At 46.7% G+C, this 143,743-nt stretch overlaps 4 protein-coding genes across 6 annotated transcripts; 1 reads left to right on the top strand and 3 right to left on the bottom strand.

Moving 5' to 3' along the window:
• Positions 1–15,226: 15,226 nt before the first annotated feature.
• LOC140455439 (zinc-binding protein A33-like) lies at positions 15,227–32,304 on the bottom strand. 2 transcript variants are annotated; one of them, XM_072550310.1, is made up of 6 exons: positions 30,981–32,304; positions 24,446–24,541; positions 23,977–24,210; positions 21,078–21,100; positions 20,682–20,989; positions 15,227–17,677 (listed from the first exon to the last, which is right to left on the bottom strand). In XM_072550310.1, exons 1-6 carry the CDS (start codon positions 31,395–31,397, stop codon positions 17,163–17,165), a joined length of 1,593 nt encoding a protein of 530 aa, XP_072406411.1. In that variant the 5' UTR covers positions 31,398–32,304; the 3' UTR covers positions 15,227–17,162. The 2 variants fall into 2 exon arrangements, with proteins under 2 accessions (XP_072406411.1, XP_072406412.1); XM_072550311.1 differs by lacking the exon at positions 30,981–32,304 and adding an exon at positions 25,527–25,696.
• Positions 31,387–82,506, bottom strand: LOC140455441 (major histocompatibility complex class I-related gene protein-like). The gene is made up of 8 exons (XM_072550315.1): positions 81,844–82,506; positions 81,566–81,753; positions 81,286–81,351; positions 51,942–52,202; positions 44,891–45,166; positions 41,580–41,852; positions 34,431–36,142; positions 31,387–31,500 (listed from the first exon to the last, which is right to left on the bottom strand). The coding sequence occupies exons 4-7, from the start codon at positions 52,057–52,059 to the stop codon at positions 35,949–35,951; spliced, it is 861 nt and encodes a 286-aa protein (XP_072406416.1). The 5' UTR covers positions 52,060–52,202; positions 81,286–81,351; positions 81,566–81,753; positions 81,844–82,506; the 3' UTR covers positions 31,387–31,500; positions 34,431–35,948.
• Positions 82,507–82,532: 26 nt separating this feature from the next.
• Positions 82,533–119,974, top strand: LOC140455438 (uncharacterized). 2 transcript variants are annotated; one of them, XM_072550308.1, is made up of 9 exons: positions 82,533–82,769; positions 85,795–85,906; positions 91,371–91,481; positions 92,604–92,914; positions 97,414–97,522; positions 103,430–103,628; positions 107,092–107,527; positions 113,660–114,588; positions 117,679–119,974. In XM_072550308.1, exons 4-9 carry the CDS (start codon positions 92,652–92,654, stop codon positions 117,753–117,755), a joined length of 2,013 nt encoding a protein of 670 aa, XP_072406409.1. In that variant the 5' UTR covers positions 82,533–82,769; positions 85,795–85,906; positions 91,371–91,481; positions 92,604–92,651; the 3' UTR covers positions 117,756–119,974. The 2 variants fall into 2 exon arrangements, with proteins under 2 accessions (XP_072406409.1, XP_072406410.1); XM_072550309.1 differs by lacking the exon at positions 82,533–82,769 and adding an exon at positions 84,019–84,252.
• Positions 119,975–124,253: 4,279 nt separating this feature from the next.
• LOC140455444 (zinc-binding protein A33-like) lies at positions 124,254–136,046 on the bottom strand. Its single transcript, XM_072550318.1, has 6 exons — positions 135,300–136,046; positions 129,030–129,125; positions 128,713–128,946; positions 127,744–127,766; positions 127,442–127,650; positions 124,254–125,470 (listed from the first exon to the last, which is right to left on the bottom strand). The coding sequence occupies exons 1-6, from the start codon at positions 135,738–135,740 to the stop codon at positions 124,929–124,931; spliced, it is 1,545 nt and encodes a 514-aa protein (XP_072406419.1). The 5' UTR covers positions 135,741–136,046; the 3' UTR covers positions 124,254–124,928.
• Between the last annotated feature and the right edge of the window lie 7,697 nt (positions 136,047–143,743).

Consider the following 143,743-nt stretch of genomic DNA (forward strand, 5'->3'; position numbering starts at 1 on the left):
ATTGCCGGGTAGATGCCAGTGTTCAGCTGCGTGGGAACAGCTTGGCCAGGAGTGTGGCAAATTCTGTTGGAGCACATTTGCCAGAATATTATCAGAGACTATCCGACAATTTGCAGTATCCAGTGGCATCCATGTGTATCTTAATATCACACAGAGTGTGTCAAATTGGCTGAATATTGTGAAGCTGGTGTGTCTGAGATGGATCATCTACTCTGCATTTCTAGCTGATGATTCTTACCAATGCTTCAGGCTTATCTTTTGCAGTGATGTTCTGGGCTCCCCCTTCATTGAGAATGGAAGTAGATTAGATTAGATTACTTACAGTGTGGAAACAGGTCCTTCGGCCCAACAAGTCCATACCGACCCTCTGAAGAGGAGCAACCCACCCACACCCAATCCCCTACATTTACCCCTTCACCTAACACTATGGGCAATTTAGCATGGCCAATTCATCTAACCTGCACATTTTTGGACTGTGGGAGGAATCCAGAGCACCCAGAGGAAACCCACACAGACATGGGGAGAATGTGCAAACTCCACACCGACAGTTGCCTGAGGCAGGAATTGAACCCGGGTCTCTGGCACTGTGAGGCAGCAGTGCTAACCACTGTGCCACCATGCCGCCCAGTGCTTGTGGAGCCTCTTGCTCCAGTGAGTTTTTTAATTGTCCATCACCATTCACGACTGGACATGGCAGGACCACAGAGCTTTGATCTGACACATTGCTTGTGGAATCGCTTGCAGCGGAGGTAAGAATCAGTATGGCCTGTAGACCATTCAACCCACAGTGTTTCATTCCGTGTCAGTGATAATGTGACTTTTCCACAACCCCAAATCAAACAAGTATTAACATAACGTAATTTCTTTCAATTGAACCATTTGTATTGTTAAGAGTAAAACTGTAAATGACTGAATTCAATGTATTGATTAAAAACTATGGTACTGGGGAATCAACCTGGCCAGGCATTTGATTTGGAGGTAGGTGAGCATTTTGATGATAGTGACCACAATTCAGTTGTGTTTACTTTTGCAAAGGAAAGGGATACATATATACTGTGGGGCAAGAGTTATGGTGGGGGAAAGGCAATTTGATGTGATTAGGCAAGATTTAGGATGCATAGGATGGGGAAGGAAACTGCAGAGGATGGGCATAATTGAAATGTGGAGCTTATTCAAGGAACTGTTACTGTGTGTCCTTGATAAGTATGTACCTGTCAAGCAGGGAGGAAGTGGTCAAGCGAGGGAGCCGTGGTTTACCAAATAAGTTGAAGCTCTTGTCCTCTACTTTTTGTCATTTACATAAATGATTTGGATGTGAGCATAAGGTACAGTTAGTAAGTTTGCAGATGACACCGAAATTGAACGTGTAGTGGACAGTGAAGAGGGTTACCTCAGATTACAGGATCTGGACCAGATGGGCCAATGGGCTGAGAAGTGGCAGATGGAGTTTAATTCAGATAAATGCAAGGTGCTGCATTTTGGGAAAGCAAATCTTAGCAGGACTTATACACTTAATGGAAAGGTCCTAGGGAGTGTTGCTGAACAAAGAGACCTTGGAGTGCAGGTTCATAGCTCCTTGAAAGTGGAGTCGCAGGTAGATAGGATAGTGAAGAAGGCATTTGGTATGCTTTCCTTTATTGGTCAGAGTATTGAGTACAGGATTTGGGAGGTCATGTTGCAGCTGTACAGGACATTGGTTAGGCCACTGTTGGAATATTGTGTGCAATTCTGGTCTCCTTCCTATTGGAAAGATGATATGAAACTTGAAAGGGTTCAGAAAAGATTTACAAGGATGTTGCCATGGTTGGAGGATCTGAGCTACAGGGAGAGGCTGAATGGGCTGGGGCTGTTTTCCCTGGAGCGTCGAAGACTGAGGGGTGACCTTATAGAGATTTACAAAATTATGAGGAGCATGGATAGGATAAATAGACAAAAGTCTTTTCCCTGGGGTCGGGGAGTCCAGAACTAGAGGGCATAGGTTTAGGGTGAGAGGGGAAAGACATAAAAGAGACCTAAGGGGCAACTTTTTCACACAGAGGGTGGTACGTGTATGGAATGAGCTGCCAGATGATGTGGTGGAGGCTGGTACAATTGCAACATTTAAGAGGCATTTGGATGGGTATATGAATAGGAAGGGTTTGGAGGGATATGGGCTGGGCGCTGGCAGGTGGGACTAGATTGGGTTGGGATATCTGGTTGGTATGGATGGGTTGGACCAAAGGGTCTGTTTCCATGCTGTACATCTCTATGACTCTATGACTGTAAATGGAAGAAGAAGGCTTATATTAGGAGAAGATATGATAGCTCAGTAAGGGCACCTGAGAGTTACAAATTAGTCTGAAGATTGGAAGATAGCAAATGTTGTCCCCTTGTTCAAGAAGGTGAGTAGAGACAACCCTCGTAGTTATACACCAGTGAGTCCTACTTTGCTTGTGGGTAAAGTGTTGGAAAAGGTTAGAAGAGATAGGATTTATTGTCATCTCCAAACGAAGAAATTGATTAGGGATAGTTAACATGGTTTTGTGAAAGGTAGGTCATGCCTCACAAACCTTATTGAGTTCTTTGAGATGGTGATCAAACAGGTGGATGAGGGTAAAGCGGTTGATGTGGTGTATCTGGATTTCAGTAAGGCATTTGATAAAGTTCCCCATGTTAGGCTATTGCCCAAAATATTGAGGCATGGGATTGAGGGTGATTTTGAAGTTTGTATCAGAAATTGGCTAGCTGAAAGAAGACAGAGGGTGGTGCCTGATGGGAAATAGACAATAGACAATAGGTGCAGGAGTAGGCCATTCTGCCCTTCGAGCCTGCACCACCATTCAATATGATCATCCTTAATCAGTATCCTCTTCCTGCCTTATCTCCATAACCCTTGATTCCACTATCCTTGAGAGCTCTATCCAACTCTTTCTTAAATGAATCCAGAAACTGGGCCTCCACTGCCCTTTGTGGCAGAGCATTCCACACAGCCACCATTCTCTGGGTGAAGAGGTTTCTCCTCATCACTGTCCTAAATGGTCTAGCCAGTATTTGTAAGCTGTGTCCTCTGGTTTGACACTCACCCATCAGCGGAAACATGTTTCCTGCCTCCAGAGTGTCCAATCCTTTAATAATCTTATATATCTCAATCAGATCCCCTCTCAGTCTTCTACACTCAAGAGTATACAAGCCCAGTCGCTCCAGTCTTTCAGCGTAAGGTAGTCCCACCAATCCAGGAATTGACCTCGTGAACCTATGCTGCACTCCCTCAATAGCCAGAATGTCTTTCCACAAATTTGGAGACCAGAACTGCACACAATACTCCAGTTGTGGTCTCACAAGGGCCCTGTACTGCTGCAGAAGCACCTCTTTGCTTCTGTACTCAATTCCTCTTGTTATGAAGGCCAGCATGCTATTAACCTTTTTCACTACCTGCTGTACCTGCATGCTTACCTTCATTAACTGGTGTACAAGAACACCCAGATCTCTTTGGACTGCCCCTTTACCTCAATTGATTCCACTTAGGTAGTAATCTGCCTTCCTGTTCTTGCCACCAAAGTGGATAACCATACATTTATCCACATTAAACTGCATCTGCCATGCATCTGACCACTCACCTAACCTGCCCAGGTCACCCTGTAATCTCCTAACATCCTCCTCACATTTCACCCTGCCACCCAGCTTAGTATCATCAGCAAATTTGCTAATGTTATTACTAATACCATCTTCTATATCATTGATATATATTGTAAAAAGCTGCGGTCCCAGTACTGATCCCTGCGGTACCCCACTGGTCACTGCCTGCCATTCCGAAATGGAGCTGTGTATCACTACTCTTTGTTTCCTGTCAGCCAACTAACTTTCAATCCAAGTTAGTACTTTGCCCCCAATACCATGCGCCCTAATTTTGCTCACTAACCTCTTATGTGGGACTTTATCAAAAGCTTTCTGAAAGTCCAGGTACACTACATCTACTGGATCTCCCTCGTCTATCTTCAGAGTTACATCCTCAAAAAATTCCAGAAGATTAGTCAAGCATGATTTCCCCTTAATAAATCCATGCCGACTCCGACCAATCCTGTTACTACTGTCCAGATGTGTCGTAATTTCATCCTTTATAATAGACTCCAGCATCTTTCCCACCACTGAGGTCAGACTAACTGGTCTATAATTTTGTGCTTTCTCTCTCCCACCTTTCTTAAAACGTGCTACAACATTAGCCACCCTCCAATCCGCAGGAACTGATCCCGAATCTATCCCACTCTGGAAAATAATCACCAACGCATCCACGATTTCTAGAGCCACCTCCTTCAGTACCCTGGGATGTAGACCATCAGGCCCCAGGGACTTATCAGCCTTCAGACCTAACAGTCTCTCCAACACCAATTCCTGGCAAATATAAATTCCCTTCAGTTCAGGTCCTTCAGCCATTGTTACCTCAGGGAGATTGCTTGTGTCTTCCCCAGTGAACACAGATCTGAAGTACCAATTTAATTCTTCAGCCATTTCTTTGTTACCCATAATATATTCCCAAGTTTCTGTCTTCAAGGGCCCAATTTTAGTCTTAACCATTTTTTTTGCCTTTCACATACCTAAAAAAGCTTTTACTATTCTCCTTTATATTTTTGGCCAGTTTACCTTCGTACCTCATTTTTTCTCTGCGTATTTCCTTCTTAGTAATCCTCTGTTGTTCTTTAAAAGCTTCCCAGTCCTCCGTTTTCCCACTTATCTGCTGTGTTATACTTTTTCTCTTTTAACTTTATATGTTTCTTAACTTTCCTCGTCAGCCAGGGCCACCCATGCCTCGTCCTAGGAACTTTCTTCCTTTTTGGAATGAACTGATCCTGCGACTTCTGCATTATACACAGAAATATCTGCCATTGTTCATCCACTGTCATCCCTGCTAAGGTATTGCACCATTGAACTTTGGCCAGCTCGTCCCACATAGCTCCATAGTTCCCTTTATTCAACAGAAATATTGTCACTTCCGATTATACCCTCTCCCTCTCAAATTGCAGATTGAAGCTTATTGTATTATGGTCACGACTTCCCAATGGCTCCTTCACTTCGAGGTCCCTGATCAATTCTGGTTTGTTGCACAATACCAGATCCAGAATTGCCTTCTCCCTGGTAGTCTCCAGCTCCAGCTGTTCTAAGAATCCATCTCGGAGGCACTCCACAAAGTCTCTTTCTTGAGGTCCAATACCATCCTGATTCTCCCAGTCTACGTGCATATTGAAATCCCCCATAACAACTGTAGTAACATCTTTGCGACAGACCAATTTCAGCTCCTGATTCAACTTACATGCGACATCCAGACTACTGTTTGGGGTCCTGTAGATAACTCCCAAGAGGGTCTTTTTTTATCCTAAGTATTTCTCAGCTCTATCCATACTGACTCTACATCCGCTGATTCTAGGTCCCCCTGCACAAGGGACTGAATATCATCCCTTACCAACATGGCCACCCCACACCCTCTGCCTGTCAGTCTGTCCTTACGATCCTGTGTTCAGTTACTAGTGGTGTACTACAAGGATCTGTTTTGAAGCCACTGCTGTTTGTCACTTTTATAAATGACCTAGATGAGGGCATAGAAGGATGGGTTAGTTCATTTGCAGGTGACACTAAGATTGGTGGAGTTGTGGATAGTGGTGGAGGATGTTGCAGCTCACAGAGGGATGTAGATAAGCTGTACAGCTGGGCAGAAAGGTGGCAAGTGGAGTTTAATGCGCATAAGTGCGAGGTGAATCAATTTGGAAGGAGCAACAGGAATAAAGATTACTGGGCTAATGGTAATATTCTTGATTGTGTCGATGAGCAGAGAAATCTCGGTGTCCATGTACATAGTTCCCTGAAATTTGCCACCCAAGTTGATAGGGTTGTTAAGAAGGCACATGGTGTGTTAGCTTTTATTGGTAGAGGGATTGAATTTCAGAGTCAAGAGGTCATGCTGCAGCTGTACAAAACTCTGGTGCAGCCTCACTTGGAGTGTTGCATACAGTTCTAGGAAGGATGTGGAAGCTTTGGAAAGGGTTCAAAGGAGATTTACGAGGATGTTGCTTGATTTGGAGGGAGTGAGGAAATGCTGAGGGAATTGAGGCCATTTTCATTAGACAGAGGAAGGTTGAAAGGTGATTTAATTGAGACATAGAAGATAATCAGAGGGTTAGATAGGGTGGACAGTGAGAGCCTTTTTCATTGGATTGTGAAGGTGAACACAAGGGGTCATAGCTTTAAGTTGGGGGGTAATAGCATTAGGACAGATGTCAGAGGTAGTTTCTTTACTCAGAGAGTAGGAGGGGCATTGCCACAAACAGTGGTAGACTTGCCAACTTTAAAAGCACTTAAATGGTCATTCGATAAACATATAGATGAAAATGGAATAGTGTACATTAGATGGGCTTCAGATTCATTCCACAGGTCCATGCAACATTGAGGGCCGAAGGCCCCATTCTGCGCTATAACATTCTCTGTTCTATGAACTTCTCTTTCAGCTCCCATCCTGCCACGCTCCAAAACTGGTGAAAAGAATAATTCTGCTTATATAAACATGAGCACTGAGTGCAGAAAGGCAGTATGTGGGGCACTACAGCAGGATAGAAAGCCAGAAAAATAATCGTCCATTGTCCCTGCTTTAGTTATTCATTAACCTCTGGAAGCTAATCCACAGGAGGTAAAAACAGGCTGCACTGCATAAAATTTCAAAAAGCTCATCCATCTAGGATCAAGCTTATTTAATTTTTATTTGCTGCAGAGAAAGGACTGTTCTGTCCTTTGCCCCATATTTCACAGGCTCAAACTATTCTCTTTTTTTTTATTTCAAAAATATACTTTATTCATAAATGATTTGATGGTCTGTACATTGGATCATGCCATACATATGTCCATATTTACAAACACAGATTCGACTTTATTCTTGTCCTTTACAATCCTGTGCATTTTTTCAATCTTGTATATATACATATATTTGGCTGAGGCATCAGCAGAGCCCAAAAAAACGTCTGTATGGGCCCCCTGTTCTTCTTTCGGCAGGCCGATCTTACACGGTGGTCTTTCCCCACCGCGCCTTGGCGGCAGCTGCCCCAAGCTTCAGCGCGTCCCTCAACACGTAGTCTTGGACCTTGGAATGTGCCAGTCTGCAACACTCGGTCGGGGTCAACTCCTTCAGCTGGAAGATCAACAGGTTTCGGACCGCCCAGAGAGCGTCCTTCACCGAGTTGATGATCCTCCAGGCGCAGTTAATGTTCGTCTCGGTGTGAGTCCCAGGGAACAGGCCGTAGAGCACGGAGTCCCGCGTCACGGCGCTGCTCGGGACGAACCTCGACAAGCACCACTGCATTCCTCTCCAGACTTCCTCTGCATAGGCACATTCCAGAAGGAGGTGTGTGACAGTCTCGTCCCCCCCGCAGCCACTTCGAGGGCAGCGTGCGGTGCAGCAGAGAGTCCGGGCGTGCATAAAGGATCTCACAGGCAGAGCCCTTCTCACCACCAGCCAAGCCACGTCTTGGTGCTTGTTGGAAAGTTCTGGCGATGAGGCATTCTGCCAAATGGCTTTGACAGTCTGCTCAGGGAACCGCTCGACAGGATCCGCCCTCTCCTTTTCCCGAAGGGTCTCAAGGACGCTACGTGCTGACCACTTCCTGATGGACTTGTGGTCAAAGGTGTTTTTCCTCATAAATTTCTCCACGAAGGACAGGTGATACGGAACGGTCCAACTACTCGGAGCGTTCCGCGGCAGCGAGGCCAGGCCCATCCTTCGCAACACCGGGGACAGGTAGAACCTCAGTACGTAGTGACACTTGGTGTTTGCGTACCGGGGATCCACGCACAGCTTGATGCAGCCACACACAAAGGTGGCCATCAGGGTGAGGGTGGCATTGGGCGTGTTTTTTCCCCCATTGCACCGGTCTTTGTACATAGAGTCTCTTCGGACCCGGTCCATCTTTGATCTCCAAATGAATTGGAAGATGGCCCGGGAGAACGGGGCGATGAGGACCCTGGGTCCGACACGATGATACCAGAGCGGGGAAATGACTCCAGCGTGGAGCCGGACAACTACCTCAGCCCTGGGAAGGTCCAGCAGTTTGCTGTCACCACGGGGATGCACGCAGCTACCCCACTGGAGCAAGACCAGAAGAAAATGGACACTGGTAACCCCGCAAACTGTTAAAATGGGGTTTAAAATTGCCAGCATAAATGTACGTAGCATTAAAGCGGCTACGCGATGTGTTTCAACGCTAGCCTTCCTGGCCAACGTCAAAGCCGATGTCCTGTTTCTGCAGGAGTGTGGGATACCGCACCTCAGCAGTTACAGGAGATGGTCGAGCTTGTGGGCCCACGGGCCGTCAGTGTGGTCGGGGGGCAACGATAGCCGCGCCTCCGGCCTGGGTATCCTGTTGCGGGGAGGCAACTTCACCATCTCCGAGGTTAAGGAGGTGGTGGGCGGGCGCCTCCTCGTCGCGGATGTTAAATACAGAAACGCTCCCGTGAGACTAATCAACGTGTACGCCCCAGTGGGTAAGAGTGAACGGTTGGCCGTCCTGCAACAGCTTCCACTGCTGCTGGCTACGTCCAGGCCGGTCATTCTGGCCGGAGACTTCAACTGCATCATTGATGCTGATGGACGATCCGGCGGGGGGGACAGTAAACCGGACACTACGTCCAGGGCCCTGATGGAAACGGTCAAAGACGCCAAGCTGCACGACGTCTTCAGCGCCCCTGCAGACGGAGCGCAGCGTAGATACACCTGGTCACGGGCAGACGGGTCTATCCGCTCAAGGATAGATTACCTGTTTGTGTCCCGAACGCTCTCGGTCAGATCCACCGACGTCAAGCCGGTGTTCTTTTCTGACCACTGCCTCCTGCTGGCCGACTGTCACCTACAGGACGAACAGCGGGCGGGCAAGGGAACGTGGAAACTGAACACTAAGCTGTTGACCCCGGGAAACATCGAAGAGCTCAAGAGGGATTACGCAGGTTGGAGAACCGTGAAGCCCCTCTTTGAGTCTCCAGCGGACTGGTGGGAAACGGTAAAAGGGAACATCAAGAGGTTCTTTATCCTCAAAGGTGTCCAGGAGGCGAGAGAGAGGCGGGGAAAACTGTCCCAGCTCCAGGAAAGTATGCAGAACCTGCTCCTGCTGCAGACGATGGGGGTGGATGTCACGGAGGACCTCAAGGAGGTGAAGGGCCAGCAAGCCTCGCTCTTTGCCTCGGAGGCCTCCAGGATAATCTTCCGGTCCAGGGTCCGCTCGGTGGAGCAGGACGAGACGTGCTCACGTTTCTTCTTCCAGAAGGTGCACAAAGAGAGCTCCGTGCTCAGCAGCCTGAAGAAAGAAGATGGCTCGGTAACGTCATCTCAGGCTGACGTCATGAGGATCAGCAAATCCTTCTACGCCAGCCTGTATGACTCGAAGCCGACCAACAGCGCGGCCTCCCAGTCGTTCCTGTCCTCTATCACGGAGGTCCTAGGTGACGGAACACGAGAGAGGCTGGACCAGCCGCTATCTCTGGATGAACTGACCAAGGCCCTCGAGTCCTTCGAAAAGAATAAAACTCCCGGAAGCGACGGCTTACCGGTCGAGGTTTATTCCGCTCTTTGGGACTTGATCGGCCAGGACCTGCTGGAGGTGTATGTCAGTATGCTCCGGGCAGGTACCATGAGTGAATCCATGAGGAAAGGCATCATCACCCTCGTCTACAAGCGGAAGGGGGAGAGGGAGGAAATTAGAAATTGGAGACCGATCTCACTGTTAAATGCAGACTACAAAATCCTGTCAAAGGTCATCGCCAACCGGGTCAGGTCTGCTCTGGGATCGGTGATCCACCCGGACCAAACCTGTGCTGTACCGGGCAGGAAGATCTCTGAGAGTCTCGCACTCCTCAGGGATACGATCGCCTACGTGCAGGACAGGGGGGTGGACACCTGCCTCATCAGCCTGGACCAGGAGAAAGCCTTTGACAGGATATCGCATACATATATGAGGGATGTCCTCTCCAAAATGGGCTTTGGGGAGGGAATCGGAAATTGGATCAGACTGCTCTACACCAACATTGTCAGTGCAGTCTCAATCAATGGGTGGGAATCAGATAGCTTCCCTGTAAGATCTGGAGTCAGGCAGGGATGCCCCCTCTCACCCGCCTTGTTTGTGTGTTGCATAGAGCCATTTGCCGAATCCATCAGGAAGGATGCGAGCCTGAGAGGGGTGACTATTCCTGGCAGCGGGGGCCTGCAGGTTAAGGCCTCCCTGTACATGGATGACGTCGCTGTTTTCTGCTCGGATCCGCTGTCCGTGCACAGACTCGTGTGCATCTGCGACCAGTTCGAACGGGCCTCGGGGGCCAAGGTAAACCGAGGCAAGAGTGAGGCCATGCTCTTCGGGAACTGGGCCGACCAATCCTCTATCCCCTTCACCGTCAGGACTGACCACCTGAAGGTGCTGGGTATTTGGTTCGGGGGGGCTGGGGCGTGCGCCAAGACCTGGGAGGAGCGGATCAGGAAGATGAGACAGAAACTAGGCAGATGGGGGCAACGGTCGCTCTCCATCGCGGGAAAAAACCTGGTCATCAGGTGTGAGGTCCTCGCAGTATTGCTATATGTGGCACAGGTCTGGCCTATCCCCAGGACCTGTGCCGCTGCAGTCACCCAGGCTCAAACTATTTTTTTTTTTTTAATTTCAAAAATATACTTTATTCATAAATGATTTGATGGTCTGTACATTGGATCATGCCATACATATGTCCATATTTACAAACACAGATTCGACTTTATTCTTGTCCTTTACAATCCTGTGCATTTTTTCAATCTTGTATATATACATATATTTGGCTGAGGCATCAGCAGAGCCCAAAAACGTCTGTATGGGCCCCCTGTTCTTCTTTCGGCAGGCCGATCTTACACGGTGGTCTTTCCCCACCGCGCCTTGGCGGCAGCTGCCCCAAGCTTCAGCGCGTCCCTCAACACGTAGTCTTGGACCTTGGAATGTGCCAGTCTGCAACACTCGGTCGGGGTCAACTCCTTCAGCTGGAAGATCAACAGGTTTCGGACCGCCCAGAGAGCGTCCTTCACCGAGTTGATGATCCTCCAGGCGCAGTTAATGTTCGTCTCAGTGTGAGTCCCGGGGAACAGGCCGTAGAGCACGGAGTCCCGCGTCACGGCGCTGCTCGGGACGAACCTCGACAAGCACCACTGCATTCCTCTCCAGACTTCCTCTGCATAGGCCCAGGCTCAAACTATTCTCTCTCCTTTTGCCATTGTCTCTTTTTCTCCATCCCTGTTTATTCCTGACACTCCTTATTGCTGTATCTATAACTGTCTCCCTTCACATCACAGTTATTGTATTTTCTTTGTATCAAAGCCCCTTCTGTCTCCCTCTCTCTGCCTATCCCTTTTCCGTTCTCCTGCCAACTAGCTTTCTCAAACTCTCCTTCTCTCGAGTGTCTCATTGTTGCTGTGTTTCTTTTAACTTTGTCTTCCACACATTCCAATCTGCACTAATTCTCACCCTATCACTACTTTTGCTGCCACTGTCGGTGAGACCAACCGAATGGTAGTTAAAGCTGCAGTCTCCAACAAGTAGATCACGATCGACTGGTCGATTGCAGAATCTCTAGCAGTGATCTCACTGCCCGCCAGTGTATCCAAAGCACACGCCCATCAATTTTCATGTCATTGTATGCTTTTGACTTCCAGAAGCCACACAACTAGAGTATAGTGCATCCACAATCTGGCTTTGCCAGCTGGTTGCGTTGGTCCCCTCACTCAGTCCTTCCCACCTCCCCACAAACCATCATGCCCACCCACCACACTGATCCTATGTACCACCACTCCCCCTCCCACTCACACCCACATCCCCATGCCTGCCACTGTCCCGTAACAGCTCGCCAGACTCCCATACAGCAGTCACAGAGTAGAAGTTAATTCTCCTTTTTTAATTTTCACTCACAGGATGAGGGAATTGTTGGCTAGGCCAGCATTTATTACCCATCCCCAATTGCCCATTGTTGTGGGCCTGGAATCACATGTAGGCCAGACCACGTATGGCTGACTCACTACAGGACATCAGTGAACCAGATCAACAATAGCTTCATGGTCATCATCAGATTCTTAACTCCAGATTCTTTATTGTATTCCAATTCCACCACCTGTCATGGTCGCATTTGAACCCGGGTCCAAAGAATATTGCATTTTGGGAAAGCAAATCTTAGCAGGACTTATACACTTAATGGTAAGGTCCTAGGGAGTGTTGCTGAACAAAGAGACCTTGGAGTGCAGGTTCATAGCTCCTTGAAAGTGGAGTCGCAGGTAGATAGGATAGTGAAGAAGGCGTTTGGTATGCTTTCCTTTATTGGTCAGAGTATTGAGTACAGGAGTTGGGAGGACATGTTGCGGCTGTACAGGACATTGGTTAGGACACTGTTGGAATATTGTGTGCAATTCTGGTCTCCTTCCTATTGGAAAGATGTTAAGAAACTTGAAAGGGTTCAGAAAAGATTTACAAGGATGTTGCTATGGTTGGCAGATCTGAGCTACAGGGAGAGGCTGAACAGGCTGGGACTGTTTTCCCTGGAATGTCGGAGGCTGAGGGGTGACCTTACAGAGGTTTACAAAATTATGAGAGGCATGGATAGGATAAATAGGCAGTCTTTTCTCTGGGGTCAGGGAGTCCAGAACTAGAGGGCATAGGTTTAGGGTGGGAGGGGAAAGATATAAAAGAGACCTAAGGGCAACCTTTTCATGCAGAAGATGGTACATGTATGGAATGAGCTGCCAGAGGATGTGATGGAGGCTGGTAAAATTGTAATATTTAAGAGGCATTTGGATGGGTATATGAATAGGAAGGGTATAGCGGGATATGGGCCAGGTGCTGGCAGGTGGGACTAGATTGGGTTGGGATATCTGGCATGGATGGGTTGGACCGAAGGGTCTGTTTCCATGCTGTACATATCTGTGACACTATAACTCTATAACATTGGCTAAGTTACTAGATTGGCTAATTTCCAGGGATAATAACATTAGGCCATTGATTCCTCCTCCTCTTTAATTGCCATTGAACACCCTCCAGATTCTTCATGTTGTAAAAGAAAGCCTTGGTGTCACATTTCCTGCAAAGGTTTCACCCATTTGTGAGGGAAGACGGGATACTGGATACTGAGGATTTCCCCAACCAGCGATCATGATGGCCTACTGTCAAACAAATTGTACTAAAATTTGAATTACAATAACTCATTTCTCTGGAGTGAGCTTATTGTTCTTTGGAAATAATTGGTGCAATCAAATAGATCTCTGAACACTGAGAGAATTCTGTGAGAAGGCCACCAATGCCATTCCCTGTGGTGGGAACAATGTGCTGCAGTTTCCAAGGAAGTTAGGGGCATTGGAATTTGATTCTCGCTAGTCAGCGGTAAGGTGCATAATGAGGATATTTCTTTTTTATTGTCGGCCTGGTTTAGTACACACCAACCCATGAACAAGCAGCTTCCTCTCTGCCTTGCCTTGCTACACCCTGTCCTCATGCAATTTACCCACTCAGACAGAGTTTCCAGGATCAAAATGCTTCTATCCTGACTTGCAATTTAGAGCTCACAGACAATGTTCTGGGTGTCAGCAGTGCCCAGTCAACTCCAGGGAAATAGCCTGCCATCAGGGCTTTCCAGTACAGTATCATAGAATCATGCGAAGCAGGCCATTCAGCCCACCGAGTCCACAGATATTCTCTGAAACTCAAACTCATTCCCCACTCAAACTCATTCCCCTAACCTATCCCTGAAACTCTGCATTTCCTACAGATAATGCATCTCCCTGGACACAATAAGCAGTTTAGTATGGTCAATCCACCTGGCCTACGTATCTTTCGACTGTGACAGGAAATCAGAACAGCCAACAAAAACCCAGACAGACACAGGGACAATAAGCAAACTCCACATAAACAGTTGGCCAAAGGTGGAATCGAACCCACGTCCCTGGTGCTGTGAGGCAGCAATGCTAATGACTGAGCCACCATGCAACCCAAGCAGTATATCAGGGGCAACCTCCAATCCCCATCCAGGGGCATAACCTCAGTCAGCTGATTGCTCAGGACACTTACAGTCAGTATAAGGAGTGAGGAGCTAAATGTCATCAGTCCACTACCTGGTCTTGCCTCTTCCTGCTCCAGTGCGGGCTGTTTGCTCCCGGAATGAGAGGGAAATGAAAGTAGGAGGCACAGCTGATAGTTCTGGTTGAGGTGATGGTCAAAAGCAATGAGTTGTCCCGAGTCAGTGAGCTGGCAATTCGGAGGTCATGCAGGGTTAGTGTTGTAGGGGTGCTGAGGTTACCGAGAGCAAATGAGGGAAGAAGTTCCACACAATAATGAGGGTGATCAAGTATGAGCTTTGGTGGGTGATTGTAAATATACAGTGAGTATGAGTAGCAGAGAGAAGATGGTAGCATTTATCCTGGAGGGGCAGAAAATGTCATGGACTTGTTCCATACTTTGCTGGGCATTCCTCCAGACAGCAGAGACTGCTATAACACAGGTGGCATCCTCAGCCAGACCCAGGGGAAAAAGAAGATGGCCTTTTTCTATGCTGCCTTGTCCACCAGAATCTTCAGGTTCCTGTCAGGAAAGCAGGGCACCAAATTGCCCTTACCTGGGCAAGTGGCATGAACAATGCCAGGTAGCTCCAAAATGACAAGACACGCAATGACTTTTTAAAGTTGGCACCGGGTATGCCAGTACATTTGGGATATCCTGGCAATGTCGAGTTCTTCTATCTATGTCCATTGGCAGAATTGGGCTAGTATCTGACCTGATGCTCTGATTTCCACCCACAGTCCAAAGATGTGCAGGTTAGGGTGGATTGGCCATGCTAAATTGCCCATAGCATACAGGGATGTGCAGGTAAAGTGGGTAATGCAGGGTTAAGGGAATAAGGTTGGTTTGGAGGGTCAGTGTGCTGAATGGGCTCAATGGGCTGAAAGGCCTGCTTCTGCACTATAGGGATTTTTATAATAATAGTGATAATTTGAATTGGTAAGATAGAGTGAGAAAACTCAGTAGGCTTCATGGAAAATTTGACCTGCATGAAATTTGACCGAATTGACACTTAGACAAATAAATATATGGATGAAAATGGAAGAGTGTAGGTTAGATGGGCTTCAAATTCATTCCACACATACTCCATTTAGAAAAATATCCAAAAAAATCATCCCCAATCTTAAAACCCAAATTATTCCAATGATGTAAATTGGAGAACGGTGTATGCTCCTGTTAAATTTATTTTCCATCAGCCAGGTTCATAACATATTAATGTCACAATGTATTAATGACGCATATTGAAATTAAACATACAATTAGGCCATGTGTACCGAAGGAGTGGTACAATTGTACAGTACATGGTATACAATTGCTAACAACGAAACCTTACAAGTTCCAGTGCCCATGTTGAAGATACTTTGAGAGGTACTCAAGGTTTTTACATTTTCTTCATATTACTTCCACATATCATTTTTCACTGCAATTCTATTTTAAATGGTTGTTAAATGAATTTCGTGTCCAATATCCCTCAACAATAATGTTTTAAAGAGTTGATTTTCTGGAGACTGGTTTGATTCCTTTCTCCACTCTCCCATTAGCATTTTATTGCCTGTACCTACTTCACTGAGAGAAAATTCTAATCACTAACTTGTACAATTCCAAATCACATTGTCCTCTTCTGAAGCAGGAAGTTGTTCAGAGGTGTTTCTCTTTGCTGAACAAACTTGCAAACAAGCAATTAAAACTCTTCAAAATACACAGAAATCTATTCACTAAATCTTTCTTCATTAAAAATATCAATATTAATCCAGTAACTCTATTGTCACTGAATCAAAATTGATTTCATGTCCTCACTTAACAGTCAAAGCTTGAAAATTACAATCACAAGAATATTACGAGAAATGAATAAGAGTAAAATGCTGGCAGACATCAGGACTGTTTGACAAACCCTCTCCTGAAAATGATTTACACAGATAGTATTTCTACCTGTTATCAGTTTGTTATTCTCGTTGAACAGAACATACTTGCTGCATGCTGGGCATTCTAGATCCCTGCTGTATTTGTAGGATTATAGGAGTTGCAGCAAAAGGATTAAGATTTAGATTTTCCAAGAAATTGGCAATCTCACACAGAACACACTCCACCTCTTCTATTTTCTTCATGAAAGAAGGAAGCTCTGGATTTCCAACAGGAGATTCTGTTGAGGCCTTTGTCAGAAACGCAGAGCCTTGCTTCGTTTCCAATGTTAGTTCATAGGGGAACAACTGTCAGAGGAAGGCATAGCAGTCAGCTACTGCAAGCATTATGTTAAGGTGTTGGAAGGATGCAGAGCCAGATGAGTAGGTGGGATAGGCTGTCAGGTAAGCCAGGTGCCAGGTGGGTAGGATGCTATTTAACTGGGATGCCAGCTAGGGATGGTGTAAAGGGCTGGGGCAGAATGCCAGATGAATAGGGACTACAGAGCTTGGTTAGTAGGGTGTCAGGTTAGCAGGGGACTAGTTTTACACAGAGCAAGCTGGCAGGAGTAGGATATCAGATCAGTAGTGGGTAGGGTTGACAGGTGGTTAGGATGCAAGGGTGCAAGGTAAGGGATGCAGTCTTAAGGGTAGCTCAGGATGAGCAGGGAAATCAGGTTTGGAAGGGGCTGGGCAGGGTTGGTGCCAGATTTGTGGAGTTCAGGTCCAGGGCACTGAGGGAAAGTTAGAAAAGTCTGCGGGTGCTGGAGGGGAGGATCTGGCAGGAGGAGGGGTGACAATGTCAGGTCTGGTGAAGGGCAAATTCTAGCAGGGAGGGGATTGAGGATGTTGATCTGGGGTTGTAAAGGGTCTGTGAGAATGTGCAGTTGCAGTACCTTAGTGAAGATTGAGCTCTCTTTCATAGTTACTCAGGAGTTATACTGCATATCTAATAGCCAAACATTTCTTGTGTCCTTGCTTTATTTAATTTCATCAGATCAACTGAAAGCCAAATGCAGACTTCTAGAGGATTCCAGTCATAGAGGAATTGCCAAACAAAAAATTTACAAGGCAATTCCTTCAGAGAATGCTATGATGGAAATTGTGTGGTCTGATATACGCCATCTTCACTGTAATAACGGTTGTCTGATGCAGTGGAAAATCTGGGCATCCATTTCTGTTCTATTCTCATGAACCTCTATAGCTTAGTGTCTCATATTAGTAAGTGGTTCAACCTAAGAGGCTCATTGTTTTCAACATCATCATTGCAAACAAGAGCAAAACATGGAAAAAGTTTTCCAGTGAATGTGTCAGTGTAAGTGAAGAGATGAGACATATCATCAGCATTATAAAATGACAGCTGTCCTCCCTCATAGTCCAGGTAAATACCAATGATCCTGGGTTTCACATCCAATTTCAGAGTCTCATCAGTGTAATATTCATCTCCATCTCTCAATAACAGAGTCCAATAGCCATGTTCAGGGAAAACATCCACCATTTCCTCTTCAGTGGCTGACTCAGTGGCTACACCAATAAGCCAGTCAGAGATGTCTGCCACTGCCACCTCCCAGTAGTGTATCCCAAATGTAAATCCTTCTGATCCCAGGACATAAAGATATTCCGACTCATTAACAACCTTCATGTTATCGAGTTCTACGCTAGTCTGGTCATCAGACACGGTCAGCTGAGAATGTGCTGCGTCTGGGTCAAAAAGCAGTGGTGCTGGAACTTGGAGGAAATAAAGTAACACAAGTTAAAAGCTATACATGTATAAGTCAATACACACATAGACACACACAAAATAGACACAGCAACGCTCTGCATTATTTTCTCTCACATTGTATTAATCATTTTGAATCATGCTTTTATTTATTTCCTATTGACGAACATAAGGATTGCAGTGGTGTTGGGCTTATCTCATGGACGGACATCAAAGAAGAAATTGGTATTCTCACTGAGGAACTGAGATGCAGATTTTTGCCAAAAACCTACAAAGTTTAAAAAAAAACGCTATGTTCAAGACCTGGGCCCTGTTGTTTCTGTGAATATAAATATAAGAAAGTTGAAAATAAAGACCGCAGACAGCCATGAGGAGAGTCCAGAGAGAATACATCTGGACATGACTTCAACTAGGACAGTGATGTCATTGAAAAGTATTTACGCCGGCCAAAAAATAGATCTGACCTTATATGGCAAAGTGATAGAAAACAAAGTGGTATAAAAAAGGAAACTGTCAATGCTGCATGTTTGTAGCTAGCGTGTGCAGTTAAGTCAGTTGGTCAGAAACCGTGTCAGGATATCTTTTTATGGACTGACCACTCGAGACGGACTCTGGATCATGGGAATTCTAAGTAACTGGTGTCATTGTGAATATATATTATTGGTTAGTGTCGTGTCGGAGTACTATATTCAGTGGAACTGCATCCAAGTTGTTACATACTATCAATATCGGGGCCAGAACTTTTAGACTCAAAAGGTTTTACATATGCTAACTTGGTTATTGGTTATTCATTTGTAGTCTGAGAATTGATCACTCTCATGTAATATAACCTTGGAGCTGAATCACAAATGTTTTCACTAAGTTTAAGTTACGTTGAATGTTTTGCAGGAATTTCCATGGCGAGGCCTAATGTGTTATCTTGTTATATCTCACCAAACTCTTGTCAACAGCGACCTACCCTGCCCCTACAGTGTCCCTCAGATCTAACTCCAGCCTCTTCCTAGTCCATGCTGTTCCCAAGACAACTCACCACATGCCCCAGAATTCAACAGCATCCATGGTGATGATGCGACCATTAAAAGCCGACTGTGCATCAAGACAAGCACTGCCAGTCCAGAATTGCCCTGTACATTTACCCCAGATATGACAAACAGGGGGAAATTGGTGCCCCTCTGTACAGACAGGGACACGAAGGTCCTGCTGGAAGGTGGGGTGTACACATAGGACACTCTCCTCCCCAGGACCAGCCATGGAGCCCAGAACACCAGGCCAGCGCCAGACTGGTCTGATAATGCCACTCAATTTAAAGCAATCTCAGCCAGGCTGGAGGAAGGCACAGTGGTACAGAAAGAAAGTCAATGACCTTGTCCATTCTGCCAGTGTAAATGCTACCATCTTCTCTCTGACATCTCATACTCACTCAAACTCTGTTACTAAACATACCTCCCACCAAAATTGATGCCCGATTAGTCTCACTACTGCCTGCACCAACTCTCATGGGCTGTCATCCACTCCAACCCTCTGAACCCTTCAGGCGCTCTGTGCTGTCTTCTCACTCACTCGGGACAGTCCCACCTAAAACCAAAAGTAACAGACAAGTCACCTCCCTTAATACACGCCTCTCTCTCAGGAGGAAAACATCCGCCAATATGGCTGGTGGAGCGAATACTGACTCTGCATCGACACTGACCATTTCCAAGCCCCTGGACTGGTATTCGAGATAACCCTTGACTTAGTGCTGACAGGAGATCCCTGAAACAAAGGCTATTCCCTTGCTTTGACTGAGGCCTCCTGACAATCATCATAAGCTTCACTTCTTTGTGTCTAAATATGAAGGGCAGGACCGAAGGGAGTTTCTTATTTGGGAGAGGACCAAAGCAGAAAAAGGCAAAGTGAGACAATGCAAAGCTGGGATGCTGGGAGTAAACAGGGAGGCTCAGAGTGAGTGTCTTGCTATGATGCTATGACACTGAGTGAAGAGCCTGGAGATACAGTCTGGTCCATGAGCTGGATGTGTCGCTGAACACACAGTGTCCTTGCTGCAGCATATCAGATGCCAATGTCTGCGAGTGTGAGGTGTACATGGCCCATGTCCGACAGAAGGGTCTTTCAGATCAACCTGCATTCACCAAGTACCTGCTTTAGTTCCCATGTCAAAATCTCCGAATGTCTAGCTGGTTTGGGGAGATTGATAAGATCAGTGAATTGGACTGTTAACAAAATAACCAATAAGCAATTAGTTGTTGTTAGTTGCCACTTGCCACTGCCCAGAGAGAACCTAACTTTACTGCTTGGGAAAAGCACAAAAGATACAGTGAGGTAGTTCCAACAGCAGGGTGTTGGAACTTACCAGACCTTTCACTCGATTCTGCCACAAATCTCACCGTAGCCCACTGTGCTCAGTAACCTCCCCACTCCCCCCACCCCGCTCTGAGATTCCACCCTCCACCTTTATGGCCATAAATAAATAAATAACCTTGATATTTACAATCCCCTTTGTAGGAATTCAATTTTGGTGTAAACTAGGTGGAGTCGGATCTGTTACAGACACCAACTGACCTCAATAGGTCTGAATACTGAATTGTGCGCTAATACCAAATAGCCAATTCATGCCAGCACCACAGACAGGTTTCGTTTGCAATCAAGAGGACAAATTGTTTCCTTTTTTTATTGAATTTATAATATTGCAATAAATGACCTTACATCAATTTCCTCCATGAAGATGGTTTGAACCTTGAGCTCCTGAGGATAAGTGGAAATTACAATTTGGAAAAGCCTAGAGTGGGGATGGCAGGCTATGATGCCAAGCAGGTAAATTTACTCCATGTACCAACTGTGATATACCCTGCCTAATAGTCAATTGTGTTCAAGTCAATGGAATCACGATCTAAATCTTGAAATCACAGACACCACAAGCAACAAATCATTCATTCATTCTAATTCAAGCATATGACAGCCATTTTATATTAGGGCAAATGAGTGCCATGTAGTTAACAGCAGGTCATGTCTTACCTGGAGAGAGGATTCCTTTCATTTCCTTCCATATTGCATATTGCAAAGGTCCCCTGAACTTTCCCAGTATCAGGTCACTAAACTCCACCACGTCTTCATCATTTTCATCTGATTCATGATCACTTGCTTCATCACTTCTCTCATTTTCATCGTCATCAGTGTCGTCATTAGTTTCATCATCATCATGGTCATCATCACTTGCATCATCATTTTTATCATCATCACTGTCACCTTCATTTTTATTGTCATCTTCATCAACATCATCATTTGTCTCTTCTTCACTTTCACTCTTTTCACTCCCAAGGTATCTGAATTGGATCGACAACTTGGTTTAATTTCTCAAAATAATGCTGTATGCTCATTTTTATAAAATATGTAGGTAGAAATCATACGCACCTTTCTGGCAATCTTTTCATTTCCTGTATAAAAAGTAAATAAAAATAACATGAATTGAGCTGTTTCCATCTAGGACACACGTTCTACTTTACAATGGACTTCAATCATTCTGCTGGAGCTCCATGGTGAAATCTAGTTCAAAGGTTTTGGCAATTGTAAACTTGTCTCCTTTATAACAATAAAACATACTGCTATTCATTCAGGTAATGGCCCCTTTGCCAAACAACGAATGTTTATTTTTACTTTATTTATGAACTGTTCAGAGACAGCCAGCATGGATTTGATGTGGTTATGTGATGTTGTGTTTACCTAACTAAACCTTTATAGGCACATACCTACAAAATATTTGGCAACAACTCTCTGAATGTTGTTTATCTGAACTCCCTGATGGCATTCTGCAAGGTTTCTACATACTACACTATGAGCAAAACTGCTTGCACTGAAACTGAAAGCACCTACTGACATGGAATGTGGATTAACTGGGAATTAATTAGTACAGATAATGTAGCTAACTTTAAACTGTCAGGAATTAACCTGTGGTTGTCTGTCTGGGTATAAACTGGGTCCTTAGTTTTTTATTGTTTATGTGAGCAAATTGGGTGAAGGAGTTAATATCCAAGCTTGCTGCAGGCATTAACATATGTGTTGGAAATGGTATGAATGGAAGAAGAAGTTATACAGGAACATTGATAGAATCACGTGAGTGGCCAAATGAGTGGTATCGGAAAAATGAATCCATTTTAGTCTTAAAAAAGAAAATGTATTTTTAAATTTGAGAGAAGTTAAGAAGTGGATAACTGTGAAGATTGATAGATCAGTGCACAGAAATAACAAAGTTGGTTGAGGGGAAGAACATGATTTAAAAGACAAATAGAATGTTGGTCTTTCTGTCAAAGAAGTTCAATCCAAAGGAAATTCCAATTATAAAAGGCTCTAATTAGATCCCATTTCAAGTATTATGTTAATTTATGGGTGTCACATTTCAGAATGAAGATAAATGCTGTGGAGATATAAACAAATAAGTGTTCATCCAATTCACGGCATCAACTGTTCATAACTCTTATCAATGGTTTAGATGAGGGAAGTGAAGGCATGGTAACTAAACTCACAAACAAAACCATGCTAGGTAGGAAAAGACATTGAGCAGAAGACATATGGAGACTGCTGACAGATTTAAGTATGCTGAGAGTGTGAAAACCCGGCAGATGGAATGTGATGCAGTAAAGTGTGAAGTCAGCCACTTTGGCAGGAAGAATGAAAATAAGGAATATTTCTTAAGCAGAAAATAATTGTGGAAATTCAAGATGCAGGGGATTAAGGTGCTGTACTGCATGAATCATAAAAAGCTAGAATGTAGGTATGGTTCGTAATCAAGATGGTTAACAGGATGTTATCCTTTATTACTATATGGATTGAACATAAAGGTAAGGATGTTATGTTTCAGCTGTACAGAGATTTGCTAAATTAACATTGGAAATACAGTGTGCAGTTTTGGTCCTCTTGGGCAATGAAGGATTTAAACATGTTGGAAGTGACTCACAGGAAGTTGACTAGGTTAATACTTGGAATGACTGGCTTGACTTAAGAGTACGGGCTGGGGAGGCTGGACTAGTTTCCACTGGAGTTTGGAGGAGTGATGTGAAGAAAGTGCATTAGATCTCGAATGATCTCAACAAGGTGTAAGTGGACAGTATGTTTCTGCATGAGGTTAAGTGCAGAACTCTCAAGCACTGTTTTAAATGTAGTGGTTGAACTTTCAGGGTAGAGGTGAAGAGAATATTTCACCTCTCAGACAGTTATGCAACTTTAGAACTGTATGCTTCAAAATGCAGCAGAGACAGGAAATTATACTTTGTTTTTAAACATAGGAAACACAAACCTTATTAAGTGGCAGAGCAGGTTTGAGGTGCTAAATAGTCTACTTCCATTCTTATTTTGCATGTCCACATGATTGCATATTTTAATGGAACAGATTTTGCTATTGCATGCTAAATAAACAGAGGAAGTGGTGGAGGCAGGTACAATTACAACATTTAAAAGGCAACTATATAGGTATAATAATAAGGGTTAAGAGAGATATGGGCTAAATGCTGGAATATGGAACTGCTTCAGACTGGGATATCTGGTTGGTGCAGGCAAGTTGGACAGAAGGGTCTGTTTCCGTGCTATATGACTCTTTGACTCTATAATTAGTAAATTCCAGTGCGAAACAATTCATACAATTTTTTTTCTTGATATTGAGTCAGGTAAACAACCCAAAGTCATAGCCAAGGTAGTGTGAACTCTAAATTGGGAGGGTCAACTTTTCATGCAGAACTTCGTTCACATGTGGAACCAGCTGCCAGAGGAAGTGTTCGATGCAGGTGCAGTTACCACATTTAAAATACATTTGGACAGCTAACATGAATGAGTAGGTAAGGTTTAGAAGATTGTGGACTAATGCAGCAAGTAAGACTAGTTTAGTTGGAGGAACTTGGTCAGCGTGGACAAGTTGGACCAAAGGGTTTGTTTCCGTGTGGTATAACTTTATGACACTATTATCACAGTGTCACAGGACTCGATCAGTATTATAATCTTGGTCATAACAAGTTGACTAAAAGTATGGATTATTACCATATCAATTCCTGGCCCATACGTGCTGGAGCTCACTTAGACTGAAACATGATTGTTTCATGTTACTGTCCCCAGTATTCGTGCTTAAATAATCGTGATTCAGTTGGCTGTAATAGAGTTCACTTGAACATTGTCTGCAGATTCGTACTAGAACCTTGTGAAAGTAAAGTGTCCTTCAAACCTGAAGCAGAAACCCTCTCCCTTAACACTGACATAATCACCTGACCCCACTGATAATTGACAGTGCCTGAAGAAACAGGAATGGTTCTGGTTTGTAAACTGATACCTTGAGAAAAGTGATATTGTCTTCCTGGTGAATGACAGCTTGAAGTTTTGATACATCCTCTTCAAGGGATTTTAATTCTTTGTTAATTTCTGCCAAATTTAAGTCCATTAATTTAAAAGCATCTTCCCGTTGCATTTGGAGTTCTCTAATTAAGCATGCCTTTTTGTCTTCGAGATATTGTTGAATTTTGGCAAACTGTTCAGAGATGTGTTGCTCCAGGGATTGTGTGAGTTCCTAGGTCAGTGAGAGAAAACATACATGTGGGTTCTTTTAGAGGCACAGATACATGAATGCCAGTTGGAAATGCAAAACTCATAGCATCTTCCTGGCCATCTGTTGAAATACAATTCCACTGAATACAATGAAAATTGATCTCAAGTGCAACAATCAGCCAACACAATTTCTTAACACTGAAAAAGAATTTTCATTTCCATCCAGCAGTGTTTAAACATTAGACTGAGTGACTTACATCCAGTTCTGAAATCTTCTCCTCCTGCTGATGCTTCAATTTAATTTTCCTGTTCTTTCTCTCCTCAAAGGAATGCAAGGGGGATTGCAACTGGACCTGGAAATGGAAGCAGGCCTGTCAAAATGCATCCTTTTCCAATTTGTCTTTTGTTGCTATAAGTAGTTGGAGTTTAGAATGCATTCACACAACTCCAAACTCAAAGATAAAAGAGACAGAGTATGACCAACAAGCAATGATATCACCCATGGTTCACACACTTTCGCACCCCAAATGGAAATTGAAGTAAGGCTCAGATTTTTTGTTTTATCTATTCATTTGCAGGACACAGACATGGCTGGCTGGGCCAGCATTTGTTGCAATCCCTACCTGCCTTGGAGAAGGTTTTAGTCAACCCCTTCTGAGACCCCTGCAATCCATGTGGTGTGAGTACTACCACAGTGCTCTTAGGGAAGAACTAAAATACCATATGGCTATTGAGTCTTCTCTGCCATTCAATGAGATCATAATTGATCTGATCATCTTCAACTCCACGTTCCTGCCTTTTCACTATAAAATTTTCCGCGTTCTCTCACTATTTAAAAATTCATCTATCCTCAGCTCTGAATATACTTCATGACTCAGCCTCAACAGTTCGGAGGCAAACAAATCAACAGATTCACAACCCTCTGTGAAAGATTCCTCCTCATTTCTGTATTTAATGTGTGACTCCTGAGTCTAAGATTATGCCCACTGCTCTTGGACTCTCCCACAAGGGGAAATAACATCTCCCCTTTCAAGTCCTCGAAAAATCTTGATTGTTTCAAGAAGGTAGCATTTCATTCTTTTATATTTCAAGGCCCAATCTACTCAACTTCTCTTCATAAGACAGACCCTCCTTGCCAGGTATCAGATGAATGAACCTTATGTGGATTGCCTCCAATGCCAGGACAGTTAGATTTCCTTAGTTAAGGGACACAAAACATTTCGCAATACTCCATCTATCATCTGACTAGTATTTTGTACAGTTTCAGCAAACCTCCTTATTTTTATATTCCATTTTCTTTGAAATAAAGGCTAACATCCAATTTTCCCTCATGATTACCCATCGAACATGGATGCCAGCTTTCTGGAAGTTCCAGGGTTTTGACTCAGCGATATTGGAGGAATGGTGATAGTGTTCCAAGCCATGATGTGATGTGGTCTGGGAGGGAATACGCACATTGTAGTGTTCCATGTACATTCCATACCCACAGGGCATTCCAAAGCACTTCATCACCAAAGAATTTAATCAGACACACAGTCCCTGTAATAATGGAGGAAATACTGAAACTAATCTCCATACAGAAAACTCAAACAAACAGCAATTTAATAATCAGCAAAAGAAATTGTTTTTGTGATGTTAATTGAGGGATAAATATTAGTTGTGACTTGAGGAATCCCTTGCTTTTCCTCAAAATAATGCCATATCTATCTAATCGAGCAGATTTGACATTTCATCAAAAAAATGACACCTCCAATTGAGGAACATTCCTTCAATACGTGGAGTTGGATTCTGACTCAAAACTGAGTGGCTCAGTTGTTAGCACTGCAGCCTCATTGCACAAGGGACCCAGGTTTGACTCCCACCTTGGGCCACTGTCTGTGTGGAGTTTGCACATTCTCCCCATGTCTGTGTGGAAAATGGGGAGGAATGTGGGAAAATATGTCAAAAGTGAAAATGAAATCAGATTATCGATATCATAAAAAGAAGAATTCTGAAATCCCCCTTTAAGATTTAAAGTGGCAAGTTCAAAACGTCACTCATGAGTGGTGATTACTGCATTTCTGTGCTTTTGCATCTCATCAATAGCCCACGTTATTTCAGTTCCATGCAACTTTCAATTCTCCTCTCTTTCTGTGATGAACTACAGAAACGAGAGTCAGAGCAATTACCCGACGACAACAGCTCACCACTTGCTTCTCTGCGCCCTTATCCTCCTCCACGCCTAATCCAAGCAATCCAGGAAATGACCAGGCTTGCCACATCATCATGCCTGCTTTCAGAGCAACCGAGACATCACTTCAGCACTTCAGGGCATCCCTTTGGGAGCTCAGGGACATCTGTGACTTACCACCCTTCTGTCAGGTTGTTGTAAACGCAGGGACAAGCACATATTTCTAGTTTATACAGTCTTACATTTCATGCATCCATGTATGATTTGGCTCTGAGCTTCATTTCTTAGTACGCACTCACTTTATGGAGGCTGACAGATTCTGTATTTTTTTTTGCAAACAGGGAGAGGTGGAAGTTTATCCCAGTTCGGAGCGCTGAACAACACGGCACTTTGCAACTTCAACTTCATTCCTCCAGAATGCCTACGTGGTAAACAAATGCTTCATCCAAATGACCATTTGCAGACATCAAAGGGGACTAGCACTTAATGGTCTGAAAGGACACTACGACCATTCATGGTGTATTGTCACGGTCAGTCAAGGTGCACTTTGCAGGGCAGAGTGACTCCAGTAGTGACTCCAACACCAGCTGAGATTACCATGAGGAAATATGTTTCATAGGTTTGCTGATAACAACCAAAATTGGTGGCAGAGTAGGCAGTGAGGAAGGTTATCTAAGATTAAAAAGGATTTTGGTCCTTTGGACCAAGGAGTGGCGGATGGAGTCTAATTTAGATAAATATGAGGTTTGCATTTTAATAATATGAATAAAGGCAGGACTTACAGAATTAATAGGAAGGTCCTAGTGAGTGTTGTAGAACAGCTACCCAGAGCTTCAGATACGAAGTTCATTGAAAGTTGCATCACAGGTAGACAGAGTGGTAAAGAAGGCATTTGGCATGCTTGGTAAAAACAATGACTGCAGATGCTGGAAACCAGACTCTGGATTAGTGGTGCTGGAAGAACACAGCAGTTCAGGCAGCATCCTGCCTGAACTGCTGTGCTCTTCCAGCACCACTAATCCAGAATTTGGCATGCTTGCCTTCATTGCTCAGACCACAGAGTATAGGAGTTAGGATGTCATGTTGCGGTTTTACCTGACATTGCTGATGTCAGTTTTGGAGCATTGCTTACGTTCTGGTTGCTCTGTTATATGAAGAATATTATTAAATTGCAGAAGGTGCAGACAAGATTTACAGAATGGAGAGTGAGAGTTATGAAGAGAGGCTTGATAAGCTGGGACGTTTTTCACTGCAGTGTAGGAAGTTGATGGGTGACCTCACTGAAGTTTATAAACTCATGAGGGACAGCCTTAAGGTGGATAGTAAAGGTCTTTTCTCCAGGGTTGGGGAGTTCAAAATTAGAGGGCATAATTTAAAGGTGAAAGGAGAAAGATTTAAAAGGCACCTGAAGAGTAACTTTTTCACACACAGAGTGGTTCATATGTGGAACAAACTGCCACATACAGCTACAGTTACAACATTTAAAGCCATTCCAACAGCTACATGATGGGCCAAATGTAGACAACAGCCCATCAAGTCGACACCAATCCAATGAAGAGCACTCCATCCAGATTCACCCACCCCATAACCCTGCATTTCCCATGGCTAATCCATCCTACACTTCCCTGACACTGCGGCCAATTTAGCATAGTCAACCCACTCTAAATCAGCCCATCTTTCGATTGAAGAGGAAACATATGCAAACACAGGGAGAACGTGCAAACTGCACACAGATTGTTGCCTGAGGAAGGAATCGAACCCAGGTCCCTTGTACTGAGTGGCTGCAGTGCTAACCACTGAGCCAACATGCTGTCCCAAAAAAATTGGAAAATTCAGCCTCCATGTTTAGTTTTGTATTGATAGAGGTCGAGTACAAAACAAATCAGATGGCATTGAATTTGTGCAGCAATTGTTATATATTGTCCCAGTTTGAGGACCTGATTAAAGGAAGGACAGAAACACATTGGAAAGAGGTGGGGGCAATGTGCAATGTACGAGGTAGGATTTTTGAGACATGGTAAAGAGCAGAAACCCAAGAGTTTCAAGCAATATTCACAGCAACTGAGGACCTTCAGCAGAACACACATGTAGGTCATCAACATTACAAAAGTGGTGAACTAAATTTGCTCCACTGCCAATAAACAAGGACAAAATGGCACGGTGGTACAGTGGTTAGCACTGCTGCCTCACAGCACCAGAGCCCTGAGTTCAATTCCCCCATCAGGCAATTGTCTGTGTGGAGTTTGAACATTTGCCCTGTGTCTGTGGGTTTCCTCCCACAGTCCAAAAATGTGCAGGTTAGGTGAACTGGCCATGCTAAATTGCCCGTAGTATTAGGTGAAGGGGTAAATGTAGGTGAATGGGTCTGGGTGGGTTGCTCTTCAGAGGGTTGGTTTGGGCTGAACAACCTGTTTCCACACTGTAAGTAATCTAATAATCTCTCAATGAAGGGGTGTTTGAAAATGCTTTGCAATAATTGTAGTGTGGAGGTTTTAAATTAATTGTTAAAAAAAAACAACTTGCAACTATTTAACTGAAATGCATACTTCAAAACTGCTGTTCAGACAGGGACTTTTCACCACTTAATTTGAACTGATCAAGACTTCAAAACCACTCTAACCATTCAGACACAGAAACAAAATGAGTTGCTGGTAGTCTGCATTTTGGAAAGAAAAATCAGACCACGACTTACACACTTAATGGCAATATCCTGGGGAAGAAAGAAACCTTGGAATGCAGGTTCATAGCTCCTTGAAAGTGGAGTCACACATAGACAAGATCGTGAAGAAAGTGTTTGGTATGCTTGCCTTTATCAGTCAGTGCATTGAGTATAGGAGTTACGAGGTCATGTTGCAGCTGTACAGCACATTGGCTAGACCACGTTTAGAATATTGCATTCAATTCTGCTCTCCCTGCTTCATGAAGGATGTTGTGAAACTTGAAAGGGTTGACAAGCATATTGCCAGGGGTGGAAGGTTTGAAACTGTAGGGAGAGGCTAAATAGGCTGGGGCTATTTTCCCTAGGGTGTTGTACACTCAGAGGTGACCTTATCGAAGTTTGTAAAATCATGAGGGGTATGGATAGGACGAATAGCCAAGGTCTCTTCCCTGGGGTGCAGGAGTCCAACATGAGAGGGCATAGGTTTATGGTGAGAGGGGAAAGATTTAAGGGACAATTTTTCACTGAGTGGGTGGTGGAATGAGCTGCCAGAGGAACTGGTGGTGTCTGGTACAATTACAACATTTAAAAGGCATCTGCATGTGTAAATGAATAGAAAGGGTTTAGAGGGATATGGGCCAAATGCTGGCAAATTGGACTAGATTAATTTAGGATGTCTGGTATGGATGAGTTTTTTTTTTAAGGGCCTGCTTCCATGCTGTGTACCAGAGTGTGTTCTGCACCCTTGTCAACCTGAGTGCTTCCTCTAGGTAGTATTCCTCAGCTGAGACAGAGTCTGCCATGATACTTCACAGGTTCTGGTGCTATACTCTGAGGATTCTCAGGGCAACTCCCCTCTGATTGTACACCACTGTGCTGCCATGTCTGCTGCACTCAATCTGTCAGTGGGACGGGGCATATCCAGTGATGGTATTAGTTAGCACATGGTCTGTAAGCTACAATTCGTTGGTCAGAGTATTGAGTACAGGGCATCATGTAACATTAACAAGACATTCGTAAGAACACATTTGGAGTAATGCATACACTTCTGGTCACCCTGAATGTAGGAAGGATGTTATTAAACTGCAAAAAAGATTTATAATGATGTTACTGAGACTGGACGATTTGGGCTATAAGGAGAGGCTGGATAGGCTGGGATTTTTTTTTCCCCTGGACTATAGGAGGCTGAGGAATGACCTTATTGAGGTTTGTAATGTCATAAGGTGAATGGCCAAGGTCGTTTTCGTAGTGTAAGGGCATCCAAAACTTGAGGGCATAGAACATTGAACAAACAAAAGTACAGCATAGAACAGGCCCTTGGGGACACGAGGTTCTGCCAAGACTTAATCCTAATGTAAAATATAGTAACTAAATCTGTGCACACCTCACCTCACTGCCAACCATGTGCACGTCCAGCAGTCGCTTAAATGTCCCCAATGACTCTGCTTCCACCACCTCAGCTGGCAACGCATTCCATGCATTCACAACTCTCTGCATCAAGAACCTACCTCTGATGTCTCCTTTAAACCTTCCTCCTAATATCTTGAACGTGGGAAGGGAAAGATTAAGAAAGAGACCTGAGGGGCAACTTTTTTTTCACACGGAGGAACAAGCTGCCAGAGGAAGTGGTGGAGGCGAATCCAATTGCAAATTTTAAAAGCCGTTTGGACAGGTCCCTGGATAGGAAGGGTTTAGAGGGGGTATGGGGCTAGTTCAGTTTAGGAAACCAGGACAGCATGGACAGGTTGGGCTGAATTGTCTGTTTCCCAGATTTATGATTCTATCAAGTGCCCTGAATTTCCAAAGCATGGAAACTGCAGCAACTTCCCAAACCATGTGCAGGCCCCATTAAAAAAAATGTTGCTGCTGGGAAGACAGTCTTCCGAGTAAAGAGAAAATATAATTAGTAACAACTTCACTGTTTAAAAGCCCACAGCAGCATATAAAGCTAGTTTTCTTTTACCTTGTACTTTTTCACTGCATCAGCGACAGGCAGGAAGCTGTGGCCTGAGTGTGCGGGGGAATCTCGACAAATGACACAGATCAGAGCCTGGTCGTCCTGACAGAACAGCTTCAGCTTCTCATCGTGCTCCAGACAGCGGGAACCCCCTTCCTGCTGCAGACCCGGGTTCAGCTCCAGCTGCCGGGCTTTCTCACAGAGATTGGCCAACACCCTGGCCTTCTTATAACTCTTCTGCTGGGAAACTGCGCGACATTCCGGGCAGGACACCACCTGCCCCTGGTTTTCCCAATACGTCTGGATGCAGGATTTGCAGAAATTGTGCTCACACTCCAACTGCACCGGCTCCACAAACAGGGACAGGCAGATAGAGCAGGTTAAGTCCTCAGTAGAGATTAAAACCTGCTTGTCAGCGGCCATCTTCCTGCACACTTGTTTTATGATGTACCTTGTATTTTCATTTTCGTTTCTTCATCAATTTCAGTTCAAAGTGCAATGAGTCAAAAGCCGATATTTTTCATCACTGAAACACACGCAATTGAAAATTGTGATCTGAATAAATCGTTCCTGACCTACTGACAGCTAAACGCCAGAAATTTTGTATTTATTTAGAGACTTCCATGATTACTGAATATATACAAGTCCCTTTCAGCCGCGATTTTCTTTTTGAAGTGCAATCAGAATAATATTACAGGAGAAGCATGTTAAATTTGCACATTTAACAAGTGCTAATCACCAGATAAGCTGTGATTTTTATGTGTGTGAGAGATTCTGCTTGAGAGATGACCAGCTAATCATCGATTTCTTTTTGTGATGCTGCTTGAGAGATAATATCAGCCAGAACACCAAAGATAACTTCCCTGCCTTCCTTCAAAATTACAGCACAAGATCCTTTCTATCCGCCTGATAATATGGATAGGACTTCAATTTGACATCTGATCTGAAAGGAAGCACCTCTGACAGTGCTTTGCTCACTCAGTAATCCTCTCGACAGATCAGCCTGGACTTTTGACAGTGGAGTGTTTCCTTAAGAAGCGATTGAGTGACCAGGTGAGCTGTGGTTACCACCTCTTGTCATTCACGAAGTGTGTTATTTCCATCACTTGTTAGTGTTACACTCATGATGGGAAAATGTGTACCTGCTTCTAAAATGGTACCAAAAAAATGGAATTTAAGATTATTTATTCTAAGAGAAAGTTTGAATTATAAAGAAAGGCTGGATTGGCTGGAACACTTTTCCACTGGAGCATAGAAGATTGAGAGGTTAGTTTATCGAGGTTTATAAAATAATGAGGTGCATGGATAGGGTTAATGGGAGGAGTGCCTGAGGATGGAGGAACTTCAAGACGAAGGTGGCACGTTTTTTTAAGGTGAGAGATTTGAAAAAAAAGACACTAAAATATTTTTATACAGAGGATGGATTGCATGTGGAATGATCTCCCTTAGGAAGTGATGGATGTGGGTACAATTACAATGTGTAAAAAACATTTGGATAAATAAATGAATAGGATAGGTTTGGAGGGAAATGGGGCAGGAGCAAGGAAGTGGAACTAGATACGCTTGGGATTATGTTCGGCATGGATTAGTTGGACTGAAGGGTCTGTTTCTGTGCTGTACGATTCTGTGATTCTTACTGCATGCTGCTGTTTAAAGCACTCGAAACACTTGCTCACTTTCAGTAATTTGACCTAAAACTGTTAAGAAGGGTGGGAGATCACATCAGCAAAATGGAAAATGGGAGCAGGTGTGGGCTACTCAACCACCTGAGCCTGTTCTGTTGTTATATATGATCATGGTTGATCAGAGTCAAGAGTGTGTTGCTGGAAAAGCACAGCACGTCAGGCAGCATCCAAGGAGCAGGAGAATCAGTGTTTCGGGCATAAGCCCTTCATCCATCTTTCCTGATGTAGGGCTTATGCCTGAAACGTTGGTGCTGCTGCTCCTCGGATGCTGCCTGACCTGCTGTGCTTTTCCAGCGCCACACTCTCGACTCTGAGCTCCAGCATCTGCAGACCTCACTTTCTCCATCATGGCTGATCATCCAACTCAGTACCTGTTCCTGCTTTCTCCCCATGCCCTTTGATCACTTCATACCTGACTCCTTCTTGAAAGGATGCAAAGTTTTGGCCTCATCTCATTTTTGCAAATTCCACAGGCTGGCCACTCTTTGGCTGAAGAAGTTTCTCTTCGTCACAGTCCTAAGCGGCCTATGGTGTAACCTTGGATGGAAACCCCTTGTTCTGGAGGGTCTTCACTTTCAATTGTGTATTTTGAATCACATTCAAATGAGCACAATAATTTGATAATTGAAAGAATCCACTTCCCAATGGAAACAGTTTATCTTTACTTACCATTTCAATGCTTATCATTCTGAACTTCCTTAAAAATCTCCCTTTTACCAGTACTAAAGAAAAAAGTTTTAGTTCCTCCAATCTCTCCAGATAATTAAAGTCACTCAGTTCTATTGTCAGTTAAAATTCTTTGTGTGCTCTCCATGGTCTTACCATTTCACAAAGGCCAGAACGTACTTTGTTGAAAACAAATGAATTTATAAATGGATTAAAGTGGATGAGCTGGCATAGGGGTGAGGCAGTCATTACAGGGCGGTCACATCACATTCATTAAGTAGAAGCCCTCACTGGAAAAAGCTGCAAGCCTGAGGATTGGGAGCATTTTTTAAATCAGAAAAAGAAGACAAAAATGTTTGGTCAAGCGAGAAGGAAATACAGGATGGGAGTAAAATTGCAGGGAAGATAATAAGTGATGATAAAAGCTTTTATAAACATGGGGAAAAAATATCAGTGAACACAAATGTTGGCCTCTCACAGGCAAAAGCTGGGGGAATTATAACGGGATGAAGAGAACTAGCAGAAGAGTTGAATACATACTTTGATTCTGTCTTCACAAAAGAGAGCACAAAAGAACCTTCCAAAATGCCAGGACACCAAGAGTCGAGTGAGATAGTGGAACTGAAAAAAATTAGTATTAATAAGGAAATAGTGTGAGGGAAATCAATGGGGTTAACGGTTGGCAAATCACCAGACACCAACAGTTTATATCCCAGAATATGAAAGAAAGCAGCCCTGCAAATATTGGATGCATTGGTGGGCATCTTTCAAAATCCAATAGACTCTCAAGCAGTTCCTTGCAGGGTGGCAAATCTAACCCTGCAAATAAAAAGGGGGGAAGAGAGAAAAAAAAAAATCGGAGAATTACAGAATAGTTAGCCAAACAGTAGCGGGATAAATACAAAGTCTATCATGAAAGACGTGATCACTTGAAAGCATTAATGAGAATGGCCAAATGAGGTGGAGTCTGGGGGCAGTGGGACACAACCAGAGAGTCTGGACAGGGGATGGAGCCTAGAAAGAATATAATGCTGATCACAAAATGTTGTTAATTGCTGGGAAAATACATCTAATGTCCTTTAGGGAAGGAAACTACCATCTTTACCTGGTCTGGCTTGAATGTGACTCCAAACTCAAAGCAGTGTGGTTGACTCTTAACTTCCCTGTGGGTAAGTAGTTACAGGTAATAAATGCCACAAATGACAACCACATCCAGTGAATTAAGGCTTTTTTTTAAAATAGTTGCACAATAGAAAGCATCCTATCCAGATCCATCACGGCTTGGTCAGCCCAGGACATCGTGCAAGCCGACTTTCTATCAGTTGGCTCCATCTATATGTCTCACTGCCTCGAGAAAACAGCCCAACACAATAAAAGACTCCTCCCACCCTGCTTACCTCTTTCAACCAGTTCTGTCACACAGAAGATACAAAAGCTTAAATGCATCAGATACCAACAGATTCACAAACAGCTTCTTCTCTGCTGTTATTAGACTTCTGAATAGATCTCTCAAATTTTAAATTTAATGTTGATCTCACTCTTTATGCACATTCTCTGCAGCCTTAACATCGTATTCTTCACCTTGTTCTATTACCCTTATGCACGTTGTATGATATGATCTGCCTGCACTGCACGCAAAACTTCTCACTCTGCTGAGGTTCATGTGACAATAACAAACCAAATCATTTTAAGTCAACAAAATCACAGAAAATAAACACACAGAGCCTAAAAACCATTTAGGAAGGTGAGAGGGTTTAAAAGTGAGTTGAGTATAAGAATGAAGATATCCAACTGTGATTGTGTAGAGCTACGATGAGATCAAACCTTGACTGTTGTGTACAGTGTTGGCCTCTTTACCTAAGGAAGGACATGTATACATTAGAACCTAATAATGGTTCAAATATTCATTGGATGACATGGTTCTTCTGCAAGGCAAATGTAAGTAGAACAGGCTGATACGCTCAAGTTTGGAAAAAGAGAGGTGACCTCAGTGAAACATAGAATGTTGGACGGGGTAGAGTCCAAGGAGCTCTGAGGAGATGACTGTTTGGTTGTCCAGAGCTGTCTGTCACAAACTTAGACTAAGGCAGCAATTCTTTCAGAATGGGATGAGGAAAGATTCCTCCACAGTGAGTTGGTAATCTTTCAAATTCTTTCTCACAAAATTACTCAATTGATCTGTGGAGTCAAGATGGATGTCAATGGGGCACTAGAGGAAACAAGGTGGGTAAGATACATTGATCTCAAAGTTCAGCCATGATCATATTCAATGAAAGAGCAGACTCCATGGACCTTATTTATTCTGTTCCTTTTTATGCAAAATTCCACTGCTACCATTAATCTTTAAATTTAGCAACTGGAACTGAACCCAGCTCTAGACCAGGGGGAGGACTAGCCTCCCTATAGATCACTATGAGAAGTTGGAATTATTCTATCAGGAGGATCAGAGCTCCTTCCATTCTGTGACACCAAACATGCCCATGTTGGCATCAATGCCAGTCATGGGCCCAAAGGTTCAGGGAAATATGAGAAGTGAATTCTGGCCAGCTGCTGGTCTCTGTTGTTCTCTGATCATAGCTGATATCCTCTGCTGGTCTCTGCCAGTCTCTGCTGGTGTTTGCTGTTATCCATTTGGCTCTTCTGCTCTCTGACAGTCTCTGGTGCTCTCCGAGTGCACCTGCTTGTCACTGTCAGGCTGATCACCCCATCTCCTCCTCCAGAAACCAATTCCAATGATGATCACAAGAAGAGTGAGCGAGATAGCTGTTGCTCGAATCATTGTTTCCAATTTAATGCCTCCATGTGACATACGCTCTGCTGACACATACAGTTTACATTAAAATGGCATGAATAAATAATAATTTTAAAATGAAATCACAGTGTACTTCAATGAACTGCAAACTAATGCTATACTTGCAGCATCACATATTAGAGAAAGAACATTTGAATTTATGTATTACCTTTCAAGAATGTGGGGTTAACATTGGGCTTCGTACAGGCTGGGGTGGGGGAGTCCAGAACTAGAGGGCAAAAGGTTTGGAGTAAAAGGGGAAAGATATAAAATAGACTTTAGGGGTAACTTTTTCACACAGAGGGTGGTACGTGTATGGAATGAGCTGCCAGAGGAAGCGGTGGAGGCTGGTACAATTGCAACATTTAAAAGGATCTGGATGTGTATATGAAAACGAGGGGTTTGGAGGGATATGGGCCGGGTGCTGGCAGGTGGGACTAGATTGGGTTGGGATATCTAGTCGGCATGGATGAGGTGGACTGAAGGGTCTGTTTTCTTGCTGTATATCTCAATGATTCTACGACTTTATAACTATGGGCAAAAAATGGGGCAATAACTTAATGGGATTAACATAGGGTTATTGAAAGGGTTTAAAACATAATAATTTAAGAAACGAACTTGCAGAACAATATTTGAGGAGCACAGTCGTAAACATCTAGCTGCAGAAAACTCACAAGGAGACAAAACTGTTAGTTAAAAAATACAAGGGACCATATGTTCTTGGAGCCAACTTTTTTTTTGCATGATAGCAAAAGGACAATACTGATAATGTCACAGTCAAACCAAAAGTTGCTTATTCGTTGAAACTCTGAGCCTTGAAATAAGTCATTAAAACATCCGAGGGATCAAACAGGGGAAGGTAATTGATTGATATACACAGGTCAGAGATGAATCATTATGGAAAGACAAATCGGAGCCTACAGTGTCCTATGATCTGATAATATAGTGCCTTTCCACTAGCCATACATTACAATTTGAGAGACAGCCCTACATAGTGACTGACTAATTGTACTACTACTCTATGTATGGTGTACACCTAATCAACAGTAATTATTCAACTTCAGTAACTACACCTCTTAATTAGTATGTGCTAATTTCTTGTGACAAAATCCGAGAGTATGCCTTCTTCTGTGATCTTTTATTTGGGGTCTCCAACATTTCATTTTTTATATACTCTGGAATCCCTTGCAAAAGCACAGTCACAAAGGCCATTCTCACATTCTATAGATCCCTGTCTGGTCACTCACTGCAGGCAAGAGTCAGAGGCTACTAGGGCTGCTACCAGATCCTGGAAATTCCTGCAACAGTTATTGGCAGAGCCAGGAGACTGGAATTTGATTGGTCCACAGTTATGGGAAGACAGTGTGACAGTGACATGGTAATTAATGCAGTGGTATAGATAGAGAGCAGGCAAGTTGAATATATTTGGGGATTGATACAGAGTCACAGGGAGAGAACAGAAGACTGGGATTTGTTTTGGATTGATACAGGGTTTCAGGAAGGGAGTGGAATTAATTTAGTATTAATTTAGAAACAACACAATCACAATGGGCCAAATATCTGTTCTATGGTCTGATCAGTCATAGCGAGATACAGACGTAGGACATAAGAGTAGGAGTATGCTACTTGGTCCTTCAAGTCTGCTCTGGAATTCAGGAAAATCATGGCTGTGATCTCTTCTCTGCTTTCCTGTCTGCACTCCATCAGGCTTTACTTCCATGTCCACCCACAAACATCTATCTACGTCAGCCTGGAAAAGAAATTAAAAGCCCAGTTTCTACTACCTTCTGGAGAAGGGAATTCCATACTCTGACCTTGCTCTGGGAGAAGAAGTGGTGAGACTGCAAATTAAGTTTTGGGCACCACACCAAGGGAAGGATAAATTGGTCTTGCGCTGTGTATAACATGGCTTTACCTTCAGTAAGGTGGGCTTGAAAGAAGTTTGGAAGTCTCTTCTGTGAACGGCCGTTGATGCCACGATAACTTGTAATTTGAAAATATTTAATTGACAGATTTTTGTCAGCCAAAGATGTAACGATTGGAATGAGGTCAGGCAGGTGGACATCATAGAATATGACTTCCCTGATTGGGGCTGTTGATTTGGTCCAATCAGGAAGCCCTGGCTGACAGATATAAACAGGAGTGTCTCCAACTCTATTTTGATTTAGTCCCTACCCTCCCCTTCACTGTTTTGCTCACACGGCATTGCCCTTTGATGTGAAAGGGCAGTGCTTGTCACTGGCCACTGGGGTGTTTTTTCCTATCTTCCTGGTGGTGGAAATTGAATAAAGATTTGTGCACTTTGTGTCTTTCACTGTGTCTCACATCTGCACACACACACACACCATGGGTGCTGGGGAAAAAAATAAGCACTACCGCACTTAGGCGGTAGTGTGGGGGTTAATAAAAAAAAAAAAAAAAAAAAAGAAAAAAAAAATAAACAGGAGATTCAGAGTCTCTTCAGTTTAGGGGACTGACTCTGTGCTGGTTGGTGCTACAGTCAGTATGTTACTGTTGGTACGGGGGAAAAACCTGATTCCTGAACTGGCTGAATCATGAAAAAAAAAAAAAAATATAACAGGAGACTTTTGATCACACAGCATTGCCCTGTGGTTTGAAGGGCAGTGCTCGTCACTGGCCACCCGGGTGTTTTTCCTATCTTCCTGGTGGTGGAAATTGAATAAAGATTTGTGCACTTTGTGTACAAAAAAAAAAGAAAAAAAAAAAAAAGAAAAAAGTATAACAGGAGACTTTTGATCACACAGCATTGCCCTGTAGAAAAGAAAAAAAAAAAAAAAAAAAAATAAACAGGAGTGTCTCCAACTCTATTTTGATTTAGTCCCTACCCTCCCCTTCACTGTTTTGCTCACACGGCATTGCCCTTTGATGTGAAAGGGCAGTGCTTGTCACTGGCCACTGGGGTGTTTTTTCCTATCTTCCTGGTGGTGGAAATTGAATAAAGATTTGTGCACTTTGTGTCTTTCACTGTGTCTCACATCTGCACACACACACACACCATGGGTGCTGGGGAAAAAAATAAGCACTACCGCACTTAGGCGGTAGTGTGGGGGTTAAATTAAAAAAAAACATTACAAAAAAGAAAAAAAAAGAAAAAAAAAAACAGGAGTGTCTCCAACTCTATTTTGATTTAGTCCCGACCCTCCCCTTCACTGTTTTGCTCACACGGCATTGCCCTTTGATGTGAAAGAGCAGTGCTTGTCACTGGCCACTGGGGTGTTTTTTCCTATCTTCCTGGTGGTGGAAATTGAATAAAGATTCGTGCACTTTGTGTCCTTCACTGTGTTATACACCTGCACACACACACCATGGGTGCTGGGGGATAAAAATAAGCACTATCGCACTTAGGCGGTAGTGTGGGGGTTAAAAGAAAAAAAAAGAACAGGTGTAGCTCACACAGCATTGCCCTTTGATGTGAAGGGCAGTGCTTGTCACTGGCCACTTGGGTGTTTTCCCCCATTGTGTGGAGAATTGGCTCAGTATAGGACTGTGACTCTGTGTGTACACACACGCGCAAGGACTCTCCCTGTTGCTGCTTGGGGCCTGCCTCACTGCTGCTGCCTGGGACTTGCCTTGGGGCCCCTCCCCAGGACCTCCACCACTGCTGCTGCTGCGGCCTGAGGAGAGGCCTGCCTCCACTGTTAAAAAAAAATAAACAGGAGTGTCTCCAACTCTATTTTGATTTAGTCCCTACCCTCCCCTCCACTGTTTTGCTCACACAGCATTGCCCTGTGGTGTGAAGGGCAGTGCTTGTCACTGGCCACTTGGGTGTTTTCCTATCTTCCTGGTGGTGGAAATTGGATAAAGATTTGTGCACTTTGTGTCCTTCACTGTGTCTCACATCTATACACGCACACACACACCATGGGTGCTTGGGAAAAATAAGCACTATTGCAGTTAGGCGGTAGTGTGGGGGTTAATTTAAAAAAATAAACAGGAGTGTCGCCACTCAGGAGTTTTCCTATCTTCCTGGTGGTGGAAATTGAATAAAGATTCGTGCACCTTGTGTCTCTCACTGTGTCTCACACCTGCACACACACAACATGGGTGCTGGGGGAAAAAAATAAGCACTACCGCAGTTAGGCGGTAGTGTGCGGGTTAGCAGTAAAAAAAGAAAAAAAAAAGAGAGAGGAGTGTCAGGGATTCTGTTCACTCAGAGAGCTGGCTTTGCGAAGCTGGATCAGTGTCAAGGCCCCTCCATGTGTAAATAAATGACTTGGTACCATCATACTAGCCCCTGTGGCGTTATTTTAAAAGAAATAAATGCCCAATAATAATATTCAGTGATCAGTCACTGAATAGTAATGCAGGCTCGAGTACTATACCCCTATTGCTATTTCTCCCTGTCAACAGATATTCAAATCCTCCTGAATATTAACATTTAATGGTCTGATGGGGGTCAGTTGGCTGGATGGCTGATTCACAAAGCAGTATGATGCCAACAGCCTGGGTTCCATTCCCACACAAGATGAGGTGATCATGATGGATGGTTCTTCTCCACTTCTCCCACCATCGGAGGCATGGTGGCCCTCAGGTTAACTCACCCCCAGGGAGTCATACAGCATGGAAACAGACACCTTCAGTCCAACCAGTCCATGCTGATGATAATCTCAAACTGAATTGTCCCATCTACATGTGTGTGGCCCATAACCCTCCAAATATTTCTTATTCATGTACTTATTCAAACATGTTTTAAATGTTGTAACTGTACCAGCATTCACCACTTCCTCTGGAAGTTCATTTCACACATGAACTACTCTCTATGTAAAAAAAATTGCCATTCACTTCATCTGTACCCCTCATGATTTTATCAACCTCCATAAGGTCACCCCACAACCTCCTACGCTCCAGTGAAAAAGGTTCCAGCCTCTCCTTATAACTCAAACTCTCCATTCCTAACAACATCTCGGTAAATCTTTTCTGAAGCCCCTCCAGCTTAATAATATCCTTCCTGTTGCAGCAAGACCAGAAGTGGACACAGTACTTCAGAAGAGGCCTCACCAACACTCTGTACAACCTCAACATGACATCCCAACTCCTGTACTCAAAGGTCTGAGCAATGAAGGCACGCATGCTAAATGCCTTCTTAACCACCCTACCTCTGCTGCAAATTTCAAAGTATTATGTACCTGAACCATTAGCTTTCTCAATGCTACCGCACTACCAAGGCCCTATTTTTAACTATAACATTCTGTCCCTATTTGTTTTCTCAAAATTCAATACCTTGCATCTCATCAGTTATCTCTCTCTCTCTCTCTCTCTCTCACTAATGAGAGCAACCCTGTGGTCTGGTAAGACCATGCAACTTGACTGATCTCCTATCTTTTAGAAAATAATCTCAGTATCACTGAGCATGACAGATGAGATAAGTTAATACCCCTCTGAATTGGACTGATAACCCAGGTCTAGAGGAAGATATCTGCATCCCTTCAACTTGTTACTTACCCCAGGGTACATCGAGCTCCCGCATGAGGCTGGCATGCTCAATATGGCAGGAATACCTCTCCCCATCATCTCGACTGACCTCCATTGTCTTTGTCACCCGATAGGTTTCATCCTGGTGGGGGAGCACGTCACTGGATTCAACTTCAAGGACCACCACTCCCTTCCTTAGCCACGTCACCTCGATAGCCCCAGGATAAAAGCCTGTCACAAGGCAGGAGAGTTTCAGCACTCGCTCACCATCAGTCCTGCTGCTAATGAACACCTCAGGGATGACTGAGAGAGGTAAACAAAGACTAAAATCACTGATCAAAAAGATTGCTAACCGACAACCTAAACTCTACTTTCCTCTCTCCGGGTTTACAAAGCAGAATCGTTGGGCTCTTCCCCTTTTCTTTCAGACTTCTTTTCTCTTTGTACATTCGCATGGTGAGAGCATCACTGGCTACACAGCATTTATAGCCCATCCCTCATTGCCCCAAGGGCAGTTAAGAGTCTATCACATTGTGGTGAGTCTGGAGTCATATGTAGGTTAGACTAAGTAAGGATGGCAGTTTCCTTCCCTAAAGGACTTTAGTGAACCAAATAGGTTTTTTCAACAATCAACCATCATCATCATTCCCAATTTTTAAAAATGGAATACCAGTTCCACCATCTGCAATGATGAGATTTGAAGCTAGGTCGCTAGGATGTTAGCCGGGTCGTTATATTAGCAATCCAGTGACAATACCACTAGGCCATTACCTCACCTTAGTCTGCCACTAGAGTCCTGGCATCTGGAGGATTTCATTTGCATACTTGTGACAAACTCTCTTTAAAATTATCAACAACCTCCGATCGGACAGGGCACAGTTTGAGGATGTCAGGTAGGCCATCCAGAACCGAAGTGAGCAGAAACGTCACTCAGAAATTGGTGGGCCTGTGAAATTCATTGCCACAGCAAGTATTTGATATCAAAACATTGAAAGTTTTCAAGAAAGCATTAGTTATATTTCTTAGGGAAAAAGGCAAAAGCAGGAACATTGTACTATACTGGTGATCAGCCACGACTATATTGAATTGTGGAGCCAACTCCTGATTTCCTATTTTCTGTTTCCAGGCCTCTATGAAGGCATGGGACTAATGCTGACAAATGACGGTCATAAAAGAGGAAGGCGAGAGGATAATCTAAAGGGCTTCAGAATTATGAAGGGACTTGTCATAGTAGTCATCCAGAAGCTGGGCTACATTATACGTGCCCCTGCTGGGCGTATTTCCATCAAATAATGCAGTAGACCACGTACAGTGTGGAAACAGAACATTCAGCTCACCGAGTTCACACTGACCCTCCAAAGAGCACCCTAACAGACCTATCAATCTGAACCTGCATTTTCCATGGCTCATTCATCTAGCCTGCACATCCCTGGACACTACCATAAGCAATCCACCTGACCTGCACATCTTTGGTTTAGGTGAGGAAATTGGAGCACCTGGTGGAAACCCACAGGGAGAACATGCACAGTCTGCACAGACTGTCGGCCAAGTCTAGAATTAAACCCGGGTCCCAGACACAGAGGCAGCAGTGCTAACCACTGAGCCACCGTGCCACCATTGGGTTGGAAGGGCACATAAAATGGGGCAAATGTCCATCTTATCACATTCCTTCATCACCATAGTATGAAGTGTGTACTGGGTACCGAAATTGGAAGCTTGCCCAACACCTAATAATGAATAATTAAGAATCAATTGACTGTAATAATACATCGCTCATTCCACAATAAAGTTGATGTTTGCCACCTACCTTTTTTTAAGCTTTCAAAAGGACAGAAAGGCAGTATTATCTTCATTGCTAATATATAAGGCAGCCATCAGAGATATCTTCTAGAGAACGTTTTAAGAGATTTTAAACACACATCTTCAGAGAAGGTGGGATGTGATCCCAAACCTTAGGGCCCTGATGTAGAGACACAAACATTACACTGCAACAGCCCTATTATCATCATTACTAACATAGCAAGATGACTGGCGAGCTAAAAAGGAGCGGCATACGCCCATGGTCTTTGGGCACCTGGTTGGGATGGCATGGGCAGATCAGGGGACATCCTTGTGGGTCCTCTGCTGGGACTGGCTGGGCTGGCTATAAACAGGTCCAGGCAGTGGGCAGAGGGATCATCTGTGCTGACTGCTGCTCCCAGGTGTCATCAGAGACCGAGTACATAGTGTCCATCAACCCTCCCGATGCCCTTAGAGAGAAGTGGGCACTGCAGAGGCTACAATGCTTTATTTTCACTTCCAAGTCAATTTTAACTTAGCCCCACCACCAGCCTCCACTATCTATCCCTCTCCTTTGACAGATCACATTGCCCTCAATGGGCTTACCAGGTAAATTAATCAATTGGAAATGGACGATTTTCTGCTGGTGGCTCACAGATGGTATAGAGATGGGAAAGAAAACTAAGTTCAGCTGCGTGCAACAACACTCCTGGATGAAAGCAGAACTGAATAAAATAAATAAATCAAAGAGGGACAAAGGGACTCTTGTGGTGCAGTGATAGTGTGCCAAAGGTCCTGGATTCAAATCCCACCTATGCAATCAGTGTGTAATAACATCTCTGAGTATTTGATGAAAAGAAAGACTAACAGGTGGGTCCTTATTTTGCTGTGGTAGTGTCCCTCCTGCTGAGCCAGGAGGTCAAATTTCCAGCCCCTCCTCCCAACCCACCCCCCCTCCCCCAGAGGTGTGTAAATAACATCCCTGAGTAGGCTGGTTAGGGAACTATCTCCCCTGAGGAACTCCTGCAGACATGTCCTGGAGTTGAGATGCCTGACCCCTAACAAACACTACCATCTTCCTTACGAGGAGATGGTGGGCACAGCAGTAATGCTACTGGCCTAGTTACCCAGAGCTACAGGCTAATGCCGAAGAGAACCCAGGGTTATATCCCACTGTGGATGATGATGACATTTGGATTCAATTACACAACAAAATAATTCGAGCAGTGGGACTAGTATGTGGAATAAGTCCTTCTTTTCAGATTGGAGATGAAACCAATTATAAATGAGAGCATGATTTCTGCTAGCTTTTATTGTGAATTAAAGGAAAAATGCAGAATTGGGTTGTGTCTTTACCAAGAGCGAGCAAGGCGTGGCCCAAATGTTGTTGCTTCCTGTCAAAGATCAGATACAAAGAATTGTAGGAGTTGGGGGCTCAATAATTGGATATTGAGAAACGTTGAAACATCTATCATGAACAAAATGCATGAGAAAGGCGGTCTACGAATTGCATGTGAGGCATTGTCACTGTTTTCACCTGAGACACTAATCGTGAACCATACCTCTCCTCTGCAGTGCTGCCCCTCCAAATTCAAGGTATATCTGCAGCCACTTCACACAGTCCTTTTCCAACAGAGTCTTGAAGTATTTATTCATGAAGGTGTGGAGATTCAACCGGTCTGCTAACGCCTGGAACTCTGGATTGAATGCGATCCAGCTCATTGCATCCTTATCGAAAACAAATGCGTCTTGCCGGTTGTACCCCAGCTTTATAAACCCATCGGTGGAATTATCACTGTGCAATTCACAGCCACACATTCCCTGGACAAAGAACAGGCCTGGAGAGAATATCAACATTCAAATCAATTCACAATGTGAAAAAGGTTCTGTAAGCTAGATACAATCACAGCTTATATTGCTGCAACCATTTCAACACTTCAGGAGCACCGTTTATTGAGATTTTCCAACCTAAACTCCACAGGGGATGTTGGGGACACATTTTGTAAAGGATTCAGTTTCCAGAGATGTCTCAAAGGAAGGTAGAGAGGTGAAGATTGGCCAAGGTGGACAGCTTCATGCAAGCAATTCCAGAGAAGCTACTTCCTCTGGTGGGACACTCAAGGGTAAGCGGTGTCAGATCAAAATTCGAGCCAGGTCACCAAGGACTGAAACCAGAATGCAGTTTCTCATGAAAAGGATGCATCCGAGGGTGAAGCTCTCTCTTTCTCTTCATTGAGATTCTCTCTGCTAAATCCAATTAGGGTTTAGAAGCTGAAGTTCATGACAATTGGGAAATGATGTGTAGGCGTACATTATAATAAATCAACACAAGAAGCAGGAAGGAATCAGTGGGTCTGTTGATAAGGGGTGAGGTGAAGTTGGTTTGGAGCAAACTCACCTGAAACATAAATGTTTACTTAAACGCAAATAGCTTCTCCTAATTGGAGGTCATTTGGATATTTGAATGCTGAGACTGAAATAATTATGTTCAGTCAGGGTCGAGAGTGTGGTGGTGGAAAAGCACAGCAGGTCAGGCGACATCTGAAGAGCAGGAGAATTGACATTGCGGGCATAAGCCCTTCATCAGGAATGAGTAAGGGTATCAAACAATAGGAAGTGAAGTCAAGAGTGTCAAGAGCAAGTGGTGGATCTACTCGAGTTGTGGATTAGGTTTGAAAGGCTGGAAGGTCTTATTCAGCTCTTACATTCCAAAACAGATGTCAATTGAGATTGCATTCACATGGTTTACCACCTTCTCACAGGCAATAATGGATAGACAAGGATGGGCAATAAATACTGATAGCGCCAAAATCCATCCCAAAAACAAGTTTTAAAAGATGTTCTGTGGTACTGGACTCTTATCATAGCTGGAAGTGATTTAGTATTTACAACAATGAAACAGGTTGTTTGGTCAACAGATCTACGAATTAGGTACATCTGACCACAAAGTATTATTGATCTCTAAGTCAACCTGATGCACTGTTCGTCAATTGTGAATTGCTGTATTAGAAAAGGAAATGGCATATCTCAAAGGTTAGCAGTGCCCAGTGATATGAACCATTGTGGTCTCCTGCAACACCCGCAAATCTAGGCAAGGTTTTTTTGTGACCATTGCATAAATCTCGAATGACATTAAGCTGGTGCTACCACCACACCAAAGTGGTATGTCAGCCTGGCAGCATTGTGAGCACTGCATCATCAGCGGGTTAGTTTTTCATGTTACCGCTCGATGGAAGATCAGCAATGAGGGAGCGCCGCACGGTCAGAGGGTCAGTCCTGAGGGAGCGCCGCACGGTCAGAGGGTCAGTCCTGAGGGAGCGCCGCACGGTCAGAGGGTCAGTCCTGAGGGAGCGCCGCACGGTCAGAGGGTCAGTCCTGAGGGAGCGCCGCACGGTCAGAGGGTCAGTCCTGAGGGAGCGCCGCACGGTCAGAGGGTCAGTCCTGAGGGAGCGCCGCACGGTCAGAGGGTCAGTCCTGAGGGAGCGCCGCACGGTCAGAGGGTCAGTCCTGAGGGAGCGCCGCACGGTCAGAGGGTCAGTCCTGAGGGAGCGCCGCACGGTCAGAGGGTCAGTCCTGAGGGAGCGCCGCACGGTCAGAGGGTCAGTCCTGAGGGAGCGCCGCACGGTCAGAGGGTCAGTCCTGAGGGAGCGCCGCACGGTCAGAGGGTCAGTCCTGAGGGAGCGCCGCACGGTCAGAGGGTCAGTCCTGAGGGAGCGCCGCACGGTCAGAGGGTCAGTCCTGAGGGAGCGCCGCACGGTCAGAGGGTCAGTCCTGAGGGAGCGCCGCACGGTCAGAGGGTCAGTCCTGAGGGAGCGCCGCACGGTCAGAGGGTCAGTCCTGAGGGAGCGCCGCACGGTCAGAGGGTCAGTCCTGAGGGAGCGCCGCACGGTCAGAGGGTCAGTCCTGAGGGAGCGCCGCACGGTCAGAGGGTCAGTCCTGAGGGAGCGCCGCACGGTCAGAGGGTCAGTCCTGAGGGAGCGCCGCACGGTCAGAGGGTCAGTCCTGAGGGAGCGCCGCACGGTCAGAGGGTCAGTCCTGAGGGAGCGCCGCACGGTCAGAGGGTCAGTCCTGAGGGAGCGCCGCACGGTCAGAGGGTCAGTCCTGAGGGAGCGCCGCACGGTCAGAGGGTCAGTCCTGAGGGAGCGCCGCACGGTCAGAGGGTCAGTCCTGAGGGAGCGCCGCACGGTCAGAGGGTCAGTCCTGAGGGAGCGCCGCACGGTCAGAGGGTCAGTCCTGAGGGAGCGCCGCACGGTCAGAGGGTCAGTCCTGAGGGAGCGCCGCACGGTCAGAGGGTCAGTCCTGAGGGAGCGCCGCACGGTCAGAGGGTCAGTCCTGAGGGAGCGCCGCACGGTCAGAGGGTCAGTCCTGAGGGAGCGCCGCACGGTCAGAGGGTCAGTCCTGAGGGAGCGCCGCACGGTCAGAGGGTCAGTCCTGAGGGAGCGCCGCACGGTCAGAGGGTCAGTCCTGAGGGAGCGCCGCACGGTCAGAGGGTCAGTCCTGAGGGAGCGCCGCACGGTCAGAGGGTCAGTCCTGAGGGAGCGCCGCACGGTCAGAGGGTCAGTCCTGAGGGAGCGCCGCACGGTCAGAGGGTCAGTCCTGAGGGAGCGCCGCACGGTCAGAGGGTCAGTCCTGAGGGAGCGCCGCACGGTCAGAGGGTCAGTCCTGAGGGAGCGCCGCACGGTCAGAGGGTCAGTCCTGAGGGAGCGCCGCACGGTCAGAGGGTCAGTCCTGAGGGAGCGCCGCACGGTCAGAGGGTCAGTCCTGAGGGAGCGCCGCACGGTCAGAGGGTCAGTCCTGAGGGAGCGCCGCACGGTCAGAGGGTCAGTCCTGAGGGAGCGCCGCACGGTCAGAGGGTCAGTCCTGAGGGAGCGCCGCACGGTCAGAGGGTCAGTCCTGAGGGAGCGCCGCACGGTCAGAGGGTCAGTCCTGAGGGAGCGCCGCACGGTCAGAGGGTCAGTCCTGAGGGAGCGCCGCACGGTCAGAGGGTCAGTCCTGAGGGAGCGCCGCACGGTCAGAGGGTCAGTCCTGAGGGAGCGCCGCACGGTCAGAGGGTCAGTCCTGAGGGAGCGCCGCACGGTCAGAGGGTCAGTCCTGAGGGAGCGCCGCACGGTCAGAGGGTCAGTCCTGAGGGAGCGCCGCACGGTCAGAGGGTCAGTCCTGAGGGAGCGCCGCACGGTCAGAGGGTCAGTCCTGAGGGAGCGCCGCACGGTCAGAGGGTCAGTCCTGAGGGAGCGCCGCACGGTCAGAGGGTCAGTCCTGAGGGAGCGCCGCACGGTCAGAGGGTCAGTCCTGAGGGAGCGCCGCACGGTCAGAGGGTCAGTCCTGAGGGAGCGCCGCACGGTCAGAGGGTCAGTCCTGAGGGAGCGCCGCACGGTCAGAGGGTCAGTCCTGAGGGAGCGCCGCACGGTCAGAGGGTCAGTCCTGAGGGAGCGCCGCACGGTCAGAGGGTCAGTCCTGAGGGAGCGCCGCACGGTCAGAGGGTCAGTCCTGAGGGAGCGCCGCACGGTCAGAGGGTCAGTCCTGAGGGAGCGCCGCACGGTCAGAGGGTCAGTCCTGAGGGAGCGCCGCACGGTCAGAGGGTCAGTCCTGAGGGAGCGCCGCACGGTCAGAGGGTCAGTCCTGAGGGAGCGCCGCACGGTCAGAGGGTCAGTCCTGAGGGAGCGCCGCACGGTCAGAGGGTCAGTCCTGAGGGAGCGCCGCACGGTCAGAGGGTCAGTCCTGAGGGAGCGCCGCACGGTCAGAGGGTCAGTCCTGAGGGAGCGCCGCACGGTCAGAGGGTCAGTCCTGAGGGAGCGCCGCACGGTCAGAGGGTCAGTCCTGAGGGAGCGCCGCACGGTCAGAGGGTCAGTCCTGAGGGAGCGCCGCACGGTCAGAGGGTCAGTCCTGAGGGAGCGCCGCACGGTCAGAGGGTCAGTCCTGAGGGAGCGCCGCACGGTCAGAGGGTCAGTCCTGAGGGAGCGCCGCACGGTCAGAGGGTCAGTCCTGAGGGAGCGCCGCACGGTCAGAGGGTCAGTCCTGAGGGAGCGCCGCACGGTCAGAGGGTCAGTCCTGAGGGAGCGCCGCACGGTCAGAGGGTCAGTCCTGAGGGAGCGCCGCACGGTCAGAGGGTCAGTCCTGAGGGAGCGCCGCACGGTCAGAGGGTCAGTCCTGAGGGAGCGCCGCACGGTCAGAGGGTCAGTCCTGAGGGAGCGCCGCACGGTCAGAGGGTCAGTCCTGAGGGAGCGCCGCACGGTCAGAGGGTCAGTCCTGAGGGAGCGCCGCACGGTCAGAGGGTCAGTCCTGAGGGAGCGCCGCACGGTCAGAGGGTCAGTCCTGAGGGAGCGCCGCACGGTCAGAGGGTCAGTCCTGAGGGAGCGCCGCACGGTCAGAGGGTCAGTCCTGAGGGAGCGCCGCACGGTCAGAGGGTCAGTCCTGAGGGAGCGCCGCACGGTCAGAGGGTCAGTCCTGAGGGAGCGCCGCACGGTCAGAGGGTCAGTCCTGAGGGAGCGCCGCACGGTCAGAGGGTCAGTCCTGAGGGAGCGCCGCACGGTCAGAGGGTCAGTCCTGAGGGAGCGCCGCACGGTCAGAGGGTCAGTCCTGAGGGAGCGCCGCACGGTCAGAGGGTCAGTCCTGAGGGAGCGCCGCACGGTCAGAGGGTCAGTCCTGAGGGAGCGCCGCACGGTCAGAGGGTCAGTCCTGAGGGAGCGCCGCACGGTCAGAGGGTCAGTCCTGAGGGAGCGCCGCACGGTCAGAGGGTCAGTCCTGAGGGAGCGCCGCACGGTCAGAGGGTCAGTCCTGAGGGAGCGCCGCACGGTCAGAGGGTCAGTCCTGAGGGAGCGCCGCACGGTCAGAGGGTCAGTCCTGAGGGAGCGCCGCACGGTCAGAGGGTCAGTCCTGAGGGAGCGCCGCACGGTCAGAGGGTCAGTCCTGAGGGAGCGCCGCACGGTCAGAGGGTCAGTCCTGAGGGAGCGCCGCACGGTCAGAGGGTCAGTCCTGAGGGAGCGCCGCACGGTCAGAGGGTCAGTCCTGAGGGAGCGCCGCACGGTCAGAGGGTCAGTCCTGAGGGAGCGCCGCACGGTCAGAGGGTCAGTCCTGAGGGAGCGCCGCACGGTCAGAGGGTCAGTCCTGAGGGAGCGCCGCACGGTCAGAGGGTCAGTCCTGAGGGAGCGCCGCACGGTCAGAGGGTCAGTCCTGAGGGAGCGCCGCACGGTCAGAGGGTCAGTCCTGAGGGAGCGCCGCACGGTCAGAGGGTCAGTCCTGAGGGAGCGCCGCACGGTCAGAGGGTCAGTCCTGAGGGAGCGCCGCACGGTCAGAGGGTCAGTCCTGAGGGAGCGCCGCACGGTCAGAGGGTCAGTCCTGAGGGAGCGCCGCACGGTCAGAGGGTCAGTCCTGAGGGAGCGCCGCACGGTCAGAGGGTCAGTCCTGAGGGAGCGCCGCACGGTCAGAGGGTCAGTCCTGAGGGAGTGCCGCACGGTCAGAGGGTCAGTCCTGAGGGAGTGCCGCACGGTCAGAGGGTCAGTCCTGAGGGAGTGCCGCACGGTCAGAGGGTCAGTCCTGAGGGAGTGCCGCACGGTCAGAGGGTCAGTCCTGAGGGAGTGCCGCACGGTCAGAGGGTCAGTCCTGAGGGAGTGCCGCACGGTCAGAGGGTCAGTCCTGAGGGAGTGCCGCACGGTCAGAGGGTCAGTCCTGAGGGAGTGCCGCACGGTCAGAGGGTCAGTCCTGAGGGAGTGCCGCACGGTCAGAGGGTCAGTCCTGAGGGAGTGCCGCACGGTCAGAGGGTCAGTCCTGAGGGAGTGCCGCACGGTCAGAGGGTCAGTCCTGAGGGAGTGCCGCACGGTCAGAGGGTCAGTCCTGAGGGAGTGCCGCACGGTCAGAGGGTCAGTCCTGAGGGAGTGCCGCACGGTCAGAGGGTCAGTCCTGAGGGAGTGCCGCACGGTCAGAGGGTCAGTCCTGAGGGAGTGCCGCACGGTCAGAGGGTCAGTCCTGAGGGAGTGCCGCACGGTCAGAGGGTCAGTCCTGAGGGAGTGCCGCACGGTCAGAGGGTCAGTCCTGAGGGAGTGCCGCACTGTCACAAGCTCAGTACTAGGGTAGTACCGCACTTTCCAAGTGTCAGTACTGAGGGAGTGCTGCACTGTCAGAGGGTCAGTACTGAGGGAGTGCCGCACTGTCATGGGTTCAGTGCTGAGGGAGTGCTGCACTGTCAGAGGGTTAGTGCTGAGGGAGTGCTGTTCTGTGAACTGAACAGTACTAGGGAAAGGTGCAACTTCAAAACAACAGTAAAGTACTGCATGAGTGTTGCATGTTTTGACATGGAGTCCTGAAGAATGTTTCACTGTCTGAGGGTCAGTACTGTGTGTGTTGCTTTGTCAGAAACACCATCATTTTGATTACTTAAATCAAGGTTCTCTCTGCTCACACAGGCGACCAGAAATTCTGCCGGTTTCATTTCTCCCTCAACACACGCAAGCAGAAGCAAGTGAACCACCTGATTGATTTTGCTGTGCACTAATGCCTTCTGTATTACAGAAAGTGACAACACCCAGCTAATTCCACTGTGTGTAACAGTTCAGGATGTTACTATGACATTGTCTCAATACAAATTTGTTATTTCGCCATTGTTGTGAAAACACCTACCAGAACCTCCGCGGTGTTGTTGGTAAAATATCTCAATGTTCCCTTTGACGAGACCATGTAATCCTGCCATGGTGATAGTCATCATAGTCCAGTGATCCTTTGGGAAGGACTGTGCCATCCATTGCTGTCTGGGTACACACCACTCCAGGGTGCTGTCGAAATAGACTATGTGCTGGTCATCTAGCGTCACCACCAAACTGTACTCAGGCAGCTCAGCCTGGCCAAGGCTCAGCACATAGTAAAATGCGAGGATGTGAAAATCTGAAGGATCACAGAGAGGAAACGCCATTGTTGGTAAAAGAACTGGCTGTGACTATGCCACAGATTAATGTTCAACTTGAACATAAAGAATAAAAGCAGGAATAAGCCAGATTCCCCCTCAGACTCCTTGATAATCAGTAACATCATGGATCAGATTCTCCCTTGATCCCATTTTCCACTGGAACCCCACCTCGTGTGATTTCCTTCCTAGTTTAGACTCAGTTTAACTTTGTGTTAAATCTACTCCACAGTATTTGATTAGATTAGATTAGATTCCCTGCAGTGTGGAAACAGGCCCTTCAGCCCAACAAGTCCACACCGACCCTCCAAAGAGCAACCCACCCAGACCCATTCCCCTACCTTTACCCCCGACTAATGCACCTACCACTAAGGGGTATTTAGCACGGCCAATTCACCTAAGCTGTGCATCTTTGGACCGTGGGAGGAAACCCATGCAGACACGGGGAGAATGTGCAAATTCCACACATTCAGTCGCCCTTTTACAAAGATTTCCAAAGAGCCCGGTTTGAAAACTTGATCATTCTGAACCTTGCACGTCAAGGAGGATATCATGGTTGTGGTAGATTTTTGCCCAGGTCATCCCTGAGCATGAGAGGCTGGAGCAATGAAGGCAGACGGATTATTTTCAGTGAGACAGAGAAGGTTGAGAGGATCTGCTCGAAATGTGTGAACTATCAGTGTGTTGGTATAGGAAATAAACTCCTCTCAATGCTTGCTGAATCAGTAACCAGAGTGTCGAAACTAATCAGCATCATCAAAGAGAACAAAAGGGTTGGATTTGGAGCATTTACATTAAAACAGAGCAATATGGAAGCCAGGATCTCCTGCCTTCTCTTGCAATGGAAACCAGACATCCATGTCAGAAAATTCTAAATGTATGATTCTCCTCCCACAGATGATGCCAGTTGATGTTATTATTTGACCAGTCGGATCCCAGTCCATGTTATGGCTTGATAGATCATATTTTTGCTTAATTTTTGGGTAACTGCAGTGGTCTCTCAAAGACAGAAACATGAAATGTTGTAAAATTTGTTGTAGCAATAGAATGGAGGTTTATTAAGCCAAAGAAATGGAATAGGCCAACTCAGCTATTTACTTATAAAACAAATTGAGCTTTTTAAACCCACAGTAAAAGAATTACCCCATTAATCCTAAAACACTCCTAAATTTTAAAAAAGCAGTTACCTTGCAGAACAGCAACCCTGGTACAGTTCCCACACAAGATGCCCTTCTCCTAACACTTCAATAGATTTAAGGTAACTAACATAACTCCGATTAAAAACATTGATAGCTTCTTCCTGGACCTAACATACACTTAAATGTAGTCAAGTCGCCTCTTATTGTTTGGGATTATCACTAACTCACTGCTTGTATCATAATCTGGTTTCATCATACTCTCCCCTTTTGAAGGAACACTGCTTTTTGTAACCATCTCCATCCAACGACTTTATCAAACTTCCCCATTCAAACTAAAATTGGGACCGAAAATCTCCCTCAAAGTTAGGTTTCTGATCACCTGAAAACAAAAACAAAATCCATATATTTCAAACATAAGCTTTGAGGTTCAATTGCCCATCCAAAGATGTGCGGGTCAGGTGAATTGGCCATGCTAAATTGCCCATAGTGTTAGGTGCATTAGTCAGAGGTAAATATAGGATAGTGGAATGGGTCTGGGTGGGTTACTCTTTGGAGGGTCAGTATGGACTTGTTGGGCCGAAGAGCCTGTTTCCCTACTGTAGGGAATTTAATCTAATCTAATCTGCCCAATTTAATAGATTATAAGCTTCTAAAGTAAACAGAAAGCACTTAGGCTACCAATGGAGTTCACAACATGGCTCCAGAAATGTAAGTTAATTAATAACTTCAGACACACAGAAAAAAAAGAGAGGTTATTAACTAAAAATTTAGAGCCCAAATTTAAAATAAATTATGTTAAAATATGTACATATAAGTCAGACAGTTAAGATCTCGCTCTGACATTGTCTAATATATGCCAATTTATTAAAAATATGCTTTAAGATAAGTTAACTTTGATAGTGCTCGAGGTATCATCAGTTCAGCACCTAATTCTCCACATAAGCAGAAACACAAGTTCGTTTTGGCCTTGACTCATTCAGAGATTGCAATAAACTACGGTAGTTGCTCAGACATGAAAAAAAGATCTTGGGCTGAAGCAACAGATTAGGCAGTTCCAAAGTTCATTGTGTTTCTGTGAGCAGGAGAATGAAGCAAAGAACAATATTAGAATCTGCACCAACGTCAGTGTCGTCCTGCTAACGTAGAAGGAGGAGGTTCAGAAGTAATTCACATTTGCATTGGACCTGACCCAACCTCAAGACATCCTGAAAGGCCCCACAGCCATTGAAATAGTCTGCTGTCTAATCACTGGTGTCTCGTGGAAAACTTCATTTCTTTTGTGAAGTGATTTGACTCCAGAGTTCAGAACTTGGAAATATGAGACTGACTTGTACAGATTAGAATAAGTTTCCCTTCAATAGTGAAGGGAATGGGGTTCCGAAATCTTAATGATTAAGAATTTGATTGGTTGGATCGATGAAATTATGGTGGTGGACAATAAATGTCGCAGTTTTTTCCAGTGAGGCCCACGTTTAATGATCAAATATAAAGAAATTTTCTCTGGAGAGTGAGCCCTGAGAGAGGCACCAATGATGTTAGAAAGCACTTCATGCTGAGGAGACTAGAAATCTGCAACTCATTCCCTGGAAAAACAATTGAAGCTGGAGGGCCACTGACATGTTTGGGAACAGATTGCAAGAATTCTGCTATGCGAGGAGTTTACATGAAAATGGAATCAGGAGTAGGCCATTTGAATTTTGAAGCCTGTGCTGCATTCAATATGATTATGGCTGATCATCCAACTCAGTTCCTTCTTTCCACTTCTTCCCCATACCTTTGATCCCTTACACCTGAAGAAATATATCTAGCTCCTTCTTAAAAACATTCAACACTTTGGTCTCCAGCACCTCTGCAGCAGAAAATTCCAAAAGCTCACCACTCTCTGGATGAAAACATTTCTCCTCATCTCAGTTCTAATCCCTTATCTCTAGACTGTGATGCCTAGGTCTGTACTGCCCAGTCATTAGGGACATTCCTGCATTTGCCTTGTCTGGTTCTTTAGAAATTTATAGCTTTCTAAGAGATCTCCCTCAGTCTTCTAAACGTCAGTGAATGTAGTCCTATCCAATCCAATCTCTGTTAATATGTCAATCCTGCCATCCTGGGAATCAGACTGGGAAACCTCCTATTACATACCCACCAGAGCCAGAATATCCTTCCTCAGATAAGGAAACAGAAAGCTATTCATAATACTCTTCAGGTGTGGTCTCACCAACCATGTACAGTTGCAGAAAGGCATCACTGCTCCTGTATCTTCTAGCTCTGAAGGCCGAGATACTAGTTGCCTTCTTTACTGCCTGATATGCCTCTTTGAGAGCTATGGGACCAAGGTGACTACACACAGTTAAGATCTGCCAAACTATAATTGAGTGGTGGAACAGGCTCAAGGGAGACACGTTTTGACTGCATGCAATACACCATTAATACACCATTCTTTGTGTATGCAGAGATACAGAAAGGAAACCACAAAAGGACAATCAGACACAAGAAGGTCCAAGAATTTTTTTTCCCAGAAGGAAGGAAGACTTAGGGCAGATGCGTTGATAAAGGGCTGGGACACGAGAGACTGAAGGAGTAACCACTAAGACATAGTTAATAGGGATGGGTGGGTAAGCATAACCCAGGATAGGAGCAGAGAAAAGAGTTAGTTGGGACATGAGACTGGAGAGACGGCAAGGACAGAGGCCTGTGCGGGCTTGAAAAGGAGAGCAAAATCAGTCCTTAAATCAGTTCTGAGGAATTGATGAATTTTGGAAAGGAATGGGGTGTTGCGGAGGAGGAAGAACACCATTTTCCACAATATATGCAAATATCCAGTCAAAATAAGCCTACCCTCTCCAATCTATCCTCATTGGACAAGCCACTCATTCAAGGTATCAATGTAGTAAAACATCTCTCCAATGTATTTACATCCTTCCTTAAGTAAACAGTGCACAGTATTTGAGATACGGTCTCACCAAAAAGCTCTGTATACCTGAAGCAGAACATTTATATTTAATTTATTTTGTAATCATGAATAGTCTGCATTAACCTGCCTGATTAGGTGCTGTACTTGTATATTAACTTTCTGTGAGTCATATGTAAGAAGATTGAGATCACTCCATGCCTCAGAATTCTGTAGTTGCTCTCTGCTCGAGTGATACCCTGCTTTCTTATTCTTCCTGCCAAAGTGAACAATTTCGTATTTTCCGATGATATACTCCTTCTTCCAGATTTGTACCTGCTCACTCAAACTATTTGTAACTGTCTGCAAACTCCTTGGGCTGAATCTTATTTGAAATTGGCTAAGTGTCATTTTAGGTAGACACTCCAAGAGCGGAGTAGATTTTGATTTTGATTTGGTTTATTATTTTCAAACATATGCAGTGAAAATATTGCTTTATGAGTGATACAGCTATTGTCCCAAACTCACGTCATTAACTCTGCACCATATCCTTATGGCACCCAACTCATTCTATGTTCCCACTCACCATAAGCCGAAGTATTTGCCACTGCCAGGATATCTCGGGGTCCATTTAACATCTTTGTAGCCCAGCTTTGCAACTGGACAATCGCTGACTGTCTAGGGTATCTCCTTTACCTTGCATGTATCAAGGAACAGCGAACACTTCATTGCACATTTGGGCAGCATGGTGGCACAGTGGTTAGCACTGTTGCCTCACAGCACCAGAGACCTGGGTTCAATACCCGCCTCAGGTAACTGTGTGAAGTTTGCACATTCTCCCCATATCTGCGTGGGTTTGCTCTGGTTTCCTCCTACAGTCCAAAAATGTGCAGGTTAGGTGAATTGGCCATGCTCAATTGGGTTGCTCTTGGGAGGGTCGGTGTGGACTTGTTGGGCTGAAGGGCCTGTTTCCACACTGTAAGTAATCAGTGTTTAAATGTCCAAATGCCTTTGTTTCCAAATTCCTCCCTTCGCCAATCTTGCCCCCTTGCGTCCAATCCCCAGTATTGAGTTGTCCCACTTTCCAAGTGTTCCCTTCATTTTCATTCCATTGACTTCAAGGACTGACAGTGACCTACTGCCCTTATCAATGTGGAGGAACAGCCCCGAATGATGACTGACCAGACTCTGACTAATCTCTGAGAAGCTCCCCGGCTGCCTTCCAATGAATCCCCTGACATCCACCTGCGGACTGCCCATTATTTCCTCTCTGAACTATGGTGAGACAGACCCCCTGATCCTGACTGCCCCAAATAGATGGCTGACCATGCCCAAGCCCCTGAGCTGTGAGCAGACAGCTCCCACCACCAACTTTGACATGTCTGAGGACTACTCCCTTTAAACTTTGAGGCACAGCCATTTGATTCAAGCACTCGGAGTGAGTTTGCTGTGAAATCTGCTGCTGTATGCTGTAGCTGTGAAACTGACATAGCACAGTGCTGTGCAGTAACATGTATACCCCATATCTCAGATGAGACATAGGAGCAGAACTGGGCCATTCAAAGTTGCTGTTGAAATGTGAAATGCAGAAATGCAAGGCAAGGCATGAAAGTAGACACAAAGTCAATGAGTACTCAGAGAACAACTGAGCAAACCCCAAGATGCAGCCCGGTCCAGTCCATGTGATGGGTGCTATCCCTGCACCCAATGTGTCCTTGCAGTTGCCTTCCAATTAAAAGTACAAGATTAAAGTGTAGAGAAGTTCTATTAGTGGATCAGAAATGGACCATGAGGGTGCAGTGAGGCTCATACAAGTTTGATATCAAATTCTGCAGATGGGGGTCTGTGCACTTGATGCCGATCAAGTGTGTCCAAGACAGACATCCAGAGGAGTTAGCAGCTAGCTCGAGCTGCTAAATAACTGTTCTGACTTTTGTGTTGGGAATTGTGCACCTCCTATGCAGCCATAACCTTGTATGCCCCGCTCCATCTTAGCATCCTATGATCTGCATGCCCTTGTTTGCTATGGTCTACCTGTATTGCTAGCAAAGCAAAACTTGTCACTGTACTTAGGGTGCATCTGACTGCATTAAATCAGGTTAGTTAGAAATTAGTTAACATCATTCAGTTTCTTTACGTCAAATGGGAGAGTGGGAAACTGGGTAATATTGAAGTGAATTTAACTAATAATGAGGTGGTAGTGAGTAGACCTCTCACCATTCAATCTTAAACACTTTGTTGGAAAGTGGAACTTGTTGCTCTTGACATTGATATGCTGCTTGCTGGCCATCTCCTGCAATGTCCCCTACTTCCCTGCATCGTTCAGGGGCTGGGAAGAGTCTGCTCCTTGTGCTTTCTTCACAGCATTCTTTCTTACTTAGCTTTGTGTCACTTGAAAATTTAGCTACTGCGCCTGTATTCCCCTCATCTAAGTCAAAAGGGAACTGTCAAAGCTCCAGCACAGAGCCTCATGGGACACCATCGGTCACTTCCTGCAAAACAAACAATGACCCATTTATGCATTCCGTTTCTGCACTGTCACATCATCACTCAGGTTTGTGGCAGATCTCCTCCACCCTCACCACCAGAAGCAGCAAATTGGTAGGAAGCAAAATGTGGAATGGAAAATGGGAGGAGCAGCCCCTCAATGCTACTCCACCATTCCAGATTCAGGCTCATCTTCGACTTTGACATCATTAGCCCAAAATTATCTCATATCCTTTGATGTCAAGAATATCTAGAAACCTGTTGACTTCTACCTTCAACATATTCAATGACTATCTTCCCCGAGAACTGGCGAAGGTCAGAGCCAAAGGAATAACGTTCACTCATAAAAAGAACTCACTGCACTTTAGCTGCTGCTGAAATGCAAGCCGACCTTGCCCCTCCCTTCAGCCGAAATGGCCCATCCCTCTACTTGCACCATCTCCCACACCCCCCTCCCTTTCCTGCCACCCTCACTTCAATGCCACAATTGTGGGTAGGTTTCACTTCTGTTCCTCAGTTCAGGTTCAGATGCTGACCTTGACCTTGACATGAGAAAAACGTTCCTTAAAACATCACCCAAGTGTGGTGCAGAGTTCCTTTCCCTGACTTGCCATTTTACATTTTCTCTCCGTTTCCTTCATAATGTCATTCCTCCCTTTAAATTCCATTAGCATTCCCTATTATTCTCCCCTCCCCTCCCCTTCACTTCTTTTCATTCGAATTCCAAGTTACAGGTCTAAGACTTCATTGACAATAGATATATCTCCATAAACAGCTGCCCAGATCCTGAGCTTAGCAAACAAATCTTTATCACAACTTCTGGCAGCAATTCTCTTGCTCCTGGTACAGGGAGGACCCTTGCCCTGGATCTCACACACACCCAGAACAATGAAACATTCAAAGCCTGAACAGACTCTCAATGCTATATTTTGACACTGAAATCTTGGGATAACTTTCAATTCTATCCACATATGTCAGCTGTTTGAACTGCTTACCTGAGGAGACTATGAACACACAGTAAACGTGCAGCAAAGTAACAAGCAGCATGTTGTAAAGACCCACTGTTTAACCAGCAGAGAAGCTCCTGCAACAGTAACATAATCTGGCGTGCAATTGAATACCACACTGTGCTGATGCTAGCTATTGACGCTCATTTGCAGCAGGTCTGATAACTGGATCCAGTCAGACTGAAAAGATTGTTCTGGTCACTAGTTACCAGGGAGTGGAGTCTGCTTTTTGCAGTAGGGGTACACTTTACTATTAACCGTTCTTTCAATGAGGGAAATTGGGAAACCGTTTTGTGCACAGCAAGCTTCCACAAACAGCCATGCGAAAAGACCAGAGGTCATCTGCTTTGGTGACACAAGCTGCGAAGTAGGAGCAGAGTGGCAGAAGTGGGCTAGTGTTAGATGAGTCGTGCACCGCAGCAGCAGGCTCGGTAGCTAATGAGGTGGGATTTGATGACTGAATCAGGAGACTCGCTAGGCCTTTCGGAGAGAATGGGTGGCACAATGGCTCAGTGGTTAGCACTACTGCCTCACAGCACCAAGGACCCAGTATCGATTCCAGCCTTTGGTGGCTGTCTGTGCAGAGTTTGCACATAGTATCTGCGTGGGTCCCCTCTGGGTGCTCCGATTTCCTCTCAGTCCAAAGATGTGCAGGTCAGGTGAAATGGTCAAATTGCCCATAGTGTCAGCTGCATTAGTCAGAGGGAAACGGGTCTGGGTGAGTTACTCTTCGGAGAGTCGATGTGGACTTGTTGGGCTGAAGGGCCTGTTTCCACACTGTAGGGAATCTAATCTAATCTAATCAGAACTCCTCCTTGAAATTCGATGAAGCTGATCATGAGCAACAAGCCTAAGATTCAGCCGAATGTTTTTGGTAAATGGCCTTTCATGAGATCTGGAAGATGCTTATGAGGTATTTCATGCAGTGAGTGCAGAAATAGGGAAAGCAAGCAGGACTGAAAAGAAGGGAGGGTTATGTTGAATGGTGACAGAATCTTCCCTGCCCCTGAATGAGGTGGGCATAGGCGAGTCAGTTTAGAAAGTATGGTGATAATTGAAAAAAATAAGATTCTCAATGTTGGAAAAATCAAAGTCCCATCTTCCGCACAAGGTTTTAATGTCTCAGTGAGAGTCAGGCTGGTTAGCAGCAAGAGGCCTGTTCTCATGTATTAACGTCTGATTATTACTTAATCTTGCCTTGTTTAAAATTGCTAGTTTCCCAGGTCATATGGAGAAACTAGGTGGTGACAGTCTGAAAAATGGAAAGCTGAATAGGTATTTGGTGGCTGCAGCTCTCCAACATCTTCTCCAGGCCTCCATCATGGTCAACAATAACCCAGCGTACACTCCATGCCCAGCGACCACCTGCATCTACCATCTTCAGCCATTGGCAAAACAGCAGCTTCATCCCCTCATCGTAGCACGTATGGGACATATTTACAAAACAGTCCAGCACTTTGCAGCTCACTGACATCTTGACATTGCAGTCATTGACTTTGTCAGGAACAGGGGATCGGCTCTGAGCTCTGAGCTTGTTTTCCGAACACTCCCTCACCTTGTGCTTACTTGGACACTCACAGCATGTGTTCTCTCCCTTGCTTTGGCTCACCTTTTATAATGGTCAAATAGCCAGGTGGCTTGTCATGTTTGGCAGCAATGAACAGTCAAGTGGGCCGATTGTCAGTCAGGGTCATCAGACAAGAAAGGTTGTGAGGTGGCCTGACTGAGTGACTAGAAAGTGCAGGGTGAAGCAACGGTTAGTAGTTTGGGGGAATGGGATGAAAGCAGTTGAAGGAAGATAATGCATGCAATAGTGAGAGTAATAGACCATCAGCTTTGGTGGAAGGTGGGTATAATGGCAGGGTTGGAATTTACATGATGTACCAAAGAGGAGATGGGGACATTTACTGTTGAGGAATAAAGAAGATCCCTAAGCTTCTTGCAACACTTCTGCACATTCCTGCAAATCGAGGACACCGCAATGACTCAAGTGGTTGCTGAAGACCAGACAGGCAGAGTTTGACAAAGGGTACAGCCAGAATTAAACATACCGCCAGTGCTGTGAATGCCAGAATGTCCCAGCATCAGCAAATGTTTCACTGGATCGTATAAGAGCGCCCCTGTGAATTCATGGTGCACACTTAATGAGGTGAGCAAAGTAAAAATGGGAGAGAAAACATGCTGGGAATCACAGAATGCAAGTCTTCATGAACCTCCCTGAAATTGATACTTAGCTGATTTCTGGGGCAAATGTAGTCTAGTGAAAGAAGAATTGGGACAAAAGCGGACTCCAGAAAACAGGGATATCGTAGAATCCATAGAGTGTAGAAACAGGCCATTTGGTCCAACAAGTCCACACTGACCCTCCAAAGATTAACCCACCCAGACCCTCCCACTTTACATTTACCCCTGATTAATGCACCGAACCTGCACATCCCTGAACACTATGGACAATTTAGCATGGCCAATTCACCTAACCTGCACATCTTTGGATTGTGGGAGGAAACCGGAGCACCCAGAGAACAGACATGGGGAAAAATTGCAAACTCCACACAGACAGTTGCCTGAGGCTGGAATTGAACCCAGGTGCTGTGAGGCAGCAGTGGGATAGGAGGAGAGAGTGTAACAGTAAGCTTTTTTGGGATCTATACTGGGCTATGGGAAGAAAGTGGAGCAATGGGATTTATTTGGGGTTCTTATAGGTCAATGAGGAGAGAGTAGAGCAGTGGGATTAGCTTGGAATTGACTCAAGGCAATGGGGAGAACGCAGGACTATCACAGAAACATGGGAATTGGGTCGAACATTGGGTTGGTTTTGATATATGTACCCCTCAAATTTTATGTTCAGATATCTAAGGGTACAGATTAAATTGTGTCTGTCTCAAACTTGCCATTTTTCTAAACTCACAGGGAGATTTGAAAATCAGGTATATCTGAATAAAACCCTCTTTCTAATTTATTTGTTGCTTCTACAGATGAGCACACCATGGTACTCTTGTGTGATTCATCACCATTCTGAAATTTTTGTCACGTCTGGAGATCCAGTTGAGAAAGCTGTATGACCAGATTAACTGACCACTTTAGAGGCAACAATATCTACGCACAAACCTGTCATAGAACCACTTTCATCTCTTCTGTGTGACTATTTATGACTTCAATGGGACACAGAGAGAAAGGAGGTAGAGGCTAATTTTTTCTTCAATTCTGCACTAAACTACACATTTCATCCATTTTCCTTCTCACTCTCCAGTGAGGGAACCCATAGCTTTGTCTCTTCTCAACCATGACAACTCTCACCTCAATTGTTTTGCTTGTTCCTCATTTTAACCCTCAGTACTCTTGATACATTTTTTCTATCCCTCCAAGTTGCCTTTTTATAGCTTTTAACCATGCTAAGATCTCTTTTATGTTGACCAGAACTATCATCAATAACTGCGACTTACTGCACTTTAGTGGTTACTTATCTTCACCCTTGAGTGAGTCATCAGAACTGAAACCCACATCTGCCCTCTGCAGATATGTTCATGTTTCAACTATCATGGCTCTTTAACACTTTCCTCTTCAGAAAACCTGCCAGAAATCCAAATTTATTCAATACAGCTCATAAGCATTATAGTATTTCAAACCAAATAATAATGTGTAGATCGTAACAAAAATACATTTAACTCAATGAATTTATGAGACTAGTACTGCTTACATTTGGGTATAATGAAAATGTTATCGAGGGGATGGAAAAGGAGTAGAGGCTACAATAATATTGCACGAGCATACGTAACAGGAAAGGATCAACAAGCTGGGTCTCTTTTGTGTCGAAAAGGCCACAGGGTGACCTAATAACACACAATCATAGAGACATAGAGCCTTTTACCGCCCAGGAAATGGCTATTCAGACCATTATTTCCACAATGGTCATCAAACATCTTTCTAATCCCATTTCCTAGCAGTTGCTTCATGACCTTCTACGCTATAGCTTTTCAAGTGCTCATCTAAATATTTCTTCAATATCTTGTTGATTCCCACCTCCATCACTCTTTTAGGCAGTGAGTTCAAGATACCCACAATGTTCCAGCTGAAAAACATATTGCTTCAAATCTCCTCTAACTTTCAGCTCCTTAGCTTACAACTGTGCACCGTGGTTATCGGCCCCTCTACGAACAGGAATAATTTTCTCCTCATCTATGCTCCTGATAATTTGTACACCTCAACCCTGTCCCCAGTCAGCCTTCTGTGCTCTTAGCAATCTCAGCCTACCCAGTCTCTTATCATTGCTGCATCATTCCAGCTCAGGCAACACCCTGGTGAATCTCCTCTGCTCCCTCTCTTGTGCAACTATATCCATCCTATACTGCGGCAACCAGAACTGCACACAGTCCTCCAACTTTGGACTAATGTCTTTTACAGCTGCATCATAATCTCCCTGCTCTTGTATTTAATGCAAGGCAAGTATCCTATATGTCTTCTTAACAGCCTTGGACATGCACTTGAAGGTCTCTTGGATCTTCTGAACTACCATAGTCCATTCTAACTATACTTCCTTGCCTTGGCAGTTCTCCCAAAATGCACCATCTCACACTTTTCAGGATTAAATCCCATTTGCCACTCTTCAGCCCATCTGACCAGGTAGTCTGTACCCTCAAGCATTCCTCCTCCTCACTATTTACCACTGCGCAAACTTACTGATCATATCTCCTACCTTCATATCTAAACTATTAACGTAGATTACAAACAGCAAGGAACAGGCACTGAACCCTGTGGTATGCACTAGTCACAGGCTTCCAGTCACAAGAACCTTTTCAAGCTTTTACACTCCACATCCTGCCAATACGCTAACTCCAATTTACCAAATTGCCCTAGATCCCATGGACACTTACCTTCCTAACTAGTCTGCCATATAAAACTTTGCCAAAAATCTTACTAAAGTCCATACAGACTTATAAACTGCACTACCCTCATCTACACACCACGGAACCACCTCAAAAAATTCAAATTTTTTAGGCATTTAGTCCCCCTTAAAGCTATGCTGACAATCTTTAATTGATCCTTGCCTCTGAAGTTAATTTTGTCCATCAGAAATTTTTCCAATTATATCCCCACCACACAAGTCATGTTGTGGCTGTACAGGACATTGGTTAGGCCATTTTTGGAAGACTGCATGCAATTCTGCTCTCACTCCTGTAGAAATAAAGTTGTGAAACTTGGAAGGGTTCAGAAAAGATTTACAAGGATGTTGTCAGGGTTGGAGGGTTTGAGCTATAAGGAAAGGCTGAATAGGCTGGGGCTATTTTCCCTGAAGTGTCGGAAGCTGAGAGCTGACCTTGTAGAGGTTTATAAAATCAGTGGGGCGGGGGAGGTATGGATAGGGTGAATAGTCAAGGTCTTTTCCCAGGGCCGGGGGAGTCCAAAACTAGAGAGCATAGGTTTAAGGCGAGAGAAGAATGATTTAAAAGAGACCTAAGGGGCAACTTTTTCATGCAGAGACTACAACATGTATGGAATGATTTTGCCAGAGGAAGTGGTGGAGTCTAGTAAAATTACAACATTTATAGGGGGGTATATGAATAGGAAGGGTTTAGAGGAATATGGGCCAGATGCTGGCATATGGGACTAGATTAATTTAGGAAATTTGGTTGGCATGGACAAGTTGGGTTGAAGTATCTGTTTCCATGCAGGTCTATGACTGTTACTCTCTAGACTCACTAGTCTGCATCTTCCTGGATTATGTAGACAGACCAACGAGGGGAGAGGCCATTTTGGATTTGGTTCTCAGCAATGAGCCAGGGCAGGTGTCAGATCTCACTGTGGGAGAGCACTTTGGTGAAAGTGATCACAACTGCCTCACATTTAGCATAGACTTGAAGAGTGAAAGGAGCAGTTACCAAGGGAAGATATTTAACTGGGGAAAAGGAAATTATGACACTATCAGACAGGAGTTGGGAAGTACAGCCTGGGAGCATTTGTTCCACAGAAAGGACACAGCAGACATGTGGAGACTATTTAAGGGGCAGTTGTTGCAAGTGATGCACAAATTTGTTCCTCTGAGACAGGTAAGAAGGGGTAAGATTAAAGAACCTTGGATGACTAGAACAGAGGAGCATCTCGTCAAAAGGAAGAAGTCTGCATATGTAAAGTGGAGGAAGCAAGGATGTAGCTCAGCTTTAGAGGATTACAGGCTTTCTAGAAAGGAGCTCAGAAATGGACTGAGCCAGGAGAGGGCACGAGAAAGACTTGGCAAGAAGGATTAGAGAGAACCCAAAGGCCTTTGAACTCATATGTGAGGAGTAAGAGAATGATCAGGGAGAAGGTAGGGCCGTTCAGGGATAGTGTAGGGAACTTGTGCGTGGAGTCTGAGCAGATAGGGGAAGCCCTAAATGAGTTTTTTGTTTCAGTTTTCACCAAGGAAAGGGAACTTGTTGTAAATGAAAATTTAGAGGAGCTGGGATACAGTCTTGACCAGATCAAGATTGATGAAGTTGATGTGCTAGAAATTTCGGAAAACATTAAGATAGATAAGTCCCCGGGACCAGATTAGATTTATCCTAGGCTGCTCCGGTAAGCGAGAATGGAAGTTGCTAAGCCGCTGGCGAGGATATGTGCCTCCTCACTCTCCATGGGAGTTGTACCTGAGGATTGGAAGGAGGCGAATGTTGTTCCTCTTTTCAAGAAGGGTAACAGGGAAATCCCTGGCAATTACAGACCAGTCAGTCTTACGTTTGTGGTCAGCAAAGTTTTGGAAAGAATTCTGAGGGATAGGATTTATGACTATTTGGCAAAGCATAGTGTGATTAAAGGCAGTCAGCATGGCTTTGTGAGGGGCAGGTCGTGCCTCACAAATCTTATTGAGTTCTTTGAGGAGGTGTCAAGACAGGTTGATGACGGTCGAGCAGTGGATGTGGTGTATATGGACTTCAGCAAGGCATTTGATAAGGTTCCTCATGGTAGGCTCATTCATAAAGTCAGGAAGTATGGGATACAGGGAGATTTGGCTATCTGGATTCAGAATTGGTTGGCTGACAGAAGGCAGATAGTGGTTGTAGATGGAAAGTATTCTCCCTGAAAGACAGTGTTGAGTAGGGTCCTGCAGGGCTCTGTTCTTGGGCCTCTGTTCTTTGTGGTTTTTATAAATGACTTGGATGAGGAGATTGAGGGGTGGGTTAGTAAATTTGCAGATGACGAAAAGGCTGGAGGTGTCATCGATAGTATCGAGTGCTATTGCAGGCTGCAGCGTGACATAGACAGGATGCAGGGCTGGGCTGAGAAATGGCAGATGGAGTTCAATGTGGATAAATGCAAAGTGATGCATTTTGGAAGGTCAAACTAGAATACTGAATATAGAATAAGACAGGATTCTTGGCAGTGTGGAGGAACAGAGGGATCTGGGTGTGCAAGTCCATAGATCCCTCAAAGTTGCCACCCAAGTGGATAGGGTTGTTTAAAAAAAAGCATATAGTGTTTTGGCTTTCATTAACGGGGGATTGAGTTTAAGAGCTGCGAGGTTTTGTTGCAGCTCTACAAGTCCCTGGTGAGACCACACTTGGAATATTGTGTCTAGTTCTGGTCACCCTACTAGAGGAAAGATACAGAAGCTTTGGAGAGGGTGCAAAGAAGGTTTACCAAGATACTGCCTGGACTGGAGGGCTTGCCTTATGAAGAAAGGTTGAATAAGCTTGGACTTTTCTCTCTGGAGAGAAGGAGGAAGAGAGGATACCTGACCGAGGGGTACATAACAGTGAGAGGAATGGATAGAGTCAATAGCCAGAGACTTTTCCCCAGGGCAGGATTGACTGGTTAGAGGAGTCATAGTTTGAAGATATTAGGAGGAAGGTATAAAGGAGACGTCAGACGTAGGTTCTTTACACAGAAAGTTGTGAATGCATGGAATGCATTGTCAGCTGTGTGGTGGAAGCAGAGTCATTAGGGACATTTAAGCGACTGCTGGACATGCACATGGATAGCAGTGAGTTGAGGGGTGCTTAGGTTAAGCTACTATATCTTACATTAGGATTAAACCTCGGCACAACATCGTGGGCCAAAAGGCCTGTTCTGTGCTGTACTTTTCTATGTTTTATGTCTATTATCCCTACCACCCCTCTTGAATAATGGGACCACATTAGTTAATGATTTTTGAGAGTTTGTGATTACAGTTACTTCATATCGACAGTTGATGATTTGTAAGTAATTTTCTGACATTTATTGAATTTGTTAGGAAGCAGCATGGTAGATCTGATAAATTAGTTAAGTACTTTTAAAAAAGACACAACGTGACAACTTGGGATTGTTCGCTGTTACCAGAGGACAAACAGGCTGAAATTGTGGAACGAGTTGATCATGTTAAAGATACTTAGGTAGCATCCTGCTCTCAAGTGAAGATGGTAGGGAACTCTTCCCTGTGTCTTGCTTCTCTTTTTCAGGTCCATCTTCCATTCGGAGAAGACAGCTCTCTGTGGATTGCCTGATGAAGACCACTATGTTCCATGGAGACCACCAGATGAGAGCCTTCTGAAGGTGATACCAGAGAGGCCAGTATCCTGTCATCAAGTCACCTTTTAGTTGCACATGAAAAGTCCTTGACAGTGGTCCAGCTCCCTCAGAAGCAGCTCTCAGTGTCAAAACGTCTGACACTCCTGCTTATATCTGTCAGCCAGGGCTCCCTGCTGAACCAGATTAACAGCCCCAGTCAGAGAATTCATATTCTATGAAGTCTACGCGGCGGACCTCATTACAATCACTACATTCTCTGCTCCCCTGAGATCTTGGTTTACCCTGGTGCAAGTAATGTACGCTATGTCAGTCAATTTTCTACATCCTTTTGGCAGCTACTCATGATGGTAGGTGACCATTGCCCCTTGTCCGTCTTCATCTGAGGGTTAGTTTACTTTCCGAGAGCAAAATCTTCTTATTTCTGATAAATGTTGCACTCATAATCGAGTAAACAGGATTCAATAAATCATTTGTTTATGTCTGTGGAAGGCAAGATACTAATGTCACAGTTAGTGAGGTTTCACGCTGTACAGGAAATACCAATAATGGAATACTGAGTGACATAGGTTTAATAGGGATCCCAAATGCCAACATCTGTACTTCAGACTCCCTTCCAGGAGCCAGAGAGGATTTGAAATGCCAAAGCTCCTGAAAAGTCCTCCCAACTCTCCCAGCCAGGGATATATCACATCTAGGCCTGGGGTTTGTTCACTTTCAAATCTGCTAATACCTCTTCTCCTTCACAATGCTAATCTGTTCAGGTATATCACAGACTCTTCCTTGATTTCTATATCTGCATCATCTTTCCCTGCAGTGAATATAGAGCAAATGGTTGGTGGGGGGTGGGGGGGGGTATGTGATGTTGTGAATTTGGGGGTTATGGATCTGTAGGTGTATGGGGTGGGATGGGATACAGACTGCAGCAGGACATGTCGTGAGGAGAGCTTGCAAGACCAAGGATGGGTTTGTCAGGTCCCTGGGGCTTTTTGTATGGTCACATAATTGATTAGCATCAGTAAAGTAGGTTTATCACTAACCCACCTCCCTCCACGTTAGTAACATTGTAAGTGATTGACATGCTGGTTTGGTTAAAAGTCTGCTGTCTGACAATGAACCATTCAGATTTAATTTGTTGCTACACTGGAAACTCGGTGAACCTTTGGTTGTGCAAATGGCCCTCGCAGATGTCATTCTCTGGCACCAATGTCACTGCTGAACATTTGTTTCCCTTGGACGATTCTTCAAATCATGTCAGAGAAGATAGTTGCATTTCTAACACAAGTGACCTTTTGACATTGGAACGAGATAGAATTGTGTGTGATCCTTCCATTCTCGAATGTATTTATTTGAACACAACAGGAAAATTTGAGTTCAGTCATGGTTAGTACTTCCAGCTGTTTCTTTTAGACAGCTTCTAATTCTAGCCCTTGGTGTTTGTGATATCAAGGATATCCAATGATCACATTTTGAAGATTTGTCTGTAGTAAGGAGGCAATTGAATAATTCCTCCAAACCTGTATAATCAGGGGTATCGTCTGAATTTTAGACCCTGAAGTGTTGGCACACACTAGACAATCAGGAGGATACGAAACCTCAACTAGTTAATGTGAACTGGGAACTAACAGTTGCCCACCACCACTAACCTTTAACCAATAGGGACCATGGCGTAAATTAAAAATCACTTTCACCAAAGGAAAACATTAAATTTTAACTTGAGTGTAACAACTTTCAATAATGGTAGAAGCGATTCAAATTGTTAACAATCTGCTCCCATCATAAACCACTCAGTCGCATTTACCAAAGGAAACTGGCTCTGGCTGAGGTTCTTGTTTTACTGCAGAAGTGCGTGCCTGAATTCTTGGGCCATACAATGAGTTGCATATTAAAAACTATCACCGAGGAGAGTGGAGCAGCTAAGTTGCTATTTTAAAGTGATATTCATAAATACATGGAGCAAAGCTGGTAAAAATTAGGATTTAAAGTTACTAATAGTCGTGACGACCACTCCTTCTTCCATTGTTAGAATTAAGGAATTCAAATAACAAATAGTGTTTAAGGGGGCCAATGTGAACCAAATAAAATACAATGCAAAATTGGCAAATAAATCATCATATCAGAGAATGGTTACAGCAATGGAGACCTTTGTAGTCTTGCTCCTGTTCATAAAGCTTAGCATCCCATCTGCATTTTAACTGCATTTCCAAATCTTCTCTGCTAATGCCATGATTTTTGCACATGTATATACAGGCCCCTGTGCTCCTGCACCATCCTGTGGAACTGTACCCTTTATTTCACATTACCTGTCCCTATTCTTCCTCTCAAAATGAATTATCTCACAGTTCTCTAATATACAATTCATCCATCACTTTTATGACAATTCCTCCTGTCCTTTTGAAATTTAACACAAATCAAAATTAATTCAAATTCTTTCAAGTATCATGTCATCTGCAAACATTGAAACTGTGCCCTGCAAACCAATATCCAAGTCATCCATAAAGGGTAAGGATCCTAACATTCAATACATTTTGAAAAATGTACGCTGTATTGTCTATGTACGCTGTATTGTCTACTCTGGAGTGTCAGAAATATTGAGGAGTGTACAATCAGGAAATTGCTGCTGCTTTTATCCTATTCACTCCTGAGATGTGGCCATCATTGGCTTTCGGGTAGTCAGCACAATATATATAATCTGTTCTCATCCTGAAGGAAGCTGCTGTGATAATAGACACTGCCACTTTCCTCTGGACTGCTCTGGGAAACCTGTGGTTGGTCATCAGCCATGATCATTGCTGACCTTTTTCAGGCCATTTCTGGTTCCAGCTAATTTGGTCAATGCTGGGATTTCTTTTCACAATTATTTCACTATTACATCCTTCAGCTATTTTTCAACTAAAGATCCATCCCACCCTGGCAATGTTTTTCTACAACCTCTACCATCGGGGAGAAGGTACAGAAGCCTGGACACATGCATAAGCTGGTTTCGTAACAGTTTGTGCCCTACTGTTGTTCGAATACTGAATGGACTCACAAACTCTAAACATTCGCCTATACCCGTGCTTTTGTTTCTGCCGCTGTTCACCTATCATTTACTTAGCTATGCCATTTAACTATGTGATCTGCCTGTGTTGCTCGCAAGAGAAAGCTTTTCACTGTGCCTCTGTACACGGGACAATAAATTCAATTTAGTTCAATTCAACTAAATATAGCCATTGAACTCCCAAATTCTGCTTTAAGCAGCTTCTGACAGTGGAGAAATAGATCAAATCCATTTACAACTTTGTCAATTGTTTTATATGTCCAAAACCTGTTGGCTGCTGACCAACTTCTCATTTCAGGAGGGATGGAATATGTCGAAGTTTTTCTCTACAGGAAGAAAGAGCATGTCTGCCTGTGTTCTTTGCCACACTCTTCAGATCCCATCTGAAGGAGCATTCCCCAGCAGGGTAGAAATCAGCCTTCCCTGTCAACTTCATTTTATTTTTAACTCTGTTAAATGTCTCCTGAGCCTTTTCTGCTCCGGTGGAAATAATCCCTGATGAGGGAAAGATCAGCTCAGGGTGTAACTGCATATTATGTTTAGAACTGAACTGCTCAGTCACCAGCTGGCAATGGGTTCTTCAGTCGAAACTGAGTGTCTATTCAACTGGAGGCAGAAAAACCTAACAAGCATGCTTTTCTTTGGAGAGAAGGACAAATCAGACTTCAATGAAGATTGTGAGTCCACGTGGAACAGTGTCAGGACAGCTAAAAGTATGGGGGCTTTTTTTAAAATGGTAATCTCAGTGGTTTACAATATTCTATCAGGGTACATATCATATAAGGATGCTGAGGCATTAATAGAAGTGCACAGACTTGGAGGGGTCAGTGGAATGAGGAGTGGAAAGTTGGAGAAATCTTTTTACGAAAATTCACATGTAATCAGACATTTGTATAAAGTGTGAGGATTTATTGAAATTGGATTGAAAAAGGCCACTCTGCCCATCACACCAGTGTGGATTTTTAAAAACGGTAATTAGTTCTACATCATTGCAATGCTTTACTCTTCAACTAAATATCAAGTTTCCTTTTGTAAATTAGCATTGAATCTGTTAGCATTATATTTTCTGACAATACAGTCCACATTGTGTTAAAGAGTTTGCCTCTTTTCCCCTGTTTCTTTTGTTAACTACATGTCCTTGATTGTGTACCCTCTCACCAGTGAAAAGACATTCTCCTCAGTTATGCAAGGAAGACACCACTTAATTTTAAACACTCTTAATGTGTCCTTGCTTAAATTTCATTCATGATAACAAATCCTTCTTCTCCAGCCTCCTAAAGGTACAGCTATTTTGCAAGTGGAGGTTTTTGGGTCAGAGGTTATTAGTGCAACCAGAATTTTATTTTGGATTTACTAATTAGTTGTATCTCAGACTGCCACGCTGAGATTTGCATTTGTACTTCTGGAAAATTAGTAAAGGGTCTGGATTATTAATTCAGTAAATTAGCATAATGCTGTCAACTAATGGAGTTAAAATCAGAAGAAATGTTTTGAAATCTATAATACAAACGAAGCTGTGATTATTTATCAATGTAGCTCCTTCTTTACTCCATTCTGTATCCCATCCAAAATACCCTGTCAATCGGAAAGTTAAGTGACTGTTTCTGACTGTTTTTAACCATGTATAGTAAGAACTGTAGTGTTCTACTTCCAACTGTTTAAACTGATTGTATATGATTGAGTGTTGCATCCAAGAACACGAACAAAATTGGAACATTGAGAATCAGCAGGTGATGTCTACAGTGTTTGGAATCATATCCAGCACAAATTATGATAATTTTTGATGTTGGATGTCAGTCATCTCAGCTCAAGGACACCTCTGCAGGAGTTCCTCCGGGTAGTGTCTTTGCACCAAGCATCTTCAACTGCTTCACTCATGGCCTTCCCACCAGCAGTAGGTCAGAAATGAGGATATTTACTGATGATCACACAAAGTCCAGCATTGCTGGCAACTCCTCAAATATTGGAGCAGTCCATGTCCAAATGCAAGACCTAGAAAAGTGGAAAATAATATTTGGACCACACAAGTGCCAGGCAATGACCATCTCCAAAAAGAGACAATCACCCCTTGACATTCAACCACATTTCCATCATTGAATTGCCCCACTAGCAACTCCCTGGGAATTACAACTGATCAGAAGTTAATTGGACCAGCCATATAAATGCTGTGGCTACAGAAGCAGGTTAGAGTCTAGGAGTTCTTCAGCGAAAAGCTCACCTCTGACTCCTGCATGTCTGTGGATCATCCACCAGGCACAAGTCAGGCATGTGATGGAATGGTCCCCACTTGCTGGATTATTGCATTTCCAACAAGTGAGTGGAGAGAGATTTGAAAAAGACATGAGGGGCAACTGTTTCATGCAAATGGTAGTTCACGTGTGGTATGAATTTCCTGATGAAGTTGTGAATGTGGGTACAATTACAGTGTTTAAATGACATTTGGATAAGTATATGAATAGGAAAGATTTGAAGGAATATGAGCTAGGAGGAGGCATGTGAGACTAGTTTAGTTTGGGATTATGTTCAGCATTGACTGGATGGATTGAAAAGTCTGTTTCCATGCTGTGTGAATCTATGACCATTGTGTACAAAACAACTCTGCATCACAATAGCAAACATTCAGCCCTTCTACCACCAACATTTAGTGGTAGTAATGCATTCCATCTACAAGGTAGATTGCAGAAATTCACCAAGGCTCTTTAGATAGCACCTTCCAAACCCGTGACCATCTTGAAAGACCAGGGCAGCAGATATATGGAAACATCACTACCCACAAATCCCATCCAAGGTGACTCTCACAATCCTGAATTGGAAATATTTCGTTGCATATTCAGTCTAACTGAGAAATAATCCTGGAATTCCCTCCCAAATGGCATTTTGGGTCTACCTACAGCAAATGGAATGCAACAGTTCAAGAACCACCTCACCACCACATAATAGAGATGGGCAATAAATGCTAGCCCAGCCAGTGGCACCCACATCTTGTGAATGAATACAAAGCAAAACACTACTAACCTCTGAATATTGCCTTTGTTTTGTTTCTCAGCTTTCTATTGCCCTTCCTAACATTCTGCGCTCCATTTTGAGGTTTGCTTTCATCCTGCTGAAACTATATTTGATTTTCTAGGCCACTGACATCCTAGTTTTGCAAGTCCCCCAAATCCACTAGCAAACCATCAACCTCACAGCCAAGACACTGCTTCTGACCCCCACCACTGAAGGACAAGTACAGGTCCCACCTCCTCTGTAACAGGTCACAAAGTCCCACAATTCCAGAGCTCTCACTCCTGCATAAGATCGCAATCCAAACACTGAGGTCATATCCTCCTCCTACTACATTCATTAACATGTATCCCTGGAATATAAATCAGCTCATACAAAGTGCAAGAGGCACAAGGATCTGAGTCATATTTTTCTTGCTTTTATGTCATATTTTCACATTTCTAACCATTTTTCCATTGATAGAAAAGTGTATTTTTAGGAGTGAATTATAAATTTATTTCACCTATGCCAATTGTAAAATAAAATAAATTTTTGCAAAATAGGCCTCTGAAAATCAGACAGTCCCACAACCATTAACAGCAAGAGAACTATGATCTCAACTGAGAGTTCCAGAGAAATGCATTGTCCATAACGTGTTGGAATGTCCTCTCCAATTCAGCTTCAGGAGTCAAGCTGAACCAAGAGCCTGAGTACAAAAACCCACAGAATGGCAAACCCACAGAATGGCAGTCACGTTTTTGAATTGGAAAGACTTGTGGGTGACATGAAGTAAAGTCAAGGAATAGGGAGAGAGAACAGTTAAATACGTGGCTACAGGGATGGTGCAGGAGGGAGCGGTTCTGGTATCTGGATAACTGGGGTTCTTTCTGGGGAAGATGGGACCTCTATAAACAGGATGGTCTACACCTGAACCTGAGGGGCACAGTATCCTTGGGGGGAGGTTTGCTAGTGCTTTTGAGGGGGGTTGAAACTAACTCTGCAGGGGCATGGGAACCTAGACTGTAGCTTTAGGGTGCAGAACCTGGAGTGTAGGGAGGTTAGGAACATGGCATCAATCTCAAAGGAGGGTGCCTGTAAACAGGAAAGTGGCTTGAAGTGTGTAAAATTCAATGCAAGTATACGAAATAAGGTAGATGAACTTGCAGCATGGGTTGGTAACTGGGATTTCGATGTTGTGGCTATTACGGAGACATGGGTAGAACAGGGACAGGATTGGCTGTTACAGGTTCCAGGGTTTAAATGTTTTAGTAGGGTCAGAGGTGGGGGTAAAAGAGGGGGAGGTGTGGCATTGCTTGTCAAAGATAGTATTACAGCGGTGGAAAGGACGATGGATGAAGACTCGCCATCTGAGGTAGTTTGGGCTGAGGTTAGGAATAGGAAAGGTGAAGTCACCCTGTTAGGAGTTTTCTACAGGCCTCCTAATAGTCCGAGAGACGTAGAAGAAAGGATTGTGAGGATGATTCAGGACGAGAGTGAAAGTAATAGGGTGGTTGTTATGGGGGACTTTAACTTTCCTGATATTGACTGGGAAAGCTATAGCTCGAGTTCGTTACATGGGTCGGTGTTTGTCCAATGTGTGCAGGAGGGTTTCCTGTGTGGGCGGCACAGTGGTTAGCACTGCTGCCTCACAGCGCCCGAGACCTGGGTTCGATTCCCACCTCAGGCAACTAACTGTGTGGAGTTTGCAGATTCTCCCCGTGTCTGCGTGGGTTTCCTCCGGGTGCTCCGGTTTCCTCCCACTGTCCAAAGATGTGCAGGTCAGGTGAATTGGCCAGGCTAAATTGCCCATCGTGTTAGGTAAGGGGTAAATGTAGGGGTATGGGTGGGTTGCGCTTCGGCGGGTCGGTGTGGACTTGTTGGGCCAAAGGGCCTGTTTCCACACTGTAATGTAATGTAATCTGACACAATATGTAGACAGGCCAACAAGAGGTGAGGCCATACTGGATTTGGTTCTGGGTAACGAACCAGGCCAGGTGTTAGAATTAGAAGTAGGTGAGCACTTGGGGAACAGTGACCACAATTCGGTGACTTTTACTCTAGTGATGGAGAGGGATAAGTGCACTGCAGGGCAAGAGTTATAGCTGGGGGCAGGGAAATTATGCTGCGGTGAGGCATGACTTAGGATGCGTGGCTTGGAAAAGTAGGCTTCAAGGCAAGGGCGCAATTGATATGTGGAGCTTGTTCAAGGAACAACTATTGAGTGTCCTTGATAAGTATGTACCTGTCAGGCAGGGAGGAAAGGGTCATGTGAGGGAGCTGTGGTTTAATAAGGAATTGGAATCCCTTGTTAAAGGGAAGAGGGCGGCCTATGTAACATCTGGATAGGAATAATGTGATCAAGGATAGTCAGCATGGTTCTGTGAAGGGCAGATCGTGCCTCACAAACCTTATTGAATTCTTTGAGAAGGTGACTAAGGAGGTGGACGAGGGTAAAGCGGTAGATGTGGTGTATATGGATTTTAGTAAGGCATTTGATAAGGTTCCCCATGGTAGGCTACTGCAAAAAATATGGAGGTATGGCATTGAGGGGGAGTTGGAGGTTTGGATTAGGAATTGGCTGGCTGGAAGAAGACAGAGGGTAGTAGTTGATGGTAAAGGTTCATCTTGGAGTGCAGTTACTAGCAGTGTTCCACAAGGATCTGTTTTGGGACCATTGCTGTCTGTCATTTTTATAAATGACCTGGAGGAGGGGCTAGAAGGTTGGGTGAGCAAGTTTGCGGATGATACGAAAGTCGGTGGAGTTGTTGACAGTGAGGAAGGATGTGTCAGGTTACAGCGGGATATAGATAAGCTGCAGAGCTGAGCACAAAGGTGGCAAATGGAGTTCAATGTGGGTAAGTGTGAGGTGATTCACTTTGGTATGAGTAACAAAAAGATGGGATACTGGGCTAATGGTCAGATACTTAGTAGCGTGGATGAGCAGAGAGATCTTGGTGTCTATGTACACAGATCTCTGAAAGTTGCCACCCAGGTAAATAGTGCGGTGAAGGCGGCATATGGCGTACTGGCTTTTATTGGTAGAGGAATTGAGTTCCAGAGTCCTGAGGTCATGTTGCAGTTGTATAAGACTCTGGTGCAGCCGCATCTGGAGTATTGTGTGCAATTTTGGTCACCATACTATAGGAAGGATGTGGAGGCACTGGAACGGGTGCAGAGGAGGTTTACCAGGATGTTGCCTGTTATGGTAGGAAGATCGTATGAGGAAAGGCTGAGGCACTTGGGACTGTTTTCATTGGAGAAAAGGAGGTTTGGGGTGACTTGATAGATGTGTACAAGATGATTAGGGGTTTAGATAGGGTTGACCACGAGAACCTTTTTCCACATATGGAGTCAGCTATTACGACGAGGCATAGCTTTAAATTAAGGGGTGGTAGGTATAGGACAGATGTTAGGGGTAGATTCTTTACTCAGCGAGTCGTGAGTTCATGGAATACCCTGCCAGTAGCAGTGGTGGACTCTCCCTCTTTATGGGCATTTAAACGGGCATTGGATAGGTATATGGAGGATAGTGGGCTAGTGTAGGTTAGGTGGGCTTGGATCGGCGCAACATCGAGGGCCAAAGGGCCTGTACTGCGCTGTATTGTTCTATTGTTCCATTGTAAAGGAAATTTGCAGAAACATGTTGCTGTGATCTAGGCTACACATTTTGAATGGGGTCAGTAAGTAGATTCAGTCATAGCAACCTTAAATGGAACAAAAAAGATTGCAGGCGAGAGCTGGGAGCGGGACAAATTGAATCATCTTTCATCGGTCCAGTCACATAATAGACAAAATAGCCTGCATTTTACTGTATCATTCAAATACCCGATGAGGTCTCATAAGATTCAGAAGATTGCAAATGAAGTCATTTGATTTAACTCAAGCATGACAACTGCTGCTGTAGGGCAGCCCAGTGTGTTTGTTAATTCATAGCACATTGTACTGATTGAAGGGAATCCCTTTGGAACTATTGCATTTTGCTGTAGGTAATGCAGTTTAAAAGATTCACAAGTATTCTGTTGTGACAACTCTTTGGACAGATTGGACAGTCATTTGCAAAGACGAAACCTAGATATCTGGTTCCCACCTCAAATCCTACAGTCCACGCTACTGAATAATGAGGAATCAGACAGGGAAGGCAAACACTGAAACAAAAAGAGCTGATGATTTAAAGGACTCATTTAAAGAAACCCCTGTGCTGCAGAGAATATCTAACATCAGATTCACTCAAAATCAGAGAAAATTTACTAGGAGGCATTGTGCCCAACATGTCTGTGCCTATCTCTGAAAAGTTATCTAACCGAACCTCAGCTACCTGCACTGTGTCTGTAACCTGTTGGACATTCTCTTCAAATAGACTGCTTTTTGGATGGGGCGAGGAAAACTGCCTTTACCATATTTTCAGTCAGTGAGTTCCAGGTGTTGACAACATTCCCTCGATGTATTTGCTCGGCTGTGTGGACCTTGGAAGTTGGTGCTTGGAATAGCAATGGCACACCAATCAGTGTGTGCAGAATCTCCGAGTGACTGCACAAACAAGAGGAAGCCTCGGTGTTCTACGTGAAGAAAATGTTTCCATATTCTGCATCTACTCCTTTTTCCAATTACATTAACTTTATGCCCCCTGGTTTTTTTTTCCCACACCATTGCTACAGTAAATAGGTAATCTGCACTTATTCTGTCTAGGCCCTCATTATCTTGTCTATCTCAAGTGTCAGCCCTCGGCCGCCTATATTCGAAGACAAATGGTTGCAGCCTCTTTCCTCATAGTTAACATTTACTAGTGTTGACAACATCCTTATAAATCTCCATTCCAATGCAATCACCTTTTCTCTCTGATATAGTCACCAGAACATTAAGTCCTATGGATACTGGTTTCCAATCAGTATTACATACAGTTTGAGCATAACTTCCCTACTCTACTAATTTATGTCTCATCTAATAAACAAAAACATGATGTGGAGGTGCCAGTGTTGGACTGGGGTGGACAAAGTAAAAAAAAATCACACAGCACCAAATTATATTCCAACATTTGGAAGTACAAACTTTTGGAGTGCTGCTCCTTCATCAGGTAGCTACTTAACCACTTCATTGACCAGTCCTGTTATACTTAAGGATGTTTGAGCAACCATTCTAGGATCCTTTTGTCCCTCCACACAACTTAGCAACCCATCTCCTGCCTTATTTCCACTTATCGTATATGGCCCATCCCTGTTGCACCTCCCAAGGTGTATAATCCCTGAGTGCTTGAGAGTGAAACCCATTTTCTTTTGATCACATAATATTCCTGATGAAGGGCTTTTGCCTGAAATGTCGATTTTCCTGCTCCTCGGATGCTGCCTGACCTGCTGTGCTTTTCCAGCACCACTCTAATCTAGACTCTGATTTCCAGCATCTGCAGTACTCATTTTTGCCTATATCTTCCTACAGTCTACAGATGTCCTCCATACTGTCAACTGCAAAGTCAAACCACTTTTCACAAACGTGCAAGGCAGACATTGGAAAAGAGCACTACGGATTGGGAGCAAATAGTTAAAGAGCAAGTAGAGTGCAAGGGAATTGGTTAGCTGGGCTGGCTAGACAGCTGGTTTGCAACGCAGAGTAATGGCAACAGTGTGGATAGTGACCCACACATTGAACCAGTTCTGGTAAGACTTTACTTTCAGGGTTCCATCATTGTGATATCAGAGTGCACACAGTGCCAGTATCACTGGTGATTGTGCCAAATACAGAGGCTACCCAAATGAGTTTCCCACTTTGCTCCAAACAGAGGAATTAAATGTCAAAGTGTGTATAGATGGAGGGTGGTGTTGTGAGGTTGTGACATAATTTGCTATCACAGATAGAGTCCCCCTAAAGTCATAGAGTCATACAGCATGGAAACAGACTCTTCAGTTGAACCAATTCATGCCAAACATATCCCTCCAGACCTTGCCTATTCATGCACTTATCCAAATGTCTTTTAAAGGTTGTAATTGTACCCACATCCACCACTTCTTTTTCCACAAGTGAACCAAACCCTTTATGCAAAAAATTTGCCTTTCATGTGTTTTGTAAAGTCTTTTCTTGGAGCAAATTAGATCATTTTAAACACTGACTGACTTCAAACCTGGGATGTTTCTTGTCGATTTCAGTGCATGAATGCAAGTGAAACGGGGATAGGTTTGAACACAGTATATTTAAGTTTCCCTCAAAAAAAAGGCTTCTTCTTAGTGAATTATTAACTGACAAGACTGATTAAACTGCTACCTGCACACCAAGCATCGAAATGCTTTCTCTATTGTATACATTTTCACTGATTGGCTGTCAAGAACATCGCATTCCTTGACTGCTTTGGGTTCTCATGTCAATCCAATGAAATGAGGATGATGTCTGCTGGGCTGCATAATTTTCTGAGTCCTCAGGTGACCCAACAGGTCAAACCTGCACAGTCACAGCACTGTGAGCAGTGAGGATCCTGTAGAAAGGGTCTCTCAAGCCAGGGTTCAGTTCTTGCCTTGCTGCTTTTGTTTCTTTGCTACAGCAGAGCATTATAGGAGAGGGGGGGGGGGTGTCAGTTAGCTCAGTTGACTGGACAGCTGGTTTGTGATGTAGAGTAACACCAACAGCACAACTTCAATTACTGCAACAGCTGAGATCACCATGTAGGTTCCTCCATTTCAATCTCTCTGTGTCTGGCATTGGCATTCCTGATGCCATTTCGCCCTTGCCCCACCCCCCTCCCCACTTTCCAGGTCTGGGATGCTCAGATATAACCTAGGGCGGAGTCTTCTCCCCATTTAACAACTTTGCTGGTGCTATCCCTGTAGTTGCACGAGGGGGAGTCATACAATCAAATAGGAAGTGGGCCAATTTGGTATCTCATGAAACTTAGGCTGTTTCTTCACTTATATGAAAGCTAAGGCAAGAGATACATTCCCTTTATTATGACATGGAAGTATATTATTATTCCTTCACTACGTACAAACAAAATGCTGGAACACCCTTCCCAATTGTCGTATCTATATGTCTGCATGATATGGACTGTATCAGTTCAAAAAGATGACTCACCGTCTTCATCTCAAGGGGAATTGGCAATAAGCAACAAATGCTGGCTCAGGCAGTAATGCTCACAACCTGAAAATAACCATTTTGAAAATAGAACGCTGTAAGAAAGCTTGACAGGCAGAGAAGGTCATTTTGAGACAGAGATATAGATAGAAACTCAAACAGAGATAACTGAAATAAAGAGAGAGAGACCGATAAGGATACAGGCATCCATTGAAGGTTAGGACCAGCAAATGCATGGCGAAAACAGTGTCTTCAAATTCCGAGTCACACGCCATCTGACCTCGAACTATACCGCTGTAATTTCATGGTCACTAGACCGATATCGTGGTACTATGTTCTTTATAACAGCGTGGGTGCACCTACACCACATGCACGACAATGGTTTAAAAAGGCGTCTCATCACGATCTCCTCGGTGACAATTATGGATGAGCAATAACTGCTGGTTTAGTCAGAATGCCGACATCCCACTAAAGAATAAACAAAAAAAATGAACTCTTTGTGCAGAAATATTGAATTCAAATCGTTGTCATTGTGTATTTCAATGCTCCGCAACTTACTTGCGACATTTTGAACGTTGTGCATTCACCTTCCCTTCATGCACCTTCCAGCATTCTCCTGAGGAACGGAGACTCATTATCACTGTCTCTCCGATGCAGCACACAACTTGCCTTATGGGCAATTAGTTCAGATGAATTTAAAAATAGTGTTAGGAGTCGGAGGTGGTGGATATGCTGGGTCCGCGCCTGGAATTCATCAAAGTGCCGGATTTCTGATTCTGCTTCGAACATTCGATCTTACATCGTCCCCGTGACAAAGGACGCGCCATTCGGTCAATATTGACTCTTCAATTTCCACGTTTTCGTACCTGAAACCCTGCAAGAGTTCACTCGCTTTCCTTTGTTGCTTGAAATCTTGGAAATGAACCTCAGACAGTTATCTCTAGCAATTTCCGTTCACTTCCAACGCCGCAGTTTCTGCTCATTCTGTGGCGCGAAAGGCGATATCCTAGCACCAGTCATGGCTACTCGATATCCCAGAGATCCCTGCGCCTTTGAAACCGCTCGCCCCCAACCCCACCTCCGCAGGAGGTGCGGCACAACGCGCAAATGCGGCAGGTGCCGGCTGCCGGCAGTAGACAAGGACGCATGCGCAGAATGTGACCGGGGCCGGTAGGATACGAGAGCGCATGTGCACTAGCTGTCTGCGGCCGTCATTGAAGGAGAGTGCCTGCGCGGGAGCGGCAGCCGGCCGGCAGTGGACGAGAGCGCATGAGCGAGACGTGCCGGCGACCAACCTTGGGGAAGTACGCATGCACGAGACGTGCCGGCGCCTGGCGGTGAAAACAAGCGCATGCGTAGGATGTGCCGGCGGCCGGCCGTGGTGGAGGGCTCCTGAATTGTTACTGGAGAGCGGGAGGCCTCCCCCCCACTACCCCCCCCCCTCTCCACCGGACCCCAGATGGAAGAAAGAGAGCCGAAGGGCGGTAGGTAACTGGATAGGCGGGCTGGCCGGCCCGGTGGGAGGCCGATCCACTAACTGGGCCCGGGTAAAGAGACGGTGGCTCATCTCCCGCCTCCCAGCACAGAGCTGCACACACCCGGAAAACAGACAGTCCCAAACCCAGGGATCCATTCATATCCCAATCCTGGATCCCTCCTGATCACAATCCCTTAGATTCCTCCTAGTCCCAATGCTAGATACCTTTTGATCACAATCCCGAGGATTTTTTCCTGATTCCAATCCGCTGGATTCCTCCTGATCCCTGATCCCAGATCCCTCCTCGTCTGAAAGCGAGAGATCACTCCCCAACCCTGCCAACATTCCTGATCCCGATCCCAATCCCATCTCCTCCTGATGCCAACTTCATATATCCCTCCTGATCCCCAATTCATTCCTGATTCCAATTCCAGAGGACCCTCCTGATTTCAGCACCATCCGGATCCCAATTCCATATTGATTCCAACAGAGAGTTTCTGGATTAGTGGTGCTGGAAGAGCACAGCAGTTCAGGCAGCATTCGAGGAGCAGCATAATCGATGTTTCGGGCAAAAACCCTTCATCTTCATTACCCTTGCTCCAAGAACTGAAATGCTCCATTCTCCCTCCCCCATTTCCTGATATTGTCCCTTCCTCCTCTCCATCCCAAATATTTCCAATAAGTCCCAGATGTTTGCTGCTCACTCAATCACAATACCGGGGGATTTGAAAATAGATTAGATTCCCTACATGTGGAAACAGGCCCTTCGGCCCAGCAAGTCTACACCGACCCTCCAGAGAGTAATCCACACAGACCCATTTCCGTATATTTACCCCTGACTTATGCGCCTAACAATATGGGCAAATTAATATGACCAATTCACCTAACCTGCACATGTGGGAGGAAACCGGAGCACCCAGAGGAAACCAAAGCAGAGACGGGAAGAATCTGCAAACTCCAAAAAGACAGTCGCCTGAGGCAGGAATTGAACCTGGGACTGTGAGGCAGCAGTGCTGACCATGAGGCACCAAATCACCCACATTCAATAATAACTTGATAAAAATTTGGAGGGAAAGAAATGGAAGGTTACAGGTAATGAGAAGGGGAGTGAAGTTTCTGAATATCTTTAGCAAAAAGCTGACTTAGGTATGAGGGCTTTTTTCTGATTTATCCTAGGGAGTGAATACTGACAGCAATAGCAACACTTATTATCTCTCTCTGATTGCCCGTGTGAAGATGATGGTGAACCCCCATCTTGATCCTTGCGGTACAGATATACCTACAGTGCTGAAGGGAAGGAGTCAACGGCTGCAGCCTCAGAAATGCTCTGAGGGTCCGCATTTGCTGATCCCCACTCATTTACTTCCAGTTTCTCCAACAGCAGCTAGCACAGACCTTGAAGTTCAACTCAGCTGCTGGAGAAATGTGAGCGAATGTATAAGGGAATTCTAGGACTTTAAAGGAACAATAACGTTGTTTAAATTAGGATGGTGAGTGGATTGGAGGGGAACTTGCAAGTAGTATTGTTTTGAGCATCTATTGCCCTTATCCTTTCAGGGAGGTGATGCTATAGTTTACTGTTGGACAAGTCTTGCTGAAGTGTACTCTGGAGGTGGTACGCTTTGCTGTCATTGTGCATTAGTCTTGAAGGGACTGAATGTTGAAAGTAATGGGTTGGGCGCCAATCAAGCAGGCAGCTTTGTGCTGTGTTTTGTTGAGCTTGATGAGTGTTATTGGAGCTGCACTTATTCAGACAAGTGGTGAGCATTCCATCACACTCCTGACTTGTTCCTCCAGATGGTGAGCAAGCCTTGGGGACATCACCACAGGAAATTACATCACCACAGGAAATGTCATCACCACAGGAAACCTAAATACATAAATGAAAACTGGACCATAGCACCAGTGCTTCATCTGGAGGCTCACTGAGTATGGTGACGAAAAATCTGAAACTGAACCTGCCAGCTCAGCTAGCAAACCTCCATCCAGAAGCTTTGGGGAACCATTAATGAAGCAGCTGAAAATGGTTTGACCTCAGACAGCACCCTGATATCAGTCCTGTTGGCACTTATGGCACAGTGGTAGTGTTTCTACCTTTGAGTCAGGAGGCCCGATCCAACTTTCACCTGCTCATGAAGTTTGTAATAACATGTCTCTGAAATGGTTGATTAGAAAATTAATATCGCTCCTTTAGGTAAGGAGATCAGAATTGCACACAGTTCTCCAAGTGTAGTTTGACTTCTGCCCTGTAGCAAGACTTAACCTGATATCAATGTTTGGAGCTGTTGTAGCACACTGGTACTGACCCTGCCTCTGAACTAGGTTCAGTCCCACTTGCTCCAAAGATGTGTTATACCATGACATTTCTGAACAGCTTGGTTAAGAAGAAGTCGGCTGAATTCAGTAGAAATCAGAAGGAAAAGGTGGAGAGTCATACCAAACACAGAGTAAGATGTAGATAGATGTTGAAGTCCTATTCATTTCAGCCGTAGGATATCACTGCTGGAGTTCCTCATAATAATGTTGAACAGAAATATGGGCGGCACGGTGGCACAGTGGTTAGCACTGCTGCCTCACAGCGCCAGAGACCTGAGTTCAATTCCTGTCTCAGGCAACTGACTGTGTGGAGTTTACACGTTCTCCCCGTGTCTCCTTTGGGTGCACCGGTTTCCTCCCACAGTCCAAAGATGTACAGGGTAGGTGAATTGGCCATGCTAAATTGCATGTAGTGTTAGGTAAAGGGGTAAATGTAGGGGAATGTTTCTGGGTGGGTTGCTCTTCGGAGGGTCGGTGTGGACTTGTTGGGCTGAAGGGCCTGTTTCCTCACTGTAAGTAATCTAAATTGTATTGCTGCTGACGGTCCACTGCACCTCGCAGATTCCCTGTTTTGAGTATCATTAGTGCTGTGGATCACTTGGCAGTGTGTTAGTGCCAGACAACATAATGGAAAGGTATGCTTAGTGTGAAAGCAGGACATATTACTAACCCAGTAATATAACCAAATTTCTTTTCTGTTCTTTGATCTTTCGTAGGATGTGAGCATTCTGGCAAGCCCCACATTTAACCAGCCCCCTTGAACTGGCTAACCTGCCAGGTCAGTTTGGAAGACAGTTAAGAGTCAACCACTTTGTTTCAAGTGCGAAGGTACTGTATACTTCTGTGCTCTCTTTCTCTGCTTCTTTTGCACTGTTCCCCTGGCTGATCCCTCATTCCACCTTTTGTAAACTTCAGATCATCTCAGAGAAGGGGAGTCCAAAATTATCGGGCATAAATTTAAGGTGAGAGAGGAAAGGTTTAAAAGGGACCTCAGGAGCAACTTTTTCACACAGAGGGTGGTGTGTGTATGGAACAAGCTGTCAGAGGAAGTGGTGGAGGCTGGTACAAATACAACATTTCAAAGGCATCAAATTTGACAGTGGGGCTGAATGGCTCATTCCTGATTTGTACGCTCTCCTTAAAGAGATGGATTTAAGCAGAGGATTGATAATGGCCGTCAGAATTCTGAGGTGTTTGCACAGAACAAATCTGGAGAAACTATTTTTTCTGTCAAGTGCACCAGTAACCAGAGGCCTTAGTTTGAAAGTAGTTAGTAGATGAACCAGACAGATAATGGGAAATGTATTCCCAGAAAGGTTTGCTGTGATCTGACGTATCCTAACTGCGTGTGATTGGAAGTAGATTCTGGAGGGAGTTTTAAAGGCAGTTGGACATGTACTTAAAGAAAAATATTTAGCTGAACCACAGACAGAAGGTCTCGTGGGGCAGTGGCACACGAATAGGAAGGGTTGAGAGGGATGTGGGCCAAATGCTGGCAAATGGACCTGATTAATTTAGGATATCTGGTCGTCATGGACATGTAGGATCTGAAGGGGCTGTTTCTGGGCTGTACATCTGTATATCTCTGTAACTCAACTTCATGCACCTTAACTTGCACCATGTTCCATTCCCCAATCATCCCTGTGATTGTGGTTCTTTATTCTTGGTTAACCTCATCTTTGTTTTAAAATCCACCCACGGCCTTACCTGTCTTCACCCTTTTAATGCTTCCATCCCAGCAATATCTGAGCTGTTATTGTGGCCTACTTAGAAGGTAGTTGTGGTAATCTTAGAACTCCTATAATGTGGAAATAGGCCCTTCAGCCCAACAAGTCTACACTGACCATCCGAAGAGTATCTCACCCAAACCCATTCCCCACATCCCTTACTTTTAATTATTTTTCCCATTGCCGGACATGATTTGGCTGCCGAGCCTCTAATTACCTTGAATTCCCTCCAGAATCTTTTTGCTTTGCTCTTCCTTTAAAATGCTACTTAAAGTCTTCCCCTTTGTTTAAGCTTTTGGTCACCTATCCTAACGTCTACTTATTTGGCTTGGTTCAGGTTCTGTTTGCCCTTCCAGTGAAGTACTTCTACTTATAGAGCCATATAGCACGGAAACAGGCCCTTCAGTTCAACAAGTCCATGTCAATTGTACTGCCAAACTAAACTAGTCCCACCTGGCCTGGTCTTGGCCCATATCCCTCCAAACCTTTTCTATTCATGTACTTATCCAAATGTCTTTTAAACGTTCTAACTGTACCCACATTCACCACTTCCTCTGGAAGTTCATTCCACATGTGAACATGTGTAAAACCAAATTGCTGCCGATTTTTTTTTTTAATCTTTCTCCTCTCACCTTAAAAATACTCCCCCAGTCTTGAAATCCCCTAAACCTGGGGAAAAGACACCTGCCATTCACCTTATCTGTTGATCTCCCTCATGATTTTATAAACTTCTATAAGATCACTCCTCAACCTCCTACGCTCCAATGAGAAAAAGTCTTGAGGATAACTAACTGCACTAAAGGTGCAAGAATCTCAGAATCCCTTCAGCATGGAAACAGGCAATTCGACCCAGCAAGCCCACACTAACCTTCCAAAGAGTATCCCAGGCAGACCCATTCCCCATTTACCGCTGACTAATGCACCCAACTTGCACATCCCAGAACACTGTGGGCAATTTAGCATGGCCAATTCATTTAACCTGCAGGGCTTTGGATTGTGAGAGGAAACCCACACAGGCACGGGGAGAACGTGCAAACTCCACACAGACAGTCGCCTGAGGCTGGAATTGAACCTGGGTCCCTGGCACTGTGAGGCAGCTGTGTTAACCACTGAGCCCCGTGAATGAATTTTCAAGTAAACCCTGTCTAGTTTTTCCAGGTCAGGTATTCTTTTCCTTCCAAGTGACAGCTCCTGGGGCCCCAATCTTTGACTTTTTTTTATTTTGCAAATTCATGTCAGTGTATGTTGTCTCGACTGGAGCATTATGTGCAGTTCTGGACACCGTACTTTAGCAGGGATATCAATATGATCAGACAGGTGCCGAGGAGATTTCCAAGGATGGTGTGAGGTATGTGGGGCTTGAGTTCTATGGAGAGAATGGAGAAGCTAGGTCTCTTCTGGTCTCTTAGAGTTCCGCAGTATGAGAAGTGATTTTATTGAAACATGTAACATCCTGAGGGGAATTGGCAATGGATTTGCTCAGAGGATGTTCATAGAATTCCTACAGTGTGGAAACAGGCCCTTCAGCCCAACAAGTCCACATCGTCCCGAAGAGTATCCCACCCAAACCCATTCCCCTACCCTGTTCCTCTACGTTTACCCCTGACTAATGTACCTAACTTGCACATCCCTGAACACTGTGGGCAATTTAGCATGGCCAATTCACCTAACCTGCACATCATCCTTATGAGAAGTACAGGAAACATTTTAAAAATTAGGGATAGAGGCATAGAGACGGAAACAGAACCGTGGGACAAACCAGTCCTTGCTGACTATAATCCCAAATTCGTACCACCTGCCTGCACTTGGCCTGTGTCCCTCCGAACATGTCTTATTTATGTAGTTTATCTTTAAAGCATTGTCACTGTACCCGCATCCACCGCTGGAAGTTCATGCCACACGCGAAGCACTCTGTGTGGAAAATAGAAATTGCCCCTCATGTCTTTTTGAAATCCCTGTCTTCTCACCTTATAAATACGCCCCCTAGTCTTGAAATCCCCCATCCAAGGGAAAAGACACTTGCTATTAACCTTATCTATACCCCTCATGATTTTTACAAATTTTATTTAAGACAGTGATGAGGTAAAATATTTATCTACTATTTGTCTCAGTGGGTAATTGTTCTGTGTAATTGTCTTCCCCAGAGAGCAGTGGGGACTGAGTCACTGAATGTTTGTGAGGCCCAAGTTAGACAAAGTCTTGATTAACAATGACAGCAAAGAGTATGGGGTAGACCCATCAAACTCAAATTTACTATTGCAGCTGAACGGCTTGTTCCTGATTTGTACACTCTCCTTCAAGAGACGGATTTAAGCAGAGGATTGAGAGAGGCCGTCAGAATTCTGAGGTGTTTGCACAGAGCAAATCCGGAGAGACGATGTCTTCTGTCAAGTGGAGCAGTAGCCAGAGACCTTAGTTTGAAAGTAATTCGTAAATGAACCAGACAGAAAATGGGAAATGTATTCCCAGAGAGGTTTGCTGAGCTCTGACATGTCCTAACTGCATGTGATTGGAAGCAGATTCTGGAGGGATTTTTAAAAGCAGTTGGGCATGTTTTTAAAGAGAAATATTTAGCTGAATCCCAGGGAGAAGGTCTCGTGGGGCAGTGGGTAGCATCCTTTCCTTGGAGCTAGAAACCCGAGTTTCAAGTCCCAGGCCAGGACCTGATGGCCAAGAACAATTCATAATGTGACCAAACAGGGCCGGCAAATCCTTACTACAAAGGCTGATGGTAGGGATTTAAGAGTTGGAGAGATTCCTGGTCAGCTGTATGACAGGAAGAAAATTGAAGCCTCTATCATCACAGTTCAGAGCTGCAGGTTAAAACATGCCTGTAAAAGATCCGCGTTGCCACAGCAGTCGTCCAGACCAATGTTAAGGAAGAGAACTCAAGAATGAGGAGGCGGGAATGGGATGACCCTTTCGAAGGGCCGCTACAGGCCTGAAGGACCAAGTAGTCTGTTTCTGCGGTACTGGATTTTATACTAGAGGGCATCTTAGCCGACATGTTGGTCAGTTCGATGGACCAACTGCAGGTAAATGGGATTAATATAGTTTGGCATTTGTTGGTTGGCTGGCATAGATGAGGTGGGCCAAAGGGCCTGTTTCTATGCTGTATGGCTTTGTGTTTTCTTTGTGATAAATTAACTTTATCATGTATTAACGTTGACAATTAAAAGTGCTGTACCATGCAGGGTATGGGATGCGGGTGGGAAAGGAATCAGCTGTCTGGTAAATCCTGTGAGCATTGGCATGGACCGATTGGGAATGGCCTGTTTCCATGCTTTGAATTCGGCCATTTTACCAGTGTTGCATTCCACTGTTGTTTAACTTAGAATGCCCTCTGGTCTCCCAAAAGGCACAGTCCATACATAGACGAGACACGTGGGCTGTGATTGTCAGGCTTCACAGCCTACACTGAGACTTTTCTGGCCTCCTATTGGGGTAAGATACGGTAACTCCATTCATGTAATGTCGGATATACCTGCCTCTTCAGTCAACAAACATGTCTGCTGGAATGGGGTGTGTTGGCAGATGGGGTGGGATAGAGTCTAAAACTAAGAGCCAACAATATAATCATGAGGGTGTTCAGGAGAACCTGTTCACCCAGGGAGACGTTAACAATGTGGCATCAGAAGGCGATGAGTCGGAATGTGTGGCGCTGGAAAAGCACAGCCGGTCCAGCAGGATCCGAGGACCAGGAACGTGGAGGGAGGGAACGGGGCTGAGAGATTGTTCAGGGTTTGGGGTGGGGTTGGGAGGAGGGTAGCTGAGAAGGTGATAGGTGAACTCAGGTGGAGGGGTGATTGTGATAGGTCAGTGGGGAGGGTGGAGTGGATAGGTGGGAAGGACGATGGACAGGTAGGACAGGTGGTGCCAGGCTGGAGGGTTGGATCTGGGATGGGGTGGAGGGGAAATTTGGAAACCAGTGAGGTCAGTGTTGATGTCATGTGGTTGAAGGGTTCTTTCTCCAGTTGTTGGGTGGCTTTGAGTTGGCGGTGGAGGAGGCCCAGGACTTGCATGTCCTTAGCGGAGTGGGAGGGAGAGTTGAAGTAGTCGGCCACGGGGCGGTGGGGTTGTTGGGTGCGTGTGTCCCAGAGATGTTCCCTGAAATGCTCCCTGAGTTGGCGTCCTGTCGCCCCGATGTAGAGGAGCCCATATCTAGAGCAACGGGCACGGTAGATGAGGTGAGTGGACGTGCAGGAAAAACAGGAGGAGGTGGCTGAGTGGTACTTTTGCTCGACTCAGTCTGGAAGCCCAGTGACTCTGGTTCAAATCCTGCCAAACATACAACGAGGGAGAGTGGGGTTGATCCGTTTGTGATTTAACACGAGAGTACAGTTTGAAGACATTTAAGGAGAAGCTGGAAGAGCACAAAAGGGAGAAAGGAATAAAAGATTATGTTGGTTGCATGTGATGAAGAGGAATGGGAGATGGTTTGTGTGGACGATCAGTGTGGCATGATTTAATGGCTTGTTCCTGAGCTGCAGGCCCAATGTAATTCAGTGTGAACTTTACTCTGTTGTACAGATAGAGCTTTGATATTTTTCATTGTTTTCCAACAGAAATCTCACTTCGTGCGTCCTCAGTGCTGATGGCTTTTGAGCTACGTGACAGAGGTCACTGACTGCCTGACAAGGCCAGCCGAACCGACGAGTAGCTGCTGCGTTAATAAGGTTTGTCTCACTCTCTGATCGGCATAACTTGACATCCACTGTTTGGAACAATCAGCCGACATCTGGATCCTAGATCTGGGGGTGGCTCAGTGGTTAGCACTGCCATCTCACAGCACCAGGGACCCGCGTTCGCTTCCAGCCTCAGGCAACTGTCCATGTGGAGTTCTCACATTCTCCCTGTGATCTGCGTGGGTTTCCTCCGGGTGCTGTGGTTTCTTCCCACAGTCCAAAAATATGCAGGCAAGGGTGGATGGGCCATAGTGTCCGGGGGTATGCAGGCTAGATGGACTAACCGTGGGAAGTGCAAGGTTACAGGGGGTGGTGGGTCTGGGCAGGATGGTCTTCAGAGGGGCTGACTGGCCTGCTTCCACACTGTGGGCGTTCTAAACTCTGAAATTGTAGGTGGACACTTTGGAGATGGTCCCAAGTGATTCTGCACTCCCCCTTCAGCATTAGCAGCCCCTCAGGGAGCATTTCAGGGAACATCTCTGGGACACACGCACCCAACAACCCCACCGCCCCGTGGCCGACTACTTCAACTCTCCCTCCCACTCCGCTAAGGACATGCAAGTCCTGGGCCTCCTCCACCGCCAACTCAAAGCCACCCAACAACTGGAGAAAGAACCCTTCAACCACATGACATCTGTGTTCCTGATCCATGCGGAAACACCCTGGAGGTTTCTCCTGTCCCTCATCACCCCAGGCTCCTGCTGTGGGTCATGCTTCAAAATCAGGAATGGGCCACTGGGGGCTATTCAGTTAGATCACAGTGACTCCACAATGCTGGCTACCCCCAACTAACGTTTCACACACTACCAGGAGCAAAAGGGCAAGTTGTTTTGAAAACCCGATCGTTTTGCTGTACACCCCTCTGCTTGCGTCTTTGGGTAGCTCGCTGCTGCTGGTTTCTGGAGGTGAATCTTCGCTGAGACTTCAGAACAAGCTGGGAGGGTTGCTCACCCCTTGCCTGTTGCCAGGGGTCCGTATCTCCGCTGTTCTGAAAACCCACTGCAATCTGACGGCAGCAGTTAAGACGTGCATCCATGACAGATCCCTCCCACACCCACATTCTCCAGGGTTCCGGCCCCCTGACATGTTGCCCTGTGTGTTTTGTTTTCACAGGTCCCGCTCCCTGGTTGCCGGGGAGAGAGGGGGGTTGGTGGGGGACGTATGGCCATGTCCCAGACGGTGGGGTTCCGAGTGGGCGCGGAGTTCTCGTCGTACAGCGAGCTGCACCGGGAGTTCCGCCGCTACCAGAGGGACTGCGCCGTGCAGCTCTGGACCAGGCACTCACGCACCATCGAGGCGCAGAGGCGGAGGGCGCCCAAACGGCCCATGAACGACGCGCTGAGGTTCGCCGAGATCGACTACGCCTGCATCCACGGGGGCAAACTCTTCAGGGCGAAAGGCACCGGAAAGCGGACAAACCAGAGGTGAGGAGGGTGGCCTCTGCCTTGGTACAGGGTGAGAGGAGTCTTCAGCTGACTCCGCCTGAGTTGGTTCTCCTGCTGTCGCTCTGTAACCCCACAACCCACACCAGAGCCCCGCTTGGGGTGCATTTAACACGGCGATTCGTCCCAGTTTGGGCTAGGTGTCCTGAAAGGGTGGCGAAAGCAGATGTATTCGGTCTCTTTCTGAAGGAACATGGATGGCAGTTTGAAAGTCAAGAGAAAAGTTCCAGGTCATGGGGAAAATAGTTGTGCAACTTATTCTGGAGAGGTTTCCTGAAACGCTGATGAAAACAGATGCAATTGATCGCTTTCTAAGGAAACGTGGATAAGGCAAAGGTACTTAAAGGTGAAGGAAATGTTTGGGGTCCCAAGGAAAGAGTTGTGCATTGGAACTAACTGGCTAGAACTATCGGAGATGCAGGTTCAATGGGCTGAATGGCCTGCTCTGCACTCTCATGTTCTGTTAGTGAGGTAGGAGCCACCGTTCTCGGGCTTCCCTCTATAAGCAACGTGCCCATCCACTTCCACCCACCTGCCAACTCTCAGCCAAGCAGAACATGCAGGGCCCAAAGAGCCATTCCAGACTGGCCCTAGCTAGTACGTGGCATGTTTGCCTCTGAGGCAGAAGGGGTCAAGTGTCCGCTCCAGAGATTTGGACTAAAATCCTGACTGAAGCTTCAACTCCAATGCAGTTATCAGGGAGTGCTGCTCTGTTGAAGGCGCTGTCTTTTTGGATCAGATGAGAAACAGAGGCCCCATTGCCCTTGCAGGTGGATGGAAAATACTGTGTCATTTCAGCAAGCGAGAGAATTAGCCTCGGCCTCCTGGACCCAAGTCATCCCCTAACCCACCTCGATGAGCTGGCCTTTCCCTGCACTCCTGTTTGTGGGAGCTTCCTCTGCTTAAGTTGGTAATTTCAACACTAAACTACTGACCACACTTCAAATAAGAAATAACCACACAGTGGTTTGAGAAATCCAGAATAGGGCTGTATAAGCTGATTCTAGCTGTCAGACTAAATCATGTCCATGTCTGCCCAGGTACTGCACTTTATTTGGCTGTGGCCTGACTGACAGGCCTGGATGATGGTTACCACATAGAGGGAAAGTCTTTGGCCTGTCAAGCCTGCGCTGGCTGTCTGCAAGATTAACTCACCGAGTCCAACTCCCTTCCTTTGTACTCGGGCAAGAAAAGTTCTCTTCAATTCTCAAATCCTCTTTTAAAGACCACAATGATGTCAGCTTTAACTTCACTCTCAGGCAGTGCATTCTGAAACGTCAACACTCACTGTGTTTTTTAAAAACAAAGGATTAACCCCATGTCACCTTTGATTCTTTTGTCAGTCGTCATAAATCTGTGCTGTCTCATTCTCAGCCCTATCCACTTTGTGCAGACCCCTGATGAATTTCAACTTCCTCTTTTGAATCTCCTCTGTTCCTTCTCTTTCCGAAGATTGACCCTAGCTTTTGCAACGGAGGCATGGGCCCCAGCTGTGCCTGCCACCTGGGCAGATAACGTGGAACAGTCCCTCTTCCGCAGTTACACTGGCACCATTCCCCACCTTTTCCTCCGCTACATTGATGACTGTATCAGTGTCACCTTGTGCTCCCACGAGGAGGTTGAACAGTTCATCAACTTCACAAACACCTTCCACCCTTACCTCAAGTTTACCTGGACCATCTCAGACACCTCGCTCCACTTCCTGGACCTCTCCATCTCCATTTCTGGTGACTGACTCAACACTGGCATCTACTTGAAACCCACCGATTCCCACAGCTACCTGGACTCCAGCTCCTCCTCCTCCCCTCTCCCCCACCATCCCCCCATAAAAACGCTATCCTGTATTCCCAATTCCTCTGCCATTGCAGCATCTGCTCCCAGGAGGACCAGTCCCACTCCAGAACATCCCAGGTGGCCTCCGATTTCAAGGACTGGAATTTCCCCTCCCACGTGGTCAAAAATGCCCTCCAGCACATCTCCTCCACTTTGCACACTCCGCCCTTGAACCCCAACCCTCTGAGGGCAGAGTCCCCTTGGTCCTCACCTTCCACCTGAATAACCTCCAGATACAGCATATCATCCTCCGCCATTTCCACCACCTACAGTCAAACCTCACCATGAAAGATGTATTTCCCTGCGGACCCCTATCTGTGTTCCGCAGAGACCATTCCCTCCGCGACTCCCTCATTAGGTCCATGCCCCCTAACCAACCCACCCTCCACTCCCGGCATCTTCCCTTGCCACTGCACGAGGTGTAAAACCTGCACCCACGTCTCCCTCCTCACCTGCATCAAAGGCCCCAAAGGGTCCTTCCACATCCATCAGAGATTTTCCTGCACATCCAAAAACCTCACCTACTGTGTCCATAGCTGTTGATGTGGGCTCATCTACATTGGGGAGACAGGACACCAACTTGCAGAATGTTTCAGAGAACATCTCTGGGACACACGCGCTGAACAACCCCACCACTCTGTGGCCAACCACTTCAACCCACCCTTCTACATTGCCAAGGACATGCATGCCCTGGGCCTCCTCCACCATCAAATCCTAGCCACCCAACACCGGGAGGAAGAATGCTTCATCTTCTGCCTTGGAACCCTCCAATCGCATGGCATCAATGTTGATTTCTCCAATTACCTCATCTCCCCTTCTCCTACCTCATCCCAGATCCAACCACCCAACTCAACACCGCCCTTTTGACCTGCCCCACCTGTCCATCTTCCGACCAATCCACTCCACCCTCCGTTCGGACTTATCACCATCAACCCCCCACCCCCACCACACACACACACACACACACACACACACACACACACCTGCACCTACCTATCGCCTTTCTAGCTACCTTCCCCGCCCCCCCCTCCCCGGCCACACCCCTCCTCCTATTTATCCCTCATATTCCTGATGAAGGGCTTATGCCCGAAACTTCAATTCTCCTGCTCCTTGGATGCTGTCTGACCTGCTGTGCTTTTCCAGTGCCTCATGTTTCAACCATGTCACTGAAGTCATAGACTCACAGTCATTGAGTTAGACAGCACAGATACAGACCCTTCGGTCCTCCCAGTCCTTACCGATCATAATCCCAAAGTAAACTAGTTCAACCTGCCTGCTCCTGGCCCATGTTCAACCAAATATTTTTCATTCATGTACTTATCCAAACATATTTTAAATATTGTAACTATACCTGCATCCACTGCTTTCTCTGAAAGTTCATTCCACATATGAACCACACTTTTAAAAAAAAATTGTCCCTCATGTATTTTCTTACATCTTTCTCCTCTCTCATTGAAAATATGTCCCCGGTCTTGAAATCCCCCACCCGAGGGAGAAAGCTTATACTGCTCGTAAACAAAGCTTTTCACTGTACCTTGGTGCACATGACAATAAATCAATCAATCAATTAACTTATCTCTACCCCTCATGACTTTATAAACGTCTATAATATCACCCTTCAGCCTCCAGTGAAAAGAGTCCCGGCCGGTCCTTCTAACTCAAGCAGTCTGTTCCTGCCAATGTCCTGGTGAATCCTGTCTGAACCCTTTCCAGTCTTTCATGCTGGCCTTCATAACAAGAGGAATTGAGTATCGAAGCAAAGAGGTCCTTCTGCAGCTGTACAGGGCCCTGGTGAGACCACACCTGGAATATTGTGCGCAGTGTTAGTCTCCAAATTTGAGGGAAGACATTCTGAGTATTGAGGGAGTGCAGAGTAGGTTCACAAAGTCAATTCCTGGAATGGTGGGACTATCTTATGCTGAAAGGTTGGAGCGACTGGGCTTGTATACCCTTGAGTTTAGAAGGCTGAGAGGGGATCTGATTGAGACTTATAAGATTATTAAAGGATTGGACACTCTGGAAGCAGGAAGCATGTTTCTGCTGATGGGTGAGTCCCGAACCAGAGGACACAGTTTAAAAATAAGGGGTAGGCCACTTAGAACAGAGTTGAGGAGAAACTTCTTCACCCAGAGAGTGGTGGGTGTATGGAATGCTCTGCCCCAGAAGGCAGTGGAGGCCAAGTCTCTGGATACTTTCAAGAAAGAGTTGGATAGAGCTCTTAGAGATAGTGGGATCAAGGGTTATGGGGATAAGGCAGGAACAGGATACTGGTTAAGGATGATCAGCCATGATCATAATGAATGGTGGTGCTGGCTCGAAGGGCAGAATGGCCTACTTCTGCACCTATTGTCTATTGTCTATTTCATCACCTGGAATCTTATCTGAGTTCACACACATCGGCACTTCTGAACCTCATGCCCACCCAGAGTCTGTTCGTTCAAGACAAAATTTGAACAAAAAAAGGCTTACAAATTCGGATCAGAAACACTCAGACCAGCAGTTCCTGAAGATTCCAGTTGTTCAGTTTTTGGGTCTCTTGAAGGCTATAAACAGGAATTTAATCATCTTTCTATCGCACCGTGCGAAAAGAGAATCGAAAGCCAGTCTCCCTGTAGCTCCTGACACAATGCTGCATTTGTCTGTTGCAGAACCAACAAGACCAAGTGTCCCTGCGTTATCAAAGTTCGCCTCTCTCCAGATGGAGACAAGTTTGTGGTGAAAGAGATGATCGAATCACATAACCACACAGTACAAGAGGTAAGTAAAACCAGCCGGCAGATTTCCCACTGGTGTGGAAATCCTGACACCAACACTGATGCACATTCAGTCACTCCCTTCTGTTCATTCTCTGTCTGGTTTGTGTGTGTCTCTCTCTCCCCAAGTTAGGGCCGTTTCAAAAAGTTACACAAGATTGGGGACTTTATAAATTGAGAAAGCATACAAAAACAATTAGGATGTGGAAGTGCCGCTGTTGGATTGGGGTGGACATAGTTCAAAATCACACAATACCAGGTTATAGTCCAACAGGTCTGTTTGGAAGCTTTGGAATGCTGCTCCTTTATTAGGTAGCTAGTCAGGTAGGATCATAGGACACAGAATTTATAGTAAAAGATCAAAGTGTCATACAACTGATGCAATGTATTGAACAAACCTAGATTGCTGTTAGGTCTTTAATCATTTAGAATGAGTTGCAGGATTTGATTCACTAATATGTAAATCTACATCATTTACATATTAATGATTTCAAACCTACATCACCATTCTAAGTGATTAAAGACTTAACAGAAATCTAGGTTTGTTCAACACATCACAACAGTTGTATGACACTTTGATCTTTTACTATAAATTCTATGTCCTATGATCCTACCACACTAGCTACCTGATAAAGGAGCAGCACTCCAAAGGCTAGTGCTTCCAAGGAAACCTGTTGGACTATAACCTGGTGTTGACAAACAATTGAGTTCTATTAAATGGTTAACTATTCTGGCATTAGCTGGAATATTATAAGTAAAAACAGAAAAAACTGCTGTTGCTGTAAATCAGAAACAAAACAGAAATTACTGGGAAAGCTTGGCACGTCTATCAGCATCTGGGGAGAGAAATCAATATTTCGGGTTGAGTGACTCTTCCTCAGAACTGGAATGTTCGATCCTGGGCACCAAGAGAGATACCATGAACATATAGTGGACACAGAAGAGGCTGATTGGAATGGCACCAGAGATGAAGGACTTTATAGAATCCCTACAATGTGGAAGCAGGCCATTCGGTCCATCGAGTCCAAACTGACCCTCTGAAAAGCAATCCACCTGGACCCACCTCCCTGTAACCCACATTAGGCTCATCCACCTAACCTGCACATCTTTGGGTTGTGGGAGGAAACCGGAGCAAACCCACGCAGACACGGGGAGAACATATAAACTCCTCACAGAGTGTCGCCCGAAGCTGGAATTGAACCCAGGTCCCTGGCGATGTGAGGCAGCAGAGCTAACCACTGAGCCACTGTGCCGCCTTAACTGTCGTCAAGAAGACAGGTTAGGGAAGAACCACAGATGGAGGCCATTCAGTCCTTCGTGACTGTGTTTGCTCTCTGCAAGAGCAACTCAGTCCCACAATTCCCTGCACTTATTTCCCGTTCAGAAGATGAACCAATTCCCTTTTTGGAAGTCATAATTTAGTCTGCCTGGGTCACACTCTCGGGCAGTGCATTCGAGATGTTAACCCCTCGCTGTGTAAAAGTATTGCCTCATGTCACCATCGCTTCTTTTGCCAATCGCCTCAAACCAGCTTCCTCTGATTCCTGATCCTTCCACCAGCATTATTTATTCGACTGAGGCCCTTCATGGTTTTGAACATCCTGAATGAATCGCCTCTCAATCGGCTGGTGTCATTCTCCTCAGAAGAGAAAAATTGAGGAGATTTTATAGAGGTCATAAAAACTCTGAACAGTTTTAGTTAGAGAGGTATTTGTTTGCAATAACTGAAGAGTGGGTAACCAGAGGCAAGGGATTCAACCAACAGGGGAGACAGGAATTATTTTTGCACAGCAAGTTGCGACGAGCTGAGAAAGCACCACTGAACAGGTGCTGGGATTGGATTCAATTCCCCAGTTCAAAAGAGAATTGGATAAATACTTGAAGGTAGAGACTTGAAGGATTGTCAAGAAAGAGCAAGAGAGTGGAATTAATTGGGCAGCTCTTTCAGAGAGCTGTGACGGGCAGGTGGGCCGAATGGCCTACTTCCGCACTGGACCGTTCTCTGAAGATGCGAAGTCTGCAGTGTGGAGTCAGACCTCCTCTTGTTTCAGTGCTAGATCAGGTTTTCAACTTGAAGATGCTGTCACATTGAGCAGCTGAAGCTAGTGCTCCCCAGCAAGCTGGTGAGGTGGGTAAAAGGTTTGAGCTTTGCCATTACTGGTTGAGAGCAGTTCCATCCCGGATGTGGATGTGGAGAACAATGACCGAGAGGCAAATGGAGAGCTCCTTGAAGGTGGAGTCACAGGAAGAGAGGATAGTCAAGAAATCATTTATTGGTCAGAGTTTAAAATCACACAACACCAGGTTATAGTCCAACAGGTTTATTTGGAAGCACTAGCTTTTGGAGTGCTGCTGCTTCTTCTTCAGGTGGTTAATAAAATCATAAGATACAGAATTTATAGCAAAAGTTTACAGTGTGGTGGAACTGAAATTATACATTGAAAAAGACCTGGATTGTTTGTTAACTCTCTCATCTTTTAGAATGACCAGCATGGTGTAGGGGTTAGGATGCCATGTCGTGGTTGTACAGGACATTGGTTAGGCCACTATTGGAGTACTGTGTTTAGTTCTGGTCTCCCAGCTATAGGAAAGATGTTAAGAAAAGCGTTTCTTGAAAGCGTTCAGAAAAAATAGACAACAATGTTGCTGGGCTTGGAGGGTTTGAGATATAGAGAGAGGCTGAATAGGGTGGGGCTATTTTCCCTGGAGCGTCTGAATTGAGGGGTGACCTTGCAGAGATTAAAAGGTCATGGGGGGGGCATGGGTTCAGCGTCTAACCAAGGTTTTCTATTCCAGGGAAGGTAAATCCAAAACCACAGGGCATAGGTGGAAGGTGACAGGGGAAAGATATAAAAGGGACCCGAGAGGCAACTCTTTCACACAGAGGATAGTGTGTGTGTGGAATGAACTGCCGAAGTAGGTGGTGGAGGCTGGTACAACTCGAATATTTTAAAGGCATCTGGATGAATGTAAAAATAGGAAGGGTTTACAATGATATGGGTCAAACACTGGCAGACAGGACGACATTAATTAAGGATATCTGGTCAACATGGACGAATTGGACTGAAGGCTCTGTTTCCGTGCTGTACATCTCTATGACTTCAGGTGCAGTCACATGTGCTTTGGGAGGTCTCGGACGTGCAGTTACTGACACACACACGGGGGGACTCGGACGTGCAGTTACTGACACACATGGGGGGACTCGGACATGCAGTTACTGACACACACACACACGGGGGACTCGGACGTGCAGTTACTGACACACATACGGGGGGACTCGGACATGCAGTTACTGACACACACAGTGGGGTGTCCCGGACATGCAGTTATTGACACACATGGGGGGGTCTCGGATGTGCAGTTACTCCCACACACACACGGGGTCTCGGACATGCAGTTACTGACACACACAGGGGGGTCTCGGACGTGCAGTTACTGACACACACGTAGGGGTGTCCCAGACATGCAGTTATTGACACACATGGGGGGGTCTCGGATGTGCAGTTACTCCCACACACACACGGGGTCTCGGACGTGCAGTTACTGACACACACGGGGGGGTCTCGGACGTGCAGTTACTGACACACAGAGGGGTCACGGACGTGCAGTTACTGACACACGCACAGAGGGGTCTCGGACGTGCAGTTACTGACACACACGGGGGGGTCTCGGACGAGCAGTCACTGACACACACGGGGGGGTCTCGGACGTGCAGTTACTGACACACACGGGGGGGTCTCGGACGTGCAGTTACTGACACACACACACACACGGGGTCTCGGATGTGCAGTTACTGACACATATACACATGGGGGTCTCAGAGGTGCAGTTACTGACACACACACGGGGGGTCTCGGACGTGCAGTTACTGACAAACACACACACACACACACACACACACAAACAGGGTCCTCTAGGACGTGCCGTTACTGACACACACACGGGGGGTCTCAAACGTGCAGTTACTGACACACACACACACTGGTGTCTCAGACGTGCAGTTACTGACACACACAAGGAGGGTTCTTGGACGTGCAGTTCCTGACACACACAGGGTGGTCTCGGACGTGCAGTTACTGACACACACAGTGGGGTCTCAGGCGTGCAGTTACTGACACACATACACAGGGGGTCTCGGACGTGCAGTTAATGACACACACACACACACACACACACGGGGTCTCGGATGTGCAGTTACTGACACATATACACATGGGGGTCTCAGAGGTGCAGTTACTGACACACTCACGGGGGGTCTCGGACGTGCAGTTACTGACAAACACACACACACACACACACACACACACAAACAGGGTCCTCTAGGACGTGCCGTTACTGACACACACACGGGGGGTCTCAAACGTGCAGTTACTGACACACACACACACTGGTGTCTCAGACGTGCAGTTACTGACACACACAAGGGGGGTTCTTGGACGTGCAGTTCCTGACACACACAGGGTGGTCTCGGACGTGCAGTTCCAGACACACACACACACACACACATGGGGTCTCGGACATGCAGTTACTGAAACACACACATGGGGTCTCTGACGTGCAGTTACTGACACACGTACAGGGGGGTCTCGGACGTGCAGTTACTGACAAACACAAGGGGGGTTCTTGGACGTGCAGTTCCTGACACACACAGGGTGGTCTCGGACGTGCAGTTACTGACACACACAGTGGGGTCTCGGGCGTGCAGTTACTGACACACATACACAGGGGGGTCTCGGACGTGCAGTTAATGACACACACGGGGTCTCGGATGTGCAGTTACTGACACATATACACATGGGGGTCTCAGAGGTGCAGTTACTGACACACACACGGGGGGTCTCGGACGTGCAGTTACTGACAAACACACACACACACACACACACACAAACAGGGTCCTCTAGGACGTGCCGTTACTGACACACACACGGGGGGTCTCAAACGTGCAGTTACTGACACACACAAGGGGGGTTCTTGGACGTGCAGTTCCAGACACACACACACACACACACACACATGGGGTCTCGGACATGCAGTTACTGAAACACACACATGGGGTCTCTGACGTGCAGTTACTGACACACATACAGGGGGGTCTCGGACGTGCAGTTACTGACAAACACACATGGGGGGTCTCGGGCGTGCAGTTACTGACACACACACACACACAAATAGGGTCCTCTCGGACGTGCCGTTACTGACACACACAGGGGGTCTCAAACGTGCAGTTACTCTCACACACACACACACGGGTGTCTCAGACGTGCAGTTACTGACACACACGGGGGGAGGTCTCAGACATGCAGTTACTGACACGCTCACACAGGGGGGTCTCGGACATGCAGTTCCTGACACACACATGGGGGGGTCTCGGACATGCAATTACTCCCACACACACACGGGGTCTCAGACGTGCAGTTACTGACACACATACACAGAGGGGTCCTGGACGTGCAGTTACTGACATACACACACGGAGCTCTCAGACGTGCAGTTACTGACACACACACACGGGGGGGATCTCGGACGTGCAGTTACTGACACACACACACGGCGGGGGGGGGATCTCGGACGTGCAGTTACTGACACACACACACGGGGGGGATCTCGGACGTGCAGTTACTGACACACACACACGGGGGGGGATCTCGGACGTGCAGTTACTGACACACACACACGGGGGGGGATCTCGGACGTGCAGTTACTCACACACACACACACACACACACACACACACACACACACACACACACACACACACACACACACACAGGTGGGTGGCGGATGTGCTGTTACTGACACACACACAGTGGCTTTCTGCTGCATAATATACCTGTGGCATCTTATTATATCCAACAGATACAGGCATTGTTTTCGGAATATTAACATAATGTCAACTCCCTCTGACTTTTAGACTGAGCGGGAACGCTTCCCACGACAGAGACGGTTTGACAGTGCAATCCAGAGGAGTAGGGCAGATATTAAGGAGAACGTGGGGGTTGCAGCACAGCAGGGAATTCACCGGGAGGATACCTGCAGAGACAAGGGGAGCCCATGCAAGACAAACCGGACAGACCTGGAGAAGATGGTGCCTCCACTGGCAGCTATCAAGGGTAGGTGACAAAGTGCATTTTGGTCACACCCCATCACTATTCTGACACTGTCGCAACCCAGGGACCGCACAGCGTCCCAGGGACAGCCCCCTGCACCCTCACTACTCCCATTCTCTCCCAGGGACAGCTCCCTGCACCCTCACTGTTCCAGGCCCAGGACCCTGCACCCTCACTGCTCCTACACTGTCCCAGGGACAGCATCCTGCTCCCTCACTGTTCCAGGCCCAGGACCCTGCTCCCTCACTGCTCCTACACTGTCCCAGGGACAGCATCCTGCTCCCTCACTGTCCCAGGTACAGTACCCTGCTCCCTCACTGCTCCCACACTGTCCCAGGGACAACACCTGCTCCCTCACTGTCCCAGGTACAGGACCCTGCTCCCTCACTGCTCCCTCACTATCCCAGGTACAACACCTGCTCCCTCACTGTCCCAGGTACAGGACCCTGCTCCCTCACTGCTCCCTCACTATCCCAGGTACAGCACCTGCTCCCTCACTGTTCCAGGCCCAGGACCCTGCTCCCTCACTGTCCCAGGGACAGCACCCTGCTCCATCACTGTTCCCGCACTGTCCCAGGGACAGTCCCCTGCTCCCTCACTGCTCCCACACTGTTCTCGGGACAGCCCCCTGCTCCCTCACTGCTCCCTCACTGCTCCCAGGGACAGCCCCCTGCTCCCTCACTGCTCCCACACTGTTCTCGGGACAGCCCCCTGCTCCCTCACTGCTCCCTCACTGCTCCCAGGGACAGCCCCCTGCTCCCTCACTGCTCCCACACTGTTCTCGGGACAGCCCCCTGCTCCCTCACTGCTCCCTCACTGCTCCCAGGGACAGCCCCCTGCTCCCTCACTGCTCCCACACTGTCCCAGGGACAGCCCCCTGCTCCCTCACTGCTCCCACACTGTCCCAGGGACAGCCCCCTGCTCCCTCACTGCTCCCGCACTGTCCCAGGGACAGCCCCCTGCTCCCTCACTGCTCCCACACTGTCCCAGGGACAGCCCCCTGCTCCCTCACTGCTCCCGCACTGTCCCAGGGACAGCCCCCTGCTCCATCACTGCTCCTACACTGTTCCAGGGGCAGCACCCTGCTCCCTCACTGCTCCTACACTGTCCCAGCTACAGCACCCTGCTCCCTCACTGTCCCAGCTACAGCACCCTGCTCCCTCACTGTCCCAGCTACAGCACCCTGCTCCCTCACTGTCCCAGCTACAGCACCCTGCTCCCTCACTGTCCCAGGGATGGCACCCTTCTCCCACACTGCTCCTGTACTGTCCCAGAGTCAGCACCATGCTCCAACACTGTCCCAGGGACAGCCCCCTGCTCCCTCCCTGCTCCCATACTGTCCCAGGGACAGCCCCCTGCCCCCTCACTGTTCCCACACTGTCCCAGGGACAGCCCCCTGCTCCAACACTGTACCAGGGACAGCACCCTGCTCCCACACTGCCCCAGGGACAGCACCCTGCTCCCTCCCTGCTCCCATACTGTCCCAGGGACAGCCCCCTGCCCCCTCACTGTTCCCACACTGTCCCAGAGTCAGCACCTTGCTCCAACACTGTCCCAGGGACAGCCCCCTGCTCCCTCCCTGCTCCCATACTGTCCCAGGGACAGCCCCCTGCCCCCTCACTGTTCCTATACTGTCCCAGGCACAGCATCCTGCTCCAACACTGTACCAGGGACAGCACCCTGCTCCCACACTGTCCCAGGGACAGCACCCTGCTCCCGCACTGCTCCCTCACTGTCCCAGGTACAGCACCCTGGTCCAACACTGTGCCAGGTACAGCACCCTACTGCCACACTGCTCCCACGCACAGCACCCTGCTCCCACAATGCCCCAGGGATAGCACCCTGCTCCCTCACTGTCCCAGGGACAGCACCCTGCTCCCTCACTGCTCCCACGCACAGCACCCTGCTCCCACACTGCCCCAGGGACAGCACCCTGCTCCCTCACTGTTCCTATACTGTCCCAGGGACAGCGCCCTGCTCCCTCACTGTCCCAGGCACAGCACCCTGGTCCAACACTGTACCAGGTACAGCTCCCTACTCCCACACTGCTCCCACACTGCCCCAGGCACAGCATCCTGCTCCAACACTGTACCAGGGACAGCACCCTGCTCCCACACTGTCCCAGGGATAGCACCCTGCTCCCTCACTGTCCCAGGGACAGCACCCTGCTCCCTCACTGTCCCTGATACAGCACCCTGCTCCCTCACTGCTCCCACGCACAGCACCCTGCTCCCACACTGCCCCAGGGACAGCACCCTGCTCCCTCACTGTTCCTATACTGTCCCAGGGGCAGCACCCTGCTCCCACACTGCCCCAGGGACAGCACCCTGCTCCCTCACTGTTCCTATACTGTCCCAGGGACAGCACCCTGCTCCCTCACTGTCCCAGGGACAGCACCCTGCTCTCTCATTGCCCCAGGGACAGCAGCCTGCTCCCTCACTATCCAAGGGATGGCACCCTACTCCCAAACTGCTCCTACACTGTCCCAGCGTCAGCACCTTGCTACCACACTGTCCCAGGGACAGCACCCTGCTCCCTCACTGTTCCTATACTGTCCCAGGGACAGCGGCCTGCTCCCTCACTATCCCAGGGACAGCACCCTGCTCCCTCCCTGCTCCCACACTGTCCCATGGACAGCCCTTTGCTCCCTCACTGTTCCTATACTGTCCCAGGCACAGCACCCTGCTCCCTCACTGCTCCCACACTGTCCCAGGATAAGGACCCTGCTCCCACACTGCTCCTACACTGTCCCAGGGACAGCCCCTTGTTCCCTCACTGCTCCCGCACTTTCCCAGGCACAGCACCCTGGTCCCTCACTGCTCCTACACTGTCCCAGGGACAGCCCCCTGCTCCCTCCCTGCTCCTACACTGTCCCAGGGACAGCCCCCTGCTCCCTCCCTGCTCCCACAGTGTCCCAGGCACAGCACCCTGCTCCCACACTGCTCCTACACTGTCCCAGGGACAGCCCCCTGCTCCCTCCCTGCTCCCACACTGTCCCAGGGACAGCCCCCTGCTCCCTCACTGCTCCCACAGTGTCCCAGGCACAGCACCCTGCTCCCACACTGCTCCTACACTGTCCCAGGGACAGCCCCCTGCTCCCTCACTGCTCCCACACTGTCCCAGGGACAGCACCCTGCTCCCACACTGCTCCTACACTGTCCCAGGGACAGCCCCCTGCTCCCTCACTGTCCCAGGGCCGCACCCTGCTCCCTCACTGCACCCACACTGTCCCAGCCCAGGGACAGCATACCACTGCAGCACCATCTGCCAGTTCATTTCGCACCCTTCATGTCTGTCCTTATATGACAGTATTGATGTATAAATGGCGTCCGTTTAGGTAGCTGTGCCGGACAGCATATGCGATAGTATCGATGGGCTGAGCAGCCCACGTGCCTCTCTTGATGGATTGCCTATCCCGTGCTTCCTTCCTGCTGCCTGATGTTGCGGACTGTGCTGTGTGTTCCAGATGCCACGGTGGTGGTGGTGGTCAGCAAGGCGAACGTGCTGCAGGCCATCTACTTCCAGGACAACAGCATGAAGCGGACATTCGAGAGGTTCCCGGAGGTGCTGCTCATGGACGTCACCTACAAGTGGGATACCCTGCGGCTGCCCACCTTCCTGCTGCTGGTGATCGATGGCAATGGCGAGAGCGAGCTGGTGTGCATGTGGTTTGTCCAGAGCGAGGAGCGCGAGACCATCAAGCAGCTGCTGCACATCTTCAAGCAGAAGAACCCAGCGGCAGAGAGGATCCAGACGGTCATGTGCAGCGGAAAATCCAACCAGGGAGAGGTCATCTCCGAGGTGCTGCCGCACAGCAAGCCCATCACCTGCCTCTTCCACACCCTGCGGACCTTCCAGACAGACATCACCACTGACAAGCTGCAAGTGACAGTCGGACAGCGGTGAGTACTGATGCTCCACTCCTTTCCCGGGATACACCTTTATCCCATGTAGTCCTGTCAGCGGGTGTAGTCCTGTCAGCGGGTGCAGTTCAGTCAGTGGGTGTAGTCCTGTCAGCGGGTGTAGTCCTGTCAGCGGGTGCAGTTCAGTCAGTGGGTGTAGTCCTGTCAGCGGGTGCAGTTCAGTCAGTGGGTGTAGCCCTGTCAGCGGGTTTAGCCCTGTCAGCGGATGTAGTCCTGTCAGCGGGTGTAGTCCTGTCAGCGGGTGTAGTCCTGTCAGCGGGTGTAGTCCTGTCAGCGGGCGTAGTTCTGTCAACTAGTGTCGTTCTGTCAACGGGTGTAGTCCTGTCAGCGGGTGTAGTCCTGTCAGCGGGTGTAGCCCTGTCAGCGGGTGTAGCCCTGTCAGCGGGTGTTGTCCTGTCAGCGGGTGTAGTCCTGTCAGCGGGTGTAGTCCTGTCAGCGGGTGTAGTTCTGTCAGCGGGTGTTGTCCTGTCAGCGGGTGTTGTCCTGTCAGTGGGTGTAGTCCTGTCAGCGGGTGTAGTCCTGTCAGCGGGTGTAGTCCTGTCAGCGGGTGCAGTTCAGTCAGTGGGTGTAGTCCTGTCAGCGGGTGTAGTCCTGTCAGCGGGTGTAGTCCTGTCAGCGGGTGCAGTTCAGTCAGTGGGTGTAGTCCTGTCAGTGGGTGTAGTCCTGTCAGTGGGTGTAGTCCTGTCAGTGGGTGTAGTTCTGTCAGTGGGTGTAGTCCTGTCAGCGGGTGTAGTCCTGTCAGCGGGCGTAGTTCTGTCAATGGGCGTAGTTCTGTCAACGGGCGTAGTCCTGTCAGCGGGCGTAGTTCCGTCAGCGGGCGTAGTTCCGTCAGCGGGCGTAGTTCCGTCAGCGGGTGTAGTCCTGTCAGCGGGTGTAGTTCTGTCAGCGGGTGTATTCCCGTCAGCGGGTGTATTCCCGTCAGCGGGTGTAGTCCCGTCAGCGGGTGTAGTCCCGTCAGCGGGTGCAGTCCCGTCAGCGGGTGTATTCCCGTCAGCGGGTGTAGTCCTGTCAGCGGGTGCAGTCCCGTCAGCGGGTGCAGTCCCGTCAGCGGGTGTAGTCCTGTCAGTGGGTGCAATCCCGTCAGTGGGTGCAATCCCGTCAGCGGGTGCAGTCCCGTCAGCGGGTGCAGTCCCGTCAGCGGGTGTATTCCCGTCAGCGGGTGTAGTCCTGTCAGTGGGTGCAATCCCGTCAGCGGGTGCAGTCCCGTCAGCGGGTGTATTCCCGTCAGCGGGTGTAGTCCTGTCAGCGGGTGCAGTCCTGTCAGCGGGTGCAGTCCTGTCAGCGGGTGCAGTTCAGTCAGCGGGTGCAGTTCCATCAGCGGGTGTAGTTCAGTCAGCGGGTGTAGTTCCGTCAGCGGGTGTAGTTCCGTCAGCGGGTGTAGTTCCGTCAGCGGGTGTATTCCCGTCAGCGGGTGTATTCCCGTCAGCGGGTGTAGTCCCGTCAGCGGGTGTAGTCCCGTCAGCGGGTGCAGTCCCGTCAGCGGGTGTATTCCCGTCAGCGGGTGCAGTCCAGTCAGCGGGTGCAGTCCCGTCAGCGGGTGCAGTCCCGTCAGCGGGTGTATTCCCGTCAGCGGGTGCAGTCCTGTCAGCGGGTGCAGTTCAGTCAGCGGGTGTAGTTCAGTCAGCGGGTGTAGTTCAGTCAGCGGGTGCAGTCCTGTCAGCGGGTGCAGTCCTGTCAGCGGGTGCAGTCCTGTCAGCGGGTGCAGTCCTGTCAGCGGGTGTAGTCCCGTCAGCGGGCGTAGTTCCGTCAGCGGGCGTAGTTCCGTCAGCGGGCGTAGTTCCGTCAGCGGGCGTAGTCCTGTGAGTGGGTGCAGTCCTGTCAGCGGGTGTAGTCCTGTCAGCGGGTGTAGTCCCGTCAGCGGGCGTAGTTCCGTCAGCGGGCGTAGTTCCGTCAGCGGGCGTAGTTCCGTCAGCGGGCGTAGTCCTGTGAGTGGGCGTAGTCCTGTGAGTGGGTGTAGTCCTGTCAGTGGGTGTAGTCCTGTCAGCGGGTGTAGTCCTGTCAGCGGGTGTAGTCCTGTCAGCGGGTGTAGTCCTGTCAGCGGGTGTAGTTCTGTCAGCGGGTGTAGTTCTGTCAGCGGGTGTCGTCCTGTCAGCGGGTGTCGTCCTGTCAGCGGGTGTAGTTCTGTCAGCGGATGTAGTTCCGTCAGCGGATGTAGTTCCGTCAGCGGGTGTAGTTCCGTCAGCGGGTGTAGTTCCGTCAGCGGGTGTAGTTCCGTCAGCGGGTGTAGTTCCGTCAGCGGGTGTAGTCCTGTCAGCGGGTGCAGTCCTGTCAGTGGGTGTAGTTCTGTCAGCAGGTGTAGTCCTGAGGCAGAGGCAACCCAGACCTCACATCCCACCTTTATCCCTCATCTTCCGTCTGCCCTTCCCAAACTCCCTGCCTGCCCAGCCGTCATCTCCACTGTGTCACCTCATCCATCTCAGCAGTTCATTGAGAAGGCAGCCAGTTGAGGGTGACGACTTTCAGGAGAGGGCTAGGTACACTTGGGTCTGTTCTCGATGGAATCAAGAAGGATGAGAGGGGGATCTCACTGAAACGTAAAGATTACGCAGAGGGGTCTGGATAGAGTAGACGTGGAGAAGATGTTTCGTCTTGTGGGAGAGAAGGGAGAAGGAATGACCCTCTGAAACACTTGGTAGATGTAATTCATCTCAGTGACAATTTCTGTTTCCATATAACTCCGGCTGCATCACTGTATGTGTGCCTTTTACCTATTTATCAATTACAATACTCAAGGTATCTCCATCTGTCAGGCTACCTCACAACTTACTATTTTTCTTAATGCTTCTGACATTCAATGTCTCTACCTCCCTCTGATTCTCTAGTTACATTGATGTGCATCAATGAAAATGTCAGTCTGTGCATTTGTTGGTAACTGAATCTCATATTGATTTCTATGTCATCTTTGTTGAATTTTCTGCTTTGCTTTTTTTAAATGTGTTCATCGGGTGTGGTCAGGATTTATTGCCTCTTCCCTAATAGCTCTGGAGAAGGGGATTGTCCGCCATGTTTGTGAGTTTTTACATGGCAAGGAGAGTAGGTGACCCATAGTGTTGCCAGAAAGGGACTTCCAGGATTTTGAAGCAATAACAGTGAAGGAGCATCGGAATAGTTCCAAGTCAGGATGGCGTGTGGTTTGAAAGGAAACTTGCAGTTACTGATGGCATTCCCATGTAACCGCTGGGTATTTGAAGTCAGAGCTTTGGAAAGTACTCTCGGAAGAGTCTTGCTGGGTTGCCTCAGTGCATCTTGTAGATGATGGGCCCTCTGTGCATCAGGGACGAGGGGACCGAGTGCCAAAAGTAATGGATTTGGGGCCAGTAAAGCAAGCTACTTTGCCCTGGATGGTGCCACCCTTCTTGAGCGTTGTTGGAGCTGCATTTGTCCAGGCTAGTATTCCATCGCAGCCCTGACACACGTCTTGTCGATGGTGGTCAGGGATTCCTGACATAGAAGTTACCTGCCACAGAATCCCTAACGTCTGACCTGCTCTTAAAGTTTATGAGGCTGATGCAGTTCAGTCTTCGGTCAAAGGTAACACAAAGTGTTAATATAGATATTAGATGTATAGACTCCCTACAGTGTGGAAACAGGCCCTTCGGCCTAACAAGTCCACACCGACCCTCCAGAGAGTAACCCACCAATACACCTAACCAACACATCTCTAAACACTACAGGCAGTTTACCATGGCCAATTTACCTAAACTGCACATCTTTAGATTGTGGGAGGAAACCCACGCAGACCTGGGGAGAAAGTGCAAACTCTACACAGACAGTTGCCCGAGACAGGAATCGAACCAAGGTCCCTGGTGCTGTGAGGCAACGGTGCTAACCACTGAGCCACCGGCTGCCCCGTGAGGGATATAGCTATGGTAATGTCATCGAGTATCAAGGGTCAGTGGTTAGATACTCTATTGTTGGAGGTGGTCATGACCAGGCAACTGTGCAGCACAATGTTTGTTACATTATCAGGACCAAGCCAAATGTAATCCTGGGAGAAAGTGCAGACTGCAGGTGCTGGAGATCAGAGTCAAGGGTGTGGAGCTGGGAAAGCACGGCAGGTCAGGCAGCATCCGAGGAGCAGGAATTCCTGATGAAGGGCTTATGCTCCTCGGATGCTGCCTGACTGGCTGTGCTTTTCCAACACCACACTCTCGAAAGACAATAGACAATAGATGCAGAAGTAAGCCATTCGGCCCTTCGAGCTAGCACTACCATTCATTATGATCATGGCTGATCATTCCTCAATCAGTATCCTGTTCCTGCCTTATCCCCATAACCCTTGATTCCACTATCCTTAAGAGCTCTATCCAGCTCTTTCTTGAAAGTATCCAGAGACTTGGCCTCCACAGCCTTCTGGGGCAGAGCATTCCATACACCCACCACACTCTGGGTGAAGAAGTTTCTCCTCAACTCTGTTCTAAGTGGCCTACCCCTTATTTTTAAACTGTGTCCTCTGGTTCGGGACTCACCCATCAGTGGAAACATGCTTCCTTCCTCCAGAGTGTCCAACCCTTTAATAATCTTATATGTCTCAATCAGATCCCCCTCATCCTTCTAAACTCAAGGGTATACAAGCCGAGTCGCTCCAATCTTTCAACATATGATTGTCCCGCCATTCCGGGAATTGACCTTGTGAACCTACGCTGCACTTCCTCAATAGCCAGAATGACCTTCCTCAAATTTGGAGACCAAAACTGCACACAATATTCCAGGTGCGGTCTCACCAGGGCCCTGTACAGCTGCAGAAGGATCTCTTTGTTTCTATACTCAATTCCTCTTGTTATGAAGGCCAGCATGCTATTAGCTTTCTTCACTGACTGCTGTATCTGCATGCCTACTTTCATTGACCAATGTACAAGAGCACCTAGATCTCATTGTACTGCCCCTTTACCTAACTTGACTCCATTTAGGTAGTAATCTGCCTTCCTGTTCTTGACACCGAAGTGGATAACCACACATTTATCCACATTAAACTGCAAGTGCCATGCACCTGTCCACTCACCTAGCCTATCCAAGTCACCCTGTATTCTCCTAACATCCTCCTCACATTTTACCCTGCCACCCAGCTTTGTGTCATCAGCAAATTTGCTAATATTACGTTTAATGCCTTCATTTATATCATTAGTGTACATTGTAAACAGCTGCGGTCCCAGCACCGAACCTTGTGGTACCCCACTGGTCACCGCCTGCCATTCTGAAAGGGATCCACTTATCATTACTCTTTGCTTCCTGTCAGCCAGCCAACTTTCAATCCAAGTCAGTATTTTGCCCCCAGTACCATGTGCCCTAATTTTGCTCACTAATCTCCTATGTGGGACTTTATCAAAGGCTTTCTGAAAGTCCAGGTACACTACATCCACTGGCTCTCCCTTGTCCATCTTCATAGTTACATCCTCAAAAAATTCTAGAAAATTAGTCAAGCACGATTTCCCGTTCGTAAATCCATGCTGACTCTGACCTATCCTGTTATTGCTATCCAGATGAGTCGTAATTTTGTCTTTTATAATTGACTCCAGCATCTTTCCCACCACTGACGTCAGGCTAACCGGTCTATAATTCCCTATTTTCTCTCTCCCTCCTTTCGAGAAAAGTGGGACAACATTAGCTACCCTCCAATCTGCAGGGACTGATCCTAAATCTATCGAACATTGGAAAATGATTACCAATACGTCCATGATTTCTAAAGCCGTCTCCTTGAGTACTCTGGGATGCAGACCATCAGGTCCCAGGGACGTATCAGCCTTCAGGCCTAACGGTTTATCCACTACCATTTCCTGCCCAATATAAATTCCCTTCAGTTCATCCTCCCGCAGTCCAAGGGTTAGGTGAATTAGCAGTGTAGAATTGCCCCACTATGTCAGAGGGATGTGCAGATCAGGCATGGGGGAATGCAGGGCTCCGGGGATGGGGTAGGTGGGTGGAATGCAGTTCTGAGGGTCAGTGTGGACTCAATGGGCCAAATGGCTTCACACGCTGCAGTGATGCTGTGACTGTGCAGAACTGTTTTAGGACGCGTCTCTGCATTTTTCCCAGGAGAAAGGGAGTGTTTTTTTTTTGTTTCTCGCCTCCCACGGCCATTTTGATTTGTTTTCTTATTCCCACCCCCCCCAGGAACCTGCTGCTGGAGATCCTGCATAACATGTGCTACGCGGCGTCGGCCGAGGAGTACGACCTGTTGTACCACCAGCTGCTGGACACCAACGCCCAGCGGGCGATCGACTACTTCCACCGTCAGTGGCACGGCAGCCGCGGGCAGTGGGTGGAGAGCTTCAAGCACGAGGGCGAGACCTACCTGACCAGCACCGTCAAACGGGTGGAGCTGCTGAGCCAGCAGCTGCAGGCCCGGCTGGGCAAGCCCGCCGACTCTGCCGGCCTGGCGGAGGGCCTGCTGAGGGCGGTGGGCGGCCTGCGGGCCGAGAGCGAGGGCCGGGACGGCCAGCAGCAGCTGCGGAGCCTGCCGGCGGAGTCTGGCCCGGTTGCTGCGGCCTACTGGGAGCTGCTTACCGGCTACGCCTTCGCGCGGGTGCGTCGCGAGCTGGAGGAGGCTGAGTGGGTGAGCTTCCTGAGCGCCGGGCCCGAGCGGGCGCGGCCCGCCTGCCGCCGCCGGGCACTGCTCACCGGGACCGCCGGCTGCCAGTGCGCCTTCCGCACCGCCATGAAGCTACCGTGCCGCCACCTGCTGGCGCTGCGGCGGCTGCGGGGGCATGAGCTGTACGACCCAGCGTTGTGCTCGCCACGCTGGAGCCGCCGGCACTGCCAGAGGGACCAGCCGCCGCCAGCGCTCCTCCTGCCAGAGCCCGAGCCTGTCCCTGCCCAGCCGCCAGCAGCCGCGCCCCCCTTGCTCGGGGAGCAGACCCCAGCGGTGGCAGCCACCGCGGCGCAGCAGGAGCGCTACAGCCAGGCGTACCGGCTCTCCCAGAAACTCTCACTGCTCGCGGCCGGCTGCCCCGCCGAGGAGTTCGACAGCTGCCTGGCCGTCATGACCGCCGTCACCAACATCTGGGCTCGGGGCGGCCAAGTGCAGGTCACCGAGCTGAACGGTTGGTAACTGTCTTCGGCAAGATATGTGTGTGTGTGTCTGTGTGGGTGTGTATGTCAGTGTGTGTGTCTCTGTGTGTGTGAGTCTATGTGTGTGTCTGTGAGTATGTATGTGTCGGTGTGGGTGTGTCTGTGAATGTGTGTGTGTGGGTCGGTGTGGGTGTGTCTTGAGTCTGTGTGTGAGTGTGTGTGTATGTGTCTGTGTGTGTGTTGATGGAGGGGGCAGCAGGAGGCTACGGTGCAAAAAACAAATTCAATCATAGAATCTCCGCAGTATGGGAACAGGCCCTTTGGCCCGACACGTCCACACTGACCCTCCGAAGAGTATCCCACCCAGACCCATTCCCCTGTTACTCTTCAGTTACCTCTGACTAACCTACACATCCCTCAACACTATGACCAATTGACCTGGCCTGCACATCTTTGGACTGTGGGAGGAAACCGGAGCACCCGGAGGAAACCCACGCAGACACGGGGAGAATGTGCAAACTCCACACAGACAGTCACCTGAGGCTGGAATCGAACCCAGGTCCCTGGTGCTGTATGGCTGCAGTGCTAACCACTGCGCCACGGTGCCACCCATAAATTTCTTTAGGGTTTGAGCTACAGGGAGAGGCTGAATAGACTGGGGCTGTTTTCTCTGGAGTGTCGGAGGCTGAGGGGTGACCTTATAGAAGTTTATAAAATCATGAGGGGCATGGATAGGATAAATAGACAAAGTCTTTCCCTGAGCTGTGGGAGTCCAGAACTAGAGGGCATAGGTTTAGGGTGAGAGGGGAAAAAATTTAAAAGAGACCTATAGGGGCAACTCTTTCATGCAGAGGGTGGTGCGTGTGTGGGATGAGCTACCAGAGAAAGTGGTGCAGGTGGGTGCAATTACATTTTAAAAGCATCTGAATGGGTATATGAACAGGAAAGGTTTAGAGGGATATGGACCAACTGCTGGCAAATGAGACCAGATTAGTTTAAGATATCTGGTTGTCATGGACGAATTGGAACAAGGGATCTGTTTCTGTGCTGGGTGGCATGGTGGCTCAGTGGTTAGCACTGCTGCCTCACAGCACCAGGGTCCCAGGTTCGATTCCAGCCTCAGACGACTGTCTGTTTGGAGTTTGCACAGTCCCCCCGTGTCTGCATGGGTTTCCTCCTGCAGTCCAAAGATGTGCAGGTTAGGTGAATTGGCCATGCTATATTGCCCGTAGTGTTAGGCGCATTAGTCAGGGATAAATGTAGGGGAATGGGTCTGGTTGGGTTACTCTTCGGAGGGTCGGTGTGGACTTGTTGGGCTGAAGGGCCCGTTTCCACACTGTAGGAAATCTAATCTCTGTGACTCTATGTATTCATTCACAGGATGAGGGAGTCACTGCCTAGGCCAGCCTTTATTGCCCCTCCATAATTGCCCAAAGGGTATTTCAGAGTCAACCACATTGCTGTGGGTCTGGAGTCACATGGAGGCAGTTTCCTTCCCTCAAGGACGTGAGTGAACCAGATGAGTTTTGTTCTCCCCCAACAGCCGATATTGGATTCATGGTCATTGTTAGACTCTTGATTCCAGATCTTTACTGGATTCAAGTTCCACCCTCTGCCTTGATTCGAGGCCAGGTGCCCAGAATATTACCTGAATCTCTGGATTAGCAGTATAGTGATAATACCACTAGGCCATTACCTCCCCAATGGGTGTACAAAAAAAGCAAGAGCACATGCAAACACGACAACACTACAAATGGTGTGCGGCGTGTGCATGTAATCTGATACACAGTGTGTGCTGGAGAAACATCTGACAACGCTGTTTCAGTGGTTAGCACTGCTGCTTCACAGCACAGGGGACCCAGGTTCGGTTCCATCTCCGGAGTTCACACGTTCTCCCTCTCTCCTGCCTCCCCCCACAATCCAAAGATGTGTGGGTTAGCTAGAATCAGTTTTTTTTAATGATGTGCACTAAAGACCTTTTTGATGCTCAGTTTGTGAGGAGTCCAATGAGGGATGAATCATGTAATGGGAAATGAACAAGTGCAGATCCACGAAGTAACTGTAGGTGAATGTTTAACTGATAATGATCATCCAACAGGTTTATAATAGCAATTTAGTAAGATATAAGTAAGACAAACAGCATCGTCTTAAATAGAATGGAGAGAAGCTAAAAGTAGGACTTGAGAAGAACTTGGGGAAAATAGACTCGGAAAAGTATTGAACAAAGACACTATATATGTTTAAAACAGTAATCAATAATCTGCGAGAGAGAGATTCTACTAAAGGAACAAAACAATGAATACATATTTTGATGAATAAATAAGTTGGCAACGTTTAAAGTAAAAGCTGCATTAAGTATATGGGCAGTGAGGGATAGGATGATGTACTATTGCATTGGAAACATGAAAATCAATATTCTGTGGAACATGTCAGGAATACAGGAAGAATCTGAATTGGGATAGGCTCTAAGCAATGGACGCAAAAAGCTCTTGGGAAATAAAAATACTAAATAACAATTTTTGCCTCTTTAGTTAGCAAAGCAATGCCATTGGAAGATGGTAAAGAGATATGTGAACATTTAAGATAGAAATGCGGGCGATAATTAATAAACCAAACTCCGAGAACATGAGAAGCGTAGGGATGACTCAAATTCTTTTGTATCAGAAGAAGTTACAAAAGAGAACAGAGGCTTTATTACATATTGTATTGTAGATGTGAAAATCTATATACCACCCATGTCCTCTGTTGCGATCACATTTTCTATCGTTCACTCTGGTGTCCACTGTGTTGCATGTGTCATCTGTCGCTGGTTACTACCATGTCCTTTAATCACTATTTATTTGCCACATCCAGTATTGTCAATTGTTGTCGCATGCGTGCACTGTCACTGGTTGTGGCCTCTTGTTGCCAGGTATTGGCATGTATTGTCTCACTACTTGTTACCATGTTTTTTTGCCACCAGTGCCACGCACGCTTTGCATTGCCACTTGTTAAGTGCCCCCTTACCTTGTTACTACGCTTGATCATTATTAATGTTTGTGACTGAATGCATCTACAAGTTACTTTTGTGAATATTACTGTCCTCTAACATCACTCACCAGGGCTTGCTACTTTATTTTCAGTGACTCGCCCAGGAGAGGACAGACCGCCAACACCCAAAACCATGCCAAGTGAGGTTAACAACACAAATCAGAACTGAGTTTAAACCCAGCGCACATCGGACAAGAGAAACTCCTCATGTTCACCGGGGATGGATTGCCCTTACTCTGATCCGGTTTCAGGATGTGCACAGATGGATTAGGCTCGTACACTCACCCTCAGACACACTCGTCCGTGATCATCACTGCACAGCGAGCTGTCTCACTGGGCCTTTGGTTTGACTGTGACGTTAATTCATTTGAAGGCCTGAAGGTCAGTTGAATTGGCCTGTCATAAACAAGAGAGAGATTCTGTGGTGATCCTGGTGAAACCTGCCACGATTTCTGTCGGGAATTGCCGGTTTGTTCCCATCAGTAAGGTGTTTAACTCTCAATGGATGAGAGTACAAACGTAACAAGAGGAAGAGAGGCAAGAGCACTGGACTTTTAAGCCCGAACAGTAGCAAATGCAGAGTGTGTGAGCAGAGAGCCATGTTGAAGTCAACAGTGTGTCCACACCTTTGGTATGTTTCTGATAATGGCATTGACGGGCAAGATAGGTTTGTTCAAACGGTTGAACAGATACTGATACTTCCCTCATTTCGAGGTACAACCATCTGTTTTTCACTAAGGAGCCTGGAGACAGGTTTGGATGGACGGTTGGAGAGGCTGCCATCTGATCAGGCCCGTGACTGAAGCTGGAACAGTAAAAGGCCATTCAGCCCCTTATGACCAGGGATTGTTGGGCAGTGAGTTGACAGAATTCTCCCTACCCTCCTGCCAGCCTGTATTACTTACAAACTATCACACCCTCCCCACCCTCAAAGAAAAAGCAGGTTTAATGGGGCAAGACATTTATTGCAGGGCCACGAATGGAACTTGGGTCTTTCCTGGTCAGTTGTGATCATGCAGCACCCTTTGCATGTCCTTCCCTTACTCGGACAGTATGGGAGAAACGGGAGGGTCAGCACATCCTTCAGGTAAAAACAGAAAAGGTCAGAGACATGCAGTGCCTGGAAAGAGCAGAGAGATTATAACATTTAATCCATGTGTTAACCCTTCATCAAATTCCAACAGGTTCTGCCTCAATATGGGATCAATAAGAACTATTCTCTAAAATTACCGAAGAATGTACACTTCGCAGTTAAGGATTGAGGATTTGGACTTTACTGGCAGTGTGATTTACAGATTCCCAACAATCTCTCTGCTCTTCACAGACACTGCATGTCTCCTGCTTCTACCTAAAGGATGGGTTGAACCTCCCATTTCTCACATGCTGTCCTAATAAGGGAAGGACACTGCAAAGGAGAAATCAGCCAACTCTCTGCCCAACAATCCCTGCTGATCTCATGAGGGGCTGAATGGCCTTTTACTGTTCCTACTTCAGTCACAGGCCTGATCAGACGGCAGCCTCTCCATCCGCCAGTCCATACCTGTAACCAGGCTCCTGAGGGAAGAATAGGCTTGCGAGGTGCCAACACTGCATTCCCTCCCCACTCTCCCCCCCTGTCTCTCACTTGCTCGCCCCCTCTCTTGTTCTCTCTCCATTACTTTGTCCTTTCCCTCACTGTTGTGCTACTTTCTTTTGTGTTGTTTCCTTTCTCCCTGGTGCACTCTACCTTGCCTCATGGTCCTTTTTCACTTTCTCGTTTTCTCCGGTTGCTAAATCTGACCTAAAATCAAAAAGGGCCAGGGAAATTCAGAGGGCCTGGTAACATCTGCAGAGACAGAGAAACAGTTAACTTTCTGAGTCCAATGTGACCCAAATTAAGAACTCAGTTCTTCAGAGCATGGTTACAGAGAGTCATTAGACTCCAAATGTTGGGTTTGTTTCTCCCTTCACAGGTGCTGCCAAACCTGCTGAGTTTCTCCATCACTTCCTGTTTGCATTGCAGATCTGCACCTACATTATTTTTGCTTTTATCTTCATCTGACCAGTTCTCCCAAATTTCTGGCATTCTCTGTGCCCTCCTTGCCAGACAGTTGAGTCTAAATTGTTGAGATTCTCTTCCGAGCTCCGTGCAATGGCTGATTCTTTCTGATCAATGTACCCGATCGATTCTCATGTGAATGAAATTTTTATGAATACATCAGGTCTTTTTGGATACGCGAAGCATTGTTCCAACAATGTTGGGATAGCTCTATGTATAGCACTGGTTTGAATTAACTTCCTTTAGTGTGTGAAAGGTCGATGTGATTGTGAATTGTTCACACTTTTTAACAATGTCGTGGGGCTCATGTATAGAGTGCTTTCTGTACAATAAAGGCTTTTCTTTCACAAGCAATGGCTCCATTTGTTGCTTTATGTCTAATTCCCATTCTAGTCACGGGAATGGCCTGTTATTGGTATTACCTGGATAATCACTGATAGCAAATGGAGAGTTGTGTAAATTGCTAAACTGTTTGCAGCCAACAGAACCGTAGTCTAATCAAACATTCCTGGTATCTTCGTTGGTTTGTGACACAAAAATGACATCGATTGAGCTGAATGAGTCTCTTAAAGCTGCAAAAATGGCGAGTTCAGTGTCATCTCTCTCTAATGCAGTGCTTCCCAATCTATTTCTCAGTGTGACCCCATTTTAAAGCATGGAAACTTAACATAATCCCAGATATCAATGAGGTCAAAAGTAGACAGGCAGGAGGCTGGAAGAACACAGCGAGCCAGGCAGCATCAAGAGAAGAAGGGTTACACCCGAAACGTCGACTTCTCCACCTCCTGATGCTGCCTGGCTCGCTGTGCTCTTCCAGCCCCCTGCCTGTCTACTTCGGTTTCCAGCATTTTGTGTCTCTAACCAAGTCAACAAAATCAAGCCAGCGACAATGTTTCATTTTTCTCATTTCTATGCAACTTCGTATTCTCCTCTCCTTCCCTGAGGAATTAGATGGTGCTAATTCCCAACTTGAATGTCACAGTGATTATCTGGTAGTAGCAGTTTGCCACGTGTTTCTCCGGGCCTTCAAGTAGCTCTACATTCATCACAATGTCCCTCCGTGCTCCATGGACACCATACTCTTTTACCCACCCACCACAAAAAGTCAGCATGGGCAAACCACGATCCTCATCACATTATTTGTTTTTTTCCCAGATCAACCCGCGCACCACTTCAGCAACTCAAGACTTCGCTTTGGAACTTTGCACCACTTCCGATCTGTCAGGTAACTTACTGTGTGCGTAGACATGCATTTCATGTATCAACGCAGGACAGGCATTATGGCTCTGAGATTAATTTCTCAGCATCAGGGTCCCAGTGGTTAGCACTGCTGCCTCACAGCATCAGGGTCCCAGGTTCGATTCCAGCATCTGTGTGGAGTTTGCACATTTTCCTCATGTCTGCGTGGGTTTCCTCCGGGTGCTCCGGCTTCCTCCCACAGTCCAAAAATGTGCAGGTTAGGTGAATTGGCTGTGCTAAATTGCCCATAGTGTTAGTCAGAGGAAAGTGGGTCTGGTGGGTTACTCTTCGGAGGGTCGGTGTGGACTAGTTGGGCTGAAGGATCTGTTCCCTCACTGTAGAGAATCTAATCTAATCTTACTTTGCACTGATTTGGAGGCTGCCAGTGTCTACGGATGCATGGGTTTATTCAGCACTGAGGGAAAGGTAGGCATTTCGTCTTGGTGCAGTGGACAGCAAAGGGGTGGCTGTACAGCAGTGTGCTACATCAATGTCACATCTACACTATGTGTCAACAGTTTACACAGCAAGGCAAAAGTGAGGACTGCAGATGCTGGAAACCAGAGTTTAGATCAGAGTGGTACTGGAAAAGCACAGCAGGTCAGGCAGCATCCGAGGAGCAGGAAAGTTGATGTTTTGGGCAAAAGCCCTTCATCAGGAATAGAGGCAGGAAACTTCCAGTGTGGAGAGATAAATGGGGGTGAGGGGGAGGGGGGAGCACTGGGGAGAAGGTAGCAAAGAGTACAATAGGTGAATAGGGGGTGGGGATGGAGGTAATAGGTCAGCGGGGAGGGTGGAGCGGAGTTTACACAGCAAACTCACCGCACATGCTTCAACCAAACAAACATAGCTGAAAGTCAAAGGAGTACAGTCCTTAGTGGAGTAGCAACAATGTTTCACTCCATCAATAATTATTCAAGTCCAGTTATTGTAGATTGACGTATTATACTGCTGCTGTTTCTACCTGGATATCTGTCATCATGGCCAGACTCATCTGTCTTGGGCCACCATTACACATCCTCTTTGTCCAATTAAATATTAGGTGGACTCATTTCCACACTGCCTCCTAAGACAGATTTCTGCAGCACATCAATTTTGATCAAATAGCCAAAGTACTGACCTTTTCTGGATGTTAACCTTTTGGAGTTCTTTTACGTTTGCAATTGTAAATGCCTCTTCATTTGTCTAATGCTCTGCATGTTAACCTTTCGGAGGCACAGATCACAGAAGGCTGGTTGCTAAACCTGTGTCAACGTTCCATCACTATCAGGGGGAAGTGAGTACTGCAGTTGCTGGAGAAGACAGCCAAGATTAGAGTGGTGCTGGAAAAGCACAGCTTGTCAGGCAGCATCCGAGGAGCAGGAAAATCCACGTTTCAAGTAAAAGCCCTTCATCAGATTCCATTACTATCATTCTAGGACAGCTGACTACCTATATCAAGTCTTAGTTGGTGTGAGTCTGGAGTCACATGGAAGCTAGTCTAGGATGTTCTTTCCTCAAAGGCATCGGTGAAGCAAATCAGTATTTATCACAGTCACCATTCCGCTATTACAGGAGTTTCGAATTCCAACTTCACCAGCTGCCATTGTGGGATTTCAACCCAGCATATTAGCCGAGAGTTTTGGATTCCTAGTCCAGTAACAAGTTACCACGACATAAGAAATGAGAGGCTGCTGAAATTTCTCCAGGGATCGGACATAGTCCTGCCTGCACGCTGTCCGATTCGGCTCCTCTTGTCCCAGTGTGCGTCCAGTGACAACCATGAGGAAACTGTCTAGCACCACTTTCCAATGTGGCTCCATGTTGGTGAATGAGAGACACAATGATTACTGCTCCCCAGTGTGTGAACGCACCAGTGACCTGGAAGGCTAATATGCACACACAGAATCCTCTTTACGAAGGGCACACCCGCAATGTCCAGCTTATGGGTTGGCTTGACTGAGGTGTACTGAGCTTGTGGTGAATGAGTCCCATTCCTGCTGGACAGTGTGCATGCGTGCCTGTGAATACCACCAATGCAACAGGCAGTTGACCAGCCTGCCAACACTAACAGATAAAGATGTACAAACCAGCCATTCAGGAGAGATGAGCAGCGATCAAGGGAAAAAAGGAGTGAACTTGAAAAATGAATGAAAATGAGTCAAAAGTGTGGTGCTGGGAAAGCACAGTAGGTCAGGCAGCATCCAAGGAACATAAGCCCGAAACGTTGATACTCCTGGTCCTCAGCTGCTGCCTGAGCTGCTGTGCTTTTCCAGCACCACTCTCTGACTCTGATCTCCAGCATCTGCAGTCCTCACTTTGCCATAATGAATGGCCTAACCGTGCAGTTTTACATCGACAATGGTGAGTATACTCATGGGTTGCATTTCCTACCTCCATGGTCAGCCACTGATCAGGTTCCCCACTCCTGGGCATGATTAAATCTTCTTAGATAGACCCTGATGCTGTAACAAACTCAGAGTTTGTGTGCTGTTAGTGAAAGAACTGCTTGTTCATGTGATGTTGTGCTAGTGTTTAGTGCAAGGATGTTAAAATAGCAAAACAATAATTTTAAAATTCCAAACCCTTAAAACTAAAACTTAAGTTAGTAATTTTATCATTGACTAGTGTCCTACACTGATTACAATTGAACAGAATATATTAAGTTAATTGATTAATGCACTTCGATTGCTTGACATTTACAAAGAAGAACAGTCTAATTGTTAAACTATAAAGTGAGTGCTGTTGTAGCTTCAGGAGGTTGGAAGCTCATATTATGACATGTCTTTAGATTAGCATGTCCTAGTGCCCATGAAGTAATAGATTGTGGTCAAATACAATTTTGCACAGTGTCTCAAATATGCCCAATGTTGAGTTCCTAGATTTGGACTGAATCTTTAGTTGTAGTGCCATAGAAAATGATGGGCAGTACTCTCACTGCGAAGACTACATCTATGCGGTAGTCACGAGCAATATTTTCTTAACAGATGCAGACTAGTTACCTGAAATTTGGTACACATTCTCAAATGTTAGTGTGACTTTTGCAAACTCTTCAGGTCTGGGTGTGGCATTATCTTTTCTGGTTACTTGGTTGATACTGGGCAGTTTGTAGATTTTGGTCCATTTTAACCAAGTCCAGAACTATATTGATAGCACTTAACAGTCAAGCACATTGTGGTGGGTCTGAAAGCATAAACACGCCAGATTGAGTGAAGACCACAGATTTCCACACCCCTTCCCCCAAAAAGCATTTGTGAATGAGAAGCAAAAACAAAAATTGTGAAAGAGATGTAAAAAAAAACACAACAGTCTGGAATCCTCTAGTCAGCAATATTTCACGTTTAAAGTTCCTCAACTGCCACAATTGAAAAGAATCAGGGACATAAAGCACAGAAGAGGCTGACAAGATACTTCTGTCAAAAACCCTGACTTTATAAGGAAAGGTTATTTTACAAGTTGAATGACAAAACTTTAGAATTAATCAACATCTACAAGTGATGCAAAATCAGAATTGTGTTAACAAATAACAGATTTCTGACTCGTAATATTGTCTTCTTGAAAACTTTTAGTTCATCCCCTCGCTAAATCTTGCTCAGAATTGCTAAGGCCTCCAGAACATTTTGTGTTCCCAGATTGCAGTGATGTCAATTTTTAGCTGGTCCCAATTATGTTTATGTTAATGTCTGCCTGTGTGTAAAAGATGTTACTGCAGTTTCTTCACACTGACTGTCATTAATTCACCTCGATACACAGAGGCCAGATTCACAAAGAGGCAGAGGGTGTGCCAGGGGAATGACCAGGACTGAACAGTCCTGGGTTGGGAAGCTGATGTGAGGAGCCAGGGAGAGAGATTGGAACAACTTCCTGCTGACTGTAACACACACTCCAGTCAGTGAGTATACTCCAAACGGTCAGGACAAAATACACTTTCCAATGCAGGCTCTCATTCCCCACCATTCATCATCAAATTCCTTTTTCTTAATGCTGCTTCAAGATGTGTCTCAATCGTTACTTGTAATATGTGGAAAAGTCACCCAGCAGTAGTCACATTGTCTCAAGAGTGTGGGAACAATCTATAATTTATATCTACAGTTCAAAATGACGCAGTTGAAGAGGAGTATCATTTCTACCCTCATGGTATGGTCCAGGATAGAAGAAAGGAAACAGTTTATCGGTGAATGTGTCAGTGAATGTATAGAGATGGGACATGTCATCAGCATTATAAAAGGTCACCTGCCCTCCCACATAGTCCAGGTAAACTCCGATGGTCCTAGGCTTCACACTCAGAGTCAGTTGGACAAATGAGCGATCAGTAGCTACATATTTGTTTTCACTCTGAAGCCACACAGTCCAGTAACCGTATTCTGGTCCAAGTTTAATCCCTCCCTTCCTACTGGATGACGCTTCAGTCACACCCAATGCCCACGCAGTCTTTTCCCCGACCTTTACCTCCCAGTAGTGTTTCCCTGATGTGAATCCCTGTGAGCCCAGGACACATGGAGCTGCATCAAATCTCTCCAGGTCAGGAAGCTGGAATGTCTTGTTTCCTGCTCTCACACTGGTCAGGTCCTTCGAAAGGATGAGTTCACAATGTGCTGTGTTTGGATCCAGGGTCAGTGAGGCTGGAACTGGCAAAGTAAAATAAACATTGTGTCACTATATTTTACTGAGGAACATGGATGAACACAAATTAATATTTGACGCCTGTAAAATTGGAATCATATCCTGTCCATAACTTCAGCATTGTGAGTATTATAGAGTAGGTACAGTATATAGTACACCACAAGAGCCCCTACATGGAGCAAAGCTTTTTTTTTACTCCTTAATCAACATGTTCAGATGTGACACACCTCTGAAGTGGATGTCACTTGAACCCACACCTCCTGACTCAGAAGCAGAGACACTGCCACTGTGTGACAGAAGCCCCTTTACGGAGCAAGGCTTTAGTGCAAACTTCTCTCCACCAATTCTGACGGGTCCTGCACAGGGTTCTCGTGGCACTGTCTCCTATCTCTGAGCCAGAAGGTTCAAGCACCACCTGCTGCCCAAGTCTGTCATAACATCGCTGAACAGGCTGATCACAAATATCAACAGGAAGACCCTTTTCTTTGAATTAAGTGGCCTATATTTGTCACAGGCCAGACATGAGCATGTTCTCTGCACATCGTGCTGAGTCTCATTATTGTCCACAATGAGCTGGAAAGTCTTGGCTGCAACATCACAGTTCAAGGGTCACTGATACTATCTGCGGTCAAGGAGACACCAGTTTGCGAGCGATGAGCAATATTTAGAGATTGAAAATTCTTCCATCTTCGGGATGTCTCAAAAAGCTGCTTATCACTCACCCAATAAAAATTATATTGCAGCAGAAAGTGAACACATTTTAAAAGTGGAAGATTATTTGCAATGATCTATGTCAATAGATCAATGATCTAATACAAGCCTCATTTCTAATTTTAAAACTGAAGTGGATTGTTCATGTTTAACCTTAAGGTATACAGGGAGATGGGACTCCAAATACGTAGTGAGATGCAAAATCACTCACCATCATAGTGAATGGCTAAACAGGCTTAAGGGAGGTGAAACGAGCTTCCTCCTGGTGTTATGTTCACCATTCAGATTCTGGGCTTAGACAGAAACAGTCAGCCAAGGCTCTAAAGTCTGATCATTGTCCAGAGGTGGGTCCAAGTGTATAACTATCCTGGTCCCTTTATGCTTGTGTCATGTAAACCATCATTCTTTGACTGAGAGGGCAAAGATTGCTGCCCTCTACTGTTAGTAACAGGCAGCAGTTACAGGGGTGCTGCAGAGGACAGTAAACTCTCCAGGGATTGGACACAATGCTATGGGGTTTCTTACTCTCAATGTCAACAAAGCAAAGGAACTGATCATTGACTTCAGGAAACCAGGAGGGGGACACGTCCCAATGAACACCAACAGAGCGGAGGTGGAGATGGTCGAGAGCATCTAGCTCCTCGGAGTGACAACAACTGCCAATCCGTCCTGGACCTCCCATGTAGATGTGATGGTCAAGAAGGCATAACAATGCCTCTTCTTCCTCGGGATTGCTCAGGAGATTTAGTATGTCCATAAAGACCCCCACCAACGTTTACAGATGCACCACAGAAAGCATTCTAACTGGGTGCGTAGCAGCTTGGTATCACAACTGGGCTTCCCTGGACTGTGAACACAGCCCAGACCATATCGAAAGCCAACCTCCAATCTGTGGACTCTACCTACACTTCCTGTTACCGTGGAATGGCTGCCGACATCATCAAAGACCTCTCCCATCCTAGTAACACTCTCTTCCAACGTCTTTGTCAGGCAAAAGTTACAGAAGCTCGAACTAATGCAATCATAGGTTGAAGAACAGCTTCTTCTCTGCTATTATTAGACTGATGGATAGACCTCTCTAATTTCAAATCCAACGCTGATCCTGCTTTGTGCACCTCCTATGCAGGTGGAACCTGGATGCCTCACTCTATCTAAGTGCCCTCTGATCTGTATATCCTTCTTAGCTATGATCTGCCTGTACTGCTCGCAAAACTTTTCACTGTCCATAGCTACATGTGACAACAATAAATCCAGTCAAACTAAACCTGGAGAGATGATCCGTTTCATTTGCTTCCACATTATGTAGAGTAATGGGCCTCGGAATCCTATGTACTTCCGTCTTGGAAATGTCAGTATTTTTTCATCTTCACTACACTCTGGATTTTCCTCTCGATTTTCCCCTTCCTCATCTTCATCTTCACTGTTCTGTGGATTTTCCTTTCGATTTTCTCCTTCCTCCCCTTCATGCAGGTACCTGTTTAAGTAGAACTGACATAGTCACTCGCTGTCTGATACAAAACTGGAATCACAGAGTAAAACCATGTGAGGGTTTGGATTGGATACTTGCCTTTCTCTCAAACTTCTTAGTTCCTGCAGAACAGAAATATTTTATTACAGTTGTGATACGATTTAGAACGTGCTTTATATATAAGTGGCACTTTTAGTAAAATCTAGAGTGAGGGAGAGGGAATTTCCAAAGGTGTCAGTAACGTGATATACGTCAGTCACTATGCACCAGTTCAATACCCCAGTCTGTAATAGACCCACTCAACAGGACCTCTTTTGCAGAAGGGTCACTGATCAGATCCATGTATTCCAGGTTCCTATTTGTTCACTGACTCAGAGGCTGCCTCGGGTCTGTGCAGCACTGAACTGCCGACAATGATGTTACACCTTCTTCAGCAACACAAGAGGAGGTTCCTTCTTTCTGTGTTTGTGTCTTGTTTCCTCTGATCTCCCCCCTACCTCCACTGTCATTACCATTACTGCCTTCTACTCTGAAGGATTTTCGATTGCTGCGTTCAAATCACTATGATATCGATGCAGGCCACCTCTTCCCACCCTCTGCTTCTCCGCAGTTATACTGCCAGCAGTACGATGTACTGACAGTAGGTAACAACTTTCTCAAACCTCGTTGTCCTCATTGTGGGGTTTGAGCTTCATTATGAAGCATTGCTTACAGCTTGGGGGTTGGTTATGATTAGATTAGATTAGATTACTTACAGTGTGGAAACAGGCCCTTCGGCCCAACAAGTCCACACCGCCCCGCCGAAGCATAACCCACCCATACCCCTACATCTACATCTACATCTACCCCTTACCTAACACTACGGGCAATTTAGCATGGCCAATTCACCTGGCCTGCACATCTTTGGACTGTGGGAGGAAACTGGAGCACCCAGAGGAAACCCACGCAGACACGGGGAGAACATGCAAACTCCACACAGTTTGAGGCGGGAATTGAACCCAGGTCTCTGGCGCTGTGAGGCAGCAGTGCTAACCACTGTGCCACCGTGCCGCCCATATAAAGAGTCACCTTGAGAAAAGCGATTCCATCTTGCTGCTCAATGTCTAGACGAAGGTTCCCTATCTGCTCATCAAGTGACACAACTTCCTCTTCAATTTCTTTCAGATTTTCCTCCATCAGTCGCAGATCTTCCTCCTTTTGTCTCCTCAGCCCTTCCATGAAACGTTTCTCTTTCTCATGAAGATATTGATGGATTTTAGCAAACTGGGTGGAGATCACTTGTTCCAGCGACCCAGAGAGTTCCTAAGATAGTGAGAGAGAGAGCGTTGGAACAGCAGGTTGCTAAAGGCTCATTGTGTTGAAGGGGAAACAAAACTCATACTCACAACCAATTCGGAAATCTTCCCCTCCTGCTGTCGTTTTAATTCACTCTTACTTTTCTTTTTCACCTCCATAGAATCCAAGGATGCTTTCAGCTGGTCCTATAAATGGAATCAGATCTCACCATAATCCATTGCAATGTCTGTCATTATTTTACAAAGTGTGAGGGCAGCCATGAGGAGAATGTTACTCGTTACATATATGGGACCTCTCTGTTTATAACAGGCAGAGTGAAAAATCTTCATGAGTCCAAGGATAGGTTCAAACCAATAGCTGGTTCACCAACATATATTGGAGTAATAGTCGATCTCATGTAAAAGTCGATCCCCTATTTTTTGGTGAAATACCTTGCACAAAGCTTATCACCAAATTACTCCAAATGAGAGTGAATCCTATCCCTAAGAATCTTTATTTCCCTAACACTGATGTAAGACGCATCGGCATGTAATTTCTCTGATGATCACTGTTGTCCTTCTTGTGCAAATGAACAAAATTGACCATTCTCCAGTCCTCTGGGACCTTGCCTGTGACTAAAGAGGACACAAAGTATTCTTACAGTGCCCCAGCAATTTCCTCCCTCACCTCCTTCCACATTCTGGCATAGATCCCCTCAGGTCCTTGCCACTTATCTGATTTAATGCTTTTCAAAACACCCAATCCCTCCTCCGTTTTTTTCATATTGACACATCCTAGAATGTGAACATACCCCTCTCTCGCCTCACTATCCACTATGTCCTTCCCTTTATGAATACCCACCTCCTGGGCTTCACACATAAATTCCCTCCTTTATCCTTGAGTGAACCTACCCTTTCCCTGATTTCCCTCTTACTCCTTCTATGCAGATAAAACACCTTGGGATTTCCCTCAATCCTGTTTGCCAAAGACATTTCACAGTTCCTTTTAGCCCTCCTACCTCATTGTTTAAGCCCTTTCCTGCTTCCTTTAAATTCCTCAAGTGCTCTGTCATGCTTCAGTTTCCTAAACCTTAGATATGCTTCTTTTTTTTTGACTGAGCTCACAGTATCTCTGATCACCCAAGGTTCCTGAATCTTGCTATTCTTCTCACATTTTTCGAGGAAAATGCTGGTCCTGAACTTAATCAGCTGGCCCTTAAAAGATTCCCAGATGTGGATTTACTCACATACAGCCACCCCCAGACTATATTCCCCTGTTCTTAATATTGCCATAGTTAACCTTCCTCCAATTTAGTCCCCATGGCCTGGTATGGTACCTGCTTTGCCCAGGACCATAATAAACTACAGAAGGTGGTGTACACAGCCCACAGCATCAGTGAAGCCAACCTTCCATCCATGAACTGTAAGTGTATGGCACATTGCTGCAGAACGGCTGCGAATATGATCAAAGACCCCTCCCACCCTGGTAATGCTCTCCTGCAACTTCTCCCATCAGGCAAAAGATCCTGAACATTTGCACCACCAGGTTCAGGAATAGCTTCTTCCCAGCCGTTATTAAGCTGATGATTGGACTCTCTAACCTCAGATAATGCTGACCTTGCTAATGTTGCTTTCGAGGTCAATTCCTGGAATGGCAGGACTACCTTACACTGAAAGACTGGAGCAACTGGGCTTGTATACCCTTGAGTTTAGAAGACTGAGAGGGGATCTGATTGAGACATATAAGATTATTAAAGGATTGGACACTCTGGAGGCAGGAAACATGTTTCCGCTGATGGGTGAGTGCCGAACCAGAGGACACAGCTTAAAAATACTGGCTATACCATTTAGAACAGAGATGAGGAGAAACTTCTTCACCCAGAGAGTCGTGGCTGTGGAATGCTCTGCTCCAGAGGGCAATAGAGGCCCAGTTTCTGGATTCATTTAAGAAAGAGTTGGATAGAACTCTCAAGGATAGTGGAATCAAGGGTTATGGAGATAAGGCAGGAACAGGATACTGATTAAGGATGATCAGCAATGATCATATTGAATGGTGGTGCAGGCTCGAAGGGCAGAATGGCCGACTCCTGCACCTATTGTCTATTGTCTATTGTCTAGTGCATGCCCTGTGCAATGGAACTGCATGTCTTTGCCTAAGTCTCTTGATCTGTACATCCTTGCTTACCGTGATCTGCTTATACTGCTCATAAACAAAGCTTTTCACTTATCTCAGTACACATAGCAATAAATCAATCAATCAAGTCACTTAAGAATTACACAATTATGGTCACCGATAATGAAAAGCTCCCCCAATGAAACTTTGATCACCTGGCTTGGCTCATTCTCAGTTACCAAGTCTAGTGTGACCCCTTCTCAAGTTGGATTGTTTACATATTGCTTTCAGAAATGCTCTTGGATCTACCTAACAAATCACACCCCACCACCCTCAAAAATCAAGCCGCTGCCAATATGGCAATTCCTCGTCAAAACCCTGTTGTTTTTACATTTTTCGATAATCTGTCCACATATCAGATTCTCTACCACCCATTGGCTGTTGAGAGGCTGCAGTACAATCCCATCATAGTGATTGCACCCTTCCTATTCCTGAGCTCTACCCATAAGGCCTTGCTGGATGAGCATGACATGCAGCTGTACTTTTATGTCTAATGCCCCACCACTTTTACATCCCTCTCTATCAAACCTGAAACATCTGTATCTCAAAACATTAAGCTGCCAGACTTGTCCCTTTCTCAAACAAGTCTCTAATAGCTATAACATTATAGTTATATGCATTAATCCAAACTCCACGTTCATCTGCCTGACCTGTCATGTCCCTCGCATTAAAGCTCACATATGCCAGATCTCCTGTCCCTGCACATTCAGTAACCTCTCCTCTCTACTGGCCTTCGTTTCTAACTAGCCTTACTGGCCTTAGTCTCTAACCCCTCCTCAATCATTTCACATGCTGACACACTGCTCTCGTTCCTAAACTCCTGCCACACTGGTTTAAACCTCCCTGAGTGGCACTAACGAAGCTCCCTGCCAGCACATTTGTGCCCTTCCAGTTTAGGTACAAACTGTCCCTTTTGTACAAGTCCAACTTGCCCTGGAAAACATCCCAATCACCTACTCATCTCAAGCCCTCCTTCCTGCACTAGCTCCTTAGGCACGTATTTAACTGTGCTCTCTTCCTATTCCTAGCCTCACTAGCTGATAGTACAGATAGTAACCACAAGATTACAGCCCTAAAGGTCCTACTTTTCAATGTATTACCTAAATCTGAACACCTTTTGCAGGTCACTCTTTTTGCCTGTGTCTTTTGTGTCAACATGTACCACATCTTCTGGCTGCTTGCTCTCCCTTTTGAGAATATCCCCTGCCCACTCAGACACATCCCTGACCCTCACACCAGTGAAGCAACACACTATGAGTAGAATTTCAGGACTTTCCCAATGGGGGTTCATCAGCTGTTTCTGGCTTCCTGATCCCCTCCTTCCTTTAATCATTGAAAGAATTCTCCAATGTATATTGGAATATAGTAGAATCTAATTAGAATTAGAGGGGGTCAATTTAGATTGGAAATGAGGAGACATTTCTTCAGCCAGAGAGTGGTGGGCCTGTGGAATTCATTGCCATGGAGCGCAGTGGAGGCCGGGACATTAAATGTCTTCAAGGCAGAGATTGATAAATTCTTGATCTTGCAAGGAATTAAAGGCTACAGGGAGAGTGCAGGTAAGTGGAGTTGAAATGCCCATCAGCCATGATTGAATGGCAGAGTGGATTCGACGGGCCAATTGGCCTTACTTTCACTCCTGTCTTCTGATCTATATTGAATAATACAAACTTCAATACATCAAAGCAACCTCTGCTCTCGTCTGAGTGCTCAACCCGTTCAATTTTGCAATTTTCTGTTTTTTTCTGGAATTCCACCTGTATGACTTCTGACATTATCAATGCGTCTCAGAGAGACCCAGTGTGTGTTCACTTCCTATCAGCGCACAGCTATAAGTTCTGCCCTGAATGAATACACTTCACTGGAACTGCACGACGGCACAGTAACAGTGGAAACATTGAAATGAAGGAAACTTATGGAGTAAACAGCCTGGATGATAACAGAATCAGTCTGTACTGAAGGAGATTTAAAGAAAAGCTTCAGCTCCAGTTACCAACACTCCTGGATTGTTCTGGAACCTCCAAGAAAGGGAGAATAATCTTCTGAGCAAGCCAGGAGAGAAAAAACACAAGGACATTGAAAAAAAAAGAGTTTTGAAACATTTTTGATCGCTTTAAGAATGTCAGAATTGGGAAAAGGGTTGTGTGACTGGCAGCCAGATAACGAATGGTCTGTTCACTTTCCAATTGGTTGGGAAGATATTGATGTGGAGAACGGAGACAGCAGGTAACCAATAGCTCGGAGCATATGGACGGTGGGTTTACAGACAGGAGATGATGTTCCATTCCCCAGATGACAGCAATGGTAGAAACGCAGCACAGCTTACACTGAAGGTAAGTAACTTGAAGCTACATTAAGACAACCAAAATGTTAATGGCGATCGATTAAGGAATAGCAAAATATTTGGAAAATCATAATGTAATCGAGCTGAGTGAGCTTGGCTTTGTGAAAGGACTATTCCTATTCTTATGGTTTGATGGTAACATATTGATTCACAAGCAATTAATACAGTCCCTCACAGTAGCAGCTCCCTGGTATAACTTCTACTCCTTGTCATCTGCAGATTTAGATCCTGGGTTCAATTACAGAATGCTACATTATGGGGAGGATGTCGATGCGCTGGAGACAGCAGTGTGATTTACAAAAATGGTTCCAGGAATGAGAAACTTCAGTCATGCTGGATAGATCAAAGAAGTTAGGACTGTTCTCCTTCAAGAGAAGATTGAGAGGAGATTTGGTCAGGGTTTTCAAAATCATGAGCAGTTTGGGCAGAGGAGATTGGGCAAAAACTTCGGAAAGAAAAACAGAATGAGAGAGCATAGCTTTAAAACAAAGCAAGGATAATGTAAGGGGAAACAAAGATTTTAACACAGCAAGTAGCGAGGGTGTGGAACAAGTTGATGGAGTGTGGAGCTGGATAAAGCACTAGCATCAGAGGAGCAGGAGTGTTTTGGGTTGGGACCCTGAATCAGGTCTGGGGAGGAGGAAGGGGCTGAGAAATAAATAAAGGGCAGTGGGCCTGGAGGGAAAGGAAGGTGGAATGACAATGGGTGGATGCAGGTGGGAGATGATTGTGATTTGTCAGTGGGAAGCGGGATTGGCTAGGTAGGAAGGAAGATAGATGTTAGGTCAGGTCAAGGGGTGGGGGTGGAATGGGAAGGGTTGGGAACAAACTGACCAGAGATGTTCCCTGAACCGATCCCTGAGTTTGCGCTCCATCTCTTTGATGCAGAGTGTCCTGAAGTCCACCTTGGAGGATGGTCACCTGAAGATTTGAGGCCAAATGTCTTTGACCGCTGAGGTGTTCCCCAACTGGGAGGGTAAACATCATCCAGGGAGGACTTCAGGACAGGCAACAATGCAGAGTCACTGACCAGAGGCTGGAAGACATGTTCGGTACTCACGAGGATGGCCTCAACTGGGATCTTGGGTTCATGTCATACCACAGGTGACCGCACTACACTGTACACTCACACACAAGACACTCATTCTCTCTCACACAAACATGCCCACACTCACTCAGATGCATAGAAACCCTCAAACTCACACAGTCTCTCAAATACACACACAGTATCACACACACACACTCTCAGATGCATAGATTCCCTCACACTCTCTCACACACACACACACACAGTCTCTCTCTCCCCCTCACACACACACGCGTGCACACACATGTAAATCTATGGGATGAATTTGCAGATTTATGTTTACAGATACATTCTATTTGTTCATAAAACACACAACTTGTAGACAGTCAGTCAATCTGGCATTTTATAAACTCCTACTTTGGAAATAAAAGACACAGACAGACTCTCAACCTCACATCGAAAATACATTGTCTGACCGGAGGTGTCACCTCTTTTACATTGATCACATCTTAAGTTAACTCAGGGCGGTGACCTGAAAAAAAAACTCTGGGATCTGCACCTCCATTCGAACTGATTAAAGATTTCAGAGCGATCGGAGGTTGGTCAACTCATTCACATGTGTTGTATGACCCTTTGATCTTTTCCTTCTCAATTTTGTGTGGAATGTCTTCATCCCTCAGTAACGCCTGAGGAAGGAGCAGCGCTCTGAAAGCTAGCGTTGGACTGCCGTGTAATTTTTTTGACCCTATCCAACACCAGCACCTCATGCTTTCTTGAGAACCCCGTAAACAATGAAGATTGAACCCGGGTAACTCACTCTCTCTGCCCCGCCCTTACCTTGTACTTTTGAACCACTTGCTGCAGCGGCAGGAACCTGTGATCTGAATGGAGGGGGGTACCCACACAACTGGCACAGACCAGAATCTCATCCTCCTCACAGAACAGGATCACCTTCTCCCCATGTTCCTCACAGACCTGGTGTACACTCTCCCCCTGACCCTCACAGTCAGAGTGACCCTCCGGCAGCTTCAGCTCCAGTAGCCGGGCCTTCTCACAGAGACTAGCCAGCACCCTGTTCCTGGTGTAGCTCCTCCGGGGGAGAACGAGCTGACATTGTGGGCAGGACACCGCCTGACGCTGCTTCCCCCAGTATTTCTGGATGCAGCATTTACAGAAGTTGTGCTCACATTGCAACCGCACCGGCTCCACAAACACAGCCAGGCAGAGGGAGCAGGTTAAATCCTCATTCAGGGATAAGATGTGTTTACTGACGGCCATCTCACCGACTGCTCCTGTTCCTGTCCCTGTCCCTAGCGCTCACTTTACCATCAGTTTCGTTTCTCCCAGTTTGTTGTGAAACTCATTTCCCGGTCAGGCTTCTTAAAGGGACACTGCAAGGGTTTGCCGACCCAAAACGGCAAAGATCTTTCTTTGAACGTGTAAAACACAAATCCGTGAGCCGGAGAGAGATAGTAGATTGAAGACGCCAGCGGGCACAGGAGGGTGCAGGAATTTGAAAAGGGACTAATCGGGAATGAGACAGCAGCAAGGATTACTTTCCCAGCTTTCACCTCCTGGAGGCTGAGGACAACTGCCCGCAGACTTCCGCTAGGATTTCAGGAAGTGAAAGTTCTCTTCAAAAAAAATTAATCCCACTGCCCCCATTCAATCCCCATAGCCCTGCAACAACCACACACCTATTCCAGGGCTCTGCACTGGGTTCTTTTTGGTTGTTTATGGTTATTATCTGTGATTCGATGCAATTTTCAGCCTCATCCAGATCCACAGCACAGAAAAATGCCGTTTTAAAAAGTAATGGCTCCAGGGAGGGAATTCCAGGATTTGATTCAGCCACACTGAAGGAATGGTGATAAATTTCTCAGTCAGAGCGGTGAGTGGCTTGGAGGGCAACTTGCAGGTGGTAGTGTTCACCTGTATCGGCTGCCCTTGACCTTCCAGCGGTGGTGGGTTTCGAAGTTGCTGTATGACCATCTTTAGTGGATTCCTGCGGTGTATCTTGTAGGTGATACACACTGCTGCTACTGAGCATCGGTGGTGGAGGGAGTGGATGCTTGTGAATGTGGTGCCAGTCAAGTGGGCTGCTTTGCCCTGGATGGTGTCAGGCTTCGTGAGTAGTATTCCATCACACTCCTGACTTGTGCCTTGCAGATGGTGGACAGGCTCTGGGGAGTCAGAAGATGAGTTATTCACCACAGTATTTCTAGCATCTGACCGGCTTTTGTAAGCCATGTGTTTACATGGTGAATTCATTTGCCATTTCTAGTGAATGGTAACCCCCAGAATATTGATAGGGGATTCAATGATGGTAACAGCATAGAATGCCAAGAGGCAGTGGTTAGATTGGCTCTTATTGGTGATAGTCATTGCTTGGCAGTTGTGTGGTGCAAATGTTCCTTGCCACTTGTCAGCCCAAGCTGGGATATTGTCCTGGTCTCTGGCATTTGGGCATGGACCACTTCAGTGTCTCAGGAGTTGTGAATAGTACTGAATTTTTTTTTTAGATTAGATTACTTACAGTGTGGAAATAGGCCCTTCGGCCCAACAAGTCCACATCGATCCGCTGAAGCGCAACCCAACTCAAACCCATTTCCCTACATTTACCCCTTCACCTAACACTACGAGCAATTTAGCGTGGCCAATTCACCTAACCTGCACATTTTTGGACTGTGGGAGGACACTAGAGCACCCAGAGGAAACCCACGCAGACACAGGGAGAATGTACAAGCTCCGCACAGACTGTCGCCTGAGGCGGGAATTGAACCCGGGTCTCTGGCGCTGTGAGGCAGCAGTGCTCAGCAGTGCTAACCACTGTGCCACTGTGCTGCCCATAAATCGTGCAGTCATCAGCAATTATCCCCATTTCTGACCTTGTGATGAGAGAAGGTCATTGATGAAGCAGCTGAAGATGGTTGGGCCTAGGACATTACCCTACTGCAGAAATGTCCTGGAGCAAAAATGACTGATCTCCAACAACCACGACATCTTCCGATGTGCTAGATATCAATCGCACCAGTGAATAGCTCTGCACCTGACTCCCACTGATTTCAGTTTTGCTAGAAACCTTTGATGTTACATTTGGTTGAATGTATCCTCGATGTCAAGGGCTGTCAATCCTACCTCCCCTCTGGAATTCAGCTCTTTAGTCCATTTTTGAGCCAAGGCTGTAATGAGGTCAGGAGCTGAGTGGCTCTGGCAGAACCCAAACTGGGCATCACTGAGCAGTTTATGGGTAGGTGGGCGCTACTTGATAGCACCGTTGATAACACCTTCCGTCACTTTACTAATGATCGAGAGTAGACTGAGAGGGCAGGTTGAATTTCTCCTGCTCAATTTATTATATAGGACATCCCTGGGCAAGGGAGAAAGTGAGGACTGCAGATGCTGGAGATCAGAGTTGAAAGGTGTGGTGCTGGAAAAGCACAGCAGGTCAGGCATCCGAGGATCAGGAGAGATGATGTTTCAGGCATAAGCCCTTCATCAGTGATGTGGGGGGGGGGGGGGGGGGGGGGAGGGGAAGAATAAGATAAATAAGAGAGTGGGGTGGAGGTGGAGGTGGGGGTGAAGTAGCTGGGAAAGGCGATAGGTAGGTGCAGGTGGGGAGTGATGGTGATAGGTCAGCAAGGAGGGTGGAACAGATGGGTGGGAAGGAAGATGGACAGGTAGAACAGTTCAAGAGGGCAGTTAGAGGGTTGGATCTGGGATGAGGTGAGGGGAGAGGAGATGAGAAAACTGGTGAAGTCGATGTTGATGCCGTGTGATCGGAGGGTCCCAAGGCAGAAGATGAGGCGTTCTTCCTCCTGGCATCAGGTGGCTGGGCAATGTTTCACAGTTTCGATCAATGCCTGTTTCAACTCTCCACAGGTCAAAACCAACTATTCAACTATGCTAATCCCATTTTCCAGCAGTTGGCCCATTGCCTTGTGTGTCCTGGTGTCACAAGTACACTTGGAAATGGGATGAGAGTCTAACCCTTACCTGACTTCTTCACTGTTATGTGGGTCTCTGCCTATACTACCCTTACAGGCAGCAAATTCCAGACTATCCACCCTTCTGGGTTAAAGACATTTCCCTCACATCTCCTCAAGTCCTCCTGCCCCTTAGTTTCATTCTTTGCTACCTGTTCATTGAAAGCTCCGCCAAAGTAAAATGGTTCTTCCTGTCCACCCTATGTGTGCTTCTCAATTCTATCTATCTAAGTTGTGTTACCAATCAGTCTCTTCTGCTTTACAGAATACAACCACAGTCTACACAGTCTCTCTTCATAACTAAAACTCTCCAACCCAGGTAACATCCTGGTCAATCTCCACTAAGTCATCTCCACCAAGCACATGTCTCCTGTAATGAGGATTCCAGAACTGCACAGAATACTCTCGCTGAGGTCTAATTAACACTTGATATAATTAACACTTAACCTAATTAACTCAATATAAGTCCAGCATAACTTTCCTGCTCTTAACTTATAATGAAGGCAAGTATTCCATATGCCTCTAAGGCACTTTGTCTAACTGTCCTGCAACTTTAAGGGCTTATGTAAATGTGCAGCAAGATCCATTTGGTCCTTGAAGCTTCCCAGGATCCTACTGTTCATTATGCCTTCCTTTGCCGTGTTTGTCATGTCCAAATACAATACCTTGCATTTAGCTGAATTCCATTCCGTTCACCACAGATCAGCACAAATAACCAGCTCGTTGCACCAATTTTCTTCTCCATCTTCCTTCAGCACAACTTTCCAAACCATAACCACTAAGATCCTTACCAGAGTGGAGCTTCTCCCCAGAATGTATAGGAAATGGAGCCATCCTGAATCAGTCTGTCATCCAGAGCTGAGAGGACACTCTCTCACGGAGCTGCAGTCTGGAGAGGACTCGCGCTCAGAGGTCAAGCTCTAAACCATCATCAACCCATCGCTGGAGGGGTGAAGAGAATGGGCCTTAGGCTAATCATCTGGACGATGAAGGCCTCTGCTCCCAACATGTAACACTGCCTCCCCCCAACTATTGATTCACGCTAAACAAGGTGGAAGGCATTTTCATTCATTGGGAGCCATCTGTCAGTGAGCAGACATTGAGGATGTAATTCCACATTGCCTTCAGTATATCAGTGCAGCCTGTGATCAGCTGAGAAACAGAGTGTTTGATAATTAGGACCTCAGACCCATATCCATGGTCTACCTGGCCTCTGTGTAACTTGCTTCCAGAGACTGGACAATGTCCAGCAGATATCTCAAATTCTGAAAGCAATATAACCAGCCACAAATATCTGAAAATCCAAAGACATTTAAGAACAGTTTCCTGTGCTGAGCTAACATCCCCAGCAACCAGGAACTTGTTCAAGTGAGGCAATTGACTCAGAATTTCCAAAATAAGCTCTCTCGTCCAGGCTGTGCCACAGTTAGTGTTTGTAGGAGGGCAGCAAAACCGCATCAAGGATATCCTCAAAGCTTCCCTTGAAGAAGTGCCCTACCGCATGGCCCCTATCATTCTGGTGGAGTGAGGTGTGGGCACAGACTTTTCAATTCTTGCAGTGGCAGGGGAAGATGCTGGGAGGGGAGGGTGGATTGGTTGAGGAGCATGGACCTAGCAAGAGAGTCACGGAGGACCACACTCTTCGACTCTGATCTCCAGCATCTGCAGTGCTCACTTTCTCCTAAGCCATTTGAATTAGGATTGTTATAAACAAGGGAGAGACTCTGTGGTGATCCTGGTAAAACCTGCCATGAGTTGTGAAGGGAATTGCCAGTTTGTTCCCATCAGTAAGGTGTGTAACCCCCAAAGGATGAACGTTTGATTGTAACATTTGAGAGGAAGGAGGTATAAGCAGTGGACTTTTAATTCCCAAGAACAGCATTTGCAGAGTGAGAGAGCAGAAAATCACTTTGAAGTCAACAGTGTGCCCATACCATTGGTATGTTGCTGACAATGGCATTGACAGGATAAGATAAGTTTGTCCAAACTGATTTCTTATCACGGTTGGAGAGGGTGCCATCTGATCAGGCCTGTGACTGAAGCAGGAACAGTGAAAGGCCATTCAGCCCCTCATAAGATCAGCAGGGCTTGTTGGGCAGAGAGTTGGCTGATTTCTCCCCACCCGCCTGCTGGCCTGCAGTTACTGACAAACTATTACACCCCACCCCACCCCCACCCAAACAGAGAAAAGTGTTTACTGATTGAAGACAACCCAGTTATTGCAGGGCCATGAATGGAGCCTGGGACAGTCCTGCTCAGTGGGAATCATGTACCATCCATTGCACAGTCCTTCCCTTATTAGGGCCATATGTGAGAAATTGGAGGTTCAATATATCCTTTAGGTAAAACAGGAGACATGCAGTATCTGTAAAGAGAGATAATGACATTTACCTCATGTTGAACCCTTCATCACATTATGATTGGTTCCTCCTCCAAAGGGACGAATAAGAACTACTTTCTAAAATTACCAAAGAATGCACTCAGGCTTGGTGTCAACTTAGCTCAGTTTGCATAATGTTCATTTCTCAGTCAAGGATTGAGGATCTACTGACAGTGTGCTTTACAGATTCCCAACAATCTCCTCAGGCAGTGCTGAGGTGCCAAACACTGCATTGTTGGCTCATTCCCTCCCCACTCTCCCATTCCCTCTCACCCACCCTGTCTCTCATTGGCTCATCCCCTCTTGTTCTCTCTCTCCCTTTGTCCTTTCCCTCCCTGTTGCTCCATCTTTTCTGTTGCTCCCTTCCTCCTTAATATACTCTCTCCTTTCCCTCATGCTCCTTTTTCGCTTTCTTGTTCTCCGTTTCTCCAGTTTCTATATCTGACCAAAAAGCAGAAAGGGATGGGGAAATTGAGAGGACCTGGTAACATCTGTGCATGTGTGACCAGTTCGAACGGGCCTCGGGGGCCAAGGTAAACCGAGGCAAGAACGAGGCCATGCTCTTCAGGAACTGGGCCGACCAATCCTCGATCCCCTTCACTGTCAGGACTGACCACCTGAAGGTGCTGGGTATTTGGTTCGGGAGGGCTGGGGCATGCGCCAAGTCTTGGGAGGAGCGTATCAGCAAAGTGAGGCAGAAACTGGGCAGATGGAAGCTACGGTCGCTCTCCATCGCGGGAAAAAACCTGGTTATCAGGTGTGAGGCACTGTCATTGCTGTTGTACATGGCACAGGTCTGGTCTATTCCCAGAAACTGTGCCGCTGCACTTACCCAAGCCATCTTCCAATTTATATGGAGGTCAAAGATGGACCGGGTCCAAAGGGACTCGCTGTACAAAGATCTCAGCAACGGGGGGAAAACATACACCCAATGCCACCCTCACCCTGATGGCCACCTTTGTATGTGGCTGCATCAAGCTGTGCGTGGATCCCCGGTACACAAACACCAAGTGTCACTACGTACTGAGGTTCTACCTGTCCCCGGTGTTGCGAAGGATGGGCCTGGCCTCGCTGCCGCGGAACGCTCCGAGTAGTTGGACCGTTCCGTATCACCTGTCCTTCGTGGAGAAATTTATGAAGAAAAACACCTTTGACCACAAGTCCATCAGGAAGTGGTCAGCACGTAGCGTCCTTGAGACCCTTCGGGAAAAGGAGAGGGCGGATCCTGTCGAGCGGTTCCCCGAGCAGACTGTCAAAGCCATTTGGCAGAATGCCTCATCGCCAGAACTTTCCAACAAGCACCAAGACGTGGCTTGGCTGGTGGTGAGAAGGGCTCTGCCTGTGAGATCCTTTATGCACGCCCGGACTCTCAGCCGCACCGCACGCTGCCCTCGAAGCGGCTGCGGGGGGGACGAGACTGTCACACACCTCCTTCTGGAATGTGTCTATGCAGAAGAAGTCTGGAGAGGAATGTAGTGGTGTTTGTCAAGGTTCATCCCGAGCAGCGCCGTGACGCAGGACTCCGTGCTCTACGGTCTGTTCCCCGGGACGCACACCGAGACGAACACCAACTGCGCCTGGAGGATCATCAACTCGGTGAAGGACGCTCTCTGGGCGGTCCGAAACCTGTTGATCTTCCAGCTGAAGGTGTTGACCCCGACTGAATGTTGCAGACTGGCACATTCCAAGGTCCAGGACTACGTGTTGAGGGACGCGCTGAAGCATGGGGCAGCTGCCGCCAAGGCGCGGTAGGAAAGACCACCATGTCACATCTGCCTGTCTGAGAAGAACAGGGGGCCCACGCAGTAATCGGGCCCCGCTGACGCCACAGCTAAGTATATGGATGGTAAATGTACAGGCCTGTATATATGAATGATTGCTAGACAGTTGAGACTAAACTGTTGAGATTCTCTTCAGAGCTCTGTGCAATGGCTACCTCTTGCTGATCAATGTACCCGATTGATTCTCATGTGAATGAAATTTTTATGAATACATCAGGTCTTTTTGGATACGCGGAGTATTGTTCCAACAATGTTGGGATAGCTCTATGTATAGCACTGGTTTGAATTAACTTCCTTTAGTGTGTGAAAGGTCGATGTGATTGTGAATTGTTCACACTTTTTAACAATGTCGTGGGGCTCATCTGTAGAGTGTTTTCTGTGCAATGACGGTTTTTCTTTCCAATAATGGCTCAGCATTTTATGTCTAATCCCCATTCCAGGTGTCAGAATGGCCAGCTATTGATGTTAACTGGATAATCACTGATAACAAATGGAGAGTTAGTAGACTACCAAACTGTCTGCGGCCAACAGATCTTTCATTCAATAAGACATTCCTGGTACCTTCAATGGGTTGTGACACAAAATGACATTGATTGAGCTGAATGAGTCTCTTATTGCTGTAAAGATAGCTAGTTCAGTGTCATCTCTCTATCTATTGCAGTGCTTCCCAATCTATTTCTTGGAGCGGTATGGTGGCACAGAGGATAGCACTGCTGCCTCGCAGCACCAGAGACCCAGATTCAATTCCACCTTGAGCGACTGGCAGTGTAGGAGATTCCACATTCTCCCTGTGCCTGTTGGGGTTTCCGTTGGGAGCTCTGGTTTCCTCCTGTGGGCCCAAAACGTACAGACTAGGTGAACTGGCCATGCTAAATTACCCATTGTCAGGGGATGTGCAGGTGAGGTGAATTAGCCATGGGAATTGCAGGATTACAGGGATAGGGAAGTAGAATGCTCTTTGGAGGGTTAGCATGGTCTGCTTTTGTATTGAAAGAATTCTATTTCCAGTGTGACCCCATGTTAACACATGGAAATTTAACACAATCCTAGACATCAGTGAAATTAAATCAGCAGCAGGATCACCATACTTTTCGACATTGTTAAAGGAAGGTTGTACAGAACAAATTTAATTGA

This window comes from Chiloscyllium punctatum, chromosome 30 (assembly GCF_047496795.1).
Source record: "Chiloscyllium punctatum isolate Juve2018m chromosome 30, sChiPun1.3, whole genome shotgun sequence".
NCBI lineage: Eukaryota > Metazoa > Chordata > Chondrichthyes > Orectolobiformes > Hemiscylliidae > Chiloscyllium > Chiloscyllium punctatum.

What these genes read in the sequence shown, in the direction of transcription:
- LOC140455439 (XM_072550310.1), bottom strand. Translation starts at nt 31,397, where the DNA reads ATGGCCGCTGACAAGCAGGTTTTAATCTCTACTGAGGACTTAACCTGC. An exon ending in AGAAGATTTCAGAACTGGAT is followed by an intron (nt 24,211 to 24,445) that starts GTAAGTCACTCA and finishes TCACTGACCTAG; the next exon opens with GAACTCACACAATCCCTGGA. An exon ending in ATGAAAAGATTGCCAGAAAG is followed by an intron (nt 20,990 to 21,077) that starts GTGCGTATGATT and finishes GATCCAATTCAG; the next exon opens with ATACCTTGGGAGTGAAAAGA.
- LOC140455441 (XM_072550315.1), bottom strand. Translation starts at nt 52,059, where the DNA reads ATGGCACAGTCCTTCCCAAAGGATCACTGGACTATGATGACTATCACC. An exon ending in ACAACACCGCGGAGGTTCTG is followed by an intron (nt 45,167 to 51,941) that starts GTAGGTGTTTTC and finishes TATTCTCTCCAG; the next exon opens with GCCTGTTCTTTGTCCAGGGA. An exon ending in GGCAGCACTGCAGAGGAGAG is followed by an intron (nt 41,853 to 44,890) that starts GTATGGTTCACG and finishes TACCTCTCTCAG; the next exon opens with TCATCCCTGAGGTGTTCATT.
- LOC140455438 (XM_072550308.1), top strand. Translation starts at nt 92,652, where the DNA reads ATGGCCATGTCCCAGACGGTGGGGTTCCGAGTGGGCGCGGAGTTCTCG. An exon ending in TCCACTGGCAGCTATCAAGG is followed by an intron (nt 103,629 to 107,091) that starts GTAGGTGACAAA and finishes TGTGTGTTCCAG; the next exon opens with ATGCCACGGTGGTGGTGGTG. An exon ending in CAAGTGACAGTCGGACAGCG is followed by an intron (nt 107,528 to 113,659) that starts GTGAGTACTGAT and finishes CACCCCCCCCAG; the next exon opens with GAACCTGCTGCTGGAGATCC.
- LOC140455444 (XM_072550318.1), bottom strand. Translation starts at nt 135,740, where the DNA reads ATGGCCGTCAGTAAACACATCTTATCCCTGAATGAGGATTTAACCTGC. An exon ending in GGAAGATTTCCGAATTGGTT is followed by an intron (nt 128,947 to 129,029) that starts GTGAGTATGAGT and finishes TCACTATCTTAG; the next exon opens with GAACTCTCTGGGTCGCTGGA. An exon ending in CTAAGAAGTTTGAGAGAAAG is followed by an intron (nt 127,651 to 127,743) that starts GCAAGTATCCAA and finishes CTACTTAAACAG; the next exon opens with GTACCTGCATGAAGGGGAGG.